Source organism: Schistocerca nitens, chromosome 9 (genome assembly GCF_023898315.1).
Source record: "Schistocerca nitens isolate TAMUIC-IGC-003100 chromosome 9, iqSchNite1.1, whole genome shotgun sequence".
NCBI classification, from domain to species: Eukaryota; Metazoa; Arthropoda; class Insecta; order Orthoptera; family Acrididae; genus Schistocerca; species Schistocerca nitens.
The window spans coordinates 511,388,634-511,532,812 of record NC_064622.1 but is presented as its reverse complement, the minus strand read 5'-3'; the positions used below and the strand labels follow the sequence as shown (position 1 = coordinate 511,532,812).

At 42.0% G+C, this 144,179-nt stretch overlaps 1 protein-coding gene across 1 annotated transcript; it reads left to right on the top strand.

The window, feature by feature from the left end:
- The first annotated feature begins 48,496 nt into the window (after window positions 1–48,496).
- Window positions 48,497–118,622, top strand: LOC126203732 (ankyrin repeat and SOCS box protein 8-like). The gene is made up of 5 exons (XM_049938102.1): window positions 48,497–48,551; window positions 62,565–62,734; window positions 62,855–62,902; window positions 103,030–103,105; window positions 118,093–118,622. The coding sequence occupies exons 2-5, from the start codon at window positions 62,647–62,649 to the stop codon at window positions 118,580–118,582; spliced, it is 702 nt and encodes a 233-aa protein (XP_049794059.1). The 5' UTR covers window positions 48,497–48,551; window positions 62,565–62,646; the 3' UTR covers window positions 118,583–118,622.
- Window positions 118,623–144,179: the final 25,557 nt, after the last annotated feature.

The window sequence follows — 144,179 nt, the reverse complement described above, 5'->3', positions numbered from 1 at the left end:
TATTCAGCAAAATTGAGCAATGAAACAATACATAATGACATTTTGCAGAGGGATCTTTAAAAAGTCCTAATTTTTTCACCCTCGTCCCCTACATTAATTATAGCGCATATATAACATATATAGCTACTTACAAAGTGAGATAGAAGAAGAAAAGAGAAAACAATGAGAAAAAATAAAAAATGGTTTACAACGTGTATGACACGTTGGACAAAACCGTTGACAAAGGAAATGTGTAATGTCTTCTGCATTAGATTTGTGTCCACAACGGAAATTATCGTGTACACAAATCTACTGAGAACTTAAGAGAGTTATCATGTTTTTAGAGGGCATTCGTTAGTTTCTTACAAATGTCTTTATTACTTTGATCTGCACAGATTTTGAACGTTGTTCCCTTATCTAGAAAATAATACTTTTTATTATAGAGTTTACAGCATTTCCACGTATGTTATCGCCGCAGATACAGTAAATTTTGCGTTGGAGAACTCCACCGAGTGGACTGACGTCGGAAACTTACTGCTAGCTATGCAACCTGCTACTCTAAGATGCTGGTTTGGTCAACGACTACCCAGGGCTTCAAAGTGGCAAAAAACTTAATCCATATCGCTGTGCAGCTATTAAACGGCGTTAAGAGCAACGTACTCTTGTCCAAGAGGCACTAAAAAGTTATTTCATTTACGTATCACATATAAACTTCATATCACCAAATGGAATTCTCCGATATTTTTCATGCTGTGTCGACAAACAAATTGTATTTTTGTGTTTCAATACTGACTTTTTTATTGGAATCTTCATATTAGGGCTAAGGCCGTGAAGAATTCTTAGTTACGAATTAATTGTTACAGTATAATTACATTTATAATTCCTAGTTCCGAATAATCATTAAAAACTTAAATAATTTATTTCCATGAAAAAGGAAGGTTTCTTTGCAGCTTTTGTTGCTAAACTATTGCATTGTATTTAAACTAATCTGCATTATGTTTTTACTATTAATAGAAAAACGTAATTTTTATTCAAAGAGGGTCTCTAAAATAAAATTATCATTGAGAAAACGTTGCTGAAGTTTCGTGTGTAACTAATGTCTCTTGTGACATGTGAAGAGGAGGTGCTTCAGATAGTGGGGCCTAAGATGGTGAAAGAGTTTGCCGAAATTACACACCATTAAGATAATTGTCTGAATAAAGCAAAATTACTCACGAGTTTGTATCGATCGTATTATGTAGTGCGTAATACTACAATGTAAATACCTGTTTACGATTCATTTTAAATACGGTATAGCATGTTTTCAGGTATTACACAATGACGATTAAAAATCTGGGAAACTCTAGAGGGCGAAATTCGTATCATTTTGCAACAAGGAACCTACATCCGGAAGTGTGGGATCAGATTACTACAATAGTGGGAGTTGTTTGATACTTATAACCTACCTCTATACCACTACTCTGCAGTTCACAGTTAATGCTTGGCAGAAGGTTCACATAACCACGTTTGGATAATTTATCGACTATTCTATACTCGAACGATGTTCATTTCCGTATATATAATTGGTCGTCAACAAAATATTTTCATACTCGAAGTAGAAAGTAGGCAACTAAACTTTTTCTGAAAAGATTTTGCTGCAACGAGAAACCCCTATGCTTTAGTGACTGTCACCCTAGCCCGCATAATACATGCGTGACATCTCTATTTCGTGTTGATACAAAACGGGCCCCCCTTCTTTGAACTTTTTCAGTGTTCTCTGTTAGTTCTATGTGATAAGGTCCGGTACTGTGCAGCAGTACTGCAGCAAAGGACGGACAAGCCTAGTGTAGGCAGTCCTTTTAGTGGCACTGTTCTATCTTAGAAGCGTTCAGCCAATAAAATCCAAACTTTGATTCGCCTTTCCCACTTTATGTATGTGATCACTCCAGTTTAAGTTGTTCGTAATTATAATCCCTAGGTAAAGGTTTCTATATACCGCTACGAGTCTTAGGTTAGTTAGGTTTAAGTAGTTCTAAGTTCTAGGGGACTGATGACCTCAGATGTTAAGTCCCATAGTGCTCAGAGCTATTTTATTTTTGTTTTGCAGTACCTCGCAAACACCGGTCACTAACCTAAAATCACTGCAGTTATGAAACTGAAGGCTCAATTTATGACCAATATGTGGCAGAGAAATGGAGCACTTTGCATACATCTTCATCTGTCTACAGGAGGGTGTGGAAATAGGTTTTCCATCGATGGATATGATTCATCACACATCCCTTGGGAGCCCTTCGTTGTATGGAGACATGTCCTGTGAACGATTGCAGGTAGATAGCGCTCTAAGTCACACACAGAACACGCAGTTACGTGTAACTCGATCGCAGATTATTAAAAAAAATGGTTTAAATGCCTCTGAGAACTATGGGACTTAACATCTGAGGTCATCAGTCCCCTAGAACTTAGAGCTACTTAAACCTAACTAAGGACACCACACACATCCATGCCCGAGGCAGGATTCGAACCTGCGACCGTAGCAGTCGCGCGGTTCCGGACTGAAGCGTCTAGAACCGCTCGCCCACAACGGCCGGCGCAGATTATACCACACAACTTGTGCACCTGTTGTACCCTGACAGAACAATGAAAAAAATGGTTAAATGCGTCATAAATGACCTGCAACAACATCTCCCCTATCTAGAATGCATCGTCTACCTACAGTTAAATCATACCTCATTACAACCCGTCTCAACCGAGCAGTCCATCTGCTGTGTATCATCTTTTAATTCAGATGCAAGCCAATATAGAACCAGGTGGTTCTCTTTTCCAGGAAAGCATGAAAGATACCAGTCAACTTGCTTGTATCACTATTACCTCACTAGACACACAGCAGAATGTTGTTAAAAAAAGCCATACAAGAACTGTGTAAGGAATTTGTTAGCTGAAACCACATGGTTGTGATTGGTATAGAGTACAGAGAAGCCCATTGTAAATACTGTTTGTAAACATTTAAAACACCTAAACAGTCCGACATGGGGTCAAACATGAAATAGATTGTGTAGTTGTATATTGCAGCCCCCATCTGATAATACAATGCTCTTTCGCTAAGGTGGCTGCCAATAACTTTGGGGACACACCTGGGCTTCTGATCTGACATATATAAATTTATTACTTTACTTTTAGTGGTCCTCCATGTTAAACATTCTATTCCTGCCGCCTTATCATTGTGGACGAAAACTGACTGCTTCCCTGACCCCAAGCGCTTCCATGTCAACTTTTTCTTATGTTCCTATTACTGTCGCATATTCATTCCCACGTACAAGAATTCTCCTGCACCAAGCAAAAGACATGCAAGTAATCCCTCATTCACACTCAATTTTCCACCTTTTCCCCTCAATCTAAAAGTCTTTTCTGTCAATTTTCGTAATTTTGTCGATTTTCTGTCACCTCTACCCAAGCAAACATGATATCACTTGCCACCACGTATTCTAGAATTGGCTGTAAATATAATACACTTGTCAACGCCTAGCACAAATGCACTTTTTCTGGTCGGACAGTATAGTACAGCACTGTACTGGAGTACATTCTGTCACCACCAACCACATATTCTACAGTTGCAGTGCATTTTCTCTGCTTTCTTGATGTCTGTATCTGTGTGCGTGTCATATGTGTGTATGTTACTGTTCAGGTGTGGATCTTCCATATGTTACTTGAAGGTGGATCAACCACATGTTACTTCTGGACTTGTGTTCTAGGTCCAAAGGTGGATGCACCACCTGCAGGATGATCATTTTATGGGACTGATGTGAGCTTAGTATAATTTCTGAACCATAACTGGATGTGAACAGTGGGCACTATACACCTCCAGAAAGCTCTATTTTGCATGTATCACAAAGAATCTATGTGTTTCTTTGGTGTAGAAGTTTGTCACTGTAGTGAGTGGGACAGAAAGCTTATAGGGTGGATGTATGTCAGATGAAGGACATATATGTCCTGCATTGGAGTGTTAAGAGTGTTGCACTCAGTAGGACTAATATTTTGGAAACCAAATGGCATTCATATTTTAATGTGTTTAAGGGCAGAACCATGTAGCCTTTTGTCAATGCCTTCTTGGTACTGAGCCAGACACTAGAACAATACTTTAGAATTGATAGCACATTTAATTTATGTAAAATGCTTCGACCTCCTTCCTGCTGGAGCTCCAGCTTGCATAAACCACATGTTTCGTCTTAACCATCTGTTAAATCATCACAACAGTCTCATGTCTACTATATACTGATAAGGGGGTAACCTCTTCAACAAGCGAGCATCTGGAGAGACCTTGTGCGGTTTCATGGGCGCTATGAGAAAGACTGGTGCAGAATATTCTTTGCTGTACAGCGCTTATGGACTAATCTCGCTGTGTTTCTTCAGGAGACATGTAATGTAGTGGTTAAAGTACCCTCGTACTTCTGGTCAGCTGCAACTTAAATTGATGACCGTGTTCCAGGGAGCGCTGGTCAAAGACAATATGGGGAGTTTTTACAGCCTCCAACTTTATCCTTAGACTACAAAAATGCTCTGTCACTCACATCCAGTTAGGAAAAGATGAGCAATGTAATGTAAATTACATACTATGATTAATGTGCTAAGAACATGTAGATAACCTAACTGCATCAGTATAGGATTCTGTCTCATATACTTCGTGTATATGTTCAAAAATTAACTATGAATAGATGTACTGCACAGTCATCTATCCACATCTGCAATCTAGTATATGATACCTGCATTGTAGTGGAAGCATGGTTTAGCAATTATATAGAAACAGGGAAGCAAGCTACTGTGTCACTGGTCAGCACTTAAATTATAGGAAGCTGGTAAATTTGCTAAAACTGACGACACTATCAACAGTGGTGCTTATTACAATACACTATGTCTTTTTCCATCCCATCTATCTACTGGTACATGTGGATTACCACATGATGATTGACTGATACCACTTGTATGACATATATAGATTGTTGGTGGGAGCAACATCTTCTGGGGATGGCCAGCACTTAAACAGTGATTGTGTACATGGCTGCAACATAAGGAATCAATGCTCATGGTCTCTTTGACCGCATCACTGTGAAAGAAGAGATAAAGTGTAGAGGTCATAACCTATGGGCAGCTGTTTGGAAATGCTCCACAATGACACAAAATCTTCCATTTTCTATATGTTGTGATGTCGTCTGCATTTTTGTCAATAAGAACCACCACCTCTGTCTTTTGTTTCAACCATCCTGTGTGTTTTGGGAGCAGCATAGTATACATCATGCGATGTCCAGCTTTCTGTGAGACACAAGGGATCGAAACATGTTAATGTCGCTTTTGCACTTGACACAGAGCTCGACGGCATGGTGGAAAAAAAAGGATGGCAGTGTAAAAAGCTGTATTCATACACTGGTGCAAAGCTTGGATGTGTTACAGCAGGAACTGCTTATGAAAGAACACATAGCACTCTCCGACTTCTGCTCAGTTCTGGGTTAAACTGGAACGATCACATGGACAAAGTTGCAGAGAGGGCGTGGCAGAGACCGAGGAACAAGTATAAGATGCAGAGGGACTATCTAAAATCAAGAAGTGCTGTCCAAAATTGTGTTGGAGTTTTGCTGTATGGGGTCCTTAATAGATAGGTTCCAAAAAGAAGTTGACTTGCTTTGAGATACGAGAGTGTCATGAATATGATTCACTAATGTGTTGTAACCATTAAAAGACATATCCATAGGATCCAATGCAAATACGTAGTTGAATGGAGAGACTTGATCTCGAAATGCAGACGGCATTTCTACTAGAGAGCATAAAAGCATACTGAAAAAATTGTGTACAGGTCATAGGATTTTGTACACTTCTTACAACTTCAATCTAGTGTTGTATTTTTTAAGCGATTCCTCACATAGCACACTATTTAATGTGCGTGACCATTCTCAGTCAATCATCTTCCTCCCTCGCAGAAGCTCTGTTGCATTTTCTACATGATATGAAGGTAGAATGCATTACAAATATTGGTTGTTAGCGGAGAAGATATCTAGTAGTGGCAGAATGGAGTTGCAAATTTCGAAATTCAGAGGTGTGGTTTTATTATGAGCTTACACTGCTGGCGACGTGCACCCACATTTGCGGTCTGTTAATACACATCTCGCGACCACCACCTATATTCAGTCTCGTGGTATTTGTGAGGGAGGCCACCTCATTCGAAAGCAATACCACACCTCAATTTATAAAGCACGTATAGTTCTTTAACATGGATATCATTAGCAATACTTGTGTGTGCCTGTATAACCAAGACTGCTTTCTATGCAGGGTGTTAGTAACATGGTCGTCCTCAACGTATTTTTAACGGCTGGTCACTTATAAGACGATAACGTCTCTCTTCCTAAGACACATGGGTTCCACTCACAAGAAAAACAAATGAGGTATGTCCAGCCATGGTGCAATACTGTTTGGTGCCTCTAGCATTCAGTTGTTTGCGAAGTTCTATGATTAATAGAGGATGTGCGATAGACTCCCTGTGATCAGCAGCTTATAAAGCTTGTGTTGGGTTGTAAAGTTAATCTGGTCATTGTCCTTACATCTGCAAGCAGAGTGACTGCATTCAGTCATTAGAGGGTATTGATTTGATGCGGAAGACTGCGATTTCAGTGAACCAATAACCTTGAGGGGGATGTAGGATTTTACATAGAAAACTACGCCCACATACCCATCAGGAGGAGGTATTCCCAATACTTTGGTCATTGTCGAATATCATCAGACTGGGGCTGCAATCGTTATATACAATTGTAATTACAGTAACAAATATGCGGCTTGTTTCCTATGACGACACCATTTGCCGTATTGGGGCGCGTGGCGGAGGTAGCCTGTGGCTGGAACGAATGGGTATTTCCGGGTTAAGCCTGTCATGAGCCAAAGAAAAGTTCTGGCTGGCTGGCTAGTCGGTTCATACCCACATCTGTAGGGGCAAGTCCCAGTGGCAGCGCACTCTGGACATCTGAATAGCAAACTAACATTCAGCCACATAGGCTGTCTCCACGATCGCGTGTGTTGCATGTATTCTTCACAGAAAATTGAGCGATTCATTACCCATCACTGATAAGTGTTGACGCTGGACGTATTGATAATATCCAAATTCCTACCGCTCTAATCATTCCCGGATGCCCTTCATAGGCAGTGGTGGTGCATTCCGGCATACACACGTGTACACTGTGACAACTAGCCCAGTAGACACTGGACTCGCATTCGGGAGGACGACGGTTCAATCCCGCGTCCGGCCATCCTGATTTAGGTTTTCCGTGATTTCCCTAAATCGCTCCAGGCAAATGCCGGGATGGTTCCTTTGCAAGGGCACGGCCGATTTCCTTCCCCATCCTTCCCTAAACCGATGAGACCGATGACCTCGCTGTCTGGTCTCCTTCCCCAAACAACCCAACCCAACCCAACCAACTAGCCCTGTGCAATCAATCCTCCATCGCTTATGGCGCATCCAAACATTGGTTTTTCTTTGCCATAGCTTCGAAATCTTACAGGGATCCTCTCTCTGGAATCCTCGAAATATGGATTTTGCAGTAGTTCATACTTCACTCTATTTTACACTTCACTCGACCAATACCGGGAGAGAAACGTATCTCTGAAATATTCTATGATCGTCATGTCCTGTAGCTGCTACGTTTTTCATCGTTTCTGTTATTGTTCCAGACATATGGGCACACGTAAAGCCTAGTTTGAGTGCTAATATCCAATGTTCTGGTAGTCCTACTCTGAACTGATCAATGAAGGTTCGTGGATGCAGTGAGTTTCCTTCACGGAAATGCTGAAACTTCCTTAAAGTGAGGAAATGATCATTTTCGTACCTCGTTATGGTACCGTACGAATTTCGAGGGTCCTCGCCGCTTCTGTTTGCTATCATTTCACGTGTCATTCTTTAGAGTTGTGATAAATTCATTGGCTATTGCCCACTATAACTTTCGTCTAGTCTTGCATTTCACTGTAATGGAACGCAATGATTTCATTCCGTTGGCTCTGTGCAATGGCGGTACGCATTCAGCTATAACCTTTGCGCTCTTACATTTCCCTATCATGTATTGGCCTGGTGTCTTGCCTGGCTAATCTTGCCGCGTCATCATGTGGTCGGAATTGTTCCGAAAAGTAACCCGGAGGTACCCGATGTCTTCGTGGTGCCGCCTGCTCTTCGTGGCTGTGGCATTGCAGGTGATCGGCTGTCGCATAACTTGTTCTCTGCCTGTGATTAATTGTATTTGCGTGATATCTTTCTTTTCACTCCCTGTGAAACGTATTACTGTTCTGGGGGCGTTATTGACTCGGAAGCTGTTACGGATTCAGAGCTTCTTTGATCTTGATCATTCGCTCTTGAATAATTTTTCGAATTGATTCTTCTTTTTTGGCTTCTATTCTCACGATGTGAGTATCTTGCCTCTTGGGAAACACTTTCATGATGCGTTTTTGCAACACACTATCTTCAACTATTTGTCATGCTGTGCCAGTGCTTGGCGTGTAGTTGCATTAATCTGTTTGGCTATCTTTGCAGTTTCACTGTGGGTATCGTCACATAATGGTTTGTCGTCATCACACAATGTTTTGGCGCCATCACGTAGTGTTTTCAGTTCACCCAGAGTGTCGTCACGCGATATTTTTATTTCAGTCCGGGTGTCATACCGCAATGTCTGCACGTCCACTTGGACCCTGTCAGTACCTGTTAATAATTGGGTATGACCTACTACTAAATTTTCGATCACATCTCAGGATTCTTTTGCCTCTTCCTCAATGTGACGTAATTGTTCTTTGGCCTGTATGTTTTGTTTTGTAATTTCATGCAGTTGTTTCGTTCTTTCTGCGTTCTGCTCACGTATCTGTTGTTGCAGTTCTTTCACTGCTCCTGCAGTCTGCTCACATATTTATTGTTTTATCTCTCTGATTTGTATCGTTATGGTTCACGTTGGCTGCTGGAGGATTTCCGACAAATTAACTGGTCACGCTATCATTCTTCCAAGACTCTTCATTCTGTTTTCACATTCACGTGTCTGTCCGTAACTGACTGCAGTGAACCATATGGTCACACATTTCGTCTTGTATTGCCTGTAATCGGTTGTGAGGAAGGTCTTCTTACACGTACTATGGGTGCTATGTATGCAAGACGTTCCCCATCTTCTTGCACCTCTGCAATATGTTGGACGCCGCTTACAGCGCCTTGTTGCTCGGTATTTACGTGCTGCTGCATCCTCTGTTCTATTTCTCGCAGCGTTGTGTCGTCTGTTGTCCTGAGGTTCCCGTATGTGATCTTCCTGGGTGTCACTCTCAATTCAGTCAGGGTCTTGGTCTGCCATTGCTAATCTCTCCGATTCCACTCTTTGCAATTTTAACTGACGCACCATACTTCTCATAATCATGCAATCACACGATCTTACTTGCTTCATAAAATTATTACCTTCACCATTTCTCTACTGTTCCTAATTCCCTTGACCATAACAAGACTGTACGACCATCACTTACCAACTGGGACACAACTAACTTATCCACACTGTGTCAGCCACCTGTGTGCCTGCAAGAAAAAGCTAACAATGGCATTACAACTATACTTGGTGCATTGCACATCTCTGTCTCCCTCCTGACTTGCAAATAGCGACTGATGTCTACATCGCGACAATGTCTACATTGCTTGATACAACACAAAAAATTTATTATGAACATTTTTAAGAGCATAATTTTCTGGTCTACTAATTACGCATGGTCGTCCACCTTGCCATAGCATTTTGCCATTCTGGCAGGGTCGCCATTATCTGACAAGTGAGAGATTGGTTCTGTTCTAACTTCCTACCGCAGTTGCACAAGGATGGTCTGTGAGTGTTTTAGGAATTTGTATTGAGCCTACAGCCTGCAAGATAGGAAGACACCAGGTCACTATGCAGAGTTCAAAAGAGAGCAGCTGTATGGACAGTGATGTAACCAGACAATGGTCTCAATGTCGGTTCCACTATACTCCTGCAAAGGAAAGGATATCCCTAACAGAAGTAACTATATGTCAGCAAAAAATGAAAATCTTAGATATTCTTTATTAAAGTTTATTTTTGCTCTAAGAATGACTTCATAATATCATAATTTTAATATGTACAGAGCGTTAAAATATTGATATTGGGTGTTCACAACTGTGAAGCGAAGTTCCTAACTGTTCTGAGTTTCTGTAACAGTTCTGAGTGTCAACTGAATATCACTTGCTGGTGTAGTGCGAGCGCGTGTGTTCACCTTTCGTTGTCAGGGTTAGTGGCTGCTGTCAGCATGATCTGTGAACCTGAGAATCTATTACAAATATCTCCTGACTATTAAACATCAGTCTGATACATTTCCTACGTCTTTGATGAAGCCGAGACTACTACTTGTTCCTTAGGTAAGATAGCTGGCACGGCATATGCTGTTTGGCTGGAATAGTGTGTACCTCATTGCCCTCAAATCATTCACAAGCGTTAACTGTCAGTGCTCGGAGCAATTCTCGATACTAGGAGACTGCAGTTCAACTCCTTTAGAGTCGTAACGAAGCAATGAATAAGTGTTCACATAATTACTCTCGCCATCGTCTCAGCACAGTGTGAGTATCCTTGCTCAAACACTCTACGTTTCTGTGTCTCCCTTTGCCTATAGCAAAGCTGGTGGCCAGGTGTTTTCTTTCTGGCCAGTCAGAACATTCGTACTTGTTATAACTCCACCCACTAGAGCTTCTGTAGCCTGTTACAGGCGTCGTTTCTTTTGTTGGGCAAGGTTTAACTTCTGCAGTGTGATATTGAGACCAACAGTTTTTTTCTTTCATGCGGGTTTTTACGCAGGTGGCGACAGTGAGTCACCAGTGTTTTGAGTTGGAATTCTCTGGACATTTATCTGCCATCTCCAGCTGTTCTCCTGTAGAAAGGCTTTCGTTAAAAGCAGGGACAAGGGCAGCTTTTGTCGGCAGCCTACACAGTGGCTCTGGGATCTCATTGTGTCCACTGGATGTCCCACTGTGAAGGTTTTCGGCGTAGCATCGGGATGGGCGTTGCTGTCATAAAATTCTCCTTCCCTCAGGACTGTGTCTCATTGCTCGGGTCTGCAAAATTACTTGCATGCATTTACTAGTGTGAGTGTTGGTGGTTTATATTCACGAAATGCTGGCTTGATTATTCGCTTTGTCTATCAATAATTTCCACAGTTTCACATAACTATGCCATCTGACGTATCCATTCAACTGGGGTTATTTCAGGAATTCGATGTAAGGTGTGTTATTTGATTGAGACCTACAATGGTAACAATGAAAATCTGTTAACTGAACTTAATAATTATACTAATGGTTGTGTAAAGGTGTTCACTAAATTGTCAGAGCTTAGAAAACATAAATCTTACAACATTTCAAAAGTTGAAATTTTACCAACTAAACTTGGTGAAAAAGATTTATTACTTTCAGATGATAAATATAAAATTACTCTTCCAGAGCGTTATGCTAAAACCTTCACAAATGGTGATGATAAATCAAATAAAATTTTATTTATTGAGGTGAAAAACAAAATTAAAATCGTCTGATTCACCTTATTGAATTTGAATAAATTTTATAGGTTATTTTATTTTTATTTTTTTAATTAAATGAAAATTCCGTTTTGTGGGTATAGTTGAATTTCTTTGGTTGGGGGATACCGCGAAATTAGAGTCTCGATTTCTGTCCTGAAATTTTTAATCCAATCTGCTCTTTGCACCAGACTGAGCTTAAATATAGTGCTCCCCCGATTTGACTTCTCTCGATTTCTTTCTTTTGGGAGCACTCAAAGATGCAACCCCGACAGACGATATGTGTCGCCGATTCACCAGTGCGTGTCATACCATACCATCCACTGTAAATTACATGTATTCGTCGTTCTTCCGAACGCCGATTGCAAATGCGCCTTTCAGCCCTTGGTCAACAGTTTGAACACATGATTAAATAAAGGATAAAGCTATTTTTTTGAAAGACAAAATCTATGTTATATGATGTCGGTGGTTACCAAATCATTGTAAGTAAATTATTTATTTCACTTACGTGTGTACGAAATGGCATTGCAATGTCAAATAAATCGACAGTGTGTATTGAACGTCCACAGAGCCACTACAGGAAAAGATAGGTCAAATATTCCTTCTGACATTTAGATATGTAATACAGTAGTTGCTTTTTGCGGCGTATAAGAGCTCTTTATTCTTGAAGAATGTCCAGATGACTTCTGTTTCAGCGCTTTGTGATACACTAGATCCTAACCTATGTCAAATTTCCATCCACAACATTCTTAGATGAACTTGCACCTAGATCGTAAGTTGGTTCAAGGGGAAATAGAGATTTATTTTTGTAGCGCCAGTTTACCCTACGGTATACAGCTAAGCAGCCTCGTCCGAGACGCCTACCTGGCAGTGTTTGCACCGCAGATGCCGTTTCCAGCCACCGTGCTCTCACATTCTTGGACTTTCTCGAATGTTTTGAAAGGGTACAGTACCGCCCAACATTGAAAATAGGTACGAAATACTTCATCATTTTTGTCAGAACAACACATTTTTTGTGTAAAAATAACTCAATTTCAATTAATACAGCGAAGCCGGATACCAGTGTGGGAAAGAATGACAATTTATTTATTTAATTGATCACATGTGCACTCCCACAAAGTAAATCCCTACATCCAGTTTGGTGAGATCTGTGAAATGAATGAATGTATGGTCGTCTGCTAACCGCAGATAGTGAATGTGGATATATGATCATCTTTGAGTCGATCCTTTGGCCACCTTTGGTGGGACCAAAGAGATGAAAGGTACCAGAGCTTTGAGCGCCTGAAATGTGGTTGACCAATACGGTAGCAAGGTGCTTCCCCCACCTCGACAGAGATGGGAGACGACCTGGAGAACGGCCATGTTTCAGCACTCTGCCGCTGGATCTTCTGCTGTTAAGACCTGTTTTAGTTGTGCTCAGTAATGAAGAAAGACTGGAGGCATGGTATGCATGTGGAATATTTAAGAGTAGTTTGAATTAATAATTTCTCTTTCTCAGGAACTTTTGTGGGGAGAATTAAATGTCAGGCAGGTAATATTAAGGGGATTGTAGTAATCTTCGGAAGTGACCAACGGTCACAATGAAACCACGTGTAGTTATAAGTTGAGATACTTCCGTGTGCTTAAGTTAATCTGAATTACTAGCGTGTGTACAATAAATTGAAATATTTAAGAAATAGCGTGTGTATCATAAGTTGAAATATTTAAGAAATTACGTGCGCAGGGCTTGAAATTAGAGACGAGTGCTTCCACGTGGTGAGTACTGTGTGAGTCTCAATCTGTGTATGAGACAAAGGATAAAGAGAAGTACTCGTCCATGGTATCAGTTGAGGACTCGCGTGTGTGCTTAATATTAAACTGCATGATATGATTCCGTGTGACGCTAGATTTAAACTCTGAGAGAGAATCAAGGTGAGTCGGCCGTCTATCCAGCAACGCCACTTGGCTTGCATTGCACAGGAAGACGTGCATTTATCTCCAGAGTTCACAGTAGGAAAGTAGAATTACAAAGTGGGGCAGTGTCGTGTGAAACTGGGATAAATATTGATTGAAGTCGGAAAGCTGAAAGTGATAATGTTGTAACCATTCTTCATGTAGTATTTCATATTGTTGTGTGGTGTATGTCATGTAATTTGGGTATGTGTGGTTTGCATGGGGGAGTAGCAAGGTAGTTTCAAAAGATTTGTGGGTTATGCTTGTTCCTTCTGTACCGCTCGGTCTGGAGGAAAGTTTCGTGATGATGATTGTGAAAGTCGAAGCGTGAGATATAATAAAACATCCACCATCCTATCCAGAAAGTGCACTGTAGCCTTAAATAAATTACGAGACCATAATATAGAGATTCACTAATGTAAAGCCATGCCCACTGGGCGGAATTTCTCATGTGATATTGTTGTAGGTTATATAATTTGTGTGTTTAGGAATAAATAAGATAGTGAAAAGAAATAGATTGGCGGCCTTTTCCTTCGAATTTTATGTTATCATAATGTCCCAAATTTATAATGTGTGCGCCACTCATATTCATTGCGATGGCCACGTGTTAATAAAAGCCGTTAAATAAAAGACAAAAAGAAAATGTGGTATTGCCAGTGCGTAGTGTACAGTCAGAGTTCTGTAAATCACTGATAGTCAGATATGTGTTTCCGTTGCGTAGTAATCATATAGGAGGATAACTTGTAACTAAGTGTGAGTACTAGAGTTCATGTTACTCGTCAAATAAGAAAGAATCCACTCGCTTGGCTGACCACTAATCTTGCAGGCCTGACTGCTTGATGCCACAGTATGAGTAAGGTACGTGGGTGCCTCTCATAATTTCGACCCTGCCAGGATTTTGTTTTTGCCAGGATTCCTTTGCCAGGATATTTTTTTGCCAGGATATTGTGCCAGGATTCCATTTTTGCCACGATAATTTTGTTACCAGGATATTTTTTCCAGGATATTTTGCTGTTAAGATTTTTTTATGGAATGTATTGTGATAGCGCTAAGAAGTAAAATTTTTTTTTCTGTTTGCAATTTCTTTCTGGATTGGTGAGGATCTTTTATTTTTTTTATGTAATTAATTGCTATATAGTCCAAGGCTGGAAGATCGTGGTATAATTTTTTTTGCGTAATGTCCGTAGTAACTAGGTCGCAGTCGAAAAGCATAGCCACCATGGAGAATAGTGATTCTAGGGCGAACGTAGCAGTGCAGCAGGAAGTAGCTGTTGACCATGGGTTAACGAGCGAGAAAGACAAACACTCGAAAGGGGTTGAATTGTTCGGTGGACCGCTGCAAGGGGATCCTTTATGCGGCGGGCTTTGTCCACAAACGCGGGCTTTTCCCGACGACGCGGGCTCGGGACTAGGTCAGGTATTCAGTGAAAGTGAAGCTACCCTTAGTGAAGCTACCGTTTCTCAGGCGAACGAGGTGAGCGCGTCGACGGTAGCAATTGACAGTGTGCTACCGCAGTTTTTACAGAGGATGGATGAAAGATTAGAAGATATGGATAGAGATAATAAGGAGAGAGAGAGGGAGAATAAGGAAAGATTTGATAGAGATAATAAGGAGAGAGATAGGGAGAATAAGGAAAGAGATAGGGAGAGAGATAGGGAGAATAAGGAAAGATTTGAAGCAACTAAGGAAAAATTGGAGGCAATGGATAAGGGAAATAAAGAGGCAATGAGGAAGCTACACACAGTTATCGATGAGCGTCTGTCCGCAGTTAATAATCGGATAGATGAGGGGGAGAAGAATCTGGGTGCGGTGAAGCAAGTTTGTGATGCCGTGAAAGAAAAAACCAATAATTTGGAGGTACGAATAAGTGCAATAGATAGCGATATTACAGAACAGAGGGGCGTGTGGCCAGATGAGCGAATCAAAGAGATAGTGGAGGACTTACTTGCAGATAAAACAGGGGCATTAGACAGCGTGGAAGCTCAAGTCACACGGCAGGAAATGGCGCTAAATAAACACAGGGACGAAGTTGCGGAGGTAGTGACCAGAATGAATACGATTAGCGCAGATGTAGAAAAGATCAGTATAAGAGGCGAAACGGGCTCTGACAGTACGCAGCGAGAGGTTTATGCCGACCAGGAAGAGATACAATCACTATTACAGTTTAAAGAGGCACAATTAGAAACAAATAGGAAACATAGGGAAGAACTAGCACAGTTGCAATTAGCGTGCAGAAGCGAAGGTGAAACACCACCAGGTAGACTGCAGAGGGAGAGTGAGATAAATTCAGAAAACGAAAATAGGCAGAAAGAGGAAGACGAACTCAGAGAGTTGGAAGAACGGCTGTGTCGGATAAAACAGGTGGCAAACCCAACTGGGTATAGTCCAAGGTCGGAAAACATAAATGCGGAAGAAGAATGTAGGAGGCACTTCGTGTCGGTACAAACGTACACTTGCTTTCCGGATCCTGATAATTACCAACATCCATGCCTGTGGCTGTCTCAATTTCAAGATTCATCACCTTCATCATGGGGACCGCTCCTCAAAATGAAGTTTGTGTGTAACCATTTGAGGGACGAGGCTAGAGCGAAAATGCAGGAAGTTATTAAAGACTGTAGTAGCTACAAGATGTTTTGTGACAAGTTTTTAAATGAATTCTGGTCGAAAAGTAAGCAGGACCAGGTTAAGCAAAGCATATTGATGATGCCAAATTGTAGCGAAGGTGGTATAAGAGATCCAGTGTCGTGCTATAAGGAAATGCTGAGAAGAAACAGGTATTTGGATGTGCCATACGAAACTGGGGAGCTCATTAGGATCTGTATAACGAAGTTGCCAGTGAGATTGCGCAGAGATATAGTGATAGCAGGCAGAGGCTTGAACGATTCTGCGTCATTTCAGCACTTCTTACAGGAACTGGGTAATGAGAGCAACATTGTGAACGGCGACATGACTCATAGGTCAGACAGAGTTGAGGATAGGAACGGTAGAAACTATCAGAATGACAGGAGAGCATGGAATCAGAGGAATGACGGAAATGGAAGATGGCGAGGAAATAGGGGGCAGAATTCATGGGGATATCGACCAGCAAACCGGGAAAATAGAAGATGGGACAGAGATGGGAGAAGAAGGGAAAATGAAAATGATGGGCGAAGAGAGGATAGGCAGTTATTGGGTTCACGACAGGACAATCATTGTCACAATGACGGATGGACAAGAAGGTGACTACTTGATAGACGGGTACAAACCAGGACTATTAATGATGTAAATATTAGGTATATCGATTACGGAAAACTAAGGGAGAATCTGTTAGAGGAGGTAGGAGATGTGGGGAGTGAAGTCCACCCAATAATTAGCGTAGAAATAAATAATATAATCGTACCTTGTGTCATCGACACAGGCAGTGTAATGAGTGTTTTGAGGGAAGATGTGTTTAAGTGTTGTAGTCTTACAAAACCATGGCCAACGTTGCCATTGCAAAGGACAACAGTGAGAGGGGCAGTTACAGGAAAGGGAATTGAGGTGAAGTTACAAGCGCAGGTAGACTTTGTGTGCCAGGCGAAGAGGTTTAGTACAGTGTTCATGATTGTGTCATCTCTCACTGTTGAATGGATATTAGGCGTTAATTTTTTGAACCAATATAAAGCAGTCGTTAACATGAGAAATGGTTCGATGGAGTTGAAACGAGATTCGGAGGAAATTACATTAAGATTCGACGATTGCTTACATGGTAAAGATAACGCACACTTAGCATTATGTCTGGCGGTAAAGTCCGGTAGACAGGCACAGAATACGGGGTTCGAACAAGAGAAGAAGGAAATTCATAAATGTTTGGAGGAGGAGATCAGGGAGAAAATCTGGCATTTACGAGGGACCACGGTCTACGGGGAATTGCAGAAAATTTTATACGAGAATAGAAAGGTATTTAAACATGCTGCGGGTGCAATAAGAAATTTTGTGTATAGATTCAAGGTCAAGCCACATAAACAGTTTCGGGCCCAAGTGTACCCGATACCTGTTGTGTACAAAGAAAGAGTGGAAGCTGAGATCGAAAGAATGCTACAACAAGGGATTATCGAACCAGCATCCAGTCCGTACAACAGCCCTTTAGTTTGTGTTGAAAAAAGGGATGGGTCAATTAGGTTAGTTTTGGACGCAAGAAGGATTAATAAGATAATAGAGCCAGAGACAGATCGGACGCTGACACTTGACGAATTGCTACAAAAGTTCCACGGGATCAAAGTTCTCAGCTCAGTTGATTTGAGAATGAGTTTCTGGCAGGTGGAGTTAGACAGGGGGTGTAGAAAAACACTGCTTTCTTGTGCTATGGAATTGGGACCCTGTCGCACAGGAAGAGTATGAGGCGTTAAAGAAGGCACTGCTATCGGCACCTCTTCTCGGGTATCCAGACCTAGGGAAAGAGTTTTGTATGGCCACGGACAGTTCCCGTAGTGGACTTGGGGTAACATTGTTCCAAGAGCAAGAGCAAGGAGGAGAAGTAATACAACAACCTATTGCATTTGCGAGCCGAGTTCTTAGCAAAGCTGAGAGAAATTACACGGTAACTGAGCTTGAAGCTTTGGCAATAGTATGGGGTTTTAGTAAGTTTAGATACTATTTGTATGGAAGGCATACTAAAATCTATACTGACCACAAGTCACTACAGTTTCTGATGTCGGCCAAACTTAACCATAGACGACTCGCTAGGTGGGCACTCTATTTACAGGAGTTTCAGTTTTCGGTCATGTATATTCCTGGGCCACAGAATATAGTGGCAGATGCGTTGTCAAGGAACCCAGTAGGTCATGGTCAATGCTTTGATGAGGAGGTAAACGAGAACAGATATGATATATTGTATATGCAGGGCGTGCCGTTCGAGAAATACATAGGGGCGGTACTCACAAATATCGCGAAAGAGCAGGATAAAGACGCGTCATGGAGAATGGTGAAGGACAGAGTTAGAGCGAACTTAGATGCCAATATAGCACGTTTTTATACAATTCGGAACGGGGTCCTTTTCTACCGTAGAAATCCGAACACACAGGACTGGGTGTTGTGTATACCGAATGAAATAGTCAACAAGCTGATCTGGTACACGCACCTAAGTTACGGGCATTACGGGGCAAGGAAATGCTGTAAGAAGTTAAGGGAATCAGTTTATTTCATTAGTATGGAGAGGAGGATCAAGAACGTGCTTGGTAGTTGCAAATTGTGCCAGAAGGCAAAATCGTTAACTATCTCATGCAAAGCACCGCTTTTTCCGATAGTGCCAGGTATACTGAGGGAATTCGGAGCAACAGATTTGTTTGGCCCGCTACCTAAGTCAGTGCAGGGATATAGATATGTTTTAGTAGCAGTGGAATTGGTGTCAAAGTATGTGACTTTTACCGCATTGAAACGTGCGACGGGAAGGACAGTAGCAGCAGCTATCGTTAAAAAACTTTTTGCGAGAAGTAGGAACTGTAGAAAAGTTCATAGCTGACAATGGACCGCAATATAGATCCAGACAATGGCTAACCACACTGAAGAGAAGAAGGATAAAACCGGTGTTCATATCCCGATACCATGCTGCAAGTAACCCCAGTGAAAGAGTGGTAAAAGAACTGGGAAAATTGTGTAAGATCTATTGTCATAGGCAACATAGAAGTTGGAGTATTTTTCTCAAAGATTTTCAGGACATCCTCAATGAGCTACCACATGGAGCAACTGGTTTATCACCAATTACGGTACTAAAGAATGAACCACCACCAGACCGAGTCAGGGAGCTGGTATATTTTCCGCGATCAGGAAAGCAGAGGCACACAGAAATTGTCAAGGTTGCGATAGAGCGTATTAAGAAAGCAGCTAAGGATAGGCAGGAGAAGCAGAAAGGAAAGATCCGTAAGATCGAATTGGCAGTAGGAGACAAGGTTCTAATAAAAACTCATCGATTATCGAAGAAGCACAGATTCCTAACTAGCAAATTTTTTACTGTGTATAGTGGACCATTCAGAGTGAGGCGGATTGTCCATGAAAATGCTGTACTGATTGAGACGATCAAGGGAAAACAGTCTCGTGGGCTTCATCACATTTCTAACATCAAATTATGGAAAAGTTAAGGATAGATCTAAAGTAGGCAATTTATGGTAGATAGTCAGTGTATTTATTTGTGGTGTGTAACGTTGTGCAGGGTCAAATCGAACATAAGAATTTTCAGGCGGGATGTCAGGAAGTATGACGGAATAGACTGGTCGAATGAGTCATGAACAGGAGTCGACAGAGTGGTGTATGTACGTATTTTTTGTCATATGAAAAAGGATCAAGCAGAAACGACGTGATGACTAATGAGTGGATAAAGATGGTAGATAGAAAAGCGACGTGATAAATAGAAGTGGATGAAGGTGACATATAAGGATAGAAGCGACGTGAAGCAGTGTGATTAATAAAGAGAGAGTCGACGTGATGAAACAGTGGGAAATAAAGGTGAGTAGAATTGAATAATGTGGAGATGTCTTAGATGTATGTTACAGAGAGGCCTGTGTATGCTGCAATAGAGATTGATGCCAATGGCGAAGGAAGACCAGGATATGATGGAGTAATGGACGGACGGAGAGCCGAAAGACGAATGAAGAGATGAGGACAACTGCACAATGTGAAAGGACATAAAAATTCTTAGCATAACATTTGCTATTTGGCAAAAATAATATTTTTTGTTGTTGTTGAAGCCTGGTACCAGTATAACTAATCAAAACGGTACCAATAATGTGTACTGTTATTTTGCAGGTTGAATAATTTGTGTATTTTTTGTTCTTAGATGAAATGTCGCTATTCTAAAGTGATATTTAGCAGGAGCATTGATCAGTAAAGGGAATGCAGAGGTAAGCCGATGGAGAGAGGTGCCAGAGTAAAAGGACGAATTCGGAGACGGGAATGCTATCTCCGAAACAGCTTCATGTGTTATGTGGTTGAGTATAAGGGAGCAAAGGTATGGTATGTTGTCGTGAGTGTGATGGTGTTATGAGTATAAGGGAGCAAAGGTATGGTATGTTGTCGTGAGTGTGGTGGTGTTAAGGTTAGCTGACTGCTAGACCTATTCTGTTAGTGTATCAATGGATTGAATGAGAGGGAAAATTTGATGTCTGGTGAGTGAGAGTCGTAGAGTAGTGTGATCAATGCGCGCACTCCTGTAAAGGGGATGCTAACGATCCATAACTAAAACATTATTGTGTATTGTTTGATTTGGATTAACCTCGATGGCAGGTCAGGATCTGACATCATGTGGATGGTTCATATATGTCCTAGAAATGTTGTTATATATAATAAAATGTAAAATATGTAAAGAGATACTGATTTCAGTCTGTCACAAGCACAAAGGTGCATTGTATGTTGTAGATTTAGAGTCACGAGTTTCTAAAATGTTTATTGTGTTACGATGTTAAAGTAGTTTAATATTTAATAACATGTGGTAGGTAATAGTGAGCTGTGTAGATTATTTTCTCGTTTTTTGTTAGAACACCTTCAAGGGGTTATAATTTCAGTCTGTCACAAGCACAAAAGTTCACTGTATATTGTAGTTTTAGAATAAACAGTTTCTAATATTTTCACTGTGATAGGATGTTAGAGTAGCCTTCTATTTGATATTGTAATTATGAGCAGTATAGATTGCTTATTATTCCTTTTGTTTTTTTTACACTTTCATGTTTTGTATGAGGGACGACAGGTACAATGAATGGCACGAGTGTGGGCTGTCTATAGAAAAGGGATGGATACACACGCTATTTCTTAAATATTTCAACTTATTGTACACACGCTAGTAATTCAGATTAACTTAAGCACACGGAAGTATCTCAACTTATAGCTACACGTGGTTTCATTGTGACCGTTGGTCACTTCCGAAGATTACTACAATCCCCTTAATATTACCTGCCTGACATTTAATTCTCCCCACAAAAGTTCCTGAGAAAGAGAAATTATTAATTCAAACTACTCTTAAATATTCCACATGCATACCATGCCTCCAGTCTTTAGTCATTACTGAGCACAACTAAAACAGGTCTTAACAGCAGAAGATCCAGCGGCAGAGTGCTGAAACATGGCCGTTCTCCAGGTCGTCTCCCATCTCTGTCGAGGTGGGGGAAGCACCTTGCTACCGTATTGGTCAACCACATTTCAGGCGCTCAAAGCTCTGGTACCTTTCATCTCTTTGGTCCCACCAAAGGTGGCCAAAGGATCGACTCAAAGATGATCATATATCCACATTCACTATCTGCGGTTAGCAGACGACCATACATTCATTCATTTCACAGATCTCACCAAACTGGATGTAGGGATTTACTTTGTGGGAGTGCACATGTGATCAATTAAATAAATAAATTGTCATTCTTTCCCACACTGGTATCCGGCTTCGCTGTATTAATTGAAATTGAGTTATTTTTACACAAAAAATGTGTTGTTCTGACAAAAATGATGAAGTATTTCGTACCTATTTTCAATGTTGGGCGGTACTGTACCCTTTCAGTTTTTACGGCAAGTTTCAAGGTCAACACCAACATATGCTATATCACTGTAATTTTCCTCTGAAAAGCAGTCGAATTTAGTCATTAAAAGTATACAGTTACATTTAAAAAAACGTGCCTGTTTCAATATCTCCGTTGATACCAGCGCTAAACACATTAACCAAACAAAAAAAAAGATGTGTGTCCTTCGACGCTCTAAAATTTGCCGAAAACCGTGTTACTGTATGTGTAATCGTTCACCAAATAAAAGGAGTGCTATTTCTCACGCGATTCATCCTGTATAATCGAAGGCGTCAAGCTATAAAGACGGAAGAAAGTAAACAGAAAAAGGAGCCATATTAGAACTTGTCCCCATACAAAAAGATTTATTGCTGAAGTCATATTGGGCTAATGTAAAGACACAATAGAACGCAAGAAAAGCTGATAAAGCTACTAAGGTCAACAAGAACAGAGTAACTAGTTTCGTGTAAATAAATTGATAATAATTACCGCACTCACTGCATTGTGACTCGTGTTAGCCTCAATTTCTGTTAGTAATCGAAATTTTTCCGTAAACAGAACTATAGATGAATATCTTTTATAGTCGATATGCATCAAGTTGAGAGCTTGGACGATCCTTATATGTATCCCATCAACGGCGTCCAAGCAATTAGGGGAAATTAGTTCAAATTTCTGGGCAATTGATTTCCATTTATTCTTATCTGGAACAAGAATGCATTCCAATCGTAATCTAGATTTCACAACGATCCTCTCTCGCGATCTTTCTTATAATCTAAATCGCGAGGGAATGGGTGTAACGCAAATTTGAGAAAGTATAACCACTTGTTAAATACCTAAAACTGAACAACAAATCAACTAGATTAAAATATTGTAACGAAAGTTGTTACAGGAAACAACAAAAGAGAAGTTGACAGTTCTTGTGATTAGTGACATACATATTTTTTTTAAGGTAAACACGTTCTGAAGAGGTGGACGAAATTCAGCAACTTGTACCGAAAATCAAATGGCAAAACTAATACGAAATCGGGAGCAGAAGTTTCAAAAAACAAAACCTACATTTACGCATTTCCGTCGGAGTTCCTGGACACTATATTACAAAATATTGATGGTAATAATAGTAGTGTTGCAAATGTAACTGTTGAAAATAATGAGACTCTCGTACAATCAGTTCCAAGAGTACCACATCATTCAAATCACCAACATACAGAAAATGGATAATTGGATTCTGTTGAACTGGAAAGTGTTATAGCCCTGAAGCAAACACCAAATCGACATCTTTTATTTTTCAAATAATTATTCCCTTCTCGTGAAGATTTCAAAGAACTTGGCATTTTTTTTTTCAAATGGAGGTGCTGTAATCTGTAAAGACAATCAGATAGCGGAACCATCCTCTTCGTCCTACATCCGATACACGATATGCCTGTCCATCTAGTACTCGACTGATAGTCTCTCCATCTGGTACTCTGCCGACGGTCCCCAGTCGGTGTCAATATGTACAACGCCAGCCAAATCCGCAACACACTGCTTCAGACTACCAGAAGCCAATTCAATCACAAGTGTTCGATGTTCAACTCTGCCAGGACGCACACAACCTTGGTCTGGACTTTCTCCACAGTTATTCTACCGACGGACGCCCAGAAAATGCGTTTCGCAATTAGTCAAACATCATCGGACGATAGTTTTCCTTGCATTAATTCAACCTATTGTTTGAATTTTTTAATTCAAATAAGAAAGAGATTCCTTAAAAATTGTGTTGTTGCATTGTCTTACCTTAGAACTATGGACAACATCTGAATCGGTTAAACACTTTCCCTCATAATTGTATGTTGGCGTTGAAGATGGTCCTTTACCTACCAATTCATCATATGAATTGATTGACATCCGGAAGTAATTAAAAGATTTTTCTTCGTGCTCTCATTGCTTCGGGAAAATGGTGTAGAGTGCTCCAAGTCCCTGCTGTAAAGTCATGATAGATTACTGCCAATGAATTATAATATTTTCTGGTCGGCAAGACTCACCGGAGGAGAAACACCCCTCTGAAGATGTCCAGCGCAGCTCTGGACGAAACGTTAGGAGCTGAAGAGTTTCATGGACCACGACCTTACATCCCGGAAGGTTTACCAGAAGATATGTCATCCGGTCGTGAAAGCTTTCATACTAATTATAATATTCCTCCGTTTTATTTTACTTCTGTAAAGAAACAACGTGGCAACAACTTAACTCCTCTTCATGATCACTACTGAGCCTGTGTACAGAAGGCAACAGAAAACCTAATATGAAGTGCGTATGTGAGAAAGGGTTTAATTTGTTTTCTATTGCACCTGAAAACGAACCGAATCGAATAGAACCACATACGTATGAAACAGGTCTAACACTAATACGCCCTGAAACGCGTTGCTAAGCAACTTACATACACTTGCATGTGCTTCATTCATCAACGTGCATGCAATTGTCATAGCAGTTTGGCTTCGTGCTCGGTTGTTAGAAAAAAAAATAATAATACACATTGTGCAATTACTGCTACTCAAGCTGAGACAGCACATTTAAGAGATGTTCAGTCATTATTTTCTGCTGTCGGAATCAACATATATAACTATTCACGCCAAATATTTCGAATTTCCTTTCTTACTATGCGGTGCTGAGTGTCTATAAAATTACGAGACGTCTCCAAGAACTGTAATGAGATCAATCATTATCTGCACTCATTACGTACGTAGCTGATAATTTCCTTCACTTAACCTTAGAGATCGAAAAATATATTTCGAGCTTCGGCAGTGTTGGAGTGGCACAGTCACATATTTACGTGTTAATAACAACTTCTTTATTACTTTTGTTTGTATTTGCACAAAATAAAGCGTTGTTTTGTTACGTCACCACACGGTAAGCTGATAATTACATTTGAAGCCAACTTTGATTCGCTAATTTCCGCTAGTTAAAGTTTTTCATACTCTACTGCGATAAAATCTTGGATTCAAGTTTACACAACGCGGATTTTGGATGATCTCGTGTTATTTTCTATGTTAATCTAAGATCAAACGCTTTATACAGTCGGCCCTTTATGTTCGGCAGTTCGATGCATAATTGAGATCGCAAATTTTCCCAGTCGATTTTTTCTAGTATTTTTGAGAAGTGGATCGAACTGCTAAAGGAACCTGGTTTACGAGCACATTTACGAAGGAAATCAGAAACGGCCGATGTCTTCACGTAGCCCTTGCGAGGTTCCAGAGGCACAGAGCGGCGGCAGCCTCAGCAGAAAGCTGAGCCAGGAAGAGAACCAGGCTGGGGTCCGGGTCGCAGACTCGCTTTTGTCTGCGACATCTTGTCTTCAAGCGAGATAAAATGTGGGTGACGTTTCCTTATAGTAATGAATCTCGTTGCAACACTTTTCCTCGAAACGACAACTATGCAGAGCGTATGTCGGATACCGCAGAGCGGCAGTTTTGTAAACAGCAGAGATAAGCGCGCGTCGCCAGCCCAGGGGCAGCCGAGGCCGAGACCACGTGGCATCGTAAACAGCTGACAGGCGTAACGCGATCGCGTCCCACAACTTCCGAGAAACAGACCACGCGGCAGCCGCAGTCTCGTCATGTTTATATATATTTGTGAAACGTGAAGATCAGATCTCAAATGACGATCAAACCAAGCAAGTAGATGCAACTCTCAAAAAATCTCTGAAAATGAGCTTTCAAGTTTTGAGGTTTTCCGAATGTATTAGTAATATGAAGTAAAACCGCATTTTCGCTGAGCAGTGTAGCTCTGCGGTGCAGCGTTCGTTTGGTGCATAAGCGGTTCTGGTTCGATTCCCGGCCAGTGCAAATTTTTAAACAAAGGTGCATTATCTACGAGCATTTCCGTAAAGCGTAAAATACATACAGGTGGCAAAGAAACCGGTAGCGCTCGAGACTGGTATACGTTAATTCGAGTACCGTTTCGGTCTTCATTTTTCACTTCAGTTCAATTTAAATATAAAATACATCTAATATAAGCCAATTAACACATATCTAATTACAATCTCTGTGAAATATGAACGTCTTTTTATTTCTAATTACATATCACAAGCAAAAATGCAGTTTTCATCGCAAATGCGTGTTCTTAATTAGACATTTTCTATAAAAGATCGTTAATAATGCGAAAAAACATTACAATTGAATTTTTTTTCGTGTTAATATATTTTAGCCTTCGCGGAAATCCGTTTTATTTAAAAATTTACCACAGCCAGTAGTTGAATCTGAACCGCCAACGTGGTGAGCAAATATTCTACCACAGCGTCATGTTGCCTGTCAATAAACAGATATTGCTGCAGGCTAATAAAGATGATCCGAGAAACTTCAAAGACGATTTTCTCAAGACGGTTCGAGGGATGCATCAGACTGCTGCGAGGGAGACTGATATTTGAATTCTGAGCTTCATTTGCCCTAAATATAATTAGGAACATCCAGTTGGCGTGTGGTCTGAATGCCACTGTTGACCGAGGAGGGAGAAGGAGAGAGAGCTTACAGCTCCCCCTCCCCTCCTCCTCTCCCGAGCAAGCAGACTCCACAATGCAGTTAAGACTCCGAGTCTGATACGGAACTCAGAAGTGTTGTATACAGTAGTTGATACGCTAGCAACGAAAGTAGCAAGTACATACCAACACTAAGAAGACATGGCGAGTAAGTGTTGTCTGGGGAAGTCTCTGATCGAGCACATACGGAACGCTTATCACTAAAAGGACTACAGTTGGATCAGACTCACACACTGACAGAGACAAGACATAATACTAAAACCAACCCATTCCAACTACAGGAAAATTAGCAGTTTGACGAAACGTTACTTACAGGTCAAGAGCTTTTACATACATGGCCAATACTCTACTGGTAGAAGCTGTAGTTTTGTTTAAATCAGTTTTTTACGCTCAGATGTACAGCTTGCTACTGCCGTGTTTAACTGATTGTTTCTGCATGAGTCCGCCATGTCACGATATGTATTGGCTACATAACATGCTCGGGCTTCAGTTTCCAGTAAATTCGCAAGTTTGCACGATAAATTGTTTCGATGCAGATGACGTGCGTTTTCGAAGCGTGACTTAATAGTGTGGGATCCCGCCCACTCATCTCCTATTGGGTGCCCAGGAAGCTGTTTCCTCGGATAGCTAGACAACATACAAGCAAATCACATTCCTGAAGTTTATTACAGTAATTGAATTGACATGCGTTTCTACAATGACGTGTCACAAGCAACTGGCAACTTGACAATAGCACAGGCCAACGAATGTTCCTTTACTTTGATAGCTGATCTTTATAGATTTTTATGAGCTGAATCCAAATCTAGCCTTAAGTTTTTGAAACAGCCATAGTTATCGAGCAATAAGCTTTTTATTATGTAGTATAAAAATGCTATGCTATACGGTAAACGGGGAAATTAATGAAGCGCTTTGTTACAACATGAGCATGGTTTGTATTTATAGTACGCTAGTTCAAACAATGATATGTGTTAATAGAGGTTTCTCTTGTCGTCTGGAATTGGTTTGTATTTTCTTTCTCTTTTTTCTTGAAGCTTCTTGTGTAGCTTTTCCTACGATGAGTCGCTTACTGATCTTCACGTGACCAACAGTAGCCCCCCACCATGTTGGTGTTCCAGCGGCCTTGGTAGCGTTTTTCCATCACTTTAATGTCCTGGTGAAAACGCTCTCCTTGCTCCTCACTAACATCTCCCATATTGTCCGAGAAGTAATCATGGTGACTGTTCAAATAGTGAACTTTCAGGCTCATTAAGCATCCTGAAGTTTTAAACTTTTTTGCAGCTATAATAGAAACATATTCTGGGTCTTTTTCATGTCCTAAGAACTTCGTAACGACTTACTTGACTGATACCCATGCTTCTTTCTCATTTAACGTCATCGTGGATTCAAAGTTAACATCAAACATCAATTTTCTAATGTCAGGTCCGACAAATACGCCTTATTTTAGTTTAGCTTCTGAAAGGTGTGGAAACTTTTGGCAGAGATACTTAAAACATGTCCATCTTTAGGCAAAGCCTTTACAAACTGTTTCATTAGGCCTAACTTTATATGTAGAGGTGGTAGGAGCTTTTGTTTTTGGGTCTACAAGGTTTTTGCGTAGAATGTTCTTCTCATCAGGTTTTAAAGGCTCCCTCACAGGCCAGTTCTTTCTGCACCAATGTTGATCCCTAACCCTACTGTCCCATTCACACTAGAAATATGGAAATTTGGTAAAACCACCTTGTTGAGCAAGGAGCATGTATGTTACTTTTAGATCACCACATATCATCCAACCATGAGCAGAATAGCCTATTTTATTTAGCACTATTTATAGGTTTTCATAGCTTTCTTTAATATGTACAGAATGTCCAACAGGTATAGATGCATACATGTTACCATTGTGTAATAAAACAGCCATTAAACTAGTTGTGGATGAATCAACAAACAGCCTCCAGTCTTTCTTTTTGTATTCAAACCAAACTCATTGATCAGACCGGGAATGTCTGAGCAGTACACTAAATCACTTTCTTGTTGAAAAAGCTTGGAAAATTGCTGCTCTCTCTTTCTATACATGTATATGCTGGTTCCATCAACAAGTTCTTTTCTTTTAATCTTGAGCCAAGCAAATCAGCTTCTTCTTTCGTTAAGCCCAGATCCCTAAGCAAATCGTTAAGCTCGGTCTGAGTACTCAACTTGGGCTCTAGACTTTCTGTATTACAATGGAATTCATCATCAACTGCTTCATCTAAATCACATTGCACATCAGAAAATACTTCTGTTGGGACCGAATTTAAATCATCTTGTGGTTCAGGAGCCGGCAAATCTACACCATGCCCTACTGGTCGGATAGCGGACGGAAGGTTAGGGTAGCTTATTACCTTCTTGTTTTTCGAATTATGACCAGGAACTGCTAAAGGAGCAATCATCGGAATGATTTCTTGGTTCCCTCCATCTCATAGGAACAGCAAATCTAAAGGCTTTTGTCTCGCTTTTGGACCATCATCTCAGATATTCAACACACACATAACATACCTTATACAGCCCCCATGGTTTATCTTGATCACCAAGTTTAGATCCAAAGTATGATGGATAAACATTTTTCACAAAGTCTGTAAAGTTCTTTTGGTGATTTTAATCACAAATTCACCGCAAATATAACAAAAACTGTCAGCAGAGCTTTTACAACCACGATTAGACATTGTACTGAGCACATGTACAGGAAACGGGAAAGTGTGGTTAGGGTGACAGTAAACATAACAGCATCTGTTAACACAAAAATGGAATCGACTTTTTTTTGCCAGCAAATGTTTCTAAGCAGTGCTACCAATGTCATCTATATTCATTATACCTCCTTTTTAAATTATTTTAACCATATAAAAGCTGTTAAATTGTTTAAAAATCGCTTAATTTAATAAATTTGACTGTAAAATTTGAAGAAATGGTGGGTGATACAGTTGTTTAAATATCATATTTGGATTTCACACCCTAAAAAACATAGAAATAAGGTATTTCCTGCAAAAAAGTTTTTCCACCGTTGGCCTGTGTAATCAGTGTCCTTCGCTATACACAGTTTGCACACAAGTAAATAATAGTAACCACAGGTGACGGCTCGTCCTCTAGTGCGTCTCCCGGTGCCCGACTTCCAGTCCGGCCAAGGCTGGCAGGAGCGGCGCCTCTGTTCTCCTCGTGGTGCGGTCCTAGTCTAGTCAGCTGACGTCGCCTCACAGCCTTCTCTGCGGTTACGTTTCGGGCCGACGTGGCGGCCCTTGATGTTACACCGCAACAGGAACTGTTACAGAGACCCAGGTTTTCAGTTTTTGCACTGCATGTTTAACTGTTATGTAAGTCCAAGTCCGGACATGGCTTCGTCTGATTTTTACCTGATTTTGGTTCCCTGAAGGCCCGTCTCTATAAATACGGCAAGAAAATGTCTTTACTATAATGCAATATTTGTCGACTGCTCAGTCTGTTCTCCATGAACCATATACAACACAGATCACAGCCACTCATCAGAAACAATTAAATGTAATTAGGATAAAAAATAATGATTAATTCAGTAAGTGGAGCCATAAAATAACCGTTTCGCCCATCTCAGCGAAGTTGAAAAACATGTTCGTTACCGACTCATATGAATTAATTCTGTTACATACTTGGGACCTATCAGCTGCTCTGAAACTACACTACAGGCCATTAAAATTGCTACGCCACGAAGATGACGTGCTACAGACGCGAAATTTAACCGACAGGAAGAAGATTCTGTGATATGCAAATGATTAGCTTTTCAGAGCATTCACGCAATGTTGGCGCCAGTGGCGACACCAGCAACGTGAGGACATGAGGAAAGTTTCCAACCGATTTCACATACACAAACAGCAGTTGACCGGCGTTGCCTGGTGAAATGTTGTTGTGATGACTCGTGTAAGGAGGAGGAATGCGTACCATCACGTTTTCAACTTGTAGCCTATAGCTTTTGCGGTTTATCGTATATCGACATTGCTGCTCACGTTGGTACAGATCCAGTGACTGTTGGCAGAATATGGAGTGGGTGGGTTCAGGAGGGTAATACGGAAGGCCATGCTGGATCCCAACGGCCTCTTATCAATAGCAGACGAGATAACAGGCATCTTATCCGCATGGCTGTAACGGATCGTGCAGCCCACGCCTCAATCCCTGAGTCAACAGATGGGGAATTTTGCAAGACAACAACCATCTGCACGAACAGTTCGACGACGTTTGTAGCAGCATGGACTATCTGCTCGCAGACCATGACTGCGGTTACCATTGACGCTGCATCACAGACAGGAGCGCCTGCGATGGTGTACTCAACGACGAACCTGCGTGCACGAATGGCAAAACGTCATTTTTTCGGATGAATCCAGGTTCTGTTTACAGCATCATGATGATCGCATCAGTGTTTGGCGACATCGCGGTGAACGCACATTGGAAGCGAGACTCGTCATCGCCATACTAGCGTATCACCCGGCGTGACGGTATGGGGTGCCATTGGTTACACGTCTCGGTCACCTCTTGTTCGCATTGACGGCTCTTTGAACAGTGGACGTTACGTTTCAGATGTGTTGCGACCCGTGGCTCTACCCTTGATTCGATCCCTGCGAAACCCTACATTTCAGCAGGATAATGCACTACCGCATGTTGCACGTCCTGTACGGGCCTTTCTGGATACAGAAAATGTTCGATTGCTGCCCCGGCCAGCACATTCTCCAGATCTCTCACCAATTGAAAACGTCTGGTCAATGGTGGCCGAGCAACTGGCTCGTCACAATACGGCAGTCACTACTCTTGATGAACTGTGGTATCGTGTTGAAACTGCACGGGCAGCTGTAGCTGTACACGCCATCCAACCTCTGTTTGACTCAATGCCCAGGCGTGTCAAGGCCGTTATTACGGCCAGAGGTGGTTGTTCTGGGTACCGATTTCTCAGGATCTATGCACCCAAATTGCGTGAAAATGTAATCACAAGTCAGTTCTAGTACAATATATTTGTCCAATGAATACCCGTTAATCATCTGCATTTCTTCTTGGTGTAGCAATTTTAATGGCCAGTAGTGTAGTTTCACCTCCTTAATAGAAAGAGAAATTTGTGTTAAGTTTAATGTATGGTAGGTGTGGGGGGGGGGGGGGGGGAGGGGGTAAGGCCCGCGTGGGGTAAAAACTCACACCGAGTTTCTGAACAGAGTGCCATCGGTTCAAGAGTTGAGCAACAGCTGGCGGGTCCGTGTCGTCCTAACATAATGTTCCATGAAAGTTGCTCCCGGCAAGTCGCTCCAGAGGTGAGAAGATAAGTTTGCTACTTACATGTAATTTTTCTAATGTTTTACTTGAACATTTTATAATGTAGGGTTTGAAAGGAAGTATCAACGAATTACTAGTTGTCACTGTAGCATTTAAGCTTCACTTTCACTTGGAAATAATTGTTCCGGTTGGGGCCCAGAACCGACCGTGGCGCATTTATTAGAAAATGGCGAAATGGGAGAAATTCCGGCAGGCGTTTCGTGATACGTCCCCTCAGCTCCAAGAGTGGAAATTCTTCGTTGATAACCCCTGCAAAGATGACATTCAACACATACTGCGTGAGATTCGCTCTCTCTAAGATATAATTCCGCTGTTTAAAATATTTGGGGAAACTTTCTGACGAAGCATTGAAATCTGGGCCTCTAACGTCGACACCCAGTAACGCACGAATGGAAGAGGAATTCATCGGAAAAGAAAAGCTTGCTACTGAGAGGAGAATACATCGCACAGAAAGAAAAGTTCCTGTCATAGAAAGAAAGAAGCTAGATTTCATTACATCAGCGGCAAAGAATGGAAGAAAACCGATAGACAACAAGTTGATTATTCTTCAGAGTCTGACTCAGATTTGTTATTTCTTGGCAGTAGCTCAGATATAGATATGGACTTACTGTTTGGCGAGAAATACCCGAAGAAGAACAAGAGCCTGGGACTTCAAGGAAGTATCAGTGGACCTAACAAAATATACAATTTTCTAGAGAGCTTAGCCTCAATAGTTGAACTCACTCAACTTATCCTACTAATTCTCCATCCGTGGATAAAGAAGTTTTGTATGCATGATGTTGAAATTTACGTGATATTTCAGTTCAGTATTCTGTTGGGTAACAATGCGATTATTAATTTTTTTTTTGCAGTCATCCACTGTTATCTACATTTATCTCAAATCTTCCACCCCCTCAACCCTCCCCCCTCCCCCCCCCCCCCCACCGAATGGACCATGGACTTTACGCTGGTGGGGTGGCTTGCGTGCCTCAGGGGTACAGATAGCCGTATCGTAGGTACAACCTTAGCGGAGGGGTATCTGTTGAGAGGCAAGACAAACTTTTGGTTCCGGAAGAGGGCAGCAGCCTTTCCAGTAGTTGCAGAGGCAAAAGTCTGGATGTCTGACTGATCTGGTCTTGTAACATTAACCAAAGCGGCCTCGATGTGCTGGTACTGAGAACTGCTGAAAGCAAACTACAGATGTAATTTTTCCAGAGCTCAAGCAGCTCTACTGTATGGTTAAATGGTTATAACATCCAATTAGATAAAATAGTCCCCATTCGGATCTACGGAAGGTGACTACTCAGGAGCATGGCGTAATCAGCAGAAACAAAACTGGCATTCTACGAATCGAAGCGTGAAATGTTAGATCCCTTAATGGGGCTGGTAGGTTAGAAAATTTAAAAAGGGAAATGGATAGGTTGAAGTTCGATGTAACAGCAATTAGTGAAGTTCGGTAGCAGAAGGAACGGGAGTTCTGGTGAAGTGAATACAGAGTCAAATAGAGGCAATGCTGGAATGGTTATAATAACGAGTAAGACAAGAGGAATGTGAGTAAGTTACTATAAGCAACATAGTGAACGCTTTATCGTAGCGAAGATGTTCACGAAGAACACGCCTACCACAGCATTACAAGTTTATATGGCGACTAAGTCTGCGGATGATGAAGAGATTGAAGAAACGTATGATGAGATAAAATACAGTTACAGGAAGCGAAAATTTAATAGTGATGGAGGACTGGCATTCGATAGTAGGAAAAGATAGAGAAGGGAAAATAGTAGGTGAATATGGACTGGGGGGAAGGAATGAAAGAGGAAGCCGCTTGATAGAATTTTACACAGAACATGACTTAATCATCGCTAACACTTGGTTTAAGAATCATGAAAGAAGGTTGTACACACAGAACAGACCAGGAGACACCGGAAGATTTCAGATTGTATAATGGTAAGACAGGCACTACGGAACCAGAGTTTAAATTGTAGGACGTTTGCAGGGGCAGATTAAGACTCTGACCGCGATTTATTGGTTATGAACTGTAGATTAAAACTAAAAGACTAGTAAAAAAGGTAGGAATTTAAGGAGATGGGATCTGGACAAACTGCAAGAACCAGAGGTTGCAGAGAGTTTCTGAGAGAGCATTAGGGAACGACTGACAAGAAGAGGGGAAAGGAACACAGCAGAAGAATAATGGATAGCTTTGAGAGATGAAATTGTGAAGGCAGCAGTGGATCAAGTAGGTAAAAGACGATGGCTAGAAGAAATCCTTGGGTGACACAAGAGATACTGAATTTAATCGATGAAAGGAGAAACTATAAAAATGCAGTGAATGAAGCAGGTGAAAGATAATACAAACGAATAAAAAATGAGATTGATTGGAAGTGTAAAATAACTAATCAGGAATGGCCGGGGGACACGTGTAAGGATTTAAAAGCACATACCACTAGGGGAAAAATAGATGCCAGCTTCAGAAAAGTTAAAGAGACCTTTGGATAAAAGTGAGCCACCTGTACTAATATCAGTTACTAATTCTGATGGAAAACCAGCCCTAAGCAAAGAAGGAAAAGCAGGAAGGTGAAAGGATTATATAAGTTTCTATACAACGGAGATTTACTTGGAGGTAACATTATAGAAACTGAAGAGGACGCAGATAAAGATGAGATGGGAGACATAATACTGTGTGAAGAATTTGAAAGAGCGTTTAAAACTCGAAAGAAGGCCCCGTTAGCAGACAACGTTCTGTTAGAACTATTGCTAGCCTTGGGAGAGCCAGCCATGACAAAACTCCTCCATTTGGTGAGAAAGATGTATGACACAGACCAGATACCCTCAGACGTCAAGAAGAATAAAATAATTCCAATTCCATAGACAGCAGATGCCAACAGGTGTGAAAATTACCGCACTGTCAGTTTAGGAAGTTACGGTTGCAAAAGACTAACTTCTTTATAAATGAATGGAAAAACTTGGAGAAGGTCAGACTGGATTCCGGAGAAATGTGGGAACACTCGAGGCTGTACTAACCCTACAACTTCTCATAGAAGATAAGTTAAGAAAATGCAAGCCTACATTTATAGCATTTGTAGACTTAAGGATACCTTTCGAAAATGTTGACTGGAATACTCTCTTTCAAATTCAAAAAGTGACAGGGGTACATTACAGAAAGCGGAAACTCTATTTACAATTTGTACAGGAACCAGATGGCAGTTACAAGAGTCGAGGGGCATGGCAGGGAACCAGTGTTTGAAAATGGAGTGAGGCAGGTTTGTAGCCAATTCAAGATGTAAAGAAACAAAAAAGAAATTTGGGGTAGGAACTAAAGACCAGGGAGAAAAAATTAAACTTTGAGGTTTGGTAGTGGCATTGTAATTCTGTCAGAGACAGCAAAGGACTTGGAAGAGCAGTTGAACGGAATAGACTGTGTCTTGAAAGGAAAATATAAGATGAACATGAACAAAATCAAAACAAAGGTAATGGAATGTAGTCGAATTAAACCAGGGGATGCTAAGGGAATTAGATTAGGATATGAGACACTTAAAGTAGTAGACGGGTTTTGCTATTTGGGGAGCAAAATAAGTGATGATGGTCGAAGTAGAGAGGATATAAAATGTAGACTGGCAATAGCAAGAAAACCGGTTCTAAAAAAAAGAAATTTGTTAACATCAAATATATATTTAAGTGTTAGGAAGTCTTTTCTGAAGATATTTGTGTGGAGTGTTCCCATGTATGGAAGTGAAACATTAACAATAAACAGTTTAGACAAAAAGAGAATAGAAGTTTTTGAAATGTGCTGCTACAGAAAACTGATGAAGATGGGTCAATCACGTAACTAACGAGAAGATAGTGAATAGAATTGGGGTAATGAAAAATCTGTGACACAACGTGACCAAAAGAAGGGATCGATTGATAGGATGACACATTCAGAGACATCTGGGTGTCACCAGTTTAGTACTGGAGGGAAGTACTGGGGGTAAAAATCGTAGAAGTAGGCCAAGAGATGAATACACTAAGCAGGTTCAGAAGGATGTAGATTGCAGTAGGTACTGGGAGATGAAGAAGCTTGCACAGGATAGAGTAGCATGGAGAGCTGCATCAGACCAGTCTCAGGACTGAAGACCACAACAACAACATCTCCAGTGGGACAACGAAACGAATTGCACTGCGGGCCTTTACTCCATTTTTTGGGGTAAAACCTAGCAGTTTTTGTTTTAGTTAAATTGTGAATTTCTCTGCAATTAATAACGAGGCAGAGCTGGTATTTGAATAAGTAATAGGTAACAATCCATCCTATAACTTCAATTTAAAATCGCGGAAAATGGATTCGTGATTGCCTACAATATTAGAAAAACTATAAATTGCGGGACTTTAACCACACCTACGCTACTTGTGAGTCTGGAACTGAAGACAACGTCTTAAACAGTACATTGTAAATCTCAAATATTACTTAAGACGAAACAAAACTATTCTGCTCACACGCGTTATGTAAAGTAGAGGCTTTCTGTAATGAGTAGAAAAGTCATGTTGATTTTACATCGACACATCTTCCAGCTTAAAATACAGTGTAATTGTCACAACGCTACACATCTGCGCATCTAAACCGCACACAACAGTACGCTGCATGCCGCAGAGTACTTCGACCTAGTTTTGTGGACTTTCTTTGTCATTCGATTCGCTTATTGTGCGAGGGAGAAGTGGCTGCTCATTCCCTCCAATGTCTCTGACCTTATTCTCTTTGTGGAATACCGGGTCATTGAATTCACTCAAGAGGGTAATGTTTCTTTTAAGTTTCTCGACCGTTTCTATGGGCAACAGCGGCCAGTTCTGACTGTAGCAGCGCGTGCCTTGCGCTCGCACCAGCCAGAGGCTTCACAGGGGGCACCGCCCTCTCCTAGAGCCCTTCCGACAGGTCCATGTCTTCTATTAATGGTGGCGTCGCGCCGGTCCACTTCATATCGCTTCTTAGCGTCACCCCTCAATAATTACGCGAATACTTACGCCAAAAATGTTGTCGTAATCGGGTGCCACATCGCTTTTTCTCTTTCTTAGAGGCATTACTTTACATTTACTGACGTGTAAAGAGAGCTGCCGTTTATTACATCAGGTGTAAATATTGTATAGTTCTTTGTCAGTTACCTCACGATCGCTCAATGAGGATACTTTCATGTAGATGACGCTACCACCGTGCAATCTGTAGTGCTACTTAACCTATCTGAGAAGTGAGCTAGGCATTTTGAGAACATTTGCTGTTATATCAGCCTTCTCTGGGCATCCATATGTTACGAGCGTGCCTGAAAAGTAATTCTCCCGAATAGTTTATGTGAAAACTCTTGCAGCTGTTTGAATAAACCCAACGTTATTAACATTCTACTTGTTTATACTTCATGTCTACTTACAGGGTGTTTCAAAAATGACCGGTATATTTGAAACGGCAATAAAAACTAAACGAGCAGCGATAGAAATACACCGTTTGTTGCAATATGCTTGGGACAACAGTACATTTTCAGGCGGACAAACTTTCGAAATTACAGTAGTTACAATTTTCAACAACAGATGGCGCTGCAAGTGATGTGAAAGATATAGACGACAACGCAGTCTGTGGGTGCGCCATTCTGTACGTCGTCTTTCTGCTGTAAGCGTGTGCTGTTCACAACGTGCAAGTGTGCTGTAGACAACATGGTTTATTCCTTAGAACAGAGGATTTTTCTGGTGTTGGAATTCCACCGCCTAGAACACAGTGTTGTTGCAACAAGACGAAGTTTTCAACGGAGGTTTAATGTAACCAAAGGACCGAAAAGCGATACAATAAAGGATCTGTTTGAAAAATTTCAACGGACTGGGAACGTGACGGATGAACGTGCTGGAAAGGTAGGGCGACCGCGTACGGCAACCTCAGAGGGCAACGCGCAGCTAGTGCAGCAGGTGATCCAACAGCGGCCTCGGGTTTCCGTTCGCCGTGTTACAGCTGCGGTCCAAATGACGCCAACGTCCACGTATCGTCTCATGCGCCAGAGTTTACACCTCTATCCATACAAAATTCAAACGCGGCAACCCCTCAGCGCCGCTACCATTGCTGCACGAGAGACATTCGCTAACGATATAGTGCACAGGATTGATGACGGCGATATGCATGTGGGCAGCATTTGGTTTACTGACGAAGCTTATTTTTACCTGGACGGCTTCGTCAATAAACAGAACTGGCGCATATGGGGAACCGAAAAGCCCCATGTTGCAGTCCCATCGTCCCTGCATCCTCAAAAAGTACTGGTCTGGGCCGCCATTTCTTCCAAAGGAATCATTGGCCCATTTTGCAGATCCGAAACGGTTACTGCATCACGCTATCTGGACATTCTTCGTGAATCTGTGGCGGTACAAACTGCCTTAGACGACACTGCGAACACCTCGTGGTTTATGCAAGATGGTGCCCGGCCACATCGCACGGCCGACGTCTTTAATTTCCTGAATGAATATTTCGATGATCGTGTGATTGCTTTGGGCTATCCGAAACATACAGGAGGCGGCGTGGATTGGCCTCCCTATTCGCCAGACATGAACCCCTGTGACTTCTTTCTGTGGGGACACTTGAAAGACCAGGTGAACCGCCAGAATCCAGAAACAATTGAACAGCTGAAGCAGTACATCTCATCTGCATGTGAAGCCATTCCGCCAGACACGTTGTCAAAGGTTTCGGGTAATTTCATTCAGAGACTACGCCATACTATTGCTACGCATGGTGGATATGTGGAAAATATCGTACTATAGAGTTTCCCAGACCGCAGCGCCATCTGTTGTTGACAATTGTAACTACTGTAATTTCGAAAGTTTGTCTGCCTGAAAATGTACTGTTGTCCCAAGCAAACGGTGTATTTCTATCGCTGCTCGTTTAGTTTTTATTGCCGTTTCAAATATACCGGTCATTTTTGAAACACCCTATATTTGTTTGTCGGCAGTCAACCTAGCGACAAAAGACAGCAGTTTGTTGATACTGTCACTGTAAAATGTTTGATTTTGTTGACGGAGCTACAACATTTCCACTACTTACACCACTTCATCACTATGAAAGTGAAGTCCTCGAAGGTGTTCTTTAAGTTTTGGAAGCAGATGAATATCGGATGATCGATAACTGAGAGCCGGAGGGGCCGGATTGTTGCAGTTCTCGCAGCGTTCGTGTGAGGTCTGGCATGCCATAGTGAACGAAAGGGCTGCCCATGGGTCGACGAACTCATCGAGTTCGAAGCTCGATTACAGCAGGCTGTTTCTCGCGGACCTTCGTAGCTACGCTACACACTTTCGTATCACACGCACCAATTCGGAGCCTTCTAGTGACAGACGACTGCAAATACGTGGACTATCCACAAAGTACATCAGGTTTTGGAATTAAAAATAAATAAAGTATTGGAATTTTTTTATTATATACAGATGAAAGCCACACTTAAATACTACTTTTCTACATAGTTGCCATTTAAATTAAGGCACTTTTCGTAGCGATGGACGAGTTTGGAAATTCCTTCGTCGTAAAATTCGGCCGCCTGCGCCTTCAACCACGTAATGACTGTCTTTTGAGACAGAAAAGGTGTGATTTTTGTGGATTTCCTGGAAAGAGGCACTACAATAAACTCTCAAAGGTATTGCCAAACTCTGCACAACCTCAGAAGAGCAATACAAAACAAGCGCAGGGGAAAGTTGGGCTCAAAGATCTTGCTGATTCACGACAACGCCCGGGCCCACACGGCAAATGCCACTCGTGAAGTTCTCGAATCTTTTAAGTGGGAGTTGTTTCCTCATCCGCCGTACAGTCTCGACCCGGCACCGAGTGACTTCCACTTATTCCCATCAATGAAGAAGTGGTTGGCTATGCAGCGTTTTGATGACGACGCACAGCTTCAAGAAGAGGTAACCACGTGGTTGAAGGCGCAGGTGGCCGAATTTTACGACGAAGGAATGTCCAAGCTCGTCCATCGCTACGATAAGTGCCTTAATTTAAATGGAAACTATGTAGAAAAGTAGTATTTAAGTGTGGCATTCATCTGTATATAATAGAAAAAATTTCCAATTATTTATTTTTAATTCCAAAACGTAATGTACTTTGTGGATAGCCATCGTATTTATTAACGATGAAAGATGTAGAATACTAATAGAGTTTACTTTATTCAAAAAGCTTTAAAACTGAAGTTAAAATCTTCTGGGTTATTAGGCCGCGTCATGTTTCTTCTAAAATGTTCGACGTTTCGATCTCTCTGCTGGGATCTTCCTCAGGATCTTGGTGTCCACTACTGCTAGAACACTGTCAGAGACGAGTGTCGCGTCCACTTATAAAGGAGGAGTTTTCTGGCGTTCTTGCTGGAGTAGAGATAGTATCGGTTAAAATTCATACGGCTACCATTGGTGGGCCATAGTCATAGGCTAATGCAGAAGAAGGGGCGTTGGTAGCTCATCTCCTGTGGATACCATTGGCGGTCATCGTTATTGGACAGAAAGTCACTATTCCACACTTATGCTGGAGAAGGGTTATTGGTTGGAATGCCTGCTACCGCTATTGGTTGGTCGTCATCAGTGGCTAGATTCGAAACGGACAGAGCAAGAGAGGGGGAATGTTTACCCAAAATATTATTGTCCGCCGAGATGACTTGAAGCGGGTTGTTTACACCGCGACCGCGTATATACTTCCTTGATGGCGGGGAGCCACGATACCGGAAGCCTATAGCCGTCCTCTCCATTGAAATTAGATGAATTCTTAGAAATTTCAACCGCTTCTCGGACCTTTCTTCTATAAATGTTTGTTTCCTTAGCCAGTACACGTGTTGTTGTTGTTGTTGTGGTCTTCAGTCCTGAGACTGGTTTGATGCAGCTCTCCATGCTACTCTATCCTGTGCAAACTTCTTCATCTCCCAGTACCTACTGCAACCTACATCCTTCTGAATCTGCTTAGTGTATGCATCTCTTGGTCTCCCCCTACGATTTTTACCCTCCACGCTGCCCTCCAATACTAAATTGGTGATCCCTTGATGCCTCAGAACATGTCCTACCAACCGATCCCTTCTTCTGGTCAAGTTGTGCCACAAACTCCTCTTCTCCCCAATCCTATTCAGTACCTCCTCATTAGTTATGTGATCTACCCATCTAATCTTCAGCATTCTTCTGTAGCACCACATTTCGAAAGCTTCTATTCTCTTCTTGTCCAAACTATTTATCGTCCATGTTTCACTTCCATACATGGCTACACTCCATACAAATACTTTCAGAAAAGACTTCCTGACACTTAAATCTATACTCGATGTTAACAAATTTCTCTTCTTCAGAAACGCTTTCCTTGCCATTGCCAGTCTACATTTTATATCCTCTCTACTTCGACCATCATCAGTTATTTTGCTCCCCAAATAGCAAAACTCCTTTACTACTTTAAGTGTCTCATTTCCTAATCTAATACCTTCAACATCACCCGACTTAATTCGACCACATTCCATTATCCTCGTTTTGCTTTTGTTGATGTTCATCTTATACCCTCCTTTCAAGACACTGTCCATTCCGTTCAACTGCTCTTCCAAGTCCTTTGCTCTCTCTGACAGAATTACAATGTCATCGGCGAACCTCAAAGTTTTTATTTCTTCTCCATGGATTTTAATACCTACTCCGAATTTTTCTTTTGTTTCCTTTACTGCTTGCTCGATATACAGATTGAATAACATCGGAGAGAGGCTACAACCCTGTCTTACTCCCTTCCCAACCACTGCTTCCCTTTCATGCCCCTCGACTCTTATAACTGCCATCTGGTTTCTGTACAAATTGTAAATAGCCTTTCGCTCCCTGTATTTTACCCCTGCCACCTTTAGAATTTGAAAGAGAGTATTCCAGTCAACATTGTCAAAAGCTTTCTCTAAGTCTACAAATGCTAGAAACGTAGGTTTGCCTTTCCTTAATCTTTCTTCTAAGATAAGTCGTAAGGTCAGTATTGCCTCACGTGTTCCAGTATTTCTACGGAATCCAAACTGATCTTCCCCGAGGTCGGCTTCTACTAGTTTTTCCATTCGTCTGTAAAGAATTCGTGTTAGTATTTTGCAGCTGTGGCTTATTAAACTGATTGTCCGGTAATTCTCACATCTGTCAACACCTGCTTTCTTTGGAATTGGAATTATTATATTCTTCTTGAAGTCTGAGGGTATTTCGCCTGTTTCATACATCTTGCTTACCAGATGGTAGAGTTTCGTCAGGGCTGGCTCTCCCAAAGCCGTCAGTAGTTCCAATGGAATGTTGTCTACTCCGGGGGCCTTGTTTCGACTCAGGTCTTTCAGTGCTCTGTCAAATTCTTCACGCAGTATCGTATCTCCCATTTCATCTTCATCTACATCCTCTTCCATTTCCATAATATTGTCCTCAAGTACATCGCCCTTGTATAGACCCTCTATATACTCCTTCCACCTTTCTGCTTTCCCTTCTTTGCTTAGAACTGGGTTTCCATCTGAGCTCTTGATGTTCATACAAGTGGTTCTCTTATCTCCAAAGGTCTCTTTAATTTTCCTGTAGGCAGTATCTATCTTACCCCTAGTGAGATAAGCCTCTACATCCTTACATTTGTCCTCTAGCCATCCCTGCTTAGCCATTTTGCACTTCCTGTCGATCTCATTTTTGAGACGTTTGTATTCCTTTTTGCCTGCTTCATTTACTGCATTTTTATATTTTCTCCTTTCATCAATTAAATTCAATATTTCTTCTGTTACCCAAGGATTTCTACTAGCCCTCGTCTTTTTACCTACTTGATCCTCTGCTGCCTTCACTACTTCATCCCTCAAAGCTACCCATTCTTCTTCTACTGTATTTCTTTCCCCCATTCCCGTCAATTGTTCCCTTATGCTCTCCCTGAAACTCTGTACAACCTCTGGTTCTTTCAGTTTATCCAGGTCCCATCTCCTTAAATTCCCACCTTTTTGCAGTTTCTTCAGTTTTAATCTACAGGTCATAACCAATAGATTGTGGTCAGAGTCCACATCTGCCCCTGGAAATGTCTTACAATTTAAAACCTGGTTCCTAAATCTCTGTCTTACCATTATATAATCTATCTGATACCTTTTAGTATCTCCAGGGTTCTTCCATGTATACAACCTTCTATCATGATTCTTAAACCAAGTATTAGCTATGATTAAGTTGTGCTCTGTGCAAAATTCTACCAGGCGGCTTCCTCTTTCATTTCTTAGCCCCAATCCATATTCACCTACTACGTTTCCTTCTCTCCCTTTCCCTACACTCGAATTCCAGTCACCCATCACTATTAAATTTTCGTCTCCCTTCACTATCTGAATAATTTCTTTTATTTCATCATACATTTCTTCAATTTCTTCGTCATCTGCAGAGCTAGTTGGCATATAAACTTGTACTACTGTAGTAGGTGTGGGCTTCGTATCAGCCGGCCGAAGTGGCCGTGCGGTTAAAGGCGCTGCAGTCTGGAACCGCAAGACCGCTACGGTCGCAGGTTCGAATCCTGCCTCGGGCATGGATGTTTGTGATGTCCTTAGGTTAGTTAGGTTTAACTAGTTCTAAGTTCTAGGGGACTAATGACCTCAGCAGTTGAGTCCCATAGTGCTCAGAGCCATTTGAACCATTTGAGCTTCGTATCTATCTTGGCCACAATAATGCGTTCACTAAGCTGTTTGTAGTAGCTTACCCGCGTTCCTATTTTCCTATTCATTATTAAACCTACTCCTGCATTACCCCTATTTGACTTTGTGTTTATAACCCTGTAGTCACCTGACCAGAAGTCTTGTTCCTCCTTCCACCGAACTTCACTAATTCCCACTATATCTAACTTTAACCTATCCATTTCCCTTTTCAAATTTTCTAACCTACCTGCCCGATTAAGGGACCTGACATTCCACGCTCCGATCCGTAGAACGCCAGTTTTCTTTCTCCTGATAACGACATCCTCTTGAGTAGTCCCCGCCCGGAGATCCGAATGGGGGACTATTTTACCTCCGGAATATTTTACCCAAGAGGACGCCATCATCATTTAATCATACAGTAAAGCTGCATGCCCTCGGGAAAAATTACGGCCGTAGTTTCCCATTGCTTTCAGCCGTTCGCAGTACCAGCACAGCAAGGCCGTTTTGGTTATTGTTACAAGGCCAGATCAGTCAATCATCCAGACTGTTGCCCTTGCAACTACTGAAAAGGCTGCTGCCCCTCTTCAGGAACCACACGTTTGTCTGGCCTCTCAACAGATACCCCTCCGTTGTGGTTGTACCTACGGTACGGCTATCTTATTAAAATCGATGTCAGAGCCACAGTTCTCGCGATGTTCCACTACTGCCGATTTTGCACTTTGTTTTAGCCACATGTGCCGTTCGTGTTCATTATTGCGTTATTTAACAGTTCTTCCCGTGTCGCCTACACAGGGTGTTACAAAAAGGTACGGCCAAACTTTTAGGAAACACTCCTCACACACAAACAAAGAAAAGATGTTATGTGGACATCGGAAACGCTTAATTTCCATGTTAGAGCTCATTTTAGTTTCGTCAGTATGTACTGTACTTCCTCGATTCACCGCCAGTTGGCCCAATTGAACCTCCAAGGTGAATTTTATTTTGGGGTGAATTCCGTTTAAGAAATTGTGGAACGCATGAAGTTCTTCTCCGGCTTGTGGTCATGTAACAAATGTATCGTCCACATAGCGGAGCCGGCGAGAAGGCTTCAAAGGAGCACTACGTAAGGCCTGTTGCTCAAAATGTTCCATAAAAACGTCAGCTGCAGCTGGTGAAAAGGGTGAGCCCATAGCAAGGCCGTCAGCCTGTTCATAGAATTCACCATTGTATTTAAAATAGCTCGGACGAAGCCATAGTTCGATTAAGTCACAAACATCTGGAGCAACATTCTCTCTTATGATCTCCATTGTATCTGATACTGGGACGTTAGTAAGGACGATCCCAGCAGAGGGGTCAAAACGTCTAACAATCTTCTTCTTCATGTGCCGTCTCCTCTAAGAAGGTTGGCTGTCATCATGGCAATTTCTGATCTTGATTTGGCCGATCTAAGGAGTTCTGACGTTGAACAGTTGTACCAATTTTTTAAATTGTCAATCCAGGATGTCCGTCTTCTACCCCTCGTTCTCTTCCCACAAATTTTCCCTTCTAGTATTATTCGCAATATTTTGTAATTTACTCCCCTAATAACATGGCCTAAATATTGTAGCTTCCTTACTTTAATAGTTTTAATTAATTCTTTTTCCTTTCCCATTCTTCTTAGGACATCTTGATTAGTAATCCTCGACACCCAACTAATTCTAAGTATTCTTCTATATGCCCACAGTTCAAAAGCTTCTAAACTGTTCATGTCCTTCTTTTTCAATGTCCACGCTTCCATTCCGTATAATAATTTTGAGAATACATAGCATCTTAGCAACCTCATTTTTGTGTTTAAACAAATGTCTCTCGAACAGAATGCATTTTTCATCTTATTAAAGATACTTCTGGCCTGTCCTATTCTCGATTTAATTTCTTCTGAGCTTTCAATCTCCTCATTTACAATTGTTCCGAGATATTTAAATTTACGTACTTGATCGACTCTTTCCCTATTGCTTGTAAGATTTTCTTGTTGGTGTGTTTTAGATATCACCATGAACTTAGTCTTGCTTACGTTAAGAGTCAAGCCAAATTCTTCACTTTTTTCTGCGACTTTGTCAAGAAGTAATTGTAGATCTTTGAGGTTTCCAGCTAGTAGTACAGTGTCATCAGCAAACCTAACATTGTTAATGTTTAGCCCATTCACTTTAATGCCAGCTATTTCATCTGATAGAGCTGCCTGGATTATGTCTTCTGAATACATATTAAACAATAAGGGTGAGAGAACGCAACCTTGTCTCACACCCCTCTTTATTTCTATATCATTCGATAATTCATTTTCTACCTTCACGGTTGCGGTTTGATTGTAGTAGAGGTTGTATATAATGCGGATGTCTTTCTTATCAAGTGTTTTCTTTTCTAACAATTCTATGAGATGATCATGACGAACTTTGTCAAATGCTTTATTATAATCCAGAAAGCACACATATAGTGGCTGGTTAACCTCCATACATCGTTGCGCTAATATGTTAAAAGCAAACAATGCTTCTCTTGTACCGAGGGAACTTCTATAACCGAATTGTGTTTCACTTATACCTTCTTCTACTTTTTTGTATATTCGTTGGTGTATAACTTTTAGAAATATCTTTAAGGTGTGACTCATTAAGCTTATTGTACGGTGATCATTACAAGTTTTGGCATTAGCCTTTTTGGGTAATGTAACAAAGGTAGATGTCAACCAATCCCTAGGAATAATTCCCGAATTATAAATATCATTAAACAATTGTACAAATATATCTATATGGTCTATTCCTATGAGTTTCAGGATGTCATTTGGTATCTTATCCGGTCCAGGGGCTTTTCCTGTCTTCGATTTGTTGATAACATGTAATATTTCTTCTTTCGATATGCTTGGTCCTCGTTCTCCAATCATGTTATCATAAAATTTTTGATCTTTTCTTGTGTCTTCAAATAGTTCTTTGACATATTCTGTCCACCTGTCCAGTTTACCTTTAACATCAGGAATTTTTTTGTCATTTTTATCTAACAATAAACTTGTACTTTTCTTTTTATTAAGTCCAGCTAAATCTTTAACTTTTTTGTGTAAGTTGAAACTATCATGTCTTGTTTCATAACTCTCAATTTCAGAGCATTGTTCCTTGTACCATTCTCCTTTTGCTCGCCGTGTTTCTTTTCGTATTTCTGCATGTAATCTTTTATACTCACTTTCATCTCTATTTTTAAGTATTCTTCTTTGTTCCATCAATTGTAATATCCACTTCTTTTTCATGTTGTCGTGTTTGGTCACCATTGTGTTTTTACATGCATTATTTAATGTGTCTTTTATAAGTTCCCATTTGCCATCAATAGCTTCTGTTTGATTATTCTTTATCCTAACTAATTCCTTATTAATCTCTTCAGAAGTCTTTTGTTTAGTCAAGGGGTCTCTTAGAATAGTTGTATTTATGTAGTCCTTCTTTTGTTTCTTTTGTATGGCTTTCAGTTTCACACGGAACTTTGCTACTAAAAGGTTATGATCAGAAAATATATCAGCTCCCGGATATGTTTTCACACCATGAATAGAATTTTTGTACCTCTTGTTTATAAATATGAAATCAATTTGATTTCTGCAAACTTCTTCATTACAGTCTCTTGGTGATTTCCAAGTATAAAGTCTTCGTTTAGGGAGTTTAAAAAATGTGTTTGTAATAGACAGATTGTTTTCCTGGCAAAATTGTGACAGCAAATCTCCTCTTTCATTTCTTGTTCCTAAACCAAAAGGTCCAATAAGATCACCTTCACTTCCTTCACCTATTTTGGCATTAAAATCTCCCATGATGATAATAATGTCTCTGCTTTTTGAGGTTCCTATTGCTTGTGTTAATTCTTCATAAAATTTTCCTATTTCTTCTTGGTCTTTGTCGGCTGTTGGAGCATAGATTTGGATTAAATTAATATTTGTTTGTTTCGTTTGTAAATGTAGACTGATTACTCTATCTGAGATTGGTAAAATGCTTTTGACAGATTTACTAGCATACTCATCTAAAATTATTCCTACCCCATTCCTGTGCTGGCTATCAGAATTTCCCGAGTAATATACTTTCATGTTTTCAATGGTCATTTCTCCTGAGTCAGGCCATCTTGTTTCACTTACACCCAAAATATTAATTTTTAGACGTTTCATTTCTTGTATAACATTATTTACTTTGCCTGGTTGGTATAATGATCTTACATTCCAAGTTGCTATTGTTGCATTATTTTTGTATTTACTTGTGGCATTGTTCAAGGCTCTCCCTCCCAGAGACCCGAGTGGGGGAGTTGAAACTCCGGATAATTTGACATTGAACTCTGCCATGATGAGTTTTCCTGGGGATATCCATTGGATCTTTAATGCTGTGGTTTCCCGTTGCCTTCAGCATCCTATGCCGTTGACCACCCTTGGTGATTCTTCCGTCTTTAGGAGTGATTTCTCGCTCCAAGCACAAGAGGGTGCCCTTGCTCTACCAGCTCATCCGCCCTCTAGAAGGTCGTTGGCTTAGTAGAGGGTTCTCCTTATCCCGGGAGAAACTCGGTCGCCAGAGCCTCGTTAGCGTAGCAGGGGATACCACGTGCCGGAGAGGTTGACATTTGTGTGGGAGAGGCTATTGGTGACGCATCCCACACCTTACCCCCCGTCTAACAATGACGCGGCCTAATAACCCAGAAGATTTTAACTTCAGTGACAACGGCCACGAAAGCCTGCAGACTTTCATAGCTTTAAAACTGTTCACATAAAAATGCGGAGGCATTATTTATCAGCACGGCCTCTTAATTTCGTTTCTGTTAATTCTGTTAATTTCGTTCACTGTAACATACTCGGTTCCATCAGTCAGATATTCGTGGAAGCAGTCAGTGCGATCGTATCTCGGTTGGCGACAGAGTGTAGATGACGTGGTACAGCGTTGATGCCTTCCAGAATTTCTAGGAAGCTGGAACTACTTCTTGACCTGCATATTTTGTTTTTAATAGCATAAGTCAGTTGTATCGTCACTGAGGAGGGCTGAGCTGACGTCTAGGCAAATGGAAGGTCGAATGGCTCACACGGAATGCAGCGTTCTGCCGTAGGAAGTGTCGAGTCGGCTCATTTCTTCGGTAAAGACGGACAGGGCGGTCGTGTCCCACGAGTTTCGCCTTCTCCTCCAGCGTCCGGAGAGTGGGGGGTCACACCAGTGCAGAGCTGCGGCCGCGCGTCTTGTGGAACAGTCGCTCGCGAGGCGTGGCAGAGCGCAAACCTCTGTGTTCCGTCTCTGCAGCAGAGCACGAGTTTGCAGGTAGGAGCGCCGAGCCAGCACCTCTGTGACGCGCTGCCTTCCTTGTTACAGAGCAGATGCTTATGAGATGAGAATTGATGAAGCGAAGTGTGGTAGAACTTAGTACTGGAGAACGGTGCGCAGCTGGCAGTGGCGAGTCATGAATTTTGAGGCCATCTCAGCTGGTGGGAGGGGCTGTAGGCTAGGCTCGCGGCCCCGTGTCAGCTGCCCTCCCGTTTCGCTTCCTCACGTCGCGGCAATACAGAGCCACTCGTGGAAATTAAAGGCCGAGTTTGTTGTTGGCGTTCTTTTCAAGTGTGAGACGGCGCAGGCGTGAATGCCTTCACGGATTAGGCCGTCCTGTTGGCAACGGGGTGAAGATTTTGAACCGCTAAGGAAACGAGAACAAATTTTCCGCTCCTGAAAAGGTGCCGCTTTTTTTACGGCAATGTGTCTCTGCGAGTCGCTCTGATTTGCTCTTCAAGAGAAATGTGTTCGTTCGCCAGAAGATGGCGAGCCAAAAACTGGTCGAAACGTAGATCCGAAACGAACGTACAGTATCAGTCGGTTGACATCACAACACGAATCTACCAGTCGCAGTTTCTTAGTTTCTAAAACTCATATTTTTCACTCAGCGTATAAACATCCTTTTCGAACCATAAATGTCGTGTAGTTCATAAATGACCGGATCACGCTGGACTGCAGAAGCGCAGCTTCTCAGGCGCTCGTCGCTGGCCGTCTTAGGCTGTGAGTGTCACCGTGACGTCCACGAAGGCGGTAACAATTTCTCAAACGATTCCGATTGAAACATTCTGTTTTTTTTTTTTTTTTTTTTTTTTTTTTTTTTTTTTTTTTTTTTTTTTGGTCATCAGTCTACTGACTGGTTTGATGCGGCCCGCCACAAATTCCTTTCCTGTGCTAACCTCTTCATCTCAGAGTAGCACTTGCAACCTACGTCCTCAATTATTTGCTTGACGTATTTCAATCTATGTCTTCCTCTTAGTTTTTGCCCTCCACAGCTCCCTCTAGTACCATGGAAGCCATTCCCTCATGTCTTAGCAGATTTCCTATCATCCTGTCCCTTCTCCTTATCAGTGTTTTCCACATATTCCTTTCCTCTCCGATTCTGCGTAGAACCTCCTCATTCCTTACCTTATCACTCCACCTAATTTTCAACATTCGTCTATAGCACCACATCTCAAATGCTTCGATTCTCTTCTGTTCCGGTTTTCCCACAGTCCATGTTTCACTACCATACAATGCTGTACTCCAGACGTACATCCTCAGAAATTTCTTCCTCAAATTAAGGCCGGTATTTGATATTAGTAGACTTCTCTCGGCCAGAAATGCCTTTTTTGCCATAGCGAGTCTGCTTTTGATGTCCTCCTTGCTCCGTCCGTCATTTGTTATTTTACTGCCTAGGTAGCAGAATTCCTTAACTTCATTGACTTCGTGACCATCAATCCTGATGTTAAGTTTCTCGCTGTTCTCATTTCTACTACTTCTCATTACCTTCGTCTTTCACCGATTTACTCTCAAACCATACTGTGTACTCATTAGACTGTTCATTCCGTTCACCAGATCATTTAATTCTTCTTCACTTTCACTCAGGATAGCAATGTCATCAGCGAATCGTATCATTGATATCCTTTCATCTTGTATTTTAATTCCACTCCTGAACCTTTCTTTTATTTCCATCATTGCTTCCTCGATGTACAGATTGAAGAGTAGGGGCGAAAGGCTACAGCCTTGTCTTACACCCTTCTTAATACGAGCACTTCGTTCTTGATCTTCCACTCTTATTATTCCCTCTTGGCTGTTGTGCATTTGTATATGACCCGTCTCTCCCTATAGCTTACCCCTACTTTTTTCAGAATCTCGAACAACTTGCACCATTTTATATTGTCGAACGCTTTTTCCAGGTCGACAAATCCTATGAAAGTGTCTTGATTTTTCTTTAGCCTTGCTTTCATTATTAGCCGTAACGTCAGAATTGCCTCTCTCGTCCCTTTACTTTTCCTAAAGCCGAACTGATCGTCTCCTAGCGCATTCTCAATTTTCTTTTCCATTCTTCTGTATATTATTCTAGTAAGCAGCTTCGATGCATGAGCTGCTAAGCTGATTGTGCGATAATTCTCGCACTTGTCAGCTCTTGCCGTCTTCGGAATTGTGTGGATGATACTTTTCCGAAAGTCAGATGGTATATCGCCAGACTCATATATTCGACACACCAACGTGAATAGTCGTTTTGTTGCCACTTCCCCCAATGATTTTAGAAATTCTAATGGAATGTTATCTATCCCTTCTGTCTTATTTGACCGTAAGACATGGCGGCTGCAGTGTAACACGTGTTAAGTTCGGCTCGCGAAATTTAGTCGAATTCGAAGGTGTTCTCGCAGGTGGTGTTGTCTAGTACAAGTGGAAATCGTGTAAACAACAGTGTTCTGTGCAGTAGTGCTATTTTTTTTTCTGTGCTCCGCCAATATCTTCGAGAAAATGGTAAACAGAAGGGTCAACAACAGCGCGTCCAGCAGCGGGGAAGCAGCAGGTGCGGCGGGCCCGCTCTTGGCGGAAGGTGCGGCCGCGGCTCCCGGCATAGCGGAGCTGGTCCGCTCTGAGGTAAACGCTGCGCTTCGCGATAAAAACAATCTCGATCTGATAGCAGGCACTATATCAGATACTGTAACGGCAGTAGTATTGGCCAAAATGCGTGAAACTGTTGAGGCCAATACTGCCGAAATTACAGCACTAAAAAAGTCTGTGTCTGAATACGAGAAAAAGGCACGAGAGTTGGAAGTGAAACTATCTGCCGCAACTGACGAACTAGAACAGTACCAAAGGCGAAATAGTCTACGACTGTTTGGAGTAGTAGAAAATAAAGAAGAAGACACGGACAACCTGCTTATACAGGTTGCGCGTGAAAAATTAGGCGTAGAAGTGACCAAGGCAGACATTGACAGGAGCCATCGGGTGGGACGAAAACTACCAGGTGCCACCAAACCCCGTCCAATAATAATTAAATTTATCTCGTACCGAAAAAGGGCAGAGATCTTTACCCAGAAGAAGAAGTTAGCAAGGACAGGGCTTACAATAAGGGAAGATCTGACACACGAACGGCTAAAGCTTTTAAACAGTGCCATATCCCATTTCGGTCTTCAGAATGTGTGGACTCAGGATGGCAGAGTAATCATTAAGACAGCAGCTGGAAAGAAGACAGTCACAAACATGACAGAACTGAATAGTATTAAGTGAAGCTACTCGAGCCAAAAGTGCAAACTTAACACCATTTGCAAATTGTAACAGCCCTATACTCAGATATAGTCTTGTAATTTTATTAATTTTTTAATTATACCCATATTTGTACCTTCAACTAATTGTTTTTGTAACTGTATTAACTTTTCACTATTTTTTTTTGTGTCTGTAGCTCTAACCATTACTTAATTTTAGTTACTGCTAATACTTTTTTCATTTTCTCAGTTTATTCTCTTCCGTTCTGAATTAGTTCTATTGCAATTATTAGTCTCTCCTTTAGTTCATTAATCACCCATCTCTTCGGTTTAAATTGTTCATAACAAAAATCACTATCAGTATCACTTTAGCAAATTTCAATCTAATTGTAGCTTCCTACGATAATCACTACCAGCATCACTTTAGTAAATTTCAATTTAATTCTAGCTTCCTACGATTATTAATTATTAAGCTTACTTCTCTCTGCTGGCAGCATCGGCCTCTTAAATCACTCCCTTTTCCCTTATTTCCACCCTAAGCTGTTTCAAATACGCTAATTACATTTCTCCTCGTACGACAGAGGATACACAGTGACACACAGCCGTCACTGTTTTGGTCATATTCTCCTTGCACCGAATACCACTAATCCATTTTCTATACTCCCGCAACCTCAGGAAATCTCTAGCAGTCGCCTTTCTTTCGGCACTCGCGGTGTCACACACAGGGCGCGCAAAATCTCGGACACCCCTGTGTTATGTCACTTGGCGGAAGCAGCGGCCAGTGCCCCTCGCGGCAGGTAGTGCCTAACAAAGGGACAAACCAGTCTGCCACCCTACTTCAGGCTGCTCAGCGGAACGCGTCAGAGCTTTTAGCAGCTCACTGCAACATTCAGTCTTTACCTGCACATTACGAAGAACTTAGCCTCCTCTTCAACCAACTAAACTACCACGTAATCCTCTTATCCGAAACGTAGTTGAAACCACACATATCCTCTGCATCTATTCATCTCCCAGGGTACACATTTCTTAGGGCAGACAGATCAAAAAAGCGAGGTGGCGGCGTCGGCGCGTATATACGAACAGATCTCAAAGCGAAAGTCTTATGTACGTCAAATCCTGCTGAAGAAAAAGAGGCTGAATCCATGTTCATTGAAATAAATATACAAAGTCGGAAATTCTTGACTGGCGTCGTGTACAAGCCGCCAAAAATAAGCTCAATGAGTTCCTTCCAGTCGGAATTACATTCACTTCAGTGTCAATACGAACATGTCATCGTAATGGGTGACTTGAACATAGACCTGCTAAGAGACACTCCCTCCGCAATAAACCTAAGAAGACTGTTTAGTTGCAATAGCATGAACATTCTTCCATTACAACCTACACACCATACGGCGCACAGTCATACTCTTATAGACGTAATCGCAACGAAACAGACTGACAAAGTAAGAGATGTTGGTCAAACATCGGCCCCTGGCCTCTCAGCACATGATGTAATATTCCTGGCCTACTCTGTGCAGCCCCCAAGGATCAAATCGCGTTACATAACTTGTAGGAACATGAAACGTATTGACCTTGACGCTCTAACAGCCGATTGCTCAGAAATCTCATGGCATCAAATAATCAGAAAACCCACAATCGACGGCAAAATTAATGAACTTGGTGATAAACTCACTGCCCTCTATGACAAACATGCACCTGTACGCACAATCCGTGTAAGAAAATCTCCTGCTCCATGGCTGACAGCTGAATTACGTCAAATGATGACTAATAGGGATGCTGCCCACAGGCGTTTCAAGGCAGATCCGAAACCCGAGCGTTTCGAAGAATATAGAAAGCTACGGAACAGAGTGAAACAATGCATTCGCAATGCTAAAATCAGGCACGCTCGCTCCCTTGTATGCAGCGATCTGACGCCCACGACTCTATGGAAGAATCTCCGTAGCTTGGGGGTCGGAAAGGCAAAATCGGAAACCACTTTTCATGTGTCAGCTAACGAATTAAATGAATTCTTCTCTGCACCTCTGAATACCAGCACAGCTGATAATTACCGTCCACAAGAATCCCTAAACAGGATAACTAACAACGATACCTTCCATCTAGAACATGTAACAACAAATACGGCAAGAAAAGCAATAATGAGAATCTCTTCTGATGCAATAGGCAACGACAGTATCGGTATAACCATGATTAAGAATGTTGCCGATATCTTAGTGCCTGTCTTAACTGACATATTTAATTTTTCCCTCGTGAACGGAATATATCCCACTGCATGGAAAAGAAGCCTAATTCGACCCATCCCTAAGATCGAAAACCCGCAACTGCCTAGTGATTACCGACCAATTAGCATACTGCCTGCTGTTTCCAAAGCACTTGAATATATTGTTCATGACCAAATCACTGAACACTTGCATGAATTCAGCCTATATGACAAATTTCAATCCGGTTTCCGTAAACATCACAGCACAAACACTGCTCTAATTAAAGTAACTGATGACCTGAAATATGCCATCGACAATCGAAAGGCAACAATATTGACGCTACTGGACTTCAGCAAAGCTTTTGACACTGTTAACTTTGACATAATGCTCAGAAAAATGCAACAGCTTAATTTCTCTGAAAGTGCAATGAGATGGTTTGAAAGCTACTTAAAAGACAGACAGCAATGTGTTGTCTGCGTAAATGAAAAATCTTCCTGGAAACATGTTTCCTCGGGAGTGCCACAAGGATCAGTCTTAGGACCACTTTTGTTTTCTTTATATGTCAATGATATTTCATCGGTTCTGTCCTCCTGTAAATATCATTTCTATGCCGACGACCTCCAGCTCTACCTAAGCGTCAGACCTGAAGATGTAAACACTGCAATCGCTCAGATGAATGATGATCTGTCTTCAGTAGTGACATGGGCGAAAAACCTGGGGCTTAAACTAAATGCAAAAAAGACGCAAGTAATCTTAATAGCCCATCAGAAATTAATAAGTTCAGATTTCCGCGAACGGCTACCTCCTATTCTGCTCGACGGTACTCCAATACCATATCAGAAAACAGTGAAGAACTTGGGTGTAACTTTGGATGAGCATCTCAACTGGGCGGAGAATACAGTCGCAGTGTGCCGAAAGACGTCTGCTTGTCTCTATGCTCTCAAAAAGTTTCGGAACATATTTCCACAGGACTTGAAACGCCAGCTCGTGCAAGCACTCGTTCTACCGAACCTCCACTATTGTGATGTGATTCAACAAGGCATGAGCAGTGAAAACAAAAGACGGCTAGAGCTAACCATGAATGCCTGTGTGCGTTACACCTGCAACATTCGCCGATACGATCATGTTAGTGCCTCATACTCCCAGCTAGGGTGGCTGCGGCCGGACAAATTGCGCGACTACCACACTCTATGTCTACTCCACCGACTCCTCGAGGCGCAAACACCCCAGTACCTTGCTTCAGAGATTAAAAACTTGTCATGTCATCATAATCGAAACACGAGGTCACTCTTATTTGGTATCCTAACTGTGCCCACTCACAAAACAAAAACTTTTGCAAACTCCTTCTCAGTTGCCGCTGTCCGCCTCTGGAACAAACTGCCCCTTACCTTGCGCAAAATTCAATCTCCTGCTGCTTTTAAGAAGAAGTTGAAGCATTTCCTACTATCATCCTCATAAAGTTCTCCACAAAATTAATGTACAAGGACAATCCCCTCATCTGTCAAATAGCAAAGCTAGCGTCTCCTATGTTGCTCCTGAGATGCCTTACTCTTCATCTATCTCTATTAGCCACGCAATATTCTTTTCCTTTATATTTCCTTAATTATGTTTCATCATGTCTTTCTATTCTTCTCCTCCCTTCACCATGAGTCTCCCTCATACTCCCTGCTGCCAGCACTCCTATCTCAAATCTGTCTGTTCAATAATGTCTAATTATAACAGTACTTGTGATCTAAGAATATAAACTCTATATGTATGTATTTTTCCAGGTGTACCTTTCAAATTGTTTATTTCACTTTTTGTACTAGATGTAGTTTAACATGCCTACTAAAACATATGAATGTAAAATAAGTAGAATGCCTGGTTAGATGTAAGAGAGGGCCTGATGGCCCTAATCTTGCCAGGTTAAATAAATCAATAAATAAATAAATAAGTCCTCCAAAGCTCTTTTAAATTCCGATTCTAATACTGGATCCCCTATCTCTTCTAAATCGACTCCTGTTTCTTCTTCTATCACATCAGACAAATCTTCACCCTCATAGAGGCTTTTAATGTATTCTTTCCACCTATCTGCTCTCTCCTCTGCATTTAACAGTGGATTTCCCGTTGCACTCTTAATGTTACCACCGTTGCTTTTAATGTCACCAAAGGTTGTTTTCACTTTCCTGTATGCTTAGTCTGTCCTTCCGACAATCATATCTTTTTCGATGTCTTCACATTTTTCCTGCAGGCATTTCGTCTTAGCTTCCCTGCATTTCCTATTTATTTCATTCCTCAGAGACTTGTATTTCTGTATTCCTGATTTTCCCGGAACATGTTTGTACTTCCTCCTTTCATCAATCAACTGAAGTATTTCTTCTGTTACCCATGGTTTCTTCGCAGCTACCTGCTTTGTACCTATGTTTTCCTTCCCAACTTCTGTGATGGCCCTTTTTAGAGATGTCCATTCTTCTTCAACTGCACTGCCTACTGCGCTATTCCTTATTGCTGTATCTATAGCGTTAGAGAACTTCAAACGTATCTCGTCATTCCCTAGTACTTCCGTATCCCACTTCTTTGCGTATTGATTCTTCCTGACTAATGTCTTTAACTTCAGCCTACTCTTCATCACTACTATATTGTGATCTGAGTCTATATCTGCTCCTGGGTACGCCTTACAATTCAGTATCTGATTGCGGAATCTCTGTCTGACCATGATGTAATCTAATTGAAATCTTGCCGTATCTCCCGGCCTTTTCCAAGTATACCTCCTCCTCTTGTGATTCTTGAACAGGGTATTCGCTATTACTAGCTGAAACTTGTTACAGATCTCAATTAGTCTTTCTCCTCTTTCATTCCTTGTCCCAAGCCCATATTCTCCTGTAACCTTTTCTTCTACTCCTTCCCCTACAACTGCATTCCAGTCGCCTATGACTATTGGATTTTCGTCCCTCTTTACATACTGCATTACCCTTTCAATATTCTCATACACTTTCTCTATCTGTTCATCTTCAGCTTGCGACGTCGGCATGTATACCTGAACTATCGTTGTCGGTGTTGGTCTGCTGTCGATTCTGATTAGAACAACCCGGTCACTGAACTGTTCACAGTAACACACCCTCTGCCCTACCTTCCTATTCATACCGAATCCTACACCTGTTATACCATTTTCTGCTGCTTTTGATATTACCCGATACTCATCTGACCAGAAATCCTTGTCTTCCTTCCACTTCACTTCACTGACCCCTACTATATCTAGATTGAGCCTTTGCATTTCCCTTTTTATATTTTCTAGTTTCCCTACCACGTTCTAGCTTCTGACATTCCACGCCCCGACTCGTAGAACGTTATCCTTTCGTTGATTATTCAATCTTTTTCTCATGGTAACCTGCCCCGTGGCAGTCCCCTCCCGGAGATCCGAATGGGGGACTATTCCGGAATCTTTTGCCAATTCTGTACAAAATGAGAAAGAAAATATAGTTCCCTGTCTTATTGTCTCGCTATCTGACAATGAAATAGTTTTGTTTTCGTCATTGCACATTGTTATTTGCTGCTGGGAGTTTAGGTGGTCCATCGTACTTAACGTGTAAGTTTCGCTGGTACGTCCAAATTACTTAAACTTTTCCAATCTAGAGTAAACACTCTCAAAGCTGCAGTCATGGGGCATCGCATATTCATTGCCACACTTACCTGGACGACACGTATCCGTCTCCTCCTGTGGAATGTGCGAACTTTATTCATCGAAGTGTAATATTTGTTGCCGGCAGTAATATCTTGACTTCAGTTTAAATAGAGGAAAAGCACACTCGAATTTTATAGCTTTCAATATTTGCTGTGTTTAATCAGATAGGAAAAAGCTACTTTGTTATTGTTTCAGTGCAATCAAAACAAACACGTCTGAAATGTATGACTGACTTTCATTGATGCCATTTGCTTGGAATCTACTTGGATGTTACCAATTGATGGATCACTCATAATTTTCCTCCTGTGTAAAAGACGTTACTCCACGTTTACAAAACAAAGTAGGACTAAGAGTACTCCTGATGAAGTTCATTGCATTCTTTGAAACAACCCTTGGCTGAATAAAATTACGTCGCAAAGGCAAGTTTTTATCAAACTATATGTGGCAAAAGTAATTGAGCTACAACCATGTTTACACTTTGACAACCATAGCAGCAGCAGCAGCGCAACACTGACCACCTGTTTGCGTAACTGCGAACGATTGGCAAGGCTGACTTGGCACATGAAAGCTATGGGGTGGTCCAGTTCGCTGACCGCTATGATATATAGCTAGTACAGGTGGTTACCTCGAGTCCCTGTCGCTTGCGGTTTGCAATGTGCCCAGTGCGAGAGGCAGAATATATTAACCGCGGTTCGACGACCATCCTAGAAAACTCCTAGGAAAGAAAAGAGAGGCACACTGCGAAGTTACGCGTAGCCCAAAACGAAACCAAAAGCAGCTTAAGGATGGGCAGGCGTGAAGCGAAAATATATTCGAAACTAAAATGATCTGTCCACTTGACATAATAACGTAGGAAGTTTGATATTATGTTAAAGCGTATGCGTACGGAACGACTACATAAAATGAATTGTGAATGAGGCAGAAGCCTGACTGAGGTTCACAGGAAGAATGCCTAGAAAATACAGTCCATCAACAAAGAAAGTGGCTTACGGAACACTCGTTCGACGAGTTCTTGAATATTGCTCGTCAGTCAGGGATTCGTGCCATATAGGATTGAAGATGGGATTGATAGAGGGTATAGAGAAGATCGAAAGAAGTGGAGCGTGTTTTGTTACAGGTTCATTTCGTAGGCGTAAAAGAATCAGACAAATGCTGTGGCAACTCCAGATGTTGACGCTGTAGGAGAGGCGTTCTACATCACGGTGTGCTTTACCATTAGACGTTCCGGGAGCGTGAGTTCCTGGAAGAGTCAACAGATGTACAGGGTGTTTGAAAATGAATATACAGATTTTAAGGCTTTGTACCATTTATTACATTCAACTTACAGTTTTAAATAATAGGTCAAAAGAAAAACCAACTCAAACAGTTTTTCTTGAAGAGTTCAGTGTGAGCACATTCGTCACATATCGAGCTGATAGGCGATTTCTTTCCAAACCGGGATATGACATACAAAACATTCAATTCACATTATGTGTGTACACCTTTCAACTGTGGTGAAATGTCCATTCATCACTGAAGACTACACAATACAGAAAATATTTATCGTCATGCAGCAGCATTTCGTTTGTAAAGATGGCACGTAAACCGTAGTCTGTAGGTATTAAAGCTTCGACAAGGACGTAGTTGTGAGCGTCTTCTTAAACGTCTGCACACAGATGTTACTGGAACTGCTAATTCACGACTAGACTTCGGAACTGATTTCTTGGGACGACGCGTAAGAGACTGTCACTCCCTCAACACGTTCTTCAGTCACTCTTGGTCGTTCCATACTCTTCCCTTTGCGCACAGCTGTACAAACGAAACTGTTTGAGTTGCTCTTTCATTTGATGTGTTATTTATAATTGTAAATTGAATGTAATAAATGCTACGATACCTTAAAACCTGTATATCCATTTCGAAATAACAGCTATTGTCCCCTCCTGTGTAAATCTCGATGAAGTCCGTGAAGATAAAATCAGAGATTCGTGCCCGGACGAAGGCTTCCCACCGATAGTCCTTTGCGCGAACCATTCGCGATTGCAACAGGAAAAATGGGCAATGATATTGGTACACGAAGTACCCTCTGCCACAATCCGTTGGGTGGCTTGCGGAATATAGATGCAGATATGAACATCAAGAAAAGCAAAACGAGCGTAATGAAATGTAGCTGAATTAAATCAGGTAATGCTGAGAGGATTAGATTAGGAAATGAGACACTTAAAGTGGTAGATGAGTTTTGCTATTTGGCGTGCAAAATAACTGATGGTCGAAATAGGATATAAAATGCAGCCTGCAATGGCAAGAAAAGCGTTTCTGAAGAAATTTGTTAACATCGAGTATAAATTCAAGTGTCAGGAAGTCTTTTCTAAAAGTATTTGTATGGAGTGTGGCCATGTATGGAAGTGAAACGTGGACGATAAATAGTTTAGACAAGAAGAGAAGAATCTTTCGAAATGTGGTGCTCCAGAAGAATGCTGAAGATTAGATGGGTAGATCACGTAACTAATGAGGAGGTACTGAACAGAATTAGGGAGAAGAGGAATTTGTGGCACAATTTGACTAGAAGAAAGGATCGGTAGATAGACAAGTTCTGAGGCATCAAGGGTGCACCAGTTTAGTATTGGAGGGAAATGTGTAAGCTAAAAACCGTAGAGGGAGACCAAGAGATGAATACACTAAGCGGATTCAGAAGGACGTAGGTTGCAGTAGTTATTCGGAGATGAAGAGGCTTGCACTAGATAGAGCAGCATGGAGAGCTGCATTAAACCAGACTCTGGAATGAAGACCACAACAACAACATGTAGATATAGATACAAGTTGGCGTTTTTTGACAGACGCTGCTGTAGATGCTGTTGCTGCAAGCATGGAAGTTGTGAGATAATAATGTTAGCACTGCGAAACAGCGGTTTGTCAACAGGAAGCGGTCAGCGTGTCGACAGACGCCGCGACTTCCCCTTGGTGCTGACGCAGTTCGGCCAGACACGTAGGAGACTGGTTGAGCGGTGTGTGGAGGGGGGGGGCGGAGGTACAAGAGCTGTGGCGAGGCTGTTGCTACGGCGGAGCGGGCGCAAGTGCTCCCCGTCACCGTATAGTGCAGTGAAGAGAGGAGGTGTGGGTGGTTATTCATTTATTTCGTACAACTCGCTGCCTCATAATATTTATTTCGTAGTGATTCATAAATAAAGGTTTAATTTTTAAACAAGATGTTTGATGAAATGGCCTAATACAATGAGTTACGACTGACCGCATGAGAGTGTCCAGTTACAACAGTACATTGCCGTACTCCTTTTCCCTTATTTGAAAGTAGTGGAGCATAAGAAAGGTGTACGCCACATAAAGTTTTCTGGTCAAACAAAGTTCCCATTTCTTTTGACAAAGGGTTTAATTTTTTGTGTGTAGGGCTGATATGATATTCAAAATTGTATGAATTGTCATTCTGGTATAGTTTTACTAAAAGCGGTTAAGCATTCATTAGTTGCCTCGCGTTCTCGTGAGTTCGCTCCAGGGTAAACGCCAGGCCGCGGGTGCAAGCGAATTGTTGTGAACAGATGGACAGTGGAAAGCTGTCAGCGGATGCTCTTTCTGCTGTGTTAGCCTCCATTCGCTCCGGTCTGAAGTAGGTCTAATGGAAATAACGCGTAACTAGTGATGCACAATTTCGCAATGATGCGAAAATTAAAATGAATGTGTGAATATATATTTGTACATATATCTGTAAGGTTTGAACAGATTCTAATCTGCCTGATTACTATATGAACAAAAACTGGTATAGGCAAACACTTACTTGGGGGCAGGGTGCAGGGTGGGGTTTACAATATAGAAAACGACCTACATTTGTGTCGAATCGTCAAACATTTACAAAATCATACTCTTCTAACACCACGTGTAACTTTTAAGACATGTGAAGTAAATGAACTGTTACCTTTTGCGATGTATACAGTTTACCTTTCATACGATATCTTGTGCGCTATGATAGCTGAAACTGTTTGTTTAGTTATTAATTTTCTACTTCAATTCATGGGGAGTCTGTGGCCATTTGCGTTTTGGCCATCTTGTATCGGGCATACATAGCAAGTAACTATATTAGGCCGGCCGGAGTGGCCGAGCGGTTCTGGGCACTACAGTCTGGAACCGCGCGACCGCTACGGTCGCTGGTTCGAATCCTACCTCGGGCATGGATGTGTGTGATGTCCTTAGGTTAGTTAGGTTTCAGTAGTTCTAAGTTCTAGGGGACTGATGACCTCAGCAGTTGTCGCATAGTGCTCAGAGCTATTTGAACCATTTGACTATACTAGAGTGGTCCCTTTCTTTCTGTGCAGTCTAAAATTGTACTATTGACGTCCATGATCGCTCTGATAGTCAGTTGTAACATGAGTAAGCGTGGAAAAGCCACAAATGCGTCTTGAAATATCCATCTCGACAGCCGACAGGAGGTCTTTCAGTCTGTAAGCTACCACAACCCCACAACCTCGCTCCATAGGTTGTGACACTTTCGACAGTGAACTGATAGATGGTATGTTGTGTTCTGCATGTTATATTGCTTTTCCAGAGGATACAATTTAGTTGTTTTGCGGCTCGCTTGGTCAGGCCACTTTTATTATTTATATCATTCAAACTTCTCCTATTTGACGGCAGTGTCACGCCCTGGTATTTGAAGCTAGGACGCCCTGCAACAGTACCATCAACCACTTGTACGTCATCAACGGTATTTTCTCCCACCTTCAGGTACTCTGTTTTAGCACTTTCTCACAATTAATCAGATGTAAATAGGATTACGGTAACTCAGCTGCTTCGGAAAAATTTGTGGTTAATATTTAAGCAGAACCAGTTAGCATATATTGGCCACAGCGAATCTTGTTATGTAACGTAATCAAAGTTAGGTTGAAACATTAATTTTACTAGTTAATTTCATATATAACGTGTAGTAATGAAATTATTTGCGTAATTATATTTATTCATAAACTTACAGGTTGTTCGACAGTGCGCACATTTTATCAAAATATCTCGAGGGAAAATATTTTTTCTTGGCTCAGTACTTCCGTCCTTTCATTATGGTCCTCAGAAGCATCAGCTTTTCCATCTGCCTTTTTATGACAGTAGCCACAGCGACAAACTTCAGTGAGCGAAATTCCTTTAAAGGTAAAAATTTTACTTTTTTCTTTTATAATTCTGTGTATAATCATGAATAACAATGTTACAGCCAGGCGTGAAATGCATGTTCCGTTTTTCCACTGATATTTGTATTAATTTCCTTTTCAGGATCTGATCCGGAAGTGACGGTCTACCGTTTCAAAACCGGTAATCTAGGTACGTAGCCTATTATTTGTTCCATTATTCCTTAGCACACGTAGTGGTTCAAGAACTGCAGTCGCAGCTGTCCCATCTCATCGTGGTTGTCTTATTTCTTGATTTAATAACTGCCTCGAGTCACAGTCTAATCATGTGACTCTTATGAATGATCTCTGTAACATCATTGCTTTTTGGTATTATATACTCTAGTAGTTGGAATGCTATTTATTTATCCATTGTATACATGCTCCATAGGTCATTGCACGGATAATTGTAGCACGGCTGTGGAATGTATCACTACCATTTTGACAAACAAATGCTTGTTCAGTGTAGATCACTATAACATATGAACAGTAAAAAGTAAGAACGCAAGTAAGTAAGAAACGAATCGATAATAATTAAACAAGCTGCTGCTTTAAAAACACAATACTGATGTACAAGCAATGGCAAACTCTCCTGGCATTATCTACACAATGTTATCATAATAAACTCCTTATATTCACAGTACATATGTAACCAATCAAAAAGTATGAAGCTAATAATGTCAGTCACTTATTTTGTATTTGTCTTTTACAAAATCATGAGTAGAGTACCAGGAGCTACCGAACAGAAACTGTTAGGGTCGTGTTTAGAAAACGGTTTCCTGTTTCTTATGCATTCAAAATCAATGCGAAGTTGGTTCAAACTCATGACAGAATTGTTTCCTTTCATCAACTTTCAGCTTTCAACAGCATTGTATCCTTTCATGAACTGCAGAACTTTCAGTCCTTGCCGGAGGCCATTACTACAGCTCATGTGAACACTTACTGCGATATACAATATAGAGTTGGTTAGAACTATCCGCAAGAGAAAATCTGTGAAATGTGGAGCAGTGGTAAATGTTCACAACTAGACAATTTAATGGGGAAGGACCTTGCACTAATTTTACAAATGGTTCTACTCATTCTTCTCTGGGTAATAAATATAATTTGAGAAAGAGCCGAGTTCGCATAAAAATTAGCGACTTATCTCGTAATGGAACGTATACAAGTAAAAAAGGAAGCTTTATGACTCCCTGGTCAATAACGAGAGAAATTCATTAAAAAACACCCCTCGAGTTACCTCTTCACAGTATCAACTATGTTAGATTTCCATTTTAGTTGTTTGTTGTTGTTGTGGTCTTCAGTCCTGAGACTCCATGCTACTCTATCCTGTGCAAGCTTCTTCATCTCCCAGTAACTACTGCAGCCTACATCCTTCTGAATCTGCTTAGTGTATTCATCTCTTGGTCTCTACGATTTTTACCCACCACGCTGCCCTCCAATACTAAATAGGTGATCCCTCGATGTCTCAGAACATGGCCTGCCAACCGATCCCTTCTTCTAGTCAAGTTGTGCCACAAACTCCTCTTCTCCCCAATTCTATTCAATACCTCCTAATTAGTTATGTGATCTACCCATCTAATCTTCAGCATTCTTCTGTAGCACCACATTTCGAAAGCTTCTATTCTCTTCTTGTCCAAACTAGTTACCGTCCATGTTTCACTTCCATACATGGCTACACTCCATACATATACTTTCAGAAACGACATCCTGACATTTAAATCTATACTCGATGTTAACAAATTTTTCTTCTTCATAAACGCTTTCCTTGCAATTGCCAGTCTACATTTTATATCCTCTCTACTTCGACCATCATCAGTTATTTTGCTCCCCAAATAGCAAAACTTCTTCACTACTTTAAGTGTGTCATTTCCTAATCTAATTCCCTCAGCATCACCCGACTTAATTCGACTACATTCCATTATCCTCGTTTTGCTTTTGTTGATGTTCATCTTATACCCTCCTTTCAAGACACTGTCCATTCCGTTCAACAGCTCTTCCAAGTCCTTTGCTGTCTCTGACAGAATTACAATGTCATCGGCGAACCTCAAAGTTTTTATTTCTTCTCCATGGATTTTAATACCTACTCCGAACTTTTCAGTAAAGCTGCATGCCCTCGGGAAAAATTACGGCTGTAGTTTCCCCTTGCTTTCAGCCTTTCGCATTACCAGAACAGAAAGGCCATTTTGGTTAGTGTTACAAGGCCAGATCAGTTAATCATCCAGACTGTTGCCCCTGCAACTACTGAAAAGGCTGCTGCCCCTCTTCAGGAACCACACGTTTGTCTGGCCTCTCAACAGATAGCCCTCCGTTGTGGTTGCACTTACGGTACGGCTATCTGTATCGTTGAGGCACGCAAGCCTCCCCACCACCGTCAAGGTCCATGGTTGTAATGAGAGTAGACACCTACGAATTTTGTGCTATGTACCTCCTGTAACAGTTCATTACTGTACATAGATATAAATTACATTTTATGGCTGAAGGGCAATTGAATGTAATTGGCCTTAGATAGGTTGGCTCATAGGGGGTTTATGGTAAACATGAGGCAAACAGGGAAAGGAAGTTATTAGTCTGTAGCTGACACAATTTTAGTCATCCTGTTGGCGTCGCCGGAAGTCATTAATTTAAGCTACACTTACCTCCCGTTACCTTGTTGTTACCATACACTGGAGACGAAAGGGAACACAGGAAGGAACCTAAAAGTATGCAAAACACTAACGTGATGCCACAGACAATAGCTGTCAGTAGGACAGGATTTCAGCTGACTATCTGACGAGCTATTGATGGTATAGTGATCAGCGTTTGCTAATAGGAGATCGTGATAAACACAAGGGCTTCGGTCAAACCACAGACTATACTTACTGACAAATATTTTTAGTTTAGGTGCTCTGTCATAATTTTAATGACTGCAACATTCTTCTGAAAGGGAAATTATTTTCTTTTAATGACTACGTAGCCTTCAAGATATTTGCCCCTTTCTTATGAATAAATTATTCTAATAATTTCTAAAAGACAGGAAGGTGACGTTTGTGGCATCCTGTTATGGTCTGTCATTGTTTTGTGTATGTTGTCTTTTCTTGAAGAAATCATAGAATGACATATTTCATTCTGTGTGAATTGCTGCAAGAAAGACGTGACTCAATACCAGTACTGTACATATTTCCCTTGATTAGGTTTTCAACAGCTTATTTGATATACTATCATCTCAAATTATGTGTATTTCTTAAAGGTGTGATGGTTCAAAAATGGTTCAAATGGCTCTGAGCACTATGGGACTCAACATCTGAGGTCAAAAGTCCCCTAGAACTTAGAACTACTTAAACCTAACCAACCTAAGGACATCACACACATCCATGACCGAGGCAGGATTCGAACGTGCGCCCCTAGCGGTCGCGCAGTTCCAGACTGAAGCGCATAGAACCGCTCGGCCACAGCGGCCGGCTGTCATGGTTCTGTCGTGTTAACTGATGGTTACAGACGATTGAGTAATTTCTTGATCGACGTAGGTAATTAGTTGCTAGAGGACACATACTGCAAGGTGCAGTTCCAGTGGTATATGAGGAGTCTCGCATGCCCCCTTTTCATAAGGACTGGTTTGATGCGACGCACCACGACTTCCCATCCTGTGCCGGTCTATTGATCTGAGAGCAGCACTTTTTCCCTACGTCCTCAATTATAAGTATTAACTCGATATGTTCCAGCGTCTGTCTTCCCTTACAGCTTTTGCCCTCTACCCTTTCTCTGGTACCACAGAAGTTATTCCCCGATGTCTGAACACATGTCCGTCATCCAGTTGTTTCATTTATTATTTTCCACATATTCCTTTCCTCGTTTTTTCTGTGGAGAAACTAAAAAAATTCTTATTATGTCAATCCACACCAATTTCAATATCATCCTATAGTACTACGTCTCCAACGCTTTGATTTTTTTCTTCTCCTATTTCTCCATGATCGATGATTAATTTTCATGCAACGCTGTGCTCGAGACATTAATTCTTAGGTATTGCTTCCAAATTAAGGCTTACGTTTGATACTAATTAACTTCCTTAAGCAAGAAACGCCCTGTTTGCCTCTGCTAGTCTCCTTCATATATCCTCCTCATTTCGTCCTTCATGAGTAATTTTGCTTCCAAGAAAGCAGTATCCCTTTACTTTGTATATTTCGTTGTCCCCGGTTTTTATCTTAATTTTGCGACTAATTTCACTTCTGCTACACCTTATTACGTTCGTCTTTCTTAGGTTTACTCTTAGTATATAATCTGTATTCATTCAGCACTTCATTTCATTCAACAAACCTTATAATTATTCCTGACTTTCATTGATAGCAATTCATCTGTTAATTTTATTACTGATGTCCTTTCACTCTGATTTTATATGTACTCCTAAGCCTTCCTTTTATTTCAGTAACTGGTTTTTAAATGTACAGAATGAAGAGTACGGGAGCAATTACACCAAAGCCTTACACCGTCCGTAAAGTGAGCTCTTTTCTATTTGTCTTCCTTACTTAATGGTCCGTCTTGGTTCTTGTACAATACTTTTTATAGGCCTACGAACCCTGTAAAAGCCTCTTGATTCTTCTTATCTCTCTCTTGCATTACCAAGTACATTGCAGCACTTGCCTCTTTAATGTTTCCTGTGGGCTAACAGACCGTCATGTAACTCCATCACTATTTGTCTCTGCCGCTCTTATGTATGTTATCCTTGTGAGAAACTTGGATGCCTGATATATTAAAATGATTATACAATAGTTGTCGCATTTAACTGCTCTTTCTGTCTTCATGATTGTGTTGATGATATTTTACCAAAAGTTTTATCGAATGCCTGTAGTCTTATAGATTCTATACACACATTGGAAGAGTCGATTGTCTGCCACTTTCCCAATGATTCCGGATAAATGTCATTTGAACGTTCTACCCGATTGGTTTACAAGCCAGTTTGCTGACGATTTCGGTAAAAACTTTTCATGGTAGCTCAGTCTCTGCCCTATCTTCCTCTCAATAACCTACTACCGTTACACCATTATCTGCTCCTGTTGATAGTATCCTATATTCATATGAATAAAACTCCTCATCATCCTTCCATTGCACATTGCTGATGCCCACTGTACAAGGTGTCTCAAACCTTTTGGATCTAATTGAAACAGGTAATTATTACAGGTTCACAACAGATTATGTTGAGATAGGGCACCAACGTTCCGAAATGCATATTTATTATGGGTATATCTATATCCCAACATGACGGGTTTGTTTTCCTGCTCATCCCCCTTAACGGACATTTTTGTACATTAAGAGTTAGCTGCCACTCATCACACCAACTAGAAATTTTGTCTGGGTCATCTTGTATCAACCTACCGTCAATTGTCTTCGACACCTTCCTGCACACCAAAACTTCATCAGCGAACAACCACACATTGCTGGCCACCCTGTCTATCAGATAAGTTATGTATGTGGAAAACAGCAACAGTCTTATCACACTTTCCTGGAGCACGCCTTATGTTACCCCTGTCTGCCATAAACACTCGCTGTCGAGGACGGCATACTGGGCATACATGAGCTCATAACAGCAGCATAGCTCATAGTAATTGTTCGAAGTGACGTCCACGAGTCTCAATGCATGCATGGCAATGGCGTACGAAGTTCTATTGCACTCTCTCAGAGATGCCTGGTGTCCGTTTTTGCTAAGGGACAGACAGCTTGGACCTTAGGAAGCAGGTTTGCGGGGGCTTCACACGCCGAAATCTTGACGTAAATCCCGAGAAAAAAGTCCAGAGCCAAGAGTTACAGTGACTGTACTGGCCGTGGGGCAGGACTGCAGCTGCCAATCCAGTTTTGAGGGTGTGTGTTGTTCATGCGCTTACGGAAACTGACAACGAAGTGGGCTTATGCACTGTCGGGCTGAAACAACATCCTTTCGTAGGCAACAAGGAGTCCAGTCTCTAACAACTGTGGGAGCACATCTCGCAGGAACAGCAGGTGATGTGGATCAGTCAAACAGGGAAGCAAGTTGCTAGTAGATGATCTTGCACAATGGCCACCCATACATAGACAGAGAATTGTTGCTGCTAGCCACCAGTCTGTGTGGAATGGGGATTGTTATCACTCCAGACTTTCTGTGACATGCATTGACTTGGCGATTGTCGTTCGAAGAAGTATTATTAGCTATGTTGTTGTTATGTGGTGTATGATGTGTTTATCCATACCACAATAAATGGGAAGTGCCTGCCATTGGTTCCCTATCTCAATATAATAATCGGTTATGGGCATCTGTTTCAATTTGACCCAAAAGTTTTGACTCACCCACTGTCTACAATGAGCCTTGGCATTACCCTTTACAGATTTTCGAGCATCAGTATCACACTCAGACTTCTCACACTCCACTCTCTGATCCTTACAATGTTACCATTTTCTTGGTTGCGGTATTCAGTTTTTTCCTTATCATCGCCATCCCCCTTGTACTCTTCTTGTAGAGACAGGAAATCCAAAATCGTTTTTCAACGGAAATGTTAACATGACATCTTTGACGTTTATAGGCCATATGTTCCGTGGAAACACATATGTGTCTTTGATGCAGTAGTTCCCCCTGCCTTCTGCATCCTCCTGCTAATCATCTTAGTTGGTTGTGTTTAGGTTTGGCGCACCTGATGTTCCTAAACATAGGGCTGGTAAGACCCACCAGTCCACTGTAACTGAAAGTTCTCTTCCGTCCTTATTTCAGCGATTAGACTTTGATGCACTGGTGGAATGTTACGTGGCAAAATGAACAGCAATATTGTCTTCCCTTTCTGAATAGCTTGGATTTTAGAAGCCCCCAGATATGAACGGTACATAGCATCATTTCACTTTTACAAAGTACAGTAGCAGTGGAGGGTTCTACACTGTCTAGATCACTCCACACTTAAAATAATGTGTTCTTTTAATAACATGACTGCTTCCTTGTGTGATGACTTTTGTGTGTCACTTACGTCAATAATTCTGATCACAGCAAGCATACAATAATTGTGATAGCGCTTTTGTGTTTTAATTAGTTTCCTAATTTTCACTTGTCCGAGAATCACTTATTACGGCTTGTACATACAAAAGCCCTCCCCCCCATGAACCATGGACCTTGCCGTTGGTGGGGAGGCTTGCGTGCCTCAGCGATACAGATAGCCGTACCGTAGGTACAACCACAACGGAGGGGTATCTGTTGAGAGGCCAGACAAACGTGTGGTTCCTGAAGAGGGGCAGCAGCCTTTTCAGTAGTTGCAAGGGCAACAGTCTGGATGATTGACTGATCTGGCCTTGTAACAATAACCAAAACGGCCTTGATGTGCTGGTACTGCGAACGGCTGAAAGCAAGGGGAAACTACGGCCGTAATTTTTCCCGAGGGCATGCAGCGTTACTGTATGATTAAATGATGATGGCGTCCTCTTGGGTAAAATATTCCGGAGGTAAAATAGTCCCCCATTCGGATCTCCGGGCGGGGACTACTCAAGAGGATGTCGTTATCAGGAGAAAGAAAACTGGCGTTCTACGGATCGGAGCGTGGAATGTCAGGTCCCTTAATCGGGCAGGTAGGTTAAAAAATTCGAAAAGGGAAATGGATAGGATAAAGTTAGATATAGTGGGAATTAGTGAACTTCGGTGGCAGGAGGAACAAGACTTCTGGTCAGGTGAATACAGGGTTATAAATACAAAATCAAATAGGGGTAAGGCAGGAGTAGGTTTAATAATGAATAAAAAGATAGGAGTGCGGGTAAGCTACTACAAACAGCATAGTGAACGCATTATTGTGGCCAAGATAGACACGAAGCCCACGCCTACTACAGTAGTACAAGTTTATAAGTCAACTACACTCCTGGAAATGGAAAAAAGAACACATTGACACCGGTGTGTCAGACCCACCATACTTGCTCCGGACACTGCGAGAGGGCTGCACAAGCAGTGATCACACGCACGGCACAGCGGACACACCAGGAACCGCGGTGTTGGCCGTCGAATGGCGCTAGCTGCGCAGCATTTGTGCACCGCCGCCGTCAGTGTCAGCCAGTTTGCCGTGGCATACGGAGCTCCATCGCAGTCTTTAACACTGGTAGCATGCCGCGACAGCGTGGACGTGAACCGTATGTGCAGTTGACGGACTTTGAGCGAGGGCGTATAGTGGGCATGCGGGAGGCCGGGTGGACGTACCGCCGAATTGCTCAACACGTGGGGCGTGAGGTCTCCACAGTACATCGATGTTGTCGCCAGTGGTCGGCGGAAGGTGCACGTGCCCGTCGACCTGGGACCGGACCGCAGCGACGCACGGATGCACGCCAAGACGGTAGGATCCTACGCAGTGCTGTAGGGGACCGCACCGCCACTTCCCAGCAAATTAGGGACACTGTTGCTCCTGGGGTATCGGCGAGGACCATTCGCAACCGTCTCCATGAAGCTGGGCTACGGTCCCGCACACCGTTAGGCCGTCTTCCGCTCACGCCCCAACATCGTGCAGCCCGCCTCCAGTGGTGTCGCGACAGGCGTGAATGGAGGGACGAATGGAGACGTGTCGTCTTCAGCGATGAGAGTCGCTTCTGCCTTGGTGCCAATGATGGTCGTATGCGTGTTTGGCGCCGTGCAGGTGAGCGCCACAATCAGGACTGCATACGACCGAGGCACACAGGGCCAACACCCGGCATCATGGTGTGGGGAGCGATCTCCTACACTGGCCGTACACCACTGGTGATCGTCGAGGGGACACTGAATAGTGCACGGTACATCCAAACCGTCATCGAACCCATCGTTCTACCATTCCTAGACCGGCAAGGGAACTTGCTGTTCCAACAGGACAATGCACGTCCGCATGTATCCCGTGCCACCCAACGTGCTCTAGAAGGTGTAAGTCAACTACCCTGGCCAGCAAGATCTCCGGATCTGTCCCCCACTGAGCATGTTTGGGACTGGATGAAGCGTCGTCTCACGCGGTCTGCACGTCCAGCACGAACGCTGGTCCAACTGAGGCGCCAGGTGGAAATGGCATGGCAAGCCGTTCCACAGGACTACATCCAGCATCTCTATGATCGTCTCCATGGGAGAATAGCAGCCTGCATTGCTGCGAAAGGTGGATTTACACTGTACTAGTGCCGACATTGTGCATGCTCTGTTGCCTGTGTCTATGTGCCTGTGGTTCTGTCAGTGTGATCATGTGATGTATCTGACCCCAGGAATGTGTCAATAAAGTTTCCCCTTCCTGGGACAATGAATTCACGGTGTTCTTATTTCAATTTCCAGGAGTGTAGCTCAGCAGATGATGAAGAAATTGATGAAATGCATAATGAGATAAAAGAATTATTCAGGTAGTGAAGGGAGACGAAAATTTAATAGTCATGGGTGACTGGAATTCGAGTGTAGGAAAAGGGAGAGAAGGAAACGTAGAAGGTGAATATGGATTGGGGCTAAGAAATGAAAGAGAAAGCCGCCTGGTAGAATTTTGCACAGAGCACAACTTAATCATAGCTAACACTTGGTTTAAGAATCATGATAGAAGGTTGTATGCATGGAAGAACCCTGGAGATACTAAAAGATATCAGATAGATTATATAATGGTAAGACAGAGATTTAGGAACCAGGTTTTAAATTGTAAGACATTTCCAGGGGCAGATGTGAACTCTGACCACAATCCATTAGTTATGACCTGTAGATTAAAACTGAAGAAACTGCAAAAAGGTGGGAATTTAAGGAGATGGGACCTGGATAAACTGACTAAACCAGAGGTTGTAGAGAGTTTCAGGGAGAGCATAAGGGAACAATTGACAGGAATGGGGGAAAGAAATACAGTAGAAGAAGAATGGGTAGCTCTGAGGGATGAAGTAGTGAAGGCAGCAGAGGATCAAGTAGGTAAAAAGACGAGGGCTAGTAGAAATCCTTGGGTAACAGAAGAAATATTGAATTTAATTGATGAAACGAGACAATATAAAAATGCAGTAAATGAAGCAGGCAAAAAGGAATACAAACGTCTCAAAAATGAGATCGACCGGAAGTGCAAAATGGCTAAGCAGGGATGGCTAGAGGACAAATGTAAGGATGTAGAGGCTTATTTCACTAGGAGTAAGATAGATACTGCCTACAGGAAAGTTAAAGAGACCTTTGGAGATAAGAGAACCACTTGTATGAACATCAAGAGCTCAGATGGAAACCCATTTCTAAGCAAAGAAGGGAAAGCAGAAAGGTGGAAGGAGTATACAGAGGGTCTATACAAGGGCGATGTACTTGAGGACAATATTATGGAAATGGAAGAGGATGTAGATGAAGATGAAATGGGAGATACGATACTGCGTGAAGAGTTTGACAGAGCACTGAAAGACCTGTGTCGAAACAAGGCCCCCGGAGTAGACAACATTCCATTGGAACTACTGACGGCCTTGGGAGAGCCAGTCCTGACAAAACTCTACCATCTGGTGAGTAAGATGTATGAAACAACCGAAATACCCTCAGACTTCAAGAAGAATATAATAATTCCAATCCCAAAGAAAGCAGGTGTTGACAGATGTGAGAATTACCGAACAATCAGTTTAATAAGCCACAGCTGCAGAATACTAACACGAATTCTTTACAGGCGAATGGAATAACTAGTAGAAGCCGACCTCGGGGAAGATCAGTTTGGATTCCGTAGAAATACTGGAACATGTGAGGCAATACTGACCTTACGACTTAACTTAGAAGAAAAATTAAGGAAAGGCAAACCTACGTTTCTAGCATTTGTAGATTTAGAGAAAGCTTTTGACAATGTTGACTGGAATACTCTCTTTCAAATTCTAAAGGTGGCAGGGGTAAAATACAGGGAGCGAAAGGCTATTTACAATTTGTACAGAAACCAGATGGCAGTTATAAGAGTCGAGGGACATGAAAGGGAAGCAGTGGTTTGGAAGGGAGTAAGACAGGGTTGTAGCCTCTCCCCGATGTTATTCAATCTGTATATTGATCAAGCAGTAAAGGAAACAAAAGAAAAATTCGGAATAGGTATTAAAATCCATGGAGAAGAAATAAAAACCTTGAGGTTCGCCGATGACATTGTAATTCTGTCGGAGACAGCAAAGGACTTGGAAGAGCAGTTGAACGGAATAGATGGTGTCTTGAAGGGAGGATATAAGATGAACATCAACAAAAGCAAAACGAGGATAATGGAATGTAGTCGAATTAAGTCGGGTGATGTTGAGGGTATTAGATTAGGAAATGAGACACTTAAAGTAGTAAAGGAGTTTTGCTATTTGGGAAGCAAAATAACTGATGATGGTAGTAGTAGAGAGGATATAAAATGTAGACTGGCAATGGCAAGGAAAGCGTTTCTGAAGAAGAGAAATTTCTTAACATCGAATATAGATTTAAGTGTCAGGAAGTCATTTCTGAAAGTATTTGTATGGAGTGTAGCCATGTATGGAAGTGAAACATGGACGGTAAACAGTTTGGACAAGAAGAGAATAGAAGCTGTCGAAATGCGGTGCTACAGAAGAATGTTGAAGATTAGGTGGGTAGATCACATAACTAATGAGGAGGTACTGAATAGGATTGGGGAGAAGAGGAGTTTGTGGCACAACCTGACCAGAAGGAGGGATCGGTTGGTAGGACATGTTCTGAGGCATCAAGGGATCACCAATTTAGTATTGTAGGGCAGCGTGGAGGGTAAAAATCGTAGGGGGAGACCAAGAGATGAATACACTAAGCAGATTCAGAAGGATGTAGGTTGCAGTAGGTACTGGGAGATGAAGAAGCTTACACAGGATAGAGTAGCATGGAGAGCTGCATCAAACCAGTCTCAGGACTGAAGACCACAACAACAACAACATACAAAAGAACGTTTGTGGTGCTGTTGGGCTCATTTGTATTTCATTTCTAGCAAATAAGATTCGAGCTCAGTTGAATTCAGTTGTACTATTTGAATACATTAGTCAAGAGAAAAGCTATTATCTTGAACGTAACATCGCTCATACAGTGAAAAGTAGGAAAAAAACTTTTATTATTTATATGTGTTTAAAATAGTATTAAAAGTTTGCAAACAATTTTACGTCGGTGTACATGTCATTTACAAATGTATCTCGGTGTACACTTCAGTTGTGGTTCAATGGACAAATTATAGAAATGGGTAATGCCAAGTTGCGTACCATTCTAAGCTTACATTTTTAAATTAAAAATTAAAATTTTGTTCTGAAAACAAGTTGGAAAGTTTGTTGTGGGGCTCTTTCCATAGTGGCCAGCGCACCTGAGATTGGTGATTTACAGTATATTCGCTACCTACACAGTTAAGTCACTTCACTACGCCTGCGTCCTGGATGTATGCCAGTCTATACTTGATGCAGCGTGTACTCCAGATGTCATTATACGCGGAACTCTCATTACTCGTTGTGCTACCTTCTGCTTAATCCAAAGTAAATGATTTGTCCACCTCTTAATGGTAGAGCGTGACGTGGTGAAGGTGATAATGGGAATTGTAGAAGGTAACTTTTTGTGGTGCCAACTTTATGGTCTCTAGTCGTTGTGCCGGCCGAAGTGGCCGTGCGGTTAAAGGCGCTGCAGTCTGGAACCGCAAGACCGCTACGGTCGCAGGTTCGAATCCTGCCTCGGGCATGGATGTTTGTGATGTCCTTAGGTTAGTTAGGTTTAACTAGTTCTAAGTTCTAGGGGACTAATGACCTCAGCAGTTGAGTCCCATAGTGCTCAGAGCCATTTGAACCATCTAGTCGTTGTATTACTCATTTCTTACAGCAGGGAGATGATAATCACGTAAACACTTAATGTTAAAATTGTCTAAAAGCATTACCTGCAGTCTTCAGTCTGTCTGTTGAGACTTTATTAACACCTGGTAAAGCCGGCCGCTGTGACCGAGCGGTTCTAGCCGCTTCAGTTGGGAACCGCGTGACCGCTACGGTCGCAGGTTCGAACCCTGCCTTGGGTATGGATGTGTGCGATGTCCTTAGGTTGCTTAGGTTTAAGTAGTTCTAAGTTCTAGGGGACTGATGACCTCAGATGTTAAGTACCATAGTGCTCACAGCCATTTGAACCATTTTTTGAACCTGGAAAAATGCTGTCTGTAATACTTTCCTATTTTGATTAATAAGGCACTGCAGTGTGCTTCCAATAATTCTGTTACAATTTCTTTGTACTGATAATTTAATAACTCATAATTGATATTTGAATCAAACTTTAACTAGATAATTAGTATATTGCTTCCCCTAGGGGAAAAAGAAATTCATAACTGTGGAATACTTAGTGGAGGAATATTAATTTGTATCCTACATTCTAAATTTTGTGCAGTTTTCAATTTAGGTAAACTGTACTTCCACGCTTCTCAAAACAGAAGGAAAAAAGAAATTTTATTCTTTTAATTATTAGCGTTTTGAAACAGGAAACTGGGAATATTTAGCAATTTGTTAATTTGTGTATGTACCCAAAATCTTCTTTAGAAGTCAATTTTTCGTCCTAATAATTTATAACGATGACAAGTTTCAGGTAAAAATATTTAATAAACTGTTCGGTAATGTGGTTCGCTGAGTAGGCAAGCACTATATTATTATTCGTGCAAAATTTTGTTTTTGAAGCTTTAATATAGTATGAGATAAAGATACATACGTATGCAAAGCAACGATTATGGGAAATTGAAAGATTTTCATGCCATTTCCTTCTCAATGATTAAATGTTAAAATATACCAGCTCCATAATCTTGTTGATCCTGAGTGTCCTTTTCATCATCTTTAGTTGTGTTTCTTTTATTTGTTATTCTGGCCTCCTTTGTCATGCTTTTAGCAGCTCTTTCACGGTGCAGTGCTGCGCTTGAAAACGCAAGTTTAAACATCTGACCTGAATTTAACAAGATGTTGCTGTTGTAAATAGTGAAAGTAATTGCAAACTTTCAGAGTTGCTAAATGTAAATTCTGAAATAGTGAAAAATCCCTTACGTTTAGTGAGGATGTATCTACATCTACATCGATATTCCGCACTCCACCTTGTGGCACATGGCGGAGGGTACCCTATACCACTATTACTCATCTCCGTTCCTGTTCCACACGGAAACAGAACGAAAGAAAAACGACTATCTATATGCATGCGTCCGTATGTTCCCCAGTTTCTCGTATCTTACCTTTGTGGTCCTTACACGCTATGTATGTTGGAGACAACAGAATATTTCGGTGAGTCAGCTTCAGTTGCCGGTTCTCAGTGGTGTTCCTTGGAAAGAACGTCGCCTTCTCGTCAGGAATTCCCGTTTAAGTTCTCCGCAACACTTGCGTGTTGTTGGAACGTATCAGTTAGAAATCTAGCCCACCTAGAATTGTTTCGATGTCTCCCTTTAACCCGACCTCGTGCAGATCCCAGACACTCGGGCAGTACTCAAGAATAGGTCGCACTAGCGCAGGAACGGGTTTAGGTGGGAAGGGAGAGGAGGCGGGCAAACCGGGATCGCCAAAGAAGAAAAAAACCTTGTTTCACGAACCTCTTACCAACCAGAGCATATTGGTCTATCGATTTTTCATACGACTTTGAAACGCATCCCTGTTGGTTTTTGAACTTTTTTGAACATGTAAGTTCATTTCTGAATGCGTGCATAGTGTAAGTGATGTATCTGCCAGGGGAATCCCCGTGGCATCAAGAGGTAAAAAACTTTCGTGCAGACAAAAGACGACGCGGCTATACTAACGGGGCCGAATAAAAAACCGAACGGGTGAATGTCAATCAATGTTAATGTTGTTGATTGAGTGTGCGAATGATAAGTGTTGTCATAATTATTAACGAAATCCGTAGATTCAGACTACCACAGTGGAAATAAACGACTAACAGGAATAACAGGTAAAAAAGATTACATATTATCTTCTCGGCGATATCCAGCAAAATGAAATTTTGGCAGAAAATTTTTGCCGGATTGCTACATTACTGAGGGACAGTTGTACAGTGTCCGGTTAGCAGCCGCGTAAGTTCTATTCTCGGAATTTCACGGAAAACGCATTGTACGAATACGTAATGACGCCTAACCGGAGAATAAACGCAGGACAAATTAACTGGTGATTCCGGCAGGGTTAGCGAAGTTAACCGGAGAATAAGTTATGACAGTGACAGGAATAGCTACAGGTCTAATGATGGCAAGATTGTTTGTTAGAACGTGGGAGGAGAAGAGACGGGAACACAACACAAATTATATGGAAGAATATGACACTTCCAAATTTATATAAACATTTCGTACTGCTACCACTTTTAGACCTCTGAGAAACTGGAAGATATGAATGAAATGTGAAACTATTACCTAGCATAAACTTTTTGCCTGTGATAAGCTTAATACGTATTTGATACTGGGACTTCATGAATTATGTTCTGTCGTGTTATTTAGGTACACGAGCTAGATAAAAATGAATATTTGTGGCAAGATAGTCTCGCTTATTTGGCATGTGTTATAACTGCTGAAATATTAGAAAGGGCTATTTCCTTTTATGTAGCAGACAGTGACAAAATGAACGTAATCAAATCGAGAAACTACACCACCCTTGGGTATTATTCGAATTAACGGATTATTCACCATTAGACAACGACGTTTTGTCACACAAAAGAGAAGGTTATCAGCTACTAATCAAAAACAGTGCAAATGTTCCGCAGAGTTCTTATTCTGCCGGTCGCAAGTAATCCCACCCAGTGTTAACTGCGAGTTCTTTTTCACGGGGTAAGATGTCAAACCGGCCTACTGCGATCAGAAAAGACACCACAGGACTTCCTAATTTCCAGTGTCCTGAGTACAAGTTCATCGTGTTCATTACAAAATATACACGTTTGAATTTCATAGAGCGAAATATTGTGACGTGCGATAGAAGAATGCTGTGTGAAGAGGCGTGGTACTAAACCAAAGTTCTCGAGCTCACATTATTCTTGGGGAAGAGAGTTGGCTGAAACTGGATGTTGAAACTGCAACGTAACCTTCCAGTACTGGTGGTGGTATAAGTCCACCTAAGTAGGCAGATTATCGTCGCTTTGACCTGTCCTACCGCTCCTGCAAGCTACCGTCTGCAGTGAATGGTTTCTTAAATCCGTGGGTCCACGAAATTCCTGGCCCCTGCCAGTTATTGCTGGGTATTAATAATTTCTAGCGGAAGGTTTTAACGAACCGGTAGAAATTTGAACGCAACGGATAACGCTTTTTTTGAACCACTACACAAGGCACCTACACAGGGCTTAATAGGCAGTACATAGCTTTTATTTGCTTTCATGACCCAGAATTCGACTGTGGTACTGACTGCCACCTATTCTTTATGGTGGAAGGAGTAAATAATCAGTCGAGGGTAGAGATTAATTGATATTTATTCAGTACCGATGGTATTTCAACAACTAGTCGTGTTTATCTTACAATGTACATCATCAAAACCGGTCTCTAGCTAATATGGTTCAGTTTCGCCACGTAATTATGGAATGGGACAGAGGAGCGCAGACCTGGCTTCAATGTAATTCTATACAACCGCACAATTATACCTAAACCCTCGGTTATTACATTCAGTTACAATAGATTACTCAGAACAAGTTCCGCAAAGACAATACAAGCAGAACTAGGTCAGGATGGAAGAGTATTTCGCAAATATTTATCAAATCAGTGGGCATTAAAATCCCATACTTTTCCTAGTGGCACGTGTATTTTACTTAACGCACAACATCGCCAACAAATCAACTCGCTACGGGGGTGCACAAGAAACATCAATGCTGTTCAACCCACATGGCCAAATTTCAGTAGCCAACAGAAACCCAGAAAAATATGGACCCACACGATTATTCCTTCCCTATTTTACACTCGCTCACTATCGTATGATTATTCATCGTGTACAACATATTTTCAGACCGAAACTACAATTTATCAATGCGGCGGTTGCTCCAACGGACCATGTAGCGCGAAACCAAGTTCACAAAGAAAACATATGGAAAATAAATAACAAACCCCAAAATCTTATTGTGAATGGAAGAGCAGATTAAAATTCATTGAATGAGTGAATTTCCGTTAAGCACTGAGCAATAACGTGACCGTGAGCTTAAAGCACATGGTGCGTTGCCTGAACAAGGCACTAACGCAAGGTCTACTGAAATTCGAGTAAATTAAGAAAATCAATTCCCTTATGGGGTTCAGTGGTAATTTCGCGCCTGATTTCAACATCTGGACTTCATTACAGAGCAGATTTCAGACCATCTAATACCTATGTTAACATTATCAAAACGAGAGCTCCTCTCCATGTGTGTCCAGCACCACGACCCACGAACAAGTGCTCTTCCAACCGAATTCGCCTAACCGTTCCGCTTACAAACGTGGTGAGGGTGGCGCGCCAACCTGACAGAGCCAATACGCGCGTCTACGTGTCATCTTTGCCCTGACCTGCAAACTTGGTCTCTGCTAAGCTTGTTCACGCTTTGGGGGTTGGTACGACCCTACCCCAGAACGACCATTCATGCAGTGTTACAATCTGTGCCTAAAGCTTTCTGCTAGTTCACACACTCACTCATTTATACCGTCCAGGCCGCACAAAGGAAAGGAAAATGGGAAACGTGGTACACAACAGAAAAAAATTCAATAAATAACCCTGTTTAGTCAATTCTCTTCTTTTGGACACCAGCGGAGGTATTACCTGCAAGAGAAGAAACTCTTGCTAATAATTTCTGCGTGCTAGCAATTTATTAAAACATTGGACCGGTACAACAAGTTCCGTTTCAAAACCTCTGAGATATTTAGCGAATCGTATCATGTAAATAGTTAAAACAAATTAGAGGCCATAGGAGGGGGAATGTTCATTGCAGTAGAAGAAAATTTTGTTGCTATTGAGGTGGAAGTTGAGTGTGACATTGAAGTCATCTGGTCGCGTATAACAGGTCTACGTGAAACAACTGTTGAATGTTTCTACCGGTCACCCGACTCTGCTGTGACAGTTCTAGAGTCATCCAAAGGAACTTACGGTCAATAGCGCGTAAATGCCCAAATCATGCAATACTAGTTGGAAGCGACTTTAACCTGTCGATTATAGACTGGAATATCCATGGATTCATTGCGGTGGGTACAGCCACACAGTCATACTTCTGAACACGTTTTCTGAAATTTGTCTTGAGCAGCTCGCTCGTCAGCCCACACGCAATGGAAATTTCTTAGAGCTTGTAGCTGCAGATAGGCCGGACCTTATCGACAATGTCAGGGCCAGGTCTTATCGACAATGTCAGTGAAGAAACGGGAATTACCGATCGTGATGTCATTATAGCAACTATGATTACGAAAGTTAATAAATCAGTCAACAAGGCTAGGAGAGTGTTTCTGCTAGTTAGAGCAGACAAGCAGTTATTAGAATCTCACTTACACAGTAAACTGGCATCACTTAGTTCCAGTAAGATGAATATAGACGAATTACGGGCAAAGATTAAGCAGATTGTGAGTCGTGGTCTGGAGAGTGACGTGCATAGTAAGTGGATAAAGGATGGAAACGGCCCAGCATGGCGGGTGCTGAGAAAGCAGAGCCTGTTGCGCTCTCGCTTCAGAGGGGAACACACAAATGAGATCTATACAACAGCTACCACCGTCACACATCAGCAAAAAATCTGGCAGAGAACCCGAGAAAATTCTGGTCTTACAAAAAATGCGTAATCGGGTCTAAGGTTTCCATTCAGTCCCTTGTTGACCAGTCCGGCGTGGCGGTTGAAGATAGCAGAACGAAAGCCCAAGTTTTAGATTTCAGATTCAAGAAATCGTTCACTCAGGAGAATCGTAAAAACGTACCTTCATTTGCCAATCGGACAGATTCTCGTATTATCGACACAGTAATAAGCATACCTGGCTCAGAGAAACAACTGAAAGATTTGAATGCAAATAAATCGCCAGGTCCAGATGGAATCCCAGTTCGATTTTACAAAGAGTACTCTACGGCAAAGGCCCATTCCATAGCTTGCATTTATCGTGAATCTTTTCCCAAGCACAAAGTCCCAAGCGACTGGAAGAAAGTGCACATTACTCAACTATTCAAGTAGGGTAAAAGAACGGATCCGCAAAATTACAGACCAATATCCCTAATTTCTGTTTGCTGTAGAATCCTTGAACATACTCCCATATTCTCAGTTCGGATATAATAAACTTTCTTGAGACAAAGAAGCTTATGTCAACGAATCAATATGGTTTTAGAAACCTTCGTTCGTGTGAAAGTCAGTTTGCCCTTTTCTCACACGATATACTGCGAACAGTGGATGAAGGGCAACAGGCAGATTCCATATTTACAGTTTTTCCAAAAGTTTTCGACACGGTACCTGACTGCACATTGTTAACGAAGGTAAGTGAATATGGAATAAACTCCCAGATATGTGACTGGCTGGAAGACTTCTTAAGTGTTAGAACTCAATACGTTTTCCTCGACGGCGAGTGTTCATCGGATACCGGATTAACATCAAGAGTGCCCCACGGAAGTGTGATAGGACCACTGTTATTCTCTGTATACATAAATGACTTGGCGGACAGGGCGGGCAGTAATCTGCGGTTGTTCGCTGATGAATCCGTGGTGTACGCTAAGGTGTCGAAGTTGGTGTGATGAATGGCAGCTAGCCCTAAATGTGAATAAATGTTCGTTAATGCGGATGAGTAGGAAGATAAAACCTTTAATGTTCCGATACAATATTACTAGTGTCCTGCTTGCTACAGTCAGGTCATAAATATCTGGACATAACATTGCACAGTGATATCAGGTGGAACGAACATGTAAGAACTGTGGTAGGGAAGGTGAGTAGTCGACTTCAGTTTGTTGGGAGAATTTTAGGAAAGAATGGTTCATCTGTGAAGGAGACCGCTTATATGACGCTGGTGCGACCTATTCTTGAGTACTACTCGAATGTTTGGGATCTGTATCAGGTCGAATTGAAGGAAGACATCGAAGCCTCTGCCAGGCACTTAAATGTGATATGCAAAGTATCCATCCAGATGTAGATGAAGCAATCCACCGGTAGGTTCGAAAATCATGTAAGTGTTACGGATATGCTTTGGAAACTCAGATGGGAATCCCTGGTGTAAAGGCGACGTACTGTTCGAGAAACACTACTGAGAAAGTTTAGAGAACCGGCATTTAAAGCTGACTGCCGAACTGTTCTACTGCCGCCAACATAAACTGCGCGTAATGACCTCGAAGATAAGATTCGAGAAATTACTGCTTATATGGAGGCATATAGACAGTCATTTTTCCCTTGCTCTATTTGCGAGTGGAACACGAAAGGAAATGACAAGTAGTGCTACAGGGTTCCCTCCGCCACGCACCGTACGTTGGCTTGCGGAGTATGTGTGTAGATGTAGATGTAGAAATTACATGTCTTACATTTCTTCGAACAATATGTTTTATATATCAAACTCTTCAGAAAGATGGGCGCTACAAAATCAACATATTTTCGAAAAATCGATTGTTTTTTTTAAATTTTGACGTCCTATCTCAAACACTCGACGGTGAGGGGGTGGGGGGAGCCCCATTATCTTCTTCCCCGTTTCGGAAATATCGTTCATCCAGGGCTGCACCAGTGACCTATACGCGATGTTCGAACTGGAAATCTGTTAAGGGATTCTGGAGCAAGCCCATGTTGGGATACTAGACTGTAATTTTGTGGGTCCCTTCTTTCGCCGTCCTTATACACACGAGTCACCTGCGCTTTTTTCCAGTCGTTGGGACTCTGTGCTGGGCGAGAGATTCACGATAAATGCAGGCTGGGTAAGGGGGCCAACGCCGTAGAGCACTGATTGTAAAATTGAACTGGGATTCCATCTAGACTCACTGATTTATCTGCTTTCAAATCGTTCCGTTGTTTCTCTACGCCAGGGAAGCTTATTAGTATGTTGTGCACACGGGAGTCTGTCCGATGGTCAAATGAGAGCATTTTTGCACGATTCCCCCGTGTGAATGAAGTTTTTGAACGTGAAATTTAGAACTTCGGCTGTCGTTTTGCTACCTTCAGCCGCCATACCAGACTGGTCAACAAGAGGCTGAATGGAAGCCTTAGACCCATTAAGCGACTTGAAGTGGAACGATCATGTGTGGACTGTGATAAGAAAGGCGAATAATCGGATTTTGGTTTATTGGGAGAGTTCTAGGAAAGTGCAGTTCATGTGTAAAGGATACCGCATATGGGACGCTAGTTCGACCTACTCGTAAGTACTGCTCGAGTTTTGAGGATCCGTATTAGGTCACATTTTAATCGAGACGGGCTGCTAAATTTGTAACTGGGGGCTTCGAACAACACACAAGTGTTACGGAGGTGCTTCGGGCACTCAAATGTTAATCCCTGCAGGGAAGGCGACGTTCTTTTCGAGGAACACTGTTGACAAAATTTAGAGAACCGACATTTGAAGCTGATTGCAGAACGATTCTATTGCCTCCAAGATACATTTCGCTTAAGCACCACAAAGATAAGAGAAATTAGCAACATCTTGTTGGCTATAGGGAAGACGTTTCAACTTGAGTTTTGAAGCCTGGCGAGCGTTTAGGCCTAATTTCACTTCGCTGTGGTGTAACAGTTTTTTCATCTCTACTATTTCCAAAAAATTTGCGACCTTTTACGATATAAAGTGATTGAAATACGCAGTCACAGCAGCTCGCTGCTCCTTTTGTCACAATGCTAATTCAGAGTGTAGCCATGTTTTGGAATTTACGTTTCGGAAAATGTGTTACAAATGGTGTGTAGTACCATATTGTACAAATACATCTATAAAAATTCCTGAAAATTTATTTTTGAGTGTTACAGGGAATGAGAAGACGCATAAAATATAGTTGCACTGTACTGGCAAATTGCATCACGTAGGCACAAGTCCACTAACTTATTAAAAATCTGCTGCGCTGTGAGGTTAACATTAACATACGTCTGACATATGCTTTCCCACTGTTGCAATGAAAAATAGCGTCATTCAACGAAATAAAACTCCTAGTGAAAATTGTCCTTTTTACCTAACTAAACCTCGGTTATTCGGCAGCACAGATGTTAGAGGGATAGGCCGTCCAATTTTATAACAAGATGTCCACAGATCGCTGGTTCGAATCTAATCATAAAGAAGATTTTAACTTATTTTTAAAACGACTCGTCAGTCCTCTCATATGAGAACCAAATAACAATTACGAAGCTTTAGCATACCGATCAGGAATAGAATATTATTGTGTTTTCTTTGCTGTTTACATGCGCTTGCATTTGCAATCGCTGTTCACACACGTCACGTACAGAGAGATATTTTCTAGTTTATGTGACCACACACGTTTTACTATATTAGAAACAATATTTTTATCTTCGTACTGTCCATCTAGAATCCTCATCGTTTAAACATTTGCAGTTTAACGTTTTACATAAAGATGAAGTAAGTCTGCTTCACATCTTAACGTTAGCTTACACTCACAAGCATCACAGCCGTTTTCTTTGTGTGACCTCCTCGTTCTACGCTCTTTATATCTCTCCGTATAACCTCATCGTCGCAAAAATTGTACTGTGGGCTTATGGTAATAGCTTCACTGCTAGCAATGCTTTCCAAAAAGGTGAAATGTTTGTTCGCAAAATAAATGCATTTCTCAGACTAAGACTAATGTGAAGCTGTATATAATACCTCCCACAATCGAATAACTGCTCCAATCAGCTCTTCCTAACGCTATTTTCGTATCTCGTGCAAACCTTATTAAAAATACATGATCTTTCGGAATCGAACACGTGATCTCTTCATCTAGAGTCCGATGCGCTATCCGTTGCGCGACTGGAAAACTCCTGAGTCTCGCGTATCTGCTGAGTGTCTTTTAGAAAGGAAACCAACACTGAGTTTAGCCAGGAATAATTTTATTGTGTTTTGCCCCCCCCCCCCACTTTTGCCACTAATAGTCAACAATGTAGTTGTAATATATGGATCCATTTGCAAAAGTTCTACAATTCATTTAGTCTTGAGCGAGTTTAGTCATGTTGCAGAGAACAGGGAAAAGAGATTGTGGTCTGCACCTAGCGCCTTACTCTGACCTCTGACGTAGGTCTTTCTATTCCATGTCATATTCTTTTCGCACTATCACATTTCCCACGTCATCATCAGTGACTTTTTCTTCCTTTCCATGTTACTGTCTTCACTTCTCTTTCTTTTATGCAGTTATCTTATATATTCTGCCTCCTGTACTCGTTCCTTCTTTGTTTGGTACAGACTTTCTCTCTGAGCTCCTTGTGTTCATAAAGCTGCTTCTGTTTCCTTTGAAGGTTTAATTCCCTATGTACGGCATCTGCTTTGTAGGGCAACTGGAAGTCGGTATTTATGGCGATAAAAGAGACAATATTCCAACACCTACTGTACGGAAACAAGATGGAAAGAGTTTTTCAGGAGATGTGGGAACATTTGCTGGGATATTCGTGGCCTACGGATCCATTTGGAAGAGCTGTTCACCGATTTGCATATAATTTGGTAATTGGTGATTAATGACTCCTTATCTAGGGAAAATGAGATCATTGCAGCACTTGTGAGATCACTGCAGTTGTTGTTTATGTTGGATAGCTTATCTGTTATGCCGCATTCACGAACTACAGGAAATGTAGTGATAGGAAAGTAAGACTTAATGGGCCTGGCGGGCACTTACATATGCAAGTGTTTTCTAAATGTGCATCATTAATAACGGAACATTTTATGCTTGCTACTGTCAAGTTATGCATCTTGCACATAGCCTGCTTCATAAACTGAGACAGCTCGACAATCAGAAATGTTAAACAAGGTAAGTATCAGTTCCAGTGACTAAAAGAAACTTGACAAGAGTGTTTCGTAACGTGAGTTCCAGATGAAAGTATGTTACATGGAGCCAGAGTGCAAATATTTCAACCTTCTGATAGTCTCGTTCGTAATGGAAACCTATCAGCTGAGTATTATCAGTAGGGTATGTCAGTGAATGTTTGGCCAGTAAAACACTGATGGCTCTAACGTCAAAGATAACACACAGAGAGCGTGATCTTTTGTTACATGGATCAAGGCTCAATAGCAGGACATTCCTTAAAAGAAAATCGAAACCATTAACATTGATTATTGGTAGACAGCACATCATACTACCTACAAGAGCCTTATATATGGTTCATATGTGGAAAGGAAGGTTGTGATGTCATTGTCGTTTGCACCTCTTAGTTATATGACACAGTTTAGAGAAAAGATAATTAGCGTACTTCTGAGCTAGAGAATCATACGATGCAAGATGTATTTCTTACACAAGAGTTACGACAGCTTTTAGTCGTCTTGTAGCGTAATCAAATTGACATTATAGAGCGCAAGGAAGATGGTGCGAAATTAAACACTTATTACATCAGTAATTTATGAGAAAACAACCAATCACGCCAGTGACATTTTTAAATAGTGAAAGGAAACACTTACTCATCTTATATCACGACTAAGTTAACCGGGAGGCACGTGGTCGAGTTCATGCGGATAGTGGAGTGAAATCAGAAAATTAAAGCGATATTTTAAAGGAAAACGATGAGCAAACACTGGTATCCTTAAACGCAGGAAGCGGTAGTATAAAAAAATTTAATCGTCTTATAGCACGACGAAACTGTTTTATAGCGACGGTGTTCAATGTAGAAAGAAAATGGAATGAAATCATATCGTGGAACCGGAAATTCACAGAAAAATAATTGGCCAAACATTGCTTAGTACATGAAGAAAACGAGAATCTCATTAAAATATTAGATAACCCTCTGACTTTCTCCTACTGTTTTCTTTTGTTTTTTTTTTACCTTTGTTACCAATCCAGACGAAATAAAGATTTTAAAGCTTCTCAAACTTCTGTGCCCACAGACTCGTGTTTGCAAACGCAGAAAGAAAGGCATACTGCAGAGTTCCGTTGTAAAAGACCTCTAAGAGATGAACTCGCCTACGATTACCAGAGTGGTAGAACAAGATGAATGGGAAACATGCGTACAAGTCCACTAAAAGCTACTCGCTCCACCAGTTATACAAAATCGATTTTACAATGGGTAGCGTGTGAGTTGTTTCAACAGATGTTTGTATTTTATGTGCTCCTGCGTTTTCGGTGTACGGGTGCGCACACATTACATAACTGAATACAACAAGTGACATTTTTGTACATACATGACATAAAAATTCAATTTAATTGTGAAATTACAATTGCAGGTCGATGTTAGATGAGAGGTTTGTTGTTGTTGCTGTGGTCTTCAGTCCTGAGACTGGTTTGATGCAGCTCTTCATGCTACTCTATCCTGTGCAAGCTTCTTCACCTCCCAGTACCTACTGCACCCTACATCCTTCTGGATCTGCTTAGTGTATTCATCTCTTGGCCAACCTCTACGATTTTTACCCTCCACGCTGCCCTCCAATACTAAATTGGTGATCCCTCAATGTCTCAGAACACGTCCGACCAACCGATCCCTTCTTCTAGTCAAGTTGTGCCACAAACTCCTCTTCTCCCCAATTCTATTCAATACCTCCTCATTAGTTATGTGATCCACCCATCTAATCTTCAGCATTCTTCTGTAGCACCACATTTCGAAAGCTTCTATTCTCTTCTTGTCTAAACTATTTATCGTCCATGTTTCACTTCCATACATGGCTACACTCCATACAAATACTTTCAGAAACGACATCCTGACATTTAAATCTACACCCGATGTTGACAAATTTTTCTTCTTCAGAAACGCTTTCCTCGCCATTGCCAGTCTACATTTTATACCCTCTCTACTTCGACCATCATCAGTTATTTTGCTCCCCAAATAGCAAAACTTTAAGTGTCTCATTTCCTAATCTAATTCCCTCAGCATCACCCGACTTAACTCGACTACATTCCATTATCCTCGTCCAAGTCCTTTGCTGTCTCTGACAGAATTACAATGTCATCGGCGAACCTCAAAGTTTTTATTTCTTCTCCATGGATTTTAGTACCTACTCCGAATTTTTCTTTTGTTTCCTTCATTGCTTGCTCATAATACAGATTGAATAACATCGGGGAGAGGCTACAACCCTGTCTCACTCCCTTCCCAACCACTGCTTCCCTTGCATGTCCCTCGACTCCTATAACTGCCATCTGGTTCTTGTACAAATTGTAAATAGCCTTTCGCTCGCTGTCTTTTATCCCTGCCACTTTCAGAATTTGAAAGAGAATATTCCAGTCAACATTGTCAAAAGCTTTCTCTAAGTCTACAAATGCTAGAAACGTAGGTTTGCCTTTCCTTAATCTTTCTTCTAATATAAGTCGTAGGGTCAGTATTGCCTCACGTGTTCCAACATTTCTACGGAATCCAAACTGATATTCCCCGAGGTCGGTTTCTATCAGTTTTTCCATTCTTCTGTAAAGAATTCGCGTTAGTATTTTGCAGCTGTGACTTATTAAACTGATAGTTCGGTAATTTTCACACCTGTCAACACCTGCTTTCTTTGGGATTGGAATTATTATATTCTTCTTGAAGTCTGAGGATATTTCGCCTGTCTCATACATCTTGCTCACCAGATGGTAGAGTTTTGTCAGGACTGGCTTTCCCAAGGCTGTCAGTAGTTCTAATGGAATGTTGTCTACTCCTGGGGCCTTGTTTCGACTCAGGTCTTTCAGTGCTCTGTCAAACTCTTCACGCAGTATCATATCTCCCATTTCATCTTCATCTACATCCTCTTCCATTTGCATAATATTTTCCTCAAGTACGTCGCCCTTGTATAGACCCTCTATATACTCCTTCCACCTTTCTGCTTTCCCTTCTTTGCTTAGAACTGGGTTTCCTTCAAAGCTCTTGATATTCATGCAAGTGGTTCTCCTTTCTCCAAAGGTCTCTTTAATTTTCCTGTAAGCAGTATCTATCTTACCCCTAGTGAGATAAGCCTCTACATCCTTACATTTGTCCTCCAGCCATCCCCGCTAAGCTATTTTGCACTTCCTGTCGATCTCATTTTTGAGGCGTCTGTATTCCTTTTTGCCTGCTTCATTTACTGCATTTTTATATTTTCTATTTTCATCAATTAAATTCAATATTTCTTCTGTTATCCAAGGGTTTCTAATAGCCCTCGTCTTTTTACCTATTTGATTCTCTGCTGCCTTCACTATTTCATCCCTCAAAGCTACCCATTCTTCTTCTACTGTATTTCTTTCCCCCATTCCTGTCAATTGTTCCCTTATGCTCTCCCTGAAACTCTCTACAACCTCTGGTTTAGTCAGTTTATCCAGGTCCCATCTCCTTAAATTCCCACCTTTTTGCAGTTTCTTCGGTTTTAATCTACAGTTCATAACCAATAGATTGTGGTCAGAGTCCACATCTGCCCTGGAAATGCCTTACACTTTAAAACCTGGTTCCGAAATCTCTGTCTTACCATTATATAATCTGATACCTTTTATTATCTCCAGGATTCTTCCATGTACACAACCTTCTTTTATGATTCTTGAACCAAGTGTTAGCTAGGATTAAGTTATGCTCTGCGCAAAATTCTACCAGGCGGCTTCCTCTTTCATTCCTTCCCCCCAATCCATATTCACCTACTATGTTTCCTTCTCTCCCTTTTCCTACTGACGAATTCCAGTCACCCATGACTATTAAATTTTCGTCTCGCTTCACTACCTGAATAATTTCTTTTATCTCATCATACGTTTGTTCAATTTCTTCGACATCTGCAGAGCTAGTAGGCATATAAACTTGTACTACTGTAGTAGGCATGGGCTTCGTGTCTATCTTGGCCACTATAATACGTTCACTATGCTGTTTGTAGTAGCTTAACCGCACTCCTATTTTTTTTATTAATTATTAAACCTACTCCTGCATTACGCCTATTTGATTTTGTATTTATAACCCTGTAGTCACCTGACCAGAAGTCTTGTTCCTCCTGCCACCGAACTTCACTAATTCCCACTATATCTAACTTTAACCTATGCATTTCCCTATTTAAATTTTCTAACCTACCTGCCCGATTAAGGGATCTGACATTCCACGCTCCGATCCGTAGAATGCCAGTTTTCTTTCTCCTGATAACGACGTCCTTTTGAATAGTCTCCGCCCGGAGATCCGAATGGGGGACTATTTTACCTCCGGAATATTTTACCCAAGAGGACGCCATCATCATTTAATCATACAGTATAGCTGCATGCCCTCGGGAAAAATTACGGCTGTAGTTTCCCCTTGCTTTGAGCCGTTCGCAGTACCACAACAGCAAGGCCGTTTTGGTTAATGTTACAAGGCCAGATCAGTCAATCATCCAGACTGTTGCCCCTGCAACTACTGAAAAGGCTGCTGCCCCTCTTCAGGAACCACACGTTTGTCTGGCCTCTCAACAGATACCCTTCCGTTGTGGTTGCACCTACGGTACGGCTGTCTGTATCGTTGAGGCACGCAAGCCGCCCCACCAACGGCAAGGTCCATGGTTCATGGGTCATGGGGGAGGGGGGGGGGGTGATGAGAGGATAGCACAATGATTTTCTTTTCTTTTTCCAAGTTACTTTGTAATTGTCACCAAAAATCATTATTTTGGGCGTCAGATCATTTATTTCACTCAAACGACAAGCAATTGGTCGATCTACACGCCAAGCACGAAAGGAAAGGTCGTCAGGATGTCACTAACAGACGAGCAATGGGAGGCTAGAGTGAAAACCCTTCAAGTACGCGATGCTCCAACGCTGTATTTTGGAACAAACGTGCAATGAGAAGCAAGACTGGATAGTTCTCTAATATACATTCCTCGATCCAGACAAATATTCGACATTGATTTACATGCTGTCCCATTGCATTAAGATGCTAATTTTGACTACACCCTCATTCCTAATGAGAGTACTGGAATAATGGATCCACTATGCGTGAATTACATTGCCCACAAATTTAGGAATGAATCACAAGGAATGTGCTGCTTGGGTGGATCAATGAAACTGCCAGAATTACTGTACATTCACCAGCCAAACCATTTTCGATGATGGTATCAGGTGACACTAGTCATTCGAAACATTTTTTGGCAAAAATAGAACACACCCGTATCATGTTTGCAAATGACATAATTTGGTGCAACAAATTCCGTGATAAATAATTACTTGATTACTTAAAAAGTGTATGGGCAAAATTTATCATTTTACAGAATCTCTACTGCCTATTGTAGAACGCAACTTCATGTCGTATGAAACAGTGATGAACAAATCGATCGACGTTGTCGATTAACTACGGCCACTATTTGAGAAATTCCCACTGCATTACAAACTTTATTCGATCAACAAAACAAATTAATTCGATTGTTCAGAACTGCCCATGAACTACAAAGTTGTAACTACAGTAGACAAAACACATGTCAGCAAACACGAAAGATACTTCAATGCACCAACAATTGGTAAGGTGGCAGTGGTTACAACTTGTGAAACATTTAACCAGGGTGATAGAATTCTTCGTGGAAGAAATGCTGAGGTTCAGCGATTGTCCAGAATTCCTTGCTCATACAACGGATCGCGAGATCCCTTTTTATGTTGGCAAAGAGAAGGTGGATACCATTTCAGCATCAAACTGAGAAATCCATAAGCGGATTAAGAAGCGAAAAGGAATTTAATATCCATATCAATCGAGGATATTTGAAAACGCTAAAAGTAGCATTTTAAAACATCTACAACTGTTACGTCAGTACATTATGGATATGTATGCGACTATCGAGACTGATAAACTCCTCAGCATTCGAATAAATCAAACCAAGTTGCGTTACATGGAGTACACTCATTTCTTTAGTGCAGTTGTTTATGACAGTAGTATCAATCGCATCGAATAGTCTAAAACAGTCGTACTACTGGTTGCATTACATGCATGAATATACACAAGATATAATGACATATGACCGCCCAGTCTTTTGTTACATTCACATGCAATCCCGTATGGCATGAAATAAACGAACTTCTGTTAACTGGACAATCATCATCGGATCGTCGTAATATTTCTGTACCTGTGTTGAAACAAAAATTGAAACCTTTAATGAATTTCACTGAGAACCATTATGTTTTTTTAGACACACGTTGTTGGATGTATTGCACTGAATGGTGAAAAAGAGCATTGCTAGCTGCACACATTTTAACCTGGTTAATCGATAAAGTCGCACCACATCAAACTGTCGAATCGTCTCAGCAGAAATACCAGTTGCTGACATTGATCCAGTCTTATTTGAAGTTGTCATCGACGTCCATGTGGCTTATTCAACACTTTACCATGCAATCCAATATTAATGGACCAAACGAAATCCAATGCATTTAACTGCAGTGGTGGGTGGCTATCTACTCTTCTATACACGATAAACTGAAGATGGTGAAAAATCCATCACTTTAAAAGTACTGAGCAATGATGTTAAGGACAATAATGGTTATGATGAACCGCATTCACAGTTACTCTCGAAAACTCACAAATCACACAATAGTATCGAGTAGTGCAGTTTAATGAAATGCATTAAACACATGATCAAACATTTCAAAACCTGAAGAGTTATGGCAGGGAAAACGCAACAAGCGACTAGTAGTAACTGGGACAACTAATAGTTGTTTATTTGACAGCTCACTTCTAAAATGGACGGTACTTGTGCTTTATAACAGACAATACACGTATGCTCTCACTTATGATAACTGTTAATCAACCTACGTAGACTGTTGTCCTTCCGAGAATTGAGAACTCTTGCCAGGAATTAAATCGTCTTCAGAATTATGCACATTGAGGCACGTCACTCGCTGAAGCACTGAACTGCCCAGCCACCCCATATACGTACATTACTTATGACGTGCCTCCCGTCATAACCAAACGATTTCTGAGAAGAATACAAAGAATACTTGAGGGAAGACATACTACATCGTTTGCGTGTTACGAATAAAAATCCCGTGATGACTGGGTGTTGTGTGCTGTCCTTAAGTTTAAGTAGTTCTAAGTTCTAGGGGACTGATGACATTAGATGTTAAGTCCCATAGTGCTCAGAGCCATTTGAACCAATAAAAATCCGGATATTCAGTTAATACCAATGCGCCACTGGTTTTGACTGAGGACGTATCTTTGGCAACTACTAGCAAAATAGTTGGGAAGGCTGCACTGAATCAATCTGCAAACGACGTTTTTATCGTGATTTGCAACGAAAAACACTTCCTGATGTCGACAAGTTGCGTAAATTTGCTCAAACTAATCTTCCGAAACAGGCACCAGAACAAATCATTTCTTATGCTAGAACTATCTGTGAAACCCGGCTTCGTTCAAGGAGTTGATATGAGATTGTATGGTAGTTGGAATAGAAGAATAAACTTGAAATTATAAGAGGTAAAATTTTTTTTTGCAAACATAAACTATTCACAATATTTGTTTATTAACAACATTTCTCTTTTAGCTATCCGGGATATATATATTTCAAATTTCGTACTGCTCAGCAAGCTACGTATAGTTGACCGTGAGAGAAGCAGGGGTCTTCGTTGAGGTTGATACCGCAATATTTTAAAGTTAGTGCTTGCTCTTTGTTAATTGTAAAACTGTAAGGTAATCTGGTTGGAAATTGCAGTAATTTAAATTGGAATGGTAGTGCAGTAGAGATCAGTGGCATTTTGGGGGCAAGTAGTGTGTGTCCTTCGTACTTTCCAGTCATAAGTTCTGCCTCGAAGATGTTATTCAATAGCTGTTTGACGATCATCATTATTCCATTACATAGTTTTGATGAGCTGAGATTTCTGAGAGGTATGATCGGAGATCCAATTTTAAGTCAATGACAGTGTAATGGAAAGAGATTAGAAATTCTGTAGGGAAGTTCACACTTTCTTCAACTTTTACCATCGTGTCGATTGATTTGTACATTCTCTGTTCTTTTGAATATTAAAGTTTATATCGTCAACGATATTTTTTTAAATTGCCAAAATTGGCCTTTTCAGTAGGCAGCCCGGATTTTTACAGTCATGAACAACATTTGAATAAATTTGGCCGATGAGTTAGCCGTCTTTCGATCAACTGTCATATTTTTTTTTAGTCACAGTATTTGCGTGTATGGCCAGCGGTGTGATTTTTGTTAAGCGTGCTGTTATCTCGTCTGCTGGTGTTGACTTGGGGATAAGTGAAGGTGTTTGTCGAAAATCTCCTGAGTAGAGCTCCTCAAAAATGGTTCAAATGGCTCTGAGCACTATGGGACTCAACTGCTGAGGTCATTAGTCCCCTAGAACTTAGAACTAGTTAAACCTAACTAACCTAAGGACATCACAAACATCCATGCCCGAGGCAGGATTCGAACCTGCGACCTTAGCGGTCTTGCGGTTCCAGACTGTAGCGCCTTTAACCGCACGGCCACTTCGGCCGGCTAGTAGAGCTCCTCCTTTCACTTCAGAGTTTCCTCGCAAGTCTTGTAATGTTGTCTCCATGGCGTCGAGTCATTTTCTGTGTACCATTGTGCATTCGTCCCACAAGATAATTCTAGCTTGCTTTAGAAGTTCGCCCCGTCCAGATGCTCTTGAGATTTTACATACCGGGAATTGATCTTCGGCTGAATTCAGCGGTAGTTGTAGGGCGGAATGGGCCGTTCGTCCTCCTCCCATACGCATGGGTACAATGTCGGATGATGCCAGTGCAAGTTAGATATGTTATTTAGCACGTATTTCCGCCAGCAACCGACTTATTGGAAACATTTTTGCGCTGCCGTCTATTATGTCCAAGTAAATAATTCCCCCAGTGTTGTCGCCGATGCGGTCCATAATAACGTTGTAAATCTCCTTTTTATTGTCACTGAAGAGTGGTTTGTTGTGAGCAATGTATTGAAGTAGGTCGTTGACGTCGTAACTTTTTTACCTTTGTAGTTTCGAAGTTAAGCACACTGATAGCATCTTTTCGTGGTGCTTGAAATTGTTGGTTGTTTATTAGTAAATATTTATCTTCTAGGCGAATAAGTGTTTCATAGAATATATCGTTGTTGAATTCAGTTCAGGATGAGCTTGTCGGATTTGGTATAGTATGCCAACAGTCATACTCTCTTTGGAGTCCCGTAGCTGTTTTGGATTCGATGGGTTACATGTTGCTACAATTATGACGAATAAGTTTCTCATTTATTCATCTGAGGCTGTGAGTGAGACTCCTTGTAGAGTCAGTTCACAGTGGTTCTCTGTACCTCTGGCATAAGCAACCGTCAACAGTCTTGAGATCTGTAAAACTTGTTAGTCCCCGTAACTCGTGTAGCAACATCCGGAGGTAGAACCATTCGGCGTTGTTCGGATGTACGGTGTATACTTGGCCTAGTGCGCCCGTTTCTATTATTCACGGATGATCTTCTACTGGTATTCCTTGATTTAGTCGTTGTAAGATTTTCTTGTTGTCCTCCACGTATAATACTGTAGATAGGGACGTCGACATATAGTAATGTTTTTGTGAGTGGATCCGTTTGGCAGAGCTGGTAATATGCTGTCAATGCTGTTTCTGAGATGGCTCCGATTGCTGTTTTTATGGCGGCATCTTATGTGAAGTAAACTCTCTGTCCATTCTCCAAATGTACTGCTAGATGTTGCACAGATGGTTCGCGTTTGTATATGGGAAAACCGAAAATCCGCCACATTGTTTCGTTACTGTTGATGTATCTTCTCATTTGGTACGTGAATTTTGCTGTTCGCTGTCCTGGCAAGTCACTGCCTTTGCTCACATACTTACAGGTATTTGATGGATTTCACTGAATTGCAGTATTCTACGTTTATGTGTGCTAGAAACATTTTGGAAAGTGGTATGTTCTATGGTACTGCTCACTGACACCTGTTTCCGGTTCGTCGCTGCTTCGTATTCGTATTTTTGTTGTGAAGCCACCGTTTTTGGGTGATAGTCTTCAGTATTTGGGATAACTATCAACTCCGGTTTGTGTCATCCAAGCACGGTTTTGAGTGCTTTTTAGTACATTGTCCATTACTGCTACACGGGAAAATGGATTTAAATGGCCCGTATGGTCCGTGAACCATGATTTTCACTACTCTGTCGTACAGTTTCGGATCTTCTTGTGGACTGGATTCAGCTTGGATGATTTTGTCGATATCCGTGGTATTATTTCTGTCGTGTAGCCATATGAGATCGTGTGAGCCAGTCCTCGTTTTTGCCATTCGATTGCGTACATCCACATCTAACGGTTGCAAAGATGTGGTATTTTGTGATGACTCCAATAAATCTCACTTGTTGTTGTCTGAAAACTCAGGCTATTATATCGTGTCGATGCATGGGGGCTAACACGTATCTTAGTTGCTATTTGATTTCTGGCCACAGGGAGTTGCATGTGAGTTTTGTCCACATTTTCTAATGTCGGTCTTCGTATCTTGAGTGTATTTGTGCATGGGTCTCGGACTCCCTATGCATGATGGGGGTAAGATTACCTTTATTCCAATGTCGCAAATCTATCATTTATGATTGCGTCTCGAAGGTGGCTGTGTTCTTCCGTGGGTAGCTCCGTTCCACTTCTGCTTTGGATACATGTCTTCCAGGAACTGCTGGAGTAAACGGCGAGTCTTGAGAATCTAATTTAAGTTTCATTGTCTCCGATCATTAACCGGTAAGCACAGAACTCCTTGGAAGTGACTTAACTGTTTGTTTCTACGCCTGTTTAACGTTCGATTTGTTTCAAATTAAAATGATACACGTTCTCTCCGTGCAGAGATATTAATGGATATTGTAGGGCGTCATATGAACGGTGGGTCTCTGCAATGCGTTGTAGTCCTGTTCTTCGTTTTACAATTACGTCGCGGCTTGTAGTTTCATTGTCCACAACTGCAATGGTGACTTCGTCTACCTAAAGTGCGTTAAGTCGACATTCGTGCTGTAGGTGTGGTCTTTCGCCGGTTCGAATTATAAGTTTATAGTCATCAGATATCATTCGGCCCAGCGTTGTCTTGAATACGTGAATAAGTTGATTCTATTCGTGTAAGATCCTCTACACATCTCGAACTACTTCTTGTCTCAATCCACTAATAGTTGTACATCGTTGATCATTTTCTGCTTCTTATTTTGCTATGAAATATACTTGCAGAAATTCGTGATCTTTGTTTTGTAGCAGTAGTAATGAACCCATGTTATGATAGATTTGTCCTTGGATGGCAAAAACATAATCGATTTCATCTCTCTTACCGTTGATCGAAGTGAGACTCCAAAAAGTCATTTAGAAGCAGGCGTCGTAGGGTTTTATATTTTGAAGAAAGTGTTTGGCTCTAGAGTTTTTCTGCCCCAGTGGTGCTAATTGAATTTTTCCATCCATGAAGAGACTACTGTTGTTTCTGTACTGAATTTTTTTCGCTTTGCAAAACTGGCAGATGTAATCCATTTTTCCGATTACGACGTGTTTGTGTTTGTTATATTCTTTCGTTGGACCGTTCTGGAATGCTTCCTTTGTTAGGTTGTACCGTTTACTTGTCCTCTACCACGCTTCTCGTAGCGTGATATTTTCATGGCTGGCTTGAGTTTGCAGTCTTTTATTGCAAGATTGTGTCTCAATTCTTGATTTTTCAGTCCTTCCATTCCGTTGTTCTTCGCTTTCTCTGCTTCTTGCGGTGCTCATTCTCGTTCTCTGGGAACTTAAAACGTGCTTTCTATTTTGCTTCAGAACTGTCAAAATCTCCTGCTCTTTTACTTTTCGGAGTTGTCTAAAATATAAATCCAGTCAATCTTTTACCAATAAATACACTAAGTAAATTTTATACACTTTTCATACTTTATATTCGATTTATATTCAGTCACTATATCACTTTGAGTACTCACACTTCACTGTTTGTTTTCATTCACTCACTGCACTACTTTTTCGTTTCCTGCTTTCGTCACTAGTAAGGAGCTGACGTTAGAACCTCCGGTGGAATCTTTCTGAATGTTACAGACTACTCCCGAAATTACAGAACATCCTGGATCATTGTGGAATATTTCGGACATTTTGGAATGTTATGGAATTCTCCTGAATATTCTAGAATGTCTGAAACGTTCTCGAATACTCTCGAATTTTCGGTAATGTTGTAGAAATTTCTAGAGGGCGAAACTTCCCAGCTCTTATATCTTCAAAAGCACGCCCGTCAGGTAAAAACGGGAACCCTCTTCATGGATGGGGGATAGAGGGCTACCATACCATACAACTGCCTTGATCGTACCGGGTCTATGTTAGCGGCACGCACATTATACACCTACTTTTATAATATATATTTCTTATACATGCAATTGCAGGCCCAAGAGGTGGATTCTATTTCCTATACGCGCCCAGAGGCATTTTACTCTCATTTGGTAACCACACAAACACCAGAAAATATTGAACTGGCAATCGTATCATCTGGAAGTGGGAAACTCTTTTGGACGATGGCCAAACTGCGTATTCAGACTGAAGTGGCTGTTGAATATGAAAATCGTTTACATTTGTACACAATACCAAAAAAAATTCTGTAACGGGTAATGTACGCCAGCTCATTACATGGGACTAATGCACTACAGTGGAGAAAAAAAACAATTACAAGCTCTTTATCCTAAACTCAGAGAGTTGAGTGGAAATGAACAGCTGTTCAGTGATGCACTCCTTTTTTTTTTGTGGTGATTGTTGACAAACTCACAGCCACAGATGAACCGAAAGCATTTCCCAAATCGTCGGTTGTATAGGGGCACGTACAGAAATTGTGTTTGAAGATCAATAAATGTTTACAACTGTTATTACAGCCACTGAACGTTTTGCATAACCTTTCGAATGTTGGGACTGGGAAATGGCAATGGATAAATCCACATAGTTTGTCACATTTTCAATAATTTTCTGCAGTATCGGAGCAGACACAGACGAATCGACTTACTAAGAATTACAAATAATAACATGTGGCTCACCACACGTGCTATTTTAGCAGCCAAAAACTTCAATGCCAGTGTCGACTGTTTCAAAATTGGAAACGAAATACCGCGCGAAGTGACAGTGCATCTGTTTATTGTTAATGTAGTTAATCAAGACGAAGCTCTCTGATAAAGAACCGAATTCTTGAATTTACTAGATATTTAAAGCCCGCCACCACAAGTTCTAACGCTCAAAATTAGCGTGCCTGTTATTCTCCTTGCAAGCACAAATCAACCAAGACATTGCTATGGTACTAGGTTTTTTCTTGAGAAAATGTTGATGGATATTACCTAAGCTACAATTTTAAATGGAGTATTTACAGGAGAAGATTTACTGTTGCCACATGTCCCATTGATTTCGACAGATATGCCACTCAAACTCAAACGCATGTTATTTGTGATGTGACTCGCATTTGCAGTGACTATCAATAAAACAAACAGTTATAGTTGCTACAAGTACGCAGAATAAATTTGGCAAATCCATCCTTCTCTCATGGACATCAGTATGTTGCCTTCTTGTGCATCGAAAACTTCCTGATTTATTCTTGTACGCACGATTTGTTCGTATATGCACAAGATGGAATAAAACAAGAAAAAAATTGAAAAACAAATCTTTCTTCTTCAATGGCATTAAGATGTAGGCTTCATACTCGACGTAACTAGAAAATCGAATCTGAATTAATTGTTGCAAAAAACTACTATTTTGGTGCATGCATGTCCAACAGTACATAAGAAAGGAATACAACAAAACAGTTCTATAAAAGGTGTGTGTGTCTGTTCACAGTCAGGCATATGATAAGAGCATTCAATAAATAAATACTACAAACTCTATGTGTACATGTGTACGAAGAGATACATAAAACGAAATATTTGACACTAAAAATATGTCAACCAATCTATGTGTGGCTGCAAGCAAATGTTTGAAAGGAAACATTTAGCCAATAAGCAAGGCATAAAAAAAAAAATACGCATATGTGTGTAAACAATGACATGATGAAAAAGCCTTTAACTCTGAAGCACTGTAAAATATGTATGTATATACTGTATGTCCAGGCATCTAACTGAAAACATTTAGCATTTATACCATAAAAATAGTTACCGGTTGTGGACATTCTTATGGCTCCCTTCTAAATAAGTGCCCCTGTTTGCGTTAGGCACCCATCAGTAACATTCCTCATGTGTTTGTAAAGCTTCCAGATAAGTTATAAGTGACTGATTTATTCCTACTTCCTTCAGTTCCTCAAGCTTCATTTTGTCCCTTTACATTATGAAACACTTTCCGTATACCGACAGAAGCTTCTTATATTTATAAATTGATTTCCGTATGTTTCTCTCTAAATTATTTTAAATCTGATTTTTCTGCTGCGATTCTTTAATTTTTTACTGAACCCAGATTCATTTTCTGAGAACGTGGCGTCAACTGCTTGAAGACAGCGAAGATTATTATTTTATGATGTATTAATATCTAGGTTAAACGCCTAGTAATTTTCGCGAATGAAGATATTCTTCTCTTTAAGTTTTTCACATTATCTGCATCAGGTTTTGTTGTTTCCCGCATTATTTGGAGGCAGTTCAGACTTCAGTTTCATAAAGAAAACCACAACGACTGGTGTTAGTGGACAAAAAGTAATTGAAGGATCAGCTTTAGCATCTATTGTGGACATCCTAGATACTGAGTGTGAACTGGAACTAAGATTTTCTTTAGCGACAGTTCGAGGTTGCAACTGAAAACTTGTGTCAATGGAATCACTTAGTTTTGAGTACCACTTCCAATGCTGTGGTAGCGTAACATCAGCTACAGAACGATAGCACATATGTTAGTAGAAGGAAACATATTCTGTAAGGTTGGCTCTGACATATCGTCCTAATGGTTCAAATGGCTCTGAACACTATGGGACTTAACATCTGTGGTCATCAGTCCCCTAGAACTTAGAACTACTTAAACCTAACTAACCTAAGGACATCACACACATCCATGCCCGAGGCAGGATTCGAACCTGCGACCGTAGCGGTCACGCGGTTCTAGACTGAAGCGCATAGAACCGCACGGCCACACCATAGCGTCCTACTCATGGTTGGGTGTTGTCATATTGGACTATGGCAGGAAGTTTGAGGATGAGAGGTCTGACTATACTTGTTACTTCGAGTTAGTGATTCCCAGAAAGGCTCCCCAGGCTTTAGTAGCAGATGACTGATCCACTGTGTGAACCAGTTCTTGCGTAGCAGCATGCAATACTTGCCGTTAATGGCAGTATGAAAGAGATTCTAGTCTTAAAATACCGTCGTTTTCTTAAATAACAATAAATCAAGTGGCCAGTTTATTGAATAAAGTATTACTATCTTGTCGCCATATTCGTGTTATGCTAGATTTCCAGTTCGAGTGGCTTCCTGAACACACAAGTGTAGAAAGAAATTAGAAAACTGAGAGAACTGAGGTCTCCACTGCTTCTAGGGTTTGTTGTAGAAATTAAATGTGCTTAAGGAAATAGGGATTTTCTAAATTGGGGTTATTTCAGATTTACAGCTATTCACCTGTGGCATCATTGTGACACAATGTTGCAACTAACATACGATGGACAAAATTTACCAATTGCTACTTCATACTGACCTGCTTGTGCCTCATACAAGCATACAGGATGGGTCAGGAGGAAATATAAAAGCTTGAGGGGTAAGAGTATTGGTGATTCTGGACAAAAAGATTCAAATTAACGTACGCTCTTTTCTTAAGCATATCAAAAACACACCTGTCTGAGAATTACAGATGTCAGTCTCTTCTTCACCAGCACTCTCATACGAATAGAACCAAGGTTTCATGGGGATATGTAGTGTTGTCATTACTGATCACTTCAATGCACACACCACTTGCTCACGGCATGGTGACGAGTGCTGCAAGTGTAAATATTGGCTACCCTGTGTCTCAGTACTATAGTGGTGGCACCAGTGTGCTGCAGTGTTGTTATGCGTGCAGCCAAAACCGTACAGGGCAGTGTAATTAAATGCCAAGGTCGTCACATATGAAGAGTACAGTGACATGATCCTTGCCTATGGATTTTGCAATTAGAATTCCAGAGCCACTGTTCATGAATACGAATGATGATCTTACTCCATTTGTAGGGTTGGATTAAGAATGAGTTTTACACCAGGACGTGCGAAGTGGACACAAAGGAGAAATGCCTTGATCGTATTTTAAATACACGTGCTCAAGTAACGGACAGTATGAATGAGCTCAAAGCAGCTGTATATTAGGGCTGAAAAATGCATTGGAGATGATGGTGGACTTTATGAACGACTTTTGTGAGAAAATGTACATGATTAAACGAAACATCAAATCACAATGTTTCAATTACTATCCCCTGCAATTTGTCCTGTTGTCATTATTTGCGTTAGTTTCTTCGGAAACTATTAAGAATATGTTCATATGACTGTTAAGAATATATTCATATGACATTCTTTGTTCAGAGTCACTGATACTATTATCCCTCGAAGTATTTATCGTTCCTCCTGAGTCACCATGTAGAAGGTACTGTGTCCAGGGTAAAGGGCTACTGAGTGACTCCGTGTTTCAGAATCTTCTACAGTGGAACGCGGTCAGGAGGTCAACGAGACCACAGCTGTGTTCCTGCAGACGCCGTCAGAAGCTAGGTAAGTGCGAAATACGTCATTCGTCTGTGTTGCCTGGCTCTGCGTGTGTATATATCCAAGGCAACAATGTTTGCTACTTTCCTTACATGTTTCTGTGCTGTAAGGCACACCACTGTTGATCGCCGTTTTCCAATAACTCACGATGCTTTCATTGACTTCTAATAACAGGTTCACTGAATCTCTAAATTAAACTCTGTTTCCTAGCATGGAAAGTAGCTAGCAAATGACTGGGAACTTATAAGTCTTATCTCCACGATCTTCAGTTCCACCACACTGCGAGCCATCTAATTATCTCTGTATGTCTATCTTTTTAGCGATTGTTGCGGGGCTCGGCTGTTCGGTAGAGGATGTCAAATTAAACATCTTTCAGCCGTAAAAAAAAAAAAGGTTCAAATGGCTCTGAGAACCATGGGACTTAACATCTGAAGTCATCAGTCCCCTAGAACTTAGAACAACTTAAACCTAACTAAGGACATCACACACATCTATGCCCGAGGGAGGATTCGAACCTGTGACAGTAGCATTGGCGCGGTTCCGGACAAGTGCCTAGAATCGCTCGGTCACAGCGGCCGGCTTTTCAGCCGTTATTTTTCAACCTCATTTTATAGGGCAACCCGTTCTAGCATTTTACTACGCCACATTCAGGCCCCTGACAGACTTGTAGGAATAATCTATATCATTTGTGATCAAAACAGTGACCACTTCAAAACTCACCTGCCGAGTCGACAGTATTGCTGGGCCCTGTTTCGATCACAAGCGAGGCGGATTATTCCAACACGTCTCTCAGGGACCTGAAAATGGCGTAGTAAAACGCTGAAACTGGTTGCCACATAAAATAATGTTGAAACGTGTGGTAGCGTTCTCGTTTCCCGCGCCCGGGTTCCCGAGTTCGATTCCCGGCGGGGTCAGGGATTTTCTCTGCCTTGTGATGACTGGGTGTTGTGCGATGTCCTTAGGTTAGTTAGGTTTAAGTCGTTCTAAGTTCTAGGGGACTGATGACCATAGATGTTAAGTCCCATAGTGCTCAGAGCCATTTGAACCATTTTTTAAGGTTGAAATATGACAGCTGAAAGGTGTTTGACATCCTCCGTCTAATCATGTTCATTTACTGAGCAGCTCCCAATAGGCGTTTTTTGCTGGACACTCGGAACGTGTAGGCCTCAACCGCGGCCCACTCTGGCGTGCAGAATCCAGTCGCATTACTGAGAGCGGCGGCGCCGCTCGACGCCACTGCCTGTGACGTGTGTCAGCGACCCGGCCAGTCGGGCCTACAGACAGCACCGCTTTCCGTCCCTGTACGCTCCAGTTGACCAGAGCTCGCCCGTACTCCTGCAACAAGCGAGCTAGCTAATGTGCTTACCGCACTTTCTGCGAACTCTGCATTCGCCCGTACCGCAGCGAAATCGGCGCCATCGAACTTCGGACCTCCGTCTAGGCAGCACGCAGCACGCCGTCTGCCCCAGACTCGTCAAGCATCTGTGTGGGCCGAGCTGAACCGCTCCCCGCGCAGACGGGAGGAGACGAGCAGCTACCCCGCCCGGTGCCGCACACACGAGGTGAGGAGGTCGCGACGCCCATCACCTCGGCTGTGCCTACTGAAAGGCTCCCAAAAAGTCTGTCCAGATAGGAAAGTCACCAGTGTGGCGTTCCTCCTATCAGCAGGTGTGTGTACATATGTTCGAAGCACTCTCTCTGCTCACACATTGCTAATCCTTAACGTTCACGACAGTATTAAACTCTTTAGATCAAGTGAAACTACCCTGTACTTTGAACTTTTCGTAATACACATCTCCATATAATGTTCTTATCATTAAAGTCCATGGTGGGGAGGCTAGCGTGATTCAACGATACAGATAGCCGTACCGTAGGTGCAACCACAACGGAGGGGTATCTGTTGAGAGGCCAGACAAACGTGTGGTTCCTGAAGAGGGGCAGCAGCCTTTTCAGTAGTTGCAGGGGCAACAGTCTGGATGATTGACTGATCTGGCCTTGTAACATTAACCAAAACGGCCTTGCTGTTGTGGTACTGCGAACGGCTCAAAGCAAGGGGAAACTACAGCCGTAATTTTTTCCGGGGGCATGCACCTTTACTGTATGGTTAAATGATGATGGCGTCCTCTTGGGTAAAATATTCCGGAGGTAAAATAGTCCCTCATTCGGATCTCCGGGCGGGGACTATTCAAAAGGACGTCGTTATCAGGAGAAAGAAAACTGGCATTCTACGGATCGGAGCGTGGAATGTCAGATCCCTTAATCGGGCAGGTAGGTCAGAAAATTTAAAAAGGGAAATGGATAGGTTAAAGTTAGATATAGTGGGAATTAGTGAAGTTCGGTGGCAGGAGGAACAAGACTTCTGGTCAGGTGAACACAGGGTTATAAATACAAAATCAAATAGGGGTAATGCAGGAGTAGGTTTAAAAATGAATAAAAAAATAGGAGTGCGGTTAAGCTACTACAAACAGCATAGTGAACGTATTATAGTGGCCAAGATAGACACGAAGCCCATGCCTACTACAGTAGTACAAGTTTATATGCCAACTAGCTCTGCAGATGACGAAGAAATTGAACAAACGTATGATGAGATAAAGGAAATTATTCAGGTAGTGAAGCGAGACGAAAATTTAATAGTCATGGGTGACTGGAATTCGTCAGTAGGAAAAGGGAGAGAAGGAAACATAGTAGGTGAATATGGATTGGGGCTAAGAAATGAAAGAGGAAGCCGCCTGGTAGAATTTTGCGCAGGGCATAACTAAATCATAGCTAACACTTGGTTCAAGAATCATGAAAGAAGGTTGTATACATGGAAGAATCCTGGAGATACTAAAAGGTGTCAGATAGATTATATAATGGTAAGACAGAGATTTAGGATCCAGGTCTTAAACTGTAGGACATTTCCAGGGGCAGATGTGGACTCTGACCACAATCTATTGGTTATGAAGTGTAGATTAAAACTGAAGAAATTGCAAAAAGGTGGGAATTTAAGGAGATGGGACCTGGATAAACTGACTAAACCAGAAGTTATAGAGAGTTTCAGGGACAGCATAAGGGAACAAATGACAGAAATGGGGGAAAGAAATACAGTAGAAGACGAATGGGTAGCTCTGAGGGATGAAGTAGTGAAGGCAGCAGAGGATCAAGTAGGTAAAAAGACGAGGGCTAGTAGAAATCCTTGGGTAACAAAAGAAATATTGAATTTAATTGATGAAAGGAGAAAATATAAAAATGCAGTAAATGAAGCAGGCAAAAAGGAATACAAACATCTCAAAAATGAGATCGACAGGAAGTGCAAAATGGCTAAACAGGCATGGCTAGAGGGGAAATGTAAGGATGTAGAGGCTTATCTCACTAGGGGTAAGATGGATACAGCCTACAGGAACATTAAAGAGACCTTTGGAGAAAAGAGAGCCACTTGTATGAATATCAAGAGCTCAGATGGAACCCAGTTCTAAGCAAAGAGGGAAAAGCAGAAAGGTGGAAGGAGTATAGAGAGGGTCTATACAAGGGCGATGTACTTGAGGACAATGTTATGGATATGGAAGACGATGTAAGTGAAGATGAAATGGGAGATACGATACTGCGTGAAGAGTTTGACAGAGCACTGAAAGACCTGAGTCGAAACAAGGCCCCGGGAGTAGACAACATTCCATTAGAACTACTGACAGCCTTGGGAAAGCCAGTCCTGACAAAACTCTACCATCTGGTGAGCAAGATGAATGAAACAGGCGAAATATCCTCATACTTCAAGAAGAATATAATAATTTCAATCCCAAAGAAAGCAGGTGTTGACAGATGTGAAAATTACCGAACTATCAGTTTAATAAGTCACAGCTGCAAAATACTAACGCGAATTCTTTACAGACGAATGGAAAAACTAGTAGAAGCCGAACTCGGGGAAGATCAGTTTGGATTCCGTAGAAATGTTGGAACACGTGAGGCAATACTGACCTTACCACTTATGTTAGAAGAAAGATTAAGGAAAGGCAAACCTACGTCTCTAGCATTTGTAGACTTAGAGAAAGCTTTTGACAATGTTGCCTGGAATACTCTGTTTCAAATTCTAAAGGTGGCAGGGGTAAAATACAGGGAGCGAAAGGCTATTTACTATTTGTACAGAAACCAGATGGCAGTTACAAGAGTCGAGGGGCATGAAAGGAAGGCAGTGGTTGGGAAGGGAGTGAGACAGGGTTGTAGCCTCTCCCAGATGTTATTCAATCTGTATATTGAGCAAGCAGTAAAGGAAACAAAAGAAAAATTCGGAGTAGGTATTAAAATCAATGGAGAAGAAATAAAAACTTTGAGGTTCGCCGATGACATGGTAATTCTGTCAGAGACAGCAAAGGACTTGGAAGAGCAGCTGAACGGAATGGACAGTGTCTTGAAAGGAGGGTATAAGATGAACATTAACAAAAGCAAAACGAGGATAATGGAATGTAGTCGAATTAAGTCGGGTGATGGTGAGGGAATTAGTTTAGGAAATGAGACACTTAAAGTAGTAAAGGAGTTTTGCTATTTTGGGAGCAGAATAACTGATGATGGTCGAAGTAGAGAGGATATAAAATGTAGACTGGCAATTGCAAGGAAAGCCTTTCTGAAGAAGAGAAATTTCTTAACATCGAGTATAGTTTTAAGTGTCAGGAAGTCGTTTCTGAAAGTATTTGTATGGAGTGTAGCCATGAATGGAAGTGAAAGATGGACAATAAATAGTTTGGACAAGAAGAGAATAGAAGCTTTCGATATGTGGTGCTACAGAAGAATGTTGAAGATTAGGTGGGTAGATCATGTAACGAATGAGGAGCTATTGAATAGGATTGGGGAGAAGAGAAGTTTGTGGCACAACTTGACTAGAAGAAGGGATCGGTTGGTAGGACATGTCCCGAGGCATCAAGGGATCACAAATTTAGCATTGGAGGGCAGCTTGGAGGGTAAAAATCGTAGAGGGAGACAAAGAGATGAATACACTAAGCAGATTCAGAAGGATGTAGGCTGCAGTACGTACTAGGAGATGAAGCAGCTTTCACAGGATAGAGTAGCATGGAGAGCTGCATCAAACCAGTCTCAGGACTGAAGACGACAACAACAACAACAATATGTGTGCGGTCGACCCCAGAGCGCGACTGCCCGCTGCGAGGCGCTGCCTTGCGTCCCGCCCCCGCCCCCCCCCTCCCCCCCCACGCCACTTTCCGCAGACCACGGCCGCCCCCGCGTCGCAGCCGCGCCGGCCGCAGCTGCCTGCTGCACACTCTCTCTTGACGATGCTGCCGTCTGTCCCGTGCAGAGAGTTACATCACTACAAGGGCGTGTTCACCACACGTATAGCTCGACTTATAGCGGCGTTAATGAAGTATTACAGTAAAATATATATTGTTGCTTTAGTGAATTATTTTAGTAAAGGAGAGGTTTTAGTCGTCGGGATAGGTCATTCATCCTATAAACGTTGACGATAGACTGGCACGGATATAAGTGATTCTCTTCATCCTTCTGCGGGTTCATAGTGTAAATTACGTTCACATCAGGACAAAAATGCGCACTAAGTGCACCTATACTGCAAAGATCCTATAAAACTAAATACTTCCCCAGAGATAGTGAATATAATTGTATGCTGGAGGCATTTCTGTTTTCAGTGATGGTTCTCTATCTTCCAAATTAATTGTAGACGGAAACAATCTGGAAATGACTTTTGATGCACTTCAGCTGCCGAAAGCCTTGACAATATACATAAATAATAAATTATAATCTAAGTCTACAGCGACCATCAAAAGGAAAAGCTCAAGGAATAATAAGCAGGAAGCGAAAAACTAAATAATATGCCAATGGAGGGTGAGGTGAGGGTAGTACTTAATCTTGGAGCTGGTATGCATGCAGACTGCGGTTCCTTGGGGGGTAGGCCACTGAGCTCTTCTCAAAATCTATTTTTACGTTAAGGCAAACAGTACATGCATTGGTACGTGAGCAATACAGGAAGAGGCACACTTGAGTAAAACATTTATTTCTAGTAGAAAACTAAACATAAATACTGTTGAAACTTCCTGGCACATTAAAACTGTGTGCCGGACCAAGACTCGAACTCGGGAGCGTTGCCTTTCGTGGGCAAGTGCTCTACCAACTGAGCTACCCAAGCACTGTTAATTCTAGACATCAGCTACAATTAAAGCTCTTGTGTTAGAAAATAGAAATAGTTTCGATTAAATATGTATGTACATCGAAGTAGTCTCAAGCAAAATGAGAATAATTACTATTTTCCTAAAAAGGATTTAGGTCCAATAATTCCAGAGAACAGTTTCAATTATATCTACACATAGACATCCCATATTATTGTCGATAAATTTTTTCTTTATCCCCAAACGGCCACGGACGTGCAACAGTAAAATGAACAACATAAAGAATGTTAAACAGGCCAATAATTTCAGAAAAATACAAGTAATTTTATAGAGAGAACGACGGTGACTAACTGGAGCTATCGGTGTATAAATAAGCAAATTTTAATTTGCAAATAACAGATTTCAGCTCTCAGCTATCAGATCTAGATTTCAGATAGAAACTAGCTATTCTCAATGCACTATCATTTTTTATCAATGCATGTAATGCATTCAAGTATTTAATGAACTGTGGATGAAGCCCGACGAACAGGCATTACGTCCGACCAACAAGCATTACATGCATTGATCAAAAATGATCAATGAACTGTGGATGAAGCCCGACCAACAAGCATTACATGCATTGATCAAAAATGATCAATGAATTGTGGATGAAGCCCGACCAACAGGCATTACATGCGTTGATAAAAAATGATCAATGAACTGTGGATGAAGCCCGACCAACAGGCATTACATGCATTGATCAAAAATGATCAATGAACTGTGGATGAAGCCCGACCAACAGGCATTACATGCACTGATCGAAAATAATAGTGCATTTAGAATGGCTAGTTTCTAGCGGAAATCTAGATCTGCCAATAAAATTTCAAAGAGACGACTGATAGCTGAAATGTATTATTTACAAGTCAATATAACAGTCGCTGCTTGCAACAGCCTCTGAATGGAGCGTAACCTGATGAAGCAAATTTTAATTAAGCAAGGACGGTCATGACTGATCAATAAGACCAGTTAACTTAAAGCAAGCAGCCGTTATCAAGCAAAAACTATTTAAATGAGAGTTGTTAAGTAACACGCCTCTGACCTGCGAGTGTCGATCGCACAGTTTAACGGATTGAAGACTAGAGAACCCTTTAAGCAACGATAGGCGGTATAAACTGCCAGTTAAACAAATCAGGAAGTACATAATTGTTGCGGCTTTCGTGGCCACTTGTTGAGAAACTGCCTGTTGGTTTCTCTCTCGGGTTCTTGGCCCGACGTTTGTCTGATGATTTTTCTGACGTCTCACCTGCACAAGTGGCTGGCATTGTGAAAGCTTCACCATCCAGTGCTGGTGGTGGACTGGAGGCGAACTCGTGGCCGCACGTTATATGTACTTGCCACGCCAACGTCCGAAGGCTTCTCTGTGGTTATTCCCGGTGAGATCCTCCTCTTGCTACCTGCAACGATCTTTCGCTGCAGCATGGGAATACAGGATCCGTTTGCCATGAGGCTCTCTTCTTTCTTGTAGAAGCTTTTCTGATGTTTGTGCACTTCTGTGGTTTCTCTGAACAAGCGGGTGTGACAGCTCTTCTCTACAGGCAGGACTTCCGTGTCGTCAAATTTTACTATACAGCCGGCCTCAAACGGCGCGTGCCCTACCACGGCCGATTTCTCCACCTGCGTCAATCTGCAATGTCGCTTATGTTCTGTGATTCTGATATTGATTGGTCGTCCATTGGTTCTAACATAAACTTTTCCGCATCTGCATGGTACGCCGTATATTCCCGACATTGCAAGTCGGTCGCTTTTCTCCTTTGCCTATCTGAGACACTGTTTGGTCTTCTTTGACGGTTTATAAATAGTCCTTCCGCCGTGCTTGCGCAATATACGGCCGATTCTGCACTTCACTCTGGAAATGCATGACAGAGAAGCCGTACCCGACGTTTCTTTTTCCGATGCGTCACTTCGCCGACTGTTTGATTCTGTTACACTTCTAATATAACTTGTGGAGTACCCTTTGCTCCTCAAAACACTTTCCAAGTGTTGCATTTCGCGTCTGAGGTGTTGTGGCCCACATATTCGTCTTGCTCAGGTTACGATCATATTAATCACGCCTCTTTTCTTGCTCGGGTGGTGATATGACAGTTAGTGCACGTATCGGTCCGTGTGTGTCGGTTTTTAGTACCCGCTGTGCCCCAGGTTTTCACCATTTCTTGTGACCAGCACATCTAGAAATGTTAGTTGTTTGTCCTTTCCTACCTCCATGGCAAATTTTGTGTTGGCATGGAGGCTGTTCAGGACTTCCTGTCACCGTGCTATTCCTAAGCGCATGAGGTCTGAGGCCAACCACACGGAAGTTCTGGCTCTAGAGAGGAGCTACCACACCCGGTTGCTAAGAGAAGCTATAGAAATACACAAGGAAAGGTAAACGGATTCTGGATTCCCGTGCTGCAGTGAACGATCGTTGCAGGCAGCAAGAGCGAAACCGGACCGGAAATGACCGTGGAGAAGCCCCTGGACGTTGGCGCGCCACGACCTCGCCTCGAGTCCACCATCAGCAATGGAGGGTGACAATTCCAGACACTCGTACTGGTCATACGTCACAACAATCATGAAACGTCGGACAAAGAACCCAAGACAAAAGCCAGCAGGCTTTCAAATCAGAATGTGTCAAGTACAATTTACTTTCTGAACAAACGACCGTAATAACCCATCGAAGAACATTTGCTGCTACAGTTAAATGTAAAGCGCCTGTAGTAAACCAAGGGAGTGTTAGAATATTTAAAGTCACATTTTTTGAGGAACTCGGCCGCGAATAATCAAAGGAAAACAATTACAAACACAGTCGACACAAGTTCTGGAATTCTGTTTAAGCAAGGAACAACAGACTTGATAATATAGAACAACCTCACGAAAAGACATATGAGCTTGTTATACAGTTACCCCGTTGTACTAAACCATGGCACGCCAAACGTTCAGTCAGCCTACACACAGTGAATGGCGCCATTTTGTTGTAACCTCCTGCAGCTGCCTGTGTCTCAGCACACTGTGCAAGTAATTTCAGGAAACGGCAAAATCGCACACAACACTATAACAGACAGAGAAATGCGATTAGTTTCAGCATAAATTACGTCGCACGATTGTCACACGTTGGCCTTAATGAAATATAACTGTACACATCTGTGTTAAAAATATATCTTCAAAATTTCAGCAGTTAAGTCGAGCGTGGGACAACCGGGCACACACTTGCCACCACGCTCGCCCCCACTGCCCAAACCGAATCTGTAAGTCTTAAGCACAGAGTAAAGTTATGGTGAGCTGGACAAAGATCGAGGAACTCAATTATAAAGTTCGGGAATGCTCACTGTAGTTCCACAGGCAATGTGTAATCGAAGCCAAATTGCAGGCTGTATCACGACTCGGGAGCAGGCGAGGCTGCAGTGCCAGGAGCGTGGCACCGACACGCAGACTCCCTGCTCTCTGCCGCTGCGGGCGTGAGCGCGACACGACACGTGTTGCCAGCACGGCCCTCCACGGCGTGCGCCACCTGCAGCAGTCCACGTGGTCTCTGGGTTACAAATACGGTGCCTCTGCTCTCGTACTGCCTTTGCAGTCATACGGAAAACGAAGCACTGTGAACAGCACTGAAAGGAACCCCTTGAGTGCGAGCTCACAAAAGGCCAATGATGTTTGCAGCATTCAACGTCTCACATATTGTCTACCGTGCAGCCAAAATACTGCCTGGTAATGGCAACAGGATGCGGGACTGGAGGTATGCAACGGTGAGCACAGCACGAGGCCACGGAACGAAGCTGAACTGCTTAGCAGGCGGCTAACTCCCACCAGTGGTCAGTGCTAGTGCTGCTGATACCAAGCGTGAGAGACTGCAGGGCACTCTCACTTCTGTTTCGGTGTAGGGAATACGATCTACTGCGATTTGACCTCATACATTGTGATGAAATGGTGGGCAGCAGTTTATGGTCTTGTCTGCATGCTCTACGGAAAGAAATACAGTAAGCTTTACCTGCGTTCAAAGGAACAGGGTGCCGATTTGTACGACTGCAGTAAAATCACGGCATTGGTGGGCCTACAACGCGCGTTTTCTCTGGGGAACGGTGAGGAGACATTTCTAGACGGCCGTGTGCAGCGGTCGCATTGTGCAAAACACATTTAGGTTTTCGCTAGCATGAGACAGACATCCATATCTACAGCCTAGCGGCGAAAAGTCGCTGACAGCGCACTGTAGGCCCTGTTAGGCGGCAATCCGCCAAAAGAAATGTAAACGTTCTTCAAATGTCCGTGGGACAGGGGAACTGGCGCCCAGATGTCCAGACTCTGTTTCAAAACATGTTTTTGTCAATGTACAAAGCTGTTTGCATGTTTATGGCCATTCTCTGCAAACTTTGAAATGGACGCAACAGGGGACATAACTAGCTGTTTGTGGAGGGCTGTGCTTTCACCCTGTGTTGTGTTGGCAAAAGACATGGCAAACGCTTGGGAAAGAGGCTGCAAAGCTGAATTTTTTTCTGTTTTCTACCAATTAACTTTAAAGTTTCTGATTGGCCAAATCGGTTTGCAGTGCAAAGACCATTCTCCGAGCTTAGAATGGCGGGCTCCAGCTCGTGATTGGCTTGTGCGAAAGTGGGGAAAGTCAGGAAAGAGAAATTTGCTTTTGGAACTGAGCTGAGGAGGAAACAGAGAGAGTAAGAAGAGGCACTCTAGTACAAGTCTCTTGTACTGGCGCTTCACTAGTAAAGAACTGCAGGTCTCTACCTAAATGGTGAGACTTGTGTACTTTGCTCGGTTGTGACTTAGAGCCATCAGAGGTACTGCTTATATCATCACAGTCACCACAAGTGACACATGCGTGCACTTATTTGTCTTGAGTCGGCCGTCAAAACATTTGACGTATTCCGACACGCACAGTCATGGCATGGAGTCAAATTGGTTTGGCATACCAGCAAACGGGTCCACCTGCACACTGAAATCCATCAAGGTTTCAGAGACTCTTAGGGAAGTACCTGCGTGAGACTGCGTACTTGCATTTTTCGGGAACGCGCATTTAATAACAGATTGCCGCCGCCTATGACTTCAGTCGCCGAATGCATCGTGGTGTGCCGCCTTGACCAGTAGGCTGGTAAAGTATTCGCTGCTGCGACATAGGGCTATACTATTTCTCAGCATCCTGTTCTTTCGAACCATATTTTTCCTTTTTTTTTTTGTATGGTAGAATATAGATCCTTGGTGGTGGCGTAGTTTGATGCCATAACCTGGATTCACGTGTATGAAGTGAGAGAAAGCGAGTAGTGTTCTGGTTAGTGTCGTTTGTCGATCCCCAGCAGATCACTTTGTCCACCATAGATCCCGTTTTAATAAGGCTTTTGTTAAATAAATATTTTTTGTAAGACGTTTCTTTAATAATTTTGTTGTCTTGTCATGTTTAAGATCAATAAATTGATTGTGAATTGGGCTACAACTTCTCCCGGAGTTCTGATGAATAGTTCATTCACATTTTTATGGCAGTCTAGATCAGAAACATAAGGAGTAGCTTTTTCACTTAGTGTTTTCTGCGTGGATCTTTTACTTCATTAACAGTAATCATCTTTCAAGCAAACCAATGGCAATGATAAGTAAGGCAAACATTGTGTTTTATCTACAACAACAATTGTCGAAGTTAACATTTCGTCAGAATGGAACCTAAGGAATTTCGCAGAGTGAGAAAGAAATGGCAGATGAAATATTAGCATTTTTGCGAGATGAGTCAGTGGTATGTGGTGTCGTATACGCTCGACTGGGTGGACAGCGTACATAAGGACTACAATGATGACAATACATGCTTAACAGGTGAAAGTGATATTGAAACAGATGTCGAGCCGTGTATTTCATCATCCTTGTTGGACAGGAAGCCACAAACCACGTCTACAGTGAAATGTAGTAAAAGAAAAATATTGTCCAAGGAGCGGGTGCTAAACATAATTACATACGTGGAAGATCACCCGCAGCATAGTAAAAAAACGATTATGAACAGATTTCGATTAAGCCGGCATCAATATGATTGTGTAGTGCATAATAAAAGATACGGATATTCAAGGGAGCACAAGGAGCCGTGTTACAAAAACTTGTGGTTGCACGTTTCGAGATGCTCGATAAAATTTACAGGATATGCATGATAGTAATCTACTACGTTACGCACATCAAACTGCACGCGACATAAATTACAGTGATTTCAAGGGGAGCAGTGGATGGTTGCATAATTTCAAAGAGTGCTACAGAATTGTAAGACGTAAGATAACGACATTTCTAACGATGCGTCATCTTGACGATGCACAGCAAACTGCGGAATAGGCCCGAAACTTTGTAGATGAGATAAACATACTTATTCCATTGTTCAGTAAAGAATTTGTTTTCAACGCCGACGTATCGGTATTTGAAGGGGAAATGCATATGAGAGGACCACGGAAATAAGAGGCACCAAGAGAGTTGTCTAAATCAACTGACATCACTGCCTTAACACAGTCGTATACGATTTTTCCGACTGTTAATCTGGGTGGTAAATTGGTTGGAAAATTATTTATTATGTTGCCAGAAGTAGGAGGTCCTCTGGCCGCTACGTTTCTTTCTCGTGTGCTTCATCTTGCAAGGGCCGTAGGGAATATTTACTCCACAGTAAGCAAGAGTGAGAAAATGGGAGTAAGCGCGTTAAAAATGTGGTATGAGCAGTGCTTTTGGCCAGTAACTGGTAAAAATAACTTGCTTTTGCTTAAGGTCAGAACCTACAACGGATCAAAAATTATGTGCATGCATCAGATATGTTTTGGAGTGTGTGTTAAGAAGCTATGTGAGTTTTAAATATTTTTTCTTTAACTGGCTCTTTTGGACACTTCTGTGTGTAGTGAACACTTACAATTTGAACGACATTGGGACTGAAAGGCGGGTTTCTTGCTTACCACGAGCAGTCGCCTTAACCAGCAGGATACTTCACCACATGTCCTGACCTGGCTCAAACTTCCGAGGAGGCCGTTGTAAGTCCACAGCCTGGGTACACCCCTACAAGTTGACGTCACAGCCTACCCCAGTAACCACACACACGAAAAACAGAATCTGTTCCTGCTATAGGTAACACTACAGAATTCCCCACCTTTCAACAGGCAAACACACTGGTCACCTATGATTGTCCTAAGAAAATACAGCGTTCCCTTAACTCGGCCATCCAGGGAGGTTCTTGCAGTGGAATTGATGGTAAAGCAATTAAAGTACTTACTCCAAAAAAGTACAGAAACAATGAGAGTACGTGGCAGGCTAAATGTCGTACATCAGTGATCCTAAGCAGTTTGCATCAGGTTACCGCGACGGTCAAGCGTGTGTATGCCAACGAGCACAGTTGCTCCATACTAAACTCGCCAGTTCTACAGCGTAGGATTCGAGTCGCATTTATACGAGTTTTTAAATCTGTAGACATCACTCTGACATGTGCCAGTACTCTCTGCTTTTTAAAAACTATGTTGGAACATTGCTGGTAGGCTGCATTTCAACTGGTGTGCACCCGAGAGGCAATCACAGGTGCGCCGCTTCCTCCAGGGCCACACCTAGTAAAGCACAGTGGAGGAAAAACCAACTTGTTGGCTGATGAACACTATCAGTCGTTCACCTCTTCATACAATATGGAGGATATAAACTACTTTAAACAGTTTCAGAACACTAAGACCCATTTTGAATATATGAAATGAATGATTTTTCAGTCGAAAGAGCCACGTTAGGTCATCTACATGCACATATATATATACGGAAGAAGAAAGTGAGTACTTGATCAATTGAACGAAGTTGATTTACAAGTTGTAAAATCTCACTTAGCTGAATAAGGAAATGAATTACTTTTTGATAGAGTTTAGGTTATAAAGCAGTTCTGATGTTGTCTGTTAGTGACAGAGGCTGTCCCATGCAAATGACGTCGTGTATTTCTCAGTGTGCACACCAGTGGTGTGGAGTCCACAATTTTTTCAGGAAATCTGTAATTACTTGGAACAGTATTTCGAATGGTAATCGCGCTAAGTTGGTGAGACATTAATTTACCCTTATTTACTTGAAGGTTTTGTTGTTGCCTTCAGACACATCACAGCAACAATTTAGATTAAAATTATGTATGACTGTGTGTGTTTGTGTGACTCATTGCATGTCTGCATGTTGGTTGTCATACAAGGACGTTTACTGGAGCAAGTGTCCATGTGGGCATGTGACAATAATTGTATTCATGCATAGAGGTGTGGCTATTCAGTTAGTGTCATTGCCATGTTTGAAATATTTTGATTAAATGTCGTTATGGTAATAAGATGCTTTGTCGATCAAGACCGTATGTATGTACTTGCAAATAATTGGACTCAATTTTTTTACTGCCATGGCAGAAAATCTTGTTTGATTATCTGTAGATGTGACTACTTTCTGTATTATGTTTGTAAGCATCAAAAGGGATTGCTGCGCACAGAAAACTAGTGTTGACTGCAGGATGCGTTTCTTTCAGTGGACGTCAGTGACTGCTTAATAACAGCTTCCTGAGTTAAAAGGAATTCAGTGTCAAGAATCAATGTGATAAAATGTAATGAGTCGATTTCTTGAAGTGACTTACAGAGGTTCAAATGGTTCAAATGGCTCTGAGCACTATGGGACTTAACATCTGAGGTCATCTGTCCCCTGACTTACACAGGACGATACTTCTGTACGTCTTTACCATAATACACACAGACCTTCTCATTTTACTGTATCATAGAAAGGAGATAATTGCAGATTCGCTATTTGTCACTGGGCAACATTCTTTTTCTTTTAACGTTGGTCTCTGTGTGGCTTTTGTGGTAAAACTCTTAATCAGGTGTGTATGTGTGTGTTTGGAGGAAAGTGTAACTATTCCGCTGTTTTGTGCAGGAACCTTTCTCAAGAGGAGAAGAACAGAAGACTGATCCAGGCGGCTAAGGAGGGAGCAATTGGGGACCTGCGGGCGCTACTCGCGTCGGGGGCGGATGTGAGGGCGAGGGACAGCGACTTGGACTGGACCGCGTTGCACTGGGCAGCATTCTGGGGACACGTGGAGGTTGTGAGGTGCCTGGTTGGGGCCGGGGCGGAGGTAGACGCGAGGAACGACTACGAGGCTACCCCTCTGCACTTTGCTGCAGGAAGTGATCGCGTAGCTGTGGTGAGGGTGCTGACGGCGTCTTCTGCCGACCCCAACGCTAAGGACGACGAAGAGCAGACGCCGCTGCACTGGGCGGCGGAGCGTGGCTACGCAGACACGGTGAGGGCACTGCTGGAGGCTGGGGCCGACAGGGAGGCCAGGGACGTCCGCGGGAGCAGCCCACTGGACCTCGCCAGGGCCAACGACCACCAGCAGCTGGTAGACGTCCTGGGATCTAGCTAGGACGTCTGTGGAGTAAGAGAAATAAAGCTTGCTGCGTGAATTTTTCAGATAATTTATTCTGCAACCACTTTGTGTACCCATCATTGAATAGCACATAGAACAACTCAGTAACATTACAAGAATAGCAACAGACAGAGATATCTACAGACTAATGTAAGTAACCGGAACTTTCTTTTGTGTAAAGTGAACAGATGTCTAAAAGCATTCAATTACTAATAAACAGCAGTTCCTACATATTTTACTGAAAAGTACTCAGTAGTTGCATTTTGTTGCAGTGTGAAACTACCACATACACATTAGCGCCTTATAAGCTTTACTGTTAGACTGAATCTTTAATTAATATCTAAAACTGAAATAACTTCTGCATGCAGATAGTGCAATAATTTGTGTTTTTAGTTACCATCTAGCATTATTAGGAATGCCCACAGCGCATTACTACCGACTGCAGCCTGAATTTAGTACAGATGTGTTTAATTACAGTGTAAGACTGGCAGCAATATTACCACCGTGTTCTCGCATTATCATCTGGAACCATATTGTCAGTTTATATGTAAGTAAGAATAATGTTACAACAGCTTCAAATACTATGATGCAGAATGCTGGAGTTATAATACGTACATATTACCTTGTATCAGGTGACATAGGTCTTCACTCTGTCTACTTTTCCTTCCTGCCACGTGTGACTCTACACATGAACCTGCTCTGAAGTAATTAGAACTGATGGCTCTCATGGTACTTAAAATAAACGGCTATGCACACAGAAAGAATTTTTCAGTTTGTCTAAATGAATAATAAAGCGTTGGATCAGCAGTTTCAGTCGACAAAGAGACTGCTGACAACCAGTTACTACTACCCCATAAGCAGTGATAGAACGGCTATGTAATTTAATCTTGTAATAGAAAATTTAGGTCCAAAATTCCGAGCTAGTCAACCATTCTCTGCAAAGAAGTGTGTGCCCTCTTTCCATTTTGTTTACAGTAAAACAGTTAAAGCAGAACCTTAATCAGTAATACAGTCAGAAGCAAAAGACAGCACATCCAAAAAATAACATTTCTATCTTCATTATATTGTCATGTCTACTTTTCATCGTCAAACTACAACCATCGAAGGATTTGAGGTTGCATTTCAAGCAGGAAACAGATTGTCAATATGATCACAGCAAGAGAACAACATAGGTTCCATAACACTGCACACAAACTGTCGCACATATCAGGGAGAATCATACAGGTAAGGCGATAATGAATTGCGTGAGATTATAGGAAATAAAATGTTCTAATTTCGCTCATGATCAAATAAATGATTATTATTAACAGAATGTCTAACAAGAGTGTTACTGTTTCGTTAATTAATTGAATTGTTGATACCTTAACTACTGCAAATTATATGGAAGCAATAACAGGTGCAGACAGTATGCCTTTCATTCTCCAGAATCTCAATACAGCCAAACAACTTCTGCCAATTACATAGTCAGTCATCAGCTGCTGATTAAAATGTCGATGAGGGGCTTTCAAATAAAAAGATAATTCCAAGCTGTTTTGATGTATAAAACTCTGCTTTTGTGTGCACAATGCAGAGTTAATATGTTACTAGTATAGCTAATACATATTTGACATGTCTTGTTGTACTTATTGAATGAATGCTTCTAACAGAACGAATTCCTCCATACTAACTGATATGACCTTTAAAACATTCATAGTGTGAAATCCAAATCCGTTTTCTCACATGGCACTCTCAATACAAAGGACCAAGTCTATCAAGGAGATGCAATATTGTTTGACTTGAATAAACCATTTGACACAGTACAACATTTACAAGTATTAACTAAATAATTGATGAGGCAATAATCCACAACTGAGGAACATATTAATGGAGGAAAATCCGCTGAAGTTTCAAGTACTTTGTTTTTATTTCACAATTGGACTTGGATGCCTGACGCCCCATCTTCAGGTGAACCCAAATCACTTAAGAAGTCATAAATGAACGGTGGTCGGGTCAGTCAACAGGTATCAAAGCCACACTGAACAACACACGTGTGTAGGAGCTTCAGTGGGCTGGCCATCTGCACAGATGAGAAGAAAGTCAAGGTGGGAGCCATGGCTGCCATTCCTATGCTTCCATTCATTGTCAACATGGGTTTGGTCCCTTGTGGATGCCTGGCTCCACTACCACACATTTATGATTTCTTAATTATTTAGCACCATCTGAAGACAGAGCTTTAGACTTTCAAGGCCGATGGTGAAACAAAAAAATAATTACTTACAAATGAAGTGTATTTTTATTCCATTAATAGTTACTAACTGAAGTAAGCTAGTGTAGGGTACCATACAAATTTATCACTGTACAGAGGTTCTCTTGATAGGGAGGAAGCAGCATCTTATTTTGGATGGTGATTCATCAACAGATATAGAAGTAACTAATAGATACCGCGATAATGAATAGCTCAGAAGACAGTCAAAGATGAATAGAACAGCAGTTGAACGAAAAACATTGGTACAAGAAGGCAATTGCGGAGAAATCATGGGTAATAGAAGCAATACGTAGGTTGATCGACGGAAGTACAAAAGTGTTCAGGGAAATTCAGTAATATAGCAATACAAATGAAATAAATGGGACGTGCAGGAAAAAATATGATTGTTGGAAAGACTGTCACCCTAGACAGAAATGTCAAAACAACCGTGTTTGAAATTAAAAGTAAGAGCGCAATAGAAATTCCACTGTTAAATGCAAAGGAGAGAGAGGCTAGGTGGACGGAGTACATAAAAACCTCAGTCAGAAGCAGCACTTGTTTGATGATGTGACGGAAGAAGAAACAAGAGTCGACAAGGGGATATGGGATCCAGTATTAGAAGAGTATTCAGAAGAGCTTAGGATGACTTAGGAGCAAATAAAGCAGAAGGGATGGATAATATCTACAACCTTTGGTGGAAGTGGCAACGAAACCACTCTTGGTGTTGGTGTGTTGAATATATGAGACTGGAGATACACCATCAGACCTTCGGAAAACCGCATCCAAACAATTCCGAAGATAGCAAGCGCCGACTATTGCGAGCATTATCGTATTGTCAGCTTAACATGTCGTGCATCCAACTTCCTCACAAGAGTAATATACGCAAGAGTGGAGAAAACAACTGAGGATCTATTAGATGACGATCATTCTTGAGTTCAGGAGAGGTAGAGGCACGAGAGAGGCAGTTACGACATTGTGGTTGGTAATGGAAGTAAGATTGAAGAAAAATTAAGACAAGTTCACAGGGATTGTCCACCTGGAAAAAGTGTTAGACAGTGTGAATTGGTGCAAGATGTTCGAAAATCTTAGAAAAATAGCGGTAAGCTGTAGGGAAAGATGAGATTAAACAATACGTACAAGTATCGGAAGGAAACAATAAGACTGGAAGACCAAGAATGAAGTGCTCGGATTAAAATTGGTACTAGGCAGAGATGTTGTCTTTCATCCCTGCTGTTCAATACATACGTCAGAGTATCAATGACGGAAATAAACGGGAGGTTCTTGAGTGTGATGAAAATACAGGGTAGAAGGATATCAACGATAAGATTCACTGATGACATTTCTGTCCTCAGTGAAAGTGAAGAAGAATTATAGGATCTACTGAATGGGGCGAACAGCTTAATTAGTGCAGAACATGGATTAAAAATTTCGGAACCTGCCACTACCTGGTCGGCCGCACTTCGACATACGCGCCGGCAGGCACGACGCCACGTTTCCCACAGCCGTCACAGCAGCACGGTGGCGCTGCCACCGACGATTCCGCCGGTGCCAGTGAGACGGAAGCAAGCATCCCCTCTTCAGATGTTCAGCAGCGGGCGTACTTAAGCTCGAACATTCGTGCTCTAGCCCCATTTGTGTGTTCGCCAGTTGAATAATATCTACAGAATTTCGTACTTGCCAGGGCTTGAAATCTCCTGAACGATATTGTATTGGAGAATAACATATTTATAAATCATTTAAACATACTGTTAGCGATTGACGCTACAAATACCGCAACAAAGTTATGTATAATTTTACTATTTGATGTTACATTTAGATTAAATTAATGTATGAATTCTTTGTTGATAAAAAGCATGCTCTAGTCGCTCCTGTACCCACTAAAGAATAATACAGCGTGCAAGGAAATACATAACGAAAGGAAATCGATGAAAGATGAATTTAATGAGAAGTAGCAGAAGGGAGAACAGGAAGAAACTTAACATAAGGATTGGTGATCACAAAGTAGATGAAGTTAAGGAATTCTGCTCCCTAGGCAGGAAAATAACCAAGGACAGACAGAGCTAGTACGACGTCAAAGGACACTAGAACTGGTAAAAAGGTCGTTCCTAGGTAAGAAATGTCCGTTAGTATGAGACACATGTCTTAATTTTAGGAAGAAATTTATGAGGATGTACGTTTGAAGCACAGCACTGTATGATAGTGAGACATATACTGTGAGAAAACCGGAAAAGAAAACCGGAGCATTTAAGATGTGGCGCTACAGAACAATGTTGGAAATTAGTTGGAATAGTAAGGTAAGGAATGAGGAGGTTCTCCTCAAAATTGGCGAGGAAAGGAGTATATGGAAAACAGTAGCAAGGAGAACGGACGGAATGGTAGGACACCTGTTAAGACATCGGAGAATAAATTCCACGGCACCAGAATGGATTGTCGAGTGTAAAAACTGTGGAGAGTGACAGAGATTGGAATATAACCATCAAGTAATTGAGGAGGTAGGTTGCAATTGCTCGCTGAGATGAAAGGGTCGCACAGGAGAGAAATTCATGGCAGGCCACATCTTTTTTTAACTGAGCGTGACTGAGATTCTATAAATTCTGTGTTAAATCGTTTTTGTGTCTATGTATGAGGAAGCTGGTAGTGGTTTGGAGATAATTAGCTCAGCAACTTCGCTATCAAGCGATCGCAAAACTTAGTGATAGTTTGCAATTTCGTTGCTAATTTTTGCGGTAGTAAATTGGCTCCACTTGCAAAAATTCTATCCTTACGTTTTGCCGTTAGAAAGGTGGTACTTTAACTTCCAAAAGAGACGTTTCCGTACCAGTGGCGTTCAATGGTAAGTTTGTCCTAAGAAAATATTACTGCTGTTACATTCGAATGACTGGAATGCCTCTTGTGTGTTCACAATCACACCAGTTGCAGATCCTAGTAAAAATGATTAGTTATTTAGCAATAGAAAGAACACTACAATGAATGCACACATCTAGTATTTGGTGTGTTACACTGGAAACAATGAATAGATAAACAAAAGACTAATAACTTCAATGTGTATCTATAATTTTCACAAAGTTTACATTTCACTGTGTCTGTACCCACTACACCATCAACAGAAAACACATTTGAAGGTTGCGTACATGCGAAATAGTGATTAAACTTTTAGAACGACACTTAAAAAAGGGGACGTATTTGATTTGGAAGACTGGAACACTTGACGTTGCAGACTGTGCGTACACTGATCCCGAAGAAACTAAAAGAAAAAACCCTGGATCTATTTCAACCAAATTTGGGACAGAAACGGCAGGCACCACGAGTATCAGCTCTGTCGGATTTCTAGACTTAAGCTGTGTATCTAATATGGAAGTATCAGAAAGACGTAAGAGTCGATGAGAAACTACGACAAAGTTAAATGCGCAGGTGTTAGAAATTTTTCTCTGAAACTAGACAAGTCAATTAATGTCTGACCACTTTAGGTGACTGGGGTTTAGATATTGCTCACACTATAAGCACAAAAGAGTTTGCTACTACTGATAATTCGATTAGTCGTTTCAAAACATCGCATAAATTTATGGAAATAACACGATCGAGAAATGGGTGGGAAACATAAGTGATTCAAACTGAAGTAGTCGAAGCTTTGCTTGCAAACATAATATTGCTAGATTTAGTGAATCTTGTGTATACAATGCAGTTCAGTAGGATTTTGAAAAAGAAATGCAAGCTAAATGATGATCTCATTGAAACAGAAGAAACATACAGAGGCCGTAGTCCGATTAGATGGTACATTTTCACGTATGCCTTATGTTTGTCTTCAAGAACAGATCTAGAATTTTGTACAATATGTGAAAAGATCGAAGTTTTGGTCAGACAATGTTCCGGTAATCGACCGAAAAAAATTGTGAAATAAAAACGTAACGTTTCTGACGCGTCACGCTTTTCTTCCATTTTTGAGAAGAAACACATTCTCCTTCTAGACTGTGGTCAGATCGCAAAAATTCTGCGTCATTAACAGCCACATTTCGAACTCATCCACAAGAGAATAAGAGGTACTTGGGATTTCACCTGGTACAACTAATGTTTTCAGCTCTGAAACAGAGAACTTGCTTTCAGTGGAAGACAGGTTACAGGACACTGACTGAAATCTGGCCGATGTCGACAAGTTGGAGTCACTAACACACAACCAGTATGCCTCTCTGCCGTTTGAAACTCTAATTAGGCATGCAACTCCTCCAGTAATACGTGTGTTAAGCCGAATTCTTTCCTAACTACGGCAGAGTTTTGTCAAAAATGGCTATCGGTGACTCACAGGGCAATTATAGAGCACAAAAAGAATTATGATCATAGCGTGACAACGACACACTGCAAGGAGGCGGTCTTCGAGCCTCGATTTACATAAGCACTTTGGTAGCTGACTCAACCTGAACATTACCTGAGGTTGGTATGCTCCCAACGAATTCAGCTGTCTAATGCAAATTAAAGTTACGCTAGGAATAATGTCGTAGGTAGCCCTCTCAGATGAACATATGGATGCCGATCTTGGACCATCATTTAAGTAAAATGAAGGGGGCAGGGAACGCCACCTTACATGTCAGTGACAAACTATCCACTGTGATTAAGATAGAAAATTATATGGAACAGGAATGGAAGCAAAGAATAAAAGACTACTGAAACATAATAAGCAGACTTTACTCGTATCAGAAAATAAGTATTAAAACGTTGGAAAAAATGTGTTTGTTGTTGTGTAAGGTTTATAGAAAGCATTAAAAGTTTCTGGAAACAGAGCAAGGAACAATGGCGTCGGACAGCTATTCGTAGAACTAGTTTTGGTCATATAATTCTGTCAACCAACCAGACGAATTTCCGGCGGGTATTTTATAGCGAATTATGTACGTACACTGATCAGCCAGAACATTATGAACGTCTAACTAATAACCAGTATGTTCACCTTTGGCACGCATAACAGCGGCGACATGTCGTGGTATGGAAACACTGAGGCCTTGTTGGGTGGCTGCAGGGACTTGACAGCACATCTGCACACGCAAGCCACCCAGTTCCCGTAAATTCTCCGGAGGGGGCGATGGGCTTTGACGCAACATTTAATGGCATCAATCACATTTCAGATGTGTTCGATCAGGTTCAGATCTGGCGAGTTAAGGGACCAGGATATCAACTGGATCTCGCCACGGTGTTCCTCCTGGCCTTCTTACACGGCGCTTTACCTTGTCTAAAAACACCAATGCTGTCGGGAAACATGATCGTCGTCTACATTCAGTGTACGATAGTCCTTGGCCGTCGCGATGCCTTGCATGAGCGCCACTGCTCCCATGGATGTCCAAGTGAACCTTTCCAGAGCATAATGGAGCTGCCGCCAGTTTGTCTCCGTCCTGCTGTACCGGTGTCAAGGAGTCGTTCCCCTGGAAGACGACGGATTCTCACCCTCCCATCGGGATGACGAAGAAGGCATTTGGATTCATCAGACCATGCAACGCTCTGCCACTACGCCAACGTTCAGTGCCTATTGTGACGTGCCGTTTCAGTGGTAGTTGCTGATGCTACTGTGTTTACTGTGTTAAAATTGGCACATGTATGGGATATCGGCTGCAGAGGCCAATCATTAGGAGTGTTCGGTGCAGTGTGTGTTCAGACACACTTTTACTCTTCCCAGCATTAAAGTCTGATGTTAGGTCCGCCACAGTTCGAATGCTCACTGATACTACACGCACTGTGTATGTCTGACGTGCAGTCACTCCACACCGTGTGACGTTGCTATCGCCCGGATGCCTTTATTTACATAGTAGATCGGAGGTGATAACGATCTGGCTGATCAGTTTACACCGCATGTGAACCACACCACAATAGCAATGGTCTGCAGGGGAAGAGGGGTTTGCAACTTGACTATTGGCGTATTGTATACCTAATTTTACTCTGGTTTCCTTCAGATGAAATATCACTCCTTTTTTGACATGCAGTCAACACTTCTCGGACACGACACGCACTGTGTGGGGACGGCCTCATATACCCAGACTTAGACAAGTCACAGGGTGAGCGGTAGCTACCTTCACGTGTTACTGTGTTTACTGTGCCACAGGCGGACCAGCTGCAGTTTGACGTCAAATATGACGTCAGCAGGATGGGGCACCATCTCACTGTCGCAAAAATCTATCAATCTGCAGATGATGACAAACTGTTTTATATTCCAGGCAAATGCAGCTGTTGAAAGGCCTGATACTAGGAAGAACTCCGATTACAGCTGGTACATTGTTGTTTATTAAAACAGGACCGGTTTCGTGGCTTTAAGCAGCGTCATCAGGTGAACAACGTTTAAAGATCATAGGCTTACCAATCGCTCCTAGTCAAAATTTACTATTCAGAGAGTATCTCAATACTCGCTCGCCATAGTATTGCCGATATTCTCTGAATAGTAAATTTTGACTAGGAACAATGGGTAAGCCTATTGCCTTTTAACGGTGTTCACCTGATGATGCGGCTTAAAGCCACGAAACCGGTCCTGTTTTAATAAACACAGCAGTAAGCGGAATCTTCCTAACATCATGGCTCTGAGCACTATGGGACTCAACATCTGAAGTCATCAATCCCCTAGAGCTTAGAACTACTTAAACCTAACTTACCTAAGGATATCACACACATCCATGCCCAAGACAGGATTCGAACCTGCGACCGTAGCGGTCGCGCGGTTCCAGACTGAAGCGCCTAGAACCACTCGGCCACATCGGCCGGCCCTACATCATGTCCAGATGGTGAGTTTGCGGGTAGGCGGACTGGAAAAGATTGTGTGATTCAATGGCTGTCAAATCTGGTTTCGCAGGACAGAGTGGATCAGGTTGTGGAAAGGGGCCCAAGTCAGTTGGTGCTAGTTGCACAAACATACAAACTTCATTTGCTAAAAACACTTGATCACACATGCCCTTAAAAGAATTCAAAAACAATATAGTTGAAGGCCAGAACACAAGTTATTAAAATTGCGTTAAGGAATACACACGGCTGAAGGCCTTAGTTACAAAGTAGAGGAACTGAGGGCTTAAGGCTTGAATAACAAGAACTTCAGTTAGGAAATTTTAAAAGGTTTAAACAAAGAACTATCAAATTGTAATTTAAGTAGGCTGAAGGCCCAATCTTAAAATATTTCATATAATGTTCGGCTGAAGGCCACATACTGATCATTAAAACTAAATTAATTCACAGCTGAAGGCATTCCACAGTACTTGAGACAAAAGAAAATCACAATCCCAAGCAACAGAACAGTGGTGCTCAGAAGTGTTCCAAGGGTCGGCCTGGGGAAGAAATTCTAGCAACAGATTAGGTGAGAGAGGCAGCCAAGCATAACACTAAATAATCGGGTGGCAGTACGACCTAGGGAGAGCTGAAGAACCAACCAACAACTTAATCAATTCCCCTCCACCCAACCAACGGTACGACAACCGAAAATATCAGCGAGGACGAAGATCGCAGCAGCACTATGTCTTGATAATTGGCATCTAAACACAGTCAAGGCACAATAACCACTCAAAGAAGAAGAAAAAGAAGGAGAACAACATCAAGCTGTCGAACTACACTCCGTGCCGGACAGCATCAACACGGCAAGAAAAACATACTGCCAGAAAACTACACTAACGACCAGGGCAGGTAACTGGAACATTATTGGCCACAAGGCAGAAAATACCACTGGTGCACTTCACTAATAAGTTACAATCATTTCAATAGTTAAACACCACACAGGAAGAAGGCTGCAAAATTTGTCCGACTCCAGCACACAATACGTTGCTGCTTGCGGGAACAGCCCAGGAAATAACTGGCAATGAATGAAGAGATGTCACAGTAGTTGAGGTTTCGTAACAGGTTAACCTATTACTCAACTCCAGTATCCAGGTTTGGTGGGCGACGAACTTTGCAGCTCTCGCAGCTAGTGCCTCACAACTCCGACCGCGCATGCATGCCGCCAGCAGCCCCGGCCTGACCACAGACCGCAGAGACTTCCTCGCTGCTCTGTCACAACCGACCGACTACCCACACACAACACCACACGGAAAATATAGAGGTCACACCAAAGATGGTACAACAGTACTAGTATCGATAAACGCTGCTGCTGCCACCGACAGGGACAAGTGAGCAACTCGTTCAGGGAGTAACTGAGGGAGCAATAAGGCGCCACTCGACGGCGAGAAAACGCCAAAGGAGAAAACGGCATCAGCGCGAGCCGGCCACAGCTCAGGCTGCTACAGTCACCTAACCTCACACCACTGAGTTCCCTACAATGGCGTTTTGTACAGCGTTGCATCATGCATACCGATCCAAGGGCAGACCTTCACGACCTGGAGACACGCACCTTGACACTCAGATTGGACTTTTATCTGCAGTGAAAATTAAATCTACAGGTTTAGAAAGTAATAGATAACTCACCAAGAAGTGCCACGACGTATAGCACTGGTCCACACTGCTAGATTTCCAGATCAGTGTCGACAATCACATTGTAGCAGGTACAGTATCTCTGTATTTGGAGCACCTGACATACAGTCATGATAGTAAACATATGGACCGTACCTGAGTCACATCTTTGCTCACATTTGGAACAGCAGGGAGCAGGTTTGTGGACCTCTTCTCTCTTCTTGACGGAGGAACACTGGTTTCTGGTGATAATATCTTGTTCCTACTGAATAAGGTGCAACATATTCACTTCGGTGAAGTCATCTGGGCTGATTCCAGTGCCACAGACGGAATTGTATACACTGAGATAAATAAAGTCATGGGATAGTGAGATGCACGGCGGTAGTAATGCATAGAGTAGGTATAGAAATGCAATGTATTGGGGGAGCTATCATTAATACTGAAATGGTTCATGTGAAAATGTTTCTGACGTGATTTTCTCCGCACGACGGGAATAAACTGACTTTGAACGCGGAATGGTACTTGAAGTTAGACGCATGGGACACACCATTTTGGAAACAGTTGGGGAATTAAATCCACATTGCCAAGAGTGTGGCAAAAATACCAAATATCAGGCATTTCCTCTCAGCGTGGTCAACGCGGTGGCTAACAGCTTTCACTTAACGGCCGAGAGCAGCGGTGTATGCACAGCGTTGTTAGTGCTAACAGACAAGCAATACTGCATTAAATAACCGCAGAAGACAATGTGGGAGGTACGACGAACGTATCCGTTATGATAGTGCGACGAGATTTGGCTTTAACGGAAAACGGCAGCACATGATCGACGTGAGTGCCTTTGCTAACAGCACGAAATCGCCTACAGCGGTTCTCGTGGGCTTGGACGTTGTAAAACCGTGGCCTGGTCAGGTGAGTTCCGATTTCAGCTAGTAAGACCTGATGACAGACAGCACGAACCTATAGATGGAATTTTTCAACAAGGCACTGTGCAAGCTGGTGGTGGCTCCATTAATTGTGTGGGCTGGTTTACTAAGAAGGGACCGGGTACTCTGGTCCAACTAAACTATTCGTAGACTTCATGTTCCCAAACAGCAATTTCAGTGGGCCACAGTTGTTTGCAATTGATGTGAAGAAAATTCTGAACAACTGGAGTGAATGAAAAAATGGTTCAAATGGCTCTGAGCACTGTGTGACTTAACTTCTGAGGTCATCAGTCCCCTAGAACTTAGAACTACTTAAACCGAACTAATCTAAGGACATCACACACATCCATGCCCGAGGCAGGATTCGAACCTGCGACCGTAGCGGTCGCGCGGTTCCAGACTGTAGCGCCTAGAACCACTCGGCGACTCCGACCGGCTGTCTATAACAGAAGTTCTACTTGCAAAGAGAACCACAGCTCAGAATGACGTCAAATTTGAACAGCATATTATTGATTCAGGGGGAAATGTCATGGAACAAAAAATAATTTAACGAAGATTTACCAACAGACGGCACCGTAAGTGTGTTAATGTAAATGCGGTCGGCTACAAACAACACATGAACCGCAATATTACACCATTCGTAGTGTTCAATGTTCATGACTGCACAATTTCGGTAGTCAACAATTGCGGTAGCCTTAGGTAAGCCCATTCACCACGGCACGGTTGTACCACATTGTAAAAACCTGTTAATTGTCCTGAGGCCAAAACTCGCATAAGAATAAATAAAGACATTGTTTTTTACTATTCTGGAACCAAAAACAGCATAAAAAGCAAAATGACATAGATCTGTAACTGACATGGGGACAAGAATCTCATAAAAATCAAAAAGAGATCAACTTATAACTGTGGTGAGACTGGCGCAATCCGATATCGAGAAACATCTTGTTCCACAACAACCCAGAATGTCTCGGGCGCGGTTTGTGCAATGCTTGTGTTCAATGCAGTTATGTTCGTAACTGAAACACTGGAGACAACGAATTTCATATAATGTCACAACCAGAAGTGACACGGATTATGATCAGGTGTCTGGTCGGCCAGGCTGTAGGGAAATGACGGCTGATAATTCCAGCACTTATGCAATGCCTCTCCAGCAGCCGCTTCACTGGGCGTGCAGCGTGCGGAGGAGCGCCAACTTGCGTAAAAGTGATCCTACCTGCGCATCCATGCTGTTGAACGGCTGGAATAACATTTCTGCGCAAAAGTCTCTCAAAGCGTTTACGACTGACGATACAGGCAAGAGGACACACAGGACTCATCTCCTCGAAAAAGTACAGCTCTACGATATAAGATGTCGTCAACCTCCAGCACAACACAGCTACCTCATGCCGTTATACCTTATACCGTTCGATGCGCGTGCGGATTTTCCGTTGCCCACATTCTACAGTTCTGAGTAGTGATATGTTCTTGGAGAAGGAAATGGCTTTCGTCTGTTCATAGAATGGTCCATGGCCATTCATTACCCGCTTCCAAGTGAGCAATAAATAAGAGGGCGAACGTTTGTTTTGCTGGCAGATCAACGTAAGCTATTGCAGAAGATGGGTGATTTTGTATGGATAGCAATTCAGGATGTTTAATAGGATTTTATGCAGCTTGCTAGAAGGCATTTCCAACATTCGTGCAATTCCTCGTGTAGTGCCTGTTTGTACATCGCCGCTCGTGTTATGACCACGTCTTTCACAGACGCCGGATAACTGCTTTCCTCCGTGTTTCACATTGCACGTCAAGGGAACCTGGAGTTTTGTAATCATGTTCTCCAGGCGCTTAGCGACATCACACCAACGTCTTTTGTCACACCCTTGAGTGTCCCGAACTTGTGCAGGGGTGCTGGCGCACAGTCAGCCAACAGAGCTTTACTGGTAGCGTGCGATGCTTCACCTTTATTTACGGACATCCTGTGGTTCATAGAAAAACGTATCGCTCAAATAGTTCGGTGGCCATAAACTCTGCTAATTACTTGTTCACTTCATAACATTCACCACATTGTCTACGTGTACACGGCACAAGCCAGCTTACGGTATGTGGCGTAGGGTACTTCTTGTACCATTACTTTTCCCCCTTCCCCTTTATTGTTCCAGTCGCGAATGGTTCATGCGAAGAATGATTGTCGGTCGACCTTGCTGTTACTCGCAGTTTCTTGAATTTTCTACTTCTACATCTTCATGACTACTCTGCAATTCACAGTGCTTGGCAGAGGGATCATCGAACCACTATCATACTGTCTCCCTACCATTCCACTCGCGAACAGCGCGCGAGAAAAACGAACACCTAAACCTTTCTGTTCGAGCTCTGATTTCTCTTATTTTACTTTGATGATCATTCCTACCTATTTAGGTTGAGCTCAACAAAATACACTCCTGGAAATTGAAATAAGAACACCGTGAATTCATTGTCCCAGGAAGGGGGAACTTTATTGACACATTCCTGGGATCAGATACATCACATGATCACACTGACAGAACTACAGGCACATAGACACAGGCAACAGAGCATGCACAATGTCGGCACTAGTACAGTGTATATCCACCTTTCGCAGCAATGCAGGCTGCTATTCTCCCATGGAGACGATCGTAGAGATGCTGGATGTAGTCCTGTAGAACGGCTTGCCATGCCATTTCCACCTGGCGCCTCAGCTGGACCAGCGTTCGTGCTGGACGTGCAGACCGCGTGAGACGACGCTTCAACCAGTCCCAAACATGCTCAATGGGGGACAGATCCGGAGATCTTGCTGGCCTGGGTAGTTGACTTACACCTTCTAGAGCACGTTGGGTGGCACGGGATACATGCGGACGTGCATTGTCCTGTTGGAACTGCACGTTCCCTTGCCGGTCTAGGAATGGTAGAACGATGGGTTCGATGACGGTTTGGATGTACCGTGCACTATTCAGTGTCCCCTCGACCAGTGGTGTACGGCCAGTGTAGGAGATCGCTCCCCACACCATGATGCCGGGTGTTGGCCCTGTGTGCCTCGGTCGTATGCAGTCCTGATTGTGGCGCTCACCTGCACGGCGCCAAACACGCATACGACCATCATTGGCACCAAGGCAGAAGCGACTCTCATCGCTGAAGACGACACGTCTCCATTCGTCCCTCCATTCACGCCTGTCGCGACACCACTGGAGGCGGGCTGCACGATGTTGGGGCGTGAGCGGAAGACGACCTAACGGTGTGTGGGACCGTAGCCCAGCTTCATGGAGACGGTTGCGAATGGTCCTCGCCGATACCCCAGGAGCAACTGTGTCCCTAATTTGCTGGGAAGTGGCGGTGCGGTCCCCTACGGCACTGCGTAGGATCCTACGGTCTTGGCGTGCATCCGTGCGTCGCTGCGGTCCGGTCCCAGGTCGACGGGCACGTGCACCTTCCGCCGACCACTGGCGACAACATCGATGTACTGTGGAGACCTCACGCCCCACGTGTTGAGCAATTCGGCGGTACGTCCACCCGGCCTCCCACATGCCCACTATGCGCCCTCGCTCAAAGTCCGTCAACTGCACATACGGTTCACGTCCACGCTGTCGCGGCATGCTACCAGTGTTAAAGACTGCGATGGAGCTCCGTATGCCACGGCAAACTGGCTGACACTGACGGCGGCGGTGCACAAATGCTGCGCAGCTAGCGCCATTCGACGGCCAACACCGCGGTTCCTGGTGTGTCCGCTGTGCCGTGCGTGTGATCATTGCTTGTACAGCCCTCTCGCAGTGTCCGGAGCAAGTATGGTGGGTCTGACACACCGGTGTCAATGTGTTCTTTTTTCCATTTCCAGGAGTGTATTTTCGCACTCGGAAGAGAAAGTTGGAGTCTGAAATTTCGTAAATAGGTCTCGCCGCGACGAAAAACGTCTTTGCTTTAATGACTTCCATCCCAACTCGCGTATCATATCTGCCACCCTCTCTCCCCTATTACGTGATAATACAAAACGAGCTGCCCTTTTTAGAACTCTTTCGATGTCCTCCGTCAATCCCACCTGGTAAGGATCCCACACCGCGCAGCAATATTCTCACAGAGGACGAACGAGTGTAGTGTAAGCTGTCTCTTTAGTGGACTTGTTGCATCTTCTAAGTGTCCTGCCAATGAAACGCAACCATTTGCTCGCCTTCCCCACATTATCTATGTGGTCTTTCCAACTGAAGTTGTTCGTAATTTTAACACCCAGGTACTTAGTTGAATTGACAGCCTTGAGAATTGTACTATTTATCGAGCAATCGAATTCCAACGTGTTTCTTTTGGAACTCATGTGGATCACCTCACACTTTTCGTTATTTAGCATCAACTGCCACCTGCCACACCATACAACAATCTTTTCTAAATCGCTTTGCAACTGATACTGGTCTTCGGATGACCTTACTAGACGGTAAATTACAGCATCATCTGCGAACAACCTAAGAGAACTGCTCAGATTGTCACCCAGGTCATTTATATAGATCAGGAACAGCAGATGTCCTAGGACGCTTCCCTGTGGAACACCTGATATCACTTCACTTTTACTCGATGATTTACCGTCTATTACTACGAACTGCGACCTTCCTGACAGGAAATCACGAATCCAGTCGCACGACTGAGACGATACCCCATAGGCCTGCAGCTTGATTAGAAGTCGCTTGTGAGGAACGGTGTCAAAAGCTTTCCGGAAATCCAGAACTACGGAATCAACTTGAGATCCCCTGTCGATAGCGGCCATTACTTCGTGTGAATAAAGAGCTAGCTGCGTTGCACAAGAACGATGTTTTCTGAAACCATGCTGATTACGTATCAATAGATTGTTCCCTTCGAGGTGATTCATAATGTTTGAATACAGTATATGCTCCAAAACCCTACTGCACACCGACGTCAATGATATAGGTCTGCAGTTCGATGGATTACTCCTACTACCCTTCTTAAACACTGGTGCGACCTGCGCAATTTTCCTATCTGTAGGTACAGATCTATCGGTGAGCGAGCGGTTGTATGTGATTGCTAAGTAGGGAGCTATTGTATCAGCGTAATCTGAAAGGAACCTAATCGGTATACAATCTGGACCTGAAGACTTGCCCGTATAAATCGATTTGAGTTGCTTCGCAACCCCTAAGGTATCTACTTCTAAGAAACTCATTAAAGGCACCTCGCATTGAAGTTCGTGCCAAATTTCGTGCGTCTGTAAATTTTAGCCAATCTTCGGGATTTCGCGGATTTTCTCATCGTGTTGTTTCTGCGAGACGTGTGTAGAAGGAAGTAATACGATTGGCGGCTCTTCTCGGAATTTCGACAGTAAATCTGTGAGTGATGGACGGTGCCTGTGCCACTGGAGTCCGTTGAGCGCCGCCTGAACGACCCCATGACCTAACGCACCGCTCCTCTTTATATCTTCTCTGCCCCTTCTACTGACCCGACCTCGTCAGGCGTTCTAGACTGATGAGCAACACTTAAGCATACGTCGAACAAATGTTTCGTAAGGCACGTATTTCGTAGATAAGTTACACTTACTACTTAATATTCTTCCTATAAATCTCAGTCTGCCATCTGCTTTTCTTACTACTTGTTTTGTGTGGTCATTCCATTTGAGGTCCTTCCGGATGGTTACTGCTATAATTCTGCACTATAAATTAGCGTATAGTGCACCCAAATATTATTACCCGTTGTGGATGTATCTGGGGTAGGAGCTCTCACCTTTCTCGCTCTGTAGACAGATTGTAAACTAAAGTCACTCCACATCATCTCAACAAGAATACTGCAAACGACCTACGGGACTGGCTGACTGAGGGATCGTATTAGGGAGATGTGCAGAGTGTTCCACAATTCCTCAGGGACTTCCAGAAGCAGTAGAGTGGACTTACCAGAAAAACTTTTGACGAGGAACAATGTCCCGGAATGTACCTTTTGAAAATAAGCTTGAAGGCAGGATCACCTGGTGCTCCAAAAACTGCATAAAAGTTGTCGGTGACATCCAAATATTACTCTTAAAATTGGAAGTAGTGTCAGCCCTATATGCAATGTTGAGTAAATGTGTTCGATCTGCACACACAGACTAACGCATGATCAGTGTTGTATGAATCTGTAGGACATGTATTCCGCCTTGTTGCCTGCTGTATATAAGTTTTATTCATAAAATACTTAGTGAATGTTACTGGTAATAACATGTTGGACTCGAGTAATACACTGACGGAAAAAGAATCGCAACATCAAGAAAGAATCGTGCGACACAAACGGAGATTGGTACGCGTGTTTCTACATTTGAGAAAATATGTCTGTTCGAATTTGGCACCAGTCACACGAGACTCGGGCAAGTAGTACGACGGTGACGATACAAACAATCTTTGCTTTAAACACATGCTGTGACGGTCGTGAGCGTTAGGGATCTCTGAGATTGGACGTTGTATGTTGATATCAGGAAAGAATGCTTTTAAGGAGACAAAGATGACATCAGAAGCTCGTTGAGTTTAAACAAGACTGTGTAATAGGGCTACGAGAAGCTGCATGTTCCTCCGGAGATACTGCAGAAAGATGGTTGCTGGCAGCGGTGGTCACGAGAATATACGATGGCAAGAAGACCGGGCTCCAGACGGCCACGTGGTATTAATGAGAGGGGAGACATCCATGTTCGAGGTATGAATCTGTCGTATCGTACTGCATCTGCAGCAGCGATTAGAGCAGCAGGGACAAAAGGAACTGTTACCCATTGTTTATTTCAAGGACTGCCCTTAAGTGTACATCCCAGCCACCCCAAACCACCGACATTTGCGCCTTCAGTGGTGTCAAACGAGAGCTCGGCGAATTGCAAGTTGGAGGTCTGTTGCGTTTCTGAAGAAAGCTAGTGAAAGCAATCTCGGAATTATTACACACACGTTAACTCCAAATTTGTGTTACAAACTGGTGATGCGACTGTTGTACTGCCATTCATTTCACAGGCCAACGAAATTTTTTTTTGAAAGTCTTTCTTCAGTTTGATAGCTGATCATAGATTTTTATGAGCTGATTGCAAATCTACCCTTAGTTTTTTTGTATCACCAGTAGTTTTCGAGCAATATGCTTTTTATTATATAGTATAAAATCCTATGCTATACGGTAAAGGAGGAAATTAATGAAACACTTTGTTACACTATAAGCATGGATTGTATTTACAGTAAGCTACTCAAAGAAAGTTCAAATGTGTGTGTATTCCTAAGGGACCAAACTGCTAAGATCATCGCTCCCTAGATTTACACACTAATTAAACTTATGCTAACAAGAACACACACACCCGTGCCCGACTGAGGACTCGAACCTCCGAAGGATGGGGCCGCGCAGTCCGTGACATGATGTCTCAAACCACGCGGCCACTCCGCGCTGCTAAGCTACTTAAAACACTGATATGTGTTAATAGAGGTTTCACTTGTCAGCTGGAATTGGTTTGTATTTCCTTTCTCTTTTTTCTTTGAAGCTTCTTGTGTAGCTTTTTCTACGATGAGTCGCTTGCTGAACTTCTCGGTGAAGTGACCAACAGTTGTCCTCCACCATGTTGGTGTTCCAGCGGACTTGGTGGGGTTTTCCATCACTTTACCGTCCTGGTGAAAACGCTCTCCTTGCTCCTCACTAACATCTCCCATATTGTCCGGGAAGTAATCAAGTTGACTGTTCATAAAGTGAACTTTCAGGCTCATTAAACATCCTAAAGTTTTAAACTTCTTTAACATTGTAGCTATAATAGAAACATATTTTGGCTCGTTTTCATGTCCTGAAAACTTCGTAACGACTTGCTTGACTGATACCCATGCTTCTTTCTCATTAACGTCATCGTGGATTCAATGTTAACGTGAAAGATCAATTTTCTAATTTTAGGTCCGACAAAGACGCCTTTTCTTAGTTTAGCTTCTGAAAGGTATGGAAACATTTGGCAAAGATACTTAAAACGTAGTCTATCTTTAGGCAAAGCCTTTACAAACTGTTTCATTAGGCCTAACTTTATATGTAGAAGTGGTAGGAGTACGTTTTTTGGACTTACAAGGTTTTAGCGTAGAAAGTTCTTCTCACCAGGTTTTATAGACTCCCTCCCAGGCCAGTTAATTCTGCACCAGTGTTGATCCCTAGGCCTACTATCCCATTCACACAAGAATAACGGAAATTAGGTAAAGCCACCTTGCTGACCAAGGAGCATGAATGTTACTTTTAGATCGCCACATATCATCCAGCTATGAGCAGAATAGCCTATTTTATTCAGCACTATTCCTAGGTTTTATACGTTTCTTTCATATGCGTAGAATGTCCAACAGGTATAGATGCATACACGTTACCATTGTGTAATAAAACAGCCTTTAAACTAGTTTTTGATGAATCAATAAACAGCCTCCAGTCTTCCTTGTTGTATTCAATACCAAACTCATTCATCTGACGGGAATGTCTGAGTAGTACACTAAATCACCTTCTTCTTGAAAAAGACCGAGCGAGGTGGCGCAGTGGTTAGACACTGGACTCGCATTCGGAAGGACGACGGTTCAATCCCGCGTCCGGCCATCCTGATTTATGTTTTCCGTGATTTCCCTAAATCGCTCCAGGCAAATTCCGGGATGGTTCCTTTCAAAGGGCACGGCCGAATTCGTTCCCTGTCCTTCCCTAATCCGATGAGACCGATGACCTCGCTGTCTGGTCTCCTTCCCCAAAAACAACCAACAATCTTGAAAAAGTTTGGAAAATTACTGCTCTCTCTTTCTATGCATGTACATGCTGGTTCCAACTGCCAATAAGTTCATTTCTCTTAATCTAGAGCCAAGCAATTCAGATTTTTCTTTCGTTAAACCCAGATCCCTAACCAAATCGTTAAGCTTGGTCTGAGTAAACAATTTGGGCTCTAGACTTTCTGTATTACAATGGAATTCATTATCATCTGGTTCATCTAAATCAGATTGTACATCAGAAAATTCTTCTGCTGGAATAACATTTATGTCATCTGGTGGTTCAGGAACCGGCAAATCTATACCGTGCCCTACTGGTCAGATGGCGGACGGAAGGTTAGTGTAGCTTATTACCTTCTTGTTTTTCGAGTTATGACCAGTAATATCAACACTGCAAAAGTAGCTATCATCGGAAATTTCTTGGCTCCCTCCATATCATAGGAACAGCAAATCTAGGCTTTTATCTCCTTTTTGGACCATTTTCTCAGATCTTCAACACACACATAACATACCTAATGTGGCGCCCAAGATTTATCTTGATCACCAAATTTAGATCCAAAGTATGACAAACCATTTTCATCAAGTCTATAATGTTTCTTTGGTGTTTATTGATCACAAATTCACCGCAAATATAACGAAAACTGTCAGCAGAGTTTTTACAAACACTATTAGACATTGTACTGAGCACATGTACAGGAAACGGGAAAGTGAGGTTAGGTTGGCAGCAAACAAAACACCATCCCTTAACACAAAAATAGAATCGACATTTTCATGCCAGCAGATATGTTTCAGAAGTACTACCAACGTCATCTACATTCATTACACATTCTTTTTAAATTATGTTAACTATATAAAAGCTCCCTGAATGACATTTTCACTCGGCAGCAGAATGTGCGCTGATATGAAACTTCCTGACAGATTAAAACTGTGTTCCGGACCGAGACTCGAACTCGGGACCTTTGCCTTCTGCGGGCAAATGCTCTACCAACTGAGCTACCCGTGTACAACTCACGACCCGTCCTTACTTCCACGATAACGTTTTGGAATAACATGTGTACTTGAGTTGTTGTTTGTGTATGTGCAAGACGTAAAGATACTGTTTTCGGTTGTAAACAGCTCCAACTGTTTAGTGCATACCACTGACTGTGGAATGAAACAGAAAATATGGTTACGTATTTTCGTGTTGAATACTGAGACGAAAAGCATCAACTGTGTATGTACGAACTACTGATAGCCCCGTGATTGAAGTGACTATGTAGACAATTGTGGTGAAGTGTACCTGGCTACTATAAAAAGAACGGTCAAGAAACAACTGGAAGGGCACAAAGGCAATTGCAGAAGAGGGGAGTCGACTGATCACTGTCGCGGAACATGATTTGCAGCCAAGAGATTACCATATTCATTTTGTTAGAAGTATTGACAGCTACAAGCGAATACCATGAAAGATTCTAGGGAGTTCATAGAGATTGTAATGTACCCCAGGAATATCAGCAGGATGGAAGACAGTGTGAAACTGAATGACAGCTGGATTCAGTTGCTGAAGATGTGCAACAGTGTTAAACCAAGAGGGTGATAGCAACAGCGGATGACGGCAGGCGGCAACGGCCAATTGCGTTCGTGTGCAGTCACGCCACTGCGCCGAACAAGGCAGAAGTGGAATTTCCTACAGTCATTAGCGGGCCGCGGTGAGAATTAGACTTTCAAAGTAGCTACGATCACCCCGTGAAAATGCCCTCTGCAGATGGACTCGAAATCTTGGGTTCTAATGTGAAATCCATTCGACCATGGAATAATAGCCTGCAAGATTTAACTAATTTTCTTGTGGACCTGATTGCTGCTGCTCTATTTACTTCTGACTTATTTTTCTGCCACCTGAATGTGTCTATTGTATTCACTTATCGATTATTTTTTTGGCTACTGATCACTATTACCCTCTTTAATTACTGATTATTTTTCTGGTGCTTTTTTTCCTACTGCTCTATTAACTTCTGTCTATTTTTTCCGGTCCCTATTTGCTGTTGCTCAATTCAATTCCAGCTGTTTTTTCTAGCACCTAGTTTCCTCTTCTGTAATCACTTCTGGCTTATTTCTCTCGTACCTGATTGATGCTGCTCTATTCACTTGTTGACTATTTTTCTGGTATCTGATTGCTACTACACTATTTACTTATTGTTTTATTTCTGCTAACTGACTGCTGCCGCGTTATTCACATCCGGCTCATTTTTCTGTTGCCTTATTGCTCCTGCTCTTTTCGCTTACTGATCTATTTTGCAGGTATGGGATTGGAACAGCTATATTCACTTCAGGCTTCTTTTCTTGGTTCCTCTATTCCCGTCTAGCTTTTTTTTCTGGTACAAGGCTTCTACTGCTGGTTTCACTTCTGTTTTATCGTTGTGGTACGAGAATGAAGCTGCTCTACTCACGTCTGATTTACTTTTCTGATACCTGATTGCTGCTGCTCTATACACCTTATGCTAACTAAATGCTGGTGCTCTACTCACTATAGGCTTATTAATCTGGCATATGACTGCTGTTGCTGTATTCCTGTCTGGCTTAATTTCATCTGGTACAAGATTTCTGCTGCACAATTCGCTTCCAGCTTATTTTTCTGGTTCATGACTGCTGCTGTTCTATTCAGTTTCAGCTAGATTTACAGGTACCTACCTGGCGAAGCTCTGTGAATTTCTGGATTTTTACTCTCGTACGTGGTTGCTGCTGCTCAGTTCAGTTCTTACTCAATTCCCTGCTACCTTATTGCACCTGCTCAATTAAATTCTGATTTATTTTTCTTGTAGCTGGCTGCTGCTACTCTGTTCCCTCCTGGCTACTTTCTCTCGCACCTGATTGCTGCTGCTCTATTCACTTCTGGCTTAATTTTCTGCTAACTGATCGCAGGTACTGTATCCTCCTCTGGTTTATTTTGCTGGTAACCCATTGCTCCAGTTCTATTTACCACTGGCTCTTTTCCTTGTACCTAGTTGCTGGTGCTCTGTGAACTTCTACTTTTTTAGTTCTGGCATCTCTTTTGTTGCTTTTCTGTTTAGCTGAAGCTTATTTTTCTGGTACCGAATATCTGCTGCGCTATTCACTTCTGTTTTCTTTTTCTGGTGCCTGATTTCTGCTGCTCTATTCCTTTCTGGCACCTGTCTATACAGCTTTGTCTTATTTTTCTGCTGCCTTATTGAGGTGCAGTATTCTCCACTAGCTTATTTTTCTGACAAGTAATTGCTCCTGTTCTGTTCACGTCTGGCTTATTTTCTTGCTACCTGTTTGCTGCTGCTGTGCGAAGGTCTGTTTTTTTGTCGTGTTGTAGACTGTAAACTTTCACGGCTGCCAATGTCACATTTAATGAAATATTCCGTGCTATTATGCATGTATAATGAATTTCACATCCGATTCACCCCCTACGTCGGTGCTGACTGCAGCATAATTGCACTTCCGGGTGGTTCAGCACAGTGACGTGATGACACATGTTTTGAATACCCGGCCACAATTTGCCGTTGTTTACTACCGTCCTCCGCTGTTGCTATCACCCGATGATTCAAGACTGGTACACATCTTCTTCACCAACAGAACGCAACTGTCATTCAGTCTCACGCCTTGCTCTTTCTTCTTCCGTCTGCTTTCTCCTCCATGGTAAACTGAATCTTCGGATTGATCCCATTGAGATCTTTGTGAGAAGACTTAGTCCCTCTCTGCCATGCCGCAAGAAAGCAATCGTATCATCCACGTACAAGAGCCAAATGTTCGACTTTTCGTTTGGAGTTTCCAATGTCTGCTCCTTGAATTTTTACACAATGAAATTCGCAATAACTGGGCTTGAGGGGATTCGCATAGCTACACCGTACATCTTGTCATAGAACTCATCATTCCATTTGAAATACGTGGTTGTGAGGCTATTTTTAAACAGTTGTTCAATATCTGGAGGAAAAGTCCGATTCGGGTGTTGCAACACTTCACTGAACGGAACCATGGTGAAAAGCGATACCACATCAAAACTGTTATGTCCTCCGGCTGGACCAATATGCCGTTTGATATACAGGTAAAATGTGCCGAATTCTTGATGTACGAATTCGGTCGGCCCACATACGGTCGTAATAATGTTGTCAAGAACTACACAGTCGAATAGGTAGACGAACCAATACCACTCACAATAGGCCATGGGGAACATGTTATTTGTGCACCTTTGGCATTCAGAAAGGTCTGTTAAATTCTGTTGGGCTAGCACTAACGCTATACCGATTACTGAATTCTAAGAACACATCAGTCATTTCAATGGGAAAGAGGAGGGGGGAAATTGACTGGTATCTGGATCCTGGTGCTGGAGTCTCCCGCCAGGGGGTGGTAGCAGCAGCGGACGGCGGCAGTCGATAACGACCACTTGAGCTCGGGTATTCAAGACATGTGACGTCACGCCACTGCACGGAAGCACGCCGAAGCACAGTTTTGCTGCAGTGGGTAATTAAAATGTCCTCTGCAGGTGGGAACGATACGTTTTGTATTAATGTAACATCCATTATACCTCTGAACGATAGCCCGGGACATTTTACCAACATTTTTGTGGTCTCTGATTGTTAGTGCTCTATTCAATTATGTGTCATTTTTCTGCTATCTAATTGCTGGTGCTCTATTTTCCTAGTACCTGATTGCTGGTCCTCTGTGGTCTTCTGTGTTCTGGCACCCTTCATGTTGTTGCTCTATTCAGTGTGAGTGCTAAGTGTGAAATTACGTCAATCACAGCGTCACCTCCTCCTCCTCCTCCTCTCTTCTTTTCTTCCTTATTAATTCTTTTTTTTTTTAATTTTGCAAAACTTCAGGTCTATCTTTGTTTGTTTCAGCCAACTGGTCTTCAAATTTTACTAACATTAATGATTGTAAAATGTTTCTTATTCGGGCTGTTTTCATCCGTCTTGCATAAGTTTCCGCAAAATTGTCGGCTTTTTTTGCTAATTTTATGTTTAATTTGTCTTTTCGTAGGGTTCCTCTTTAGGGTCTTCTAATCCCACTTCCGTCTATAACAAGAGCACAATGGATTTTTGTAAGTATTTCCATTCATGTTCCTCGACGTCGTGACTTTTAATCATTCACTACTACTCTGGGTTCTGCTTCATATAAGGACTCTGTGAAAACAACCGTGTCATATATGGGATACTGTTCTTTTGTTGTAGTGACTCTACGTCAGCTTATCGTTTTTAGTTGCTAAACTCAATGATAACAGGGGGAGCAAATCACAAATAAACATACAAGACGCCAATGAAAGTTCTTTTAAGCATTTCGAGGGAGATCACAATATATTTCGAAAAACATCTCAAATCCCATGAAGTTAAAATACATGTGGCTTTGCTCCAGAAAGCCAATAACGACACAACAAAAACGTA

Bases quoted from the DNA above. Each gene is read 5' to 3' on its own strand.
- LOC126203732 (XM_049938102.1), top strand. From the start codon at position 62,647: ATGGTCCTCAGAAGCATCAGCTTTTCCATCTGCCTTTTTATGACAGTA. The intron at 62,735-62,854 runs GTAAAAATTTTA...TTTCCTTTTCAG, and splicing joins TGAGCGAAATTCCTTTAAAG to GATCTGATCCGGAAGTGACG. The intron at 62,903-103,029 runs GTACGTAGCCTA...TCCGTGTTTCAG, and splicing joins TTTCAAAACCGGTAATCTAG to AATCTTCTACAGTGGAACGC.